We start from the raw sequence: 144,179 nt of genomic DNA on the forward strand, positions 1-144,179 counted from the left end.
CATTAACCATCGTGTCTATTTATAAGGTTATAAATTATAGGTTAAGGTTGGTCTGAACCCTGGAACTTTCGGGCCTCATAACTTCTAAATTGTTGGTCTAAAGTATATAAAAGTATACATATTTAGAATGGCAGAGACTTGATAAGTTCATCTGTGAGGTAAAATTTTTCGTGCACCGTAACAAAAAAATTCTTGGGCCAATTTATTTTTTTTATTAATTTTTAAAAACTAGATCAAAATATTAAAAAAAAAATTTGGCCCAAGAATATTTTTGTTCCAAGAATTTTTTTGTTACGGTGCACGAAAAAGAAGTGGGCCAAAAACCGTTGTTTTTGGGATTTTGGGCCCAAAATGGCATTTTGGCCCAAATTTGACCTCACAGATGAACTTATCAAGTCATTGCCATTCTAAATATGTATACTTTTATATACTTTAGACCAATTTAGAAGTTATGAGGCCCGAAAGTTTCCATAATTCCAGGGTTCAGACCAACCTTAATAACTGCGCATTAGTTATTTGGAGGGCATCGTGAAAAATCTAAACATTTTGCCTTTGGAACCGAGGAATGTCCCGAGATGCAAAGTATTTAGATTTTTCACAATGCCCGATATAATAACTGATGCAAAGTTGTTAACCGAATTCATAACCGTCACAACTTATATTTCGTCCTTCAAAAGTCGAACATGCTAAAACGGACTTACCAATTACTGCGCAATCAGACCATGTGCAAATATGGTAGTTGCATGCGCGTGAAGTGTTCCGGCGCAACAGATGCGCATACGCGGAAATCATTGTACCACATAAGCACACGCGGATGTCATTGATGGATATCAATAATCTCCACGCTGGTGTGCGTATATCATCTAACGAGCAATTTGATTGGGTGTGATATGCGGAGGTTATGAGTTTAGCATAATGTCTTCTATGATCTTATGACCATTGCAGATTCAAACGTAATACCTATGTATTAAATTATTAACCTATAATATTGAATTTAGTGTTTTTGATCAATCCTACCATCCACCATAAGCAAACATGCCCGCATAGAATGCCAAAGCTACATTTCCAGCCTGAGGTGTTCCACTGAAAGCGTCCTTGAAATTTGAGGTGTGGCCTGGAAATGGAAAATGACACGATAAAATGAAACCATCAATACATTATATGTCCTCAACTAGACAGCTAAATATCAATTGACCTGTAAACCCTGTTACATGTATCACTGGTAATACTTCATTAAATTGAAGGTTTTTGTGTGGAGTTTTACTCTGTAAAGAGATCAGATCTCAGGGGCTATTTTAACGTGCTTCCTGGCACGTTCGTGCAGTGAGATAAAATCCGTGCAGTGACAATTGAAAATCCGTGCTTAACATATACAGTTGATATGCATGTAGAGTCTTTTTTACGCCAACTTTCAGGTAAAATATCAAATTTTTCTCGCGCTTTTGAGGGCACTCAACACTTCATCGACACTTCAGCATTCCTTTTCTTGAAAAACCATTTCATATGGCCCGATGCATATAAAAACAGTTTAGGAACCGATATTTCAATGTTCTTTTATACAAACCAAAAAAATTATTTGCCGAGTTTAGGAACCGCTACTTTACCTTAGAGCAGGCACGGACATGGGGTACCCCCTCCCCAAGAAAGGGGTGAAGAAAAGGAGGACAACGAGGAGAAATGCGAAAGGAGAGAAAAAGGAAGAGAAAGGGAGCAAAAGAGACGAACTTTGAAGGTTAAATTGCAAGTTGGTCTGAATGAGTAGGCCCACGTCTGTAACAAGGGGCGGATCCAAATTTTACGGCAAATACGACCCTTTTAATCATTCGGGGGGGGGGTCCCTCAGATTCAGAAACTGTACAAATATGCGAGTCAAAATCGTAGAACAAACATCGTATAAATAAACAACAACCCTTATTAATATTTTGACGACGTATAAACTCTTATTTTGAATGAACTTCATGAAAGTGCTGAAACCCCAAAGGACATTTATTTAATAGATTACTATAATATTTTGCTCAATATGTTGATTAAATGAATAATAATAATACTATTGTAATGAAATGAAGAACCTTGATCAAAATTTATGTGCATAAAAATGTACGCATTATGTTAAAATGGGAACTAAAACACAACATTAGTGTTGTTATTTTAATACATCACAACAATAAATTATTTCATGATATGTTCACGTTATTGTTCATGTTACTTTTATACTGTACCGGTACTATAAACATCTCGCAAAATGCATGATATTGTACATACATTTCAATCAAGGGATAAATCAGTATTGATGCGTTTTAATCATAACATATCTTGACGCATGAAAGAGTTTGTACTTTGTCTAAAAGTTCAAAGTGTCTAACAAGCACTGTCTTAAAAAAAAAGACAACGCAGTTTTAAAAAAGGCTAAGGTAAGGGTTAACTGCTGTTGCTAAAGAGTTACCCAGCAAACACAAAAACGTTTTAAAAACGTTTTAAATAAGTTATATTTTGGCTTTTGGTTTAGGTAAAAATGTTTTAATAACATTAAAATGTCGGGTTATATAAAGGTCATGATAACGTTTTAAAACGTTTTGTATGAAAACATACTACAACACTATTTTTTAAATGTTTTCAAAAAATGTTATTATTTTAAAACTATTTTTGCAAACATTTTTGCCAAATATTTTGTCAATACTTAAATAACATTATGTTAAAATATTTGAACCCAGCAAATACAGAAATGTTCTTAAAATGTTTTTTTCAAAACCTTTTAATAACATTTAAATGTCGGGTTATATAAAGGTCATGAAAATGTTTTTAAAACGTTATTGAAAATATTTTGGGCAAACATTTTTCGCAAAATATTTTTTCAACACCAAAATAACATTCTGTTTAGAATGTTTTGTATCAAGTTTTCAAGAATGTTTTTGGAATGTTATTAAAACGTTTTGATAACCTTTATATGACCCGACATTTAAACGTTTTCTGTAAAACATTTTTGTTTGCTGAGCAGTAGGTTATCAAAAAATGTTTTTAAAGGTTATGAAAACGTTTTATACTCTAAATATACCCTTTATATAACCCGACATTTAAACATTTTCTTACAACCTTTTATAACCTTTTGCGAATGATGTCGAAAACGTTTTGTGTTTGCTGGGTAACTACTAATATACAGTCCACAACTTATAAGTTCCCCCCTAATACTTTTTAAAATAAGTCCAAAAATATTTTACGCAATGTAAAAAGGTATATATAGCCCTATTTGTTTTACACATGTGGACTAATTTATAGCGTCACACGTCATTGCGTTCAGTCACAATGGTTAATTGTGTAAGAAAAGAGGCCGTTTTAAAAGTTGCAGCTGAGTCCATAGAAGTCAGGTTTTCTTTAACAAACACATGAATAGACCTGGCCTACTGTACTGTTTGAGAGCTGCTTCCTATGGACTCGGATGCAACTTTTAACACTGTTTAAAACGGTCTCTTTTTTACATAATGAACCATTGTGACTGGACACAATGACGTGTGACGCTATAATTTGGCCCATATGTGTAAAACAAATAAGGCTACCCATAGCTTTTTACAAGTTTGCATTTCGTCAAATATTTTTTTATTTAAAAAAGTATTTATAAGTTGTGGACCCTATATCATAGCTATATGTCAGTGGGCCAACTTTGTGGAAAATCTAGCGATTTTAATCAGTTACATACCAATTTGCACTCAGCTTATGTCAATGTGAAAGACATTAATAATTTTGTCCACAATCAGTTAAGAATATTAGGACATTTTCAATGTGTAATCAAAGTCAACCTAATAATGCAAGCCATGGACTGGAGTATAATAAGACCAGTTGCTTTAATGTGTTAACAATAAGTATAAAGGTTATAAAGTATGGACTTGCATACACCCCCTCTGTGGAGCATGCGCGACGCCATGACTCCCCACCCCACAACTTAACCCTTTGCGAACGACAGTGGTTTACAAAATCCGTCCGGAAATTAAATAACCATTTGCCGGCGCGCAGTGACTTTCCCCCACTAAAATAGCCCCTGTAAGATCTCCTAGGTAAGAAGGAGCTTGGTCATTGAGACATATTAACATGATCTTGTACTGACTATTATGCTCTTTCTTACGGGCAACCACTGCAGTTAGAAGCCAGCTGAAGGCTGGTCCCTGCCAGCAGGATAACAGGGGTATAACAGGAGTTGCGTGCCACATTCTAAGCTGCGCCGCCGACGCGTCGGTGCGCCCAGACTTTCCTGGTCGCACATATTGGAAGAATGAGCCCAATAGTGAGATATCACAAATGTGCTGGAATACGATCCGAATCTTAACGGCTTTTTGGCGACGGGAACGGAAAGATGTGAATAAAGAGAGAAAACAAAGTAAGAAATATTATTGTTTGCTCTGGGTGGGATTCGAACCCGGGACCCCTCGCATGCCAAGCACTGGGTCGGCGACACTTAGCCACGGGTGTTGGGCTTCGCTGGTCAGCGAAACCGTGTCTATATATCACTTAGGGCCATTGCGTCATCACACTACGTGGGATGCACGCACCAACAGCGCATATATCACATAATGGTCGACTGCAGATCCGTCGGATAACGCTTTTTCAATGGGAAATGAACGTCGCTGCTTGGATGATGTCACGATGAGGTTAGTATTTATTCCTTATTGAAAAGCGTGTTCCGACGGATCTGCACTCGACCGGCCTCTCAAGTAGTATTTTGTATATAGTACCTAGTACGGTTAGGGATGGATGCACTTACCTTGACAGAGTCTGACGATGCCAATTAATATGATCATGGTTAAACCCAATAATTTCACGCTTGTTAATACAATCTCCAACCGGTAGCTCCACTTTACGCTATATATATTCAGGACCACTATCAAAGCTGGAATATAATTATTAAATCAAAAGAAACAAGACAGATCAGCAAAAACGTAAAGCCTTGAAGTTAACTTTTATCTGCTATGCACCACTTTTAGGCCATTTCTTTACCGATTTCAACCAAATAAGTAGTTTATATTACTTCCCGTAATTTCATCAAGTTGTATGTTTCGTTATGTTTTAGAAAGCTTTAGATAGGAACGACATTTCCTTTTTACAGTAGAATAACAATATTAACCTAATCTATATCAAATTTGACATGTTTATAAAACGCATTATGTTGTAGACTATAATATTAAATATTTTAAGACATATCAGAAATAACCTCAACTGAACCGCCGGGAACATAATAGAATCTGGTTGCTAAATTTTCTTAGAACAACTGTTGATATCATTCCCTTGTGTTAATACCACTAGTGGAAATTTAAAAATGAGAATTCTTTCAAAAACGATGTGAATTGGACAAAACTATGACAATTGAAGATGTTCTCATTTCTATGAAATTTTAAACCATGTGTGACTGATCAGGGAATGCTTTCTCATCCAAGCAACCTGTCACATTGTTTTAAATAGTAGCATTTAACATGTTTAACACGATAATTAATATAGCATGCCCGATCAGTCGCACATGGCTTAACGTTTTATAGAAATGAGAAAGTAAATTTTTCAAATCTCATCGTTTGGTCCAATTCTCATCCTTTTAAAAGAATTCTCATTAAAATTTTTTACCAGTGTTATAAGTTCCTCCTAACGCTTTTTGAAATAGATAAATAAAAAAACACGTTTTACGAAATTGTATAAAAAGGTATATAGGCACATTTGTCATTTACACATCTGGTCCAATTTATAGCGTCATACATCGGTGCGTTCGCTCACAATGTGTCATTAAAGCGACCGTTTTTAAAGTTGCACCTGAGTCCATTGCATTTACATTTTTGAAATATTTTTTCGATTTATTTCAAAAAAGCGTTAGGGGAACTTAAAGGGGCATTTCCTGATCCACAGCCTCATCCCCCACTTTTCCCAAAAAAAGTTGAGATTTTTACACCACTGGATACCTCTGGCTATATAATGTTTATGTACCAAATATTTCTTGCAGATTAATTCGTTTAGCAAAAATATCGCCAAATTTGAATTTCGTTCTGGTGCACCAGAACGAAATTACAACACATTGTCTATGGAACAGTGTAATACACATAATCATGCATAACTCGCAAACGCAAAATCGGAATCAACTGAAATTTTGGAAATAAGCTTTTTCGTGGATATCTACTGAAAAATGTCATAAAAAGAGGATGCTAGGATCACGAAATCCTCCTTTAACATTGAAAAAAGCACAATGAAGGAGGAGGTTACACTCCATCCGTAAAGAATACGCTTATTATTTTTTACTTATACTATTTATTATATACAACTTAAAGTTAGTCGCGTATAAAATTTTCTCAGACTTACTCAAGAATACTACTGCAACTAATGTAATAGCTGATTCTGGTATTTCATCTCTGCAATTACTTGAAAAGAATGGAGACAAGAGGTATCGTGCCATAGTACGAATAACAATGACATTTGCCGATGGCCTGGCTACTACCAAAAACAAAAACACGGCGAGAAATCCAAGCATAGCACTATATCCGGTCAGAATATAGACGAACATGCCTCCCGATTTCTTAATCATAGTGGACAGCTCAGCCATAGACAAAGCTCCAACGATAGCAAAGCCCCCGCATAACAGCCATATGATAAGAGACCATCCTACTGAACCGTCAACATTGACGAGAATTCCTTTTGGTGAGATAAATATTCCAGACCCTATAATAGGACTTATTGTCATTGCGATACAGCTCCATACTCCAAGCTGACGCTTTAGGACTACAGGTCGGTCAAGTTTGTTCCTTGCATCGTTTACATCGGTATAAGCGGTAGCCGACATTTTATTCTGATTCGTATTTCAAGTGAACTCAGCTGTGAACTGTTGACTCCCGGGTGTTGACTCCGTAAATGTATAAATTATATAAAATGTTATTATAAAATGTTATATAAAACACGATATGAAATACATTGAGTACCGGTGCAGTGGTAAGGCAAATTTGAGGTCTTAATCTTTCTCCTGACCTGCACGCCCTATAAAGTGAAATGGAACATGTGACCATGAACTGGACCAGGAAACCCAAGGCTGCTACTATATATGACCAATAGGTTAGGAAGGGAAGTGATTGGAAACTTGTTAGCCCGTTTTTCTTATATTCAATCATTTCATAGTGTGCCATTCTTGAATTTATCACGTTGAGAAGAGTAACAAAGCAATTTTTAGATAATACTTACTAATATTTAGCCTTTCACTACTAGAACTTTGCTTGTTCTTTCTGCTTGCACCGTGAAGTGTTCCGGGTAGATGACTTCCTTCCAAGGGTTAGGTGCGAGGCTCAGATATGGCAATACTCAGTATTGTGTTACACTCTTCTTAACATCATCTTCTCTTCTTCTTCTGGCTCCTTGGTTTGGTGGCTGATACGGCGGTTGTGATATGCTCGTGCGTCTGGAGGCTGAATATTGGACCCATCCTGCATGATGTGTCCAACCGATTTGAGCCTTTGGTCTTCATCATTATCCAGGAGGAGCTGTCCTTCAATTCCATATTCTAAAATACTTTCCACAATTTGTTCCTGTAAAAACCGATCGAATGCTATTTCATAGTCTATGATGAGTAAGTGCAAGTCATTATCATGCATGGGTCTCCAAGTAGTTGCTGGAAGTGAAGGAACACAGCCTTCAATCTTTCACCTTGTATGTCTCCTTTTATTTGAAGGCTTATAACAGCTTTGTTGCCACTGTCGATTTCATTGAATACTTGTGACCAGCACCAAAAACAACCCAGAACAAGTCGCCAGGCATGATTTTGAGTTATACGGCTTTAAAGATGACATTTCCATAAATAAAATAAAAGTTTGGAATTCTTAATTTCATGGTATTTGACCTTGGGACTGAGTGGACTTTCAAATTCTTTAAAGTTATTGTTAGTTGAACTATGATAATCCCTATTCAATCTTGTGTAAAGCAGGAAAGTAATTAGCCAATTTCTTTGAATAGCAGCAAAAATATCAAGGTATCATTTACTAAATTATCCATATCTTGAAAAGTATTGATGCTATGTATGTAATTTTAGTATTATTTTGAAGCTTATTGTCCCATGCTTACATTTTTATTCATGAAATGTCAAAAATGCGACTTGTTCCTAGTTTTGTCAGAACGGGTCACAATTATGTCCTTGTGGCCTTTGTTCTGGAAGTTGATGTTACATCTCTGCATCTACTTCATCTTTATGGTATGGATATCTTCATTGGCTTCTACATATTAAAAGTTTTTAATTTAAAACATTTGTCAGAAGATTCCTTTGTAGACTGAGGTCTAATAAAGCTTGAGCCTTCTTGGTTATCTACGAGTTGTGCTGATGCATTTCTTTCCTGACCTCTTCAATCTATTCCGGATTAATTGGGCTATTCCATTTAAAATCCACACTTACTTAAAATCAGTTCTTACCAAAATCAGTTCATTTTTGTCACATGCTTTACTAATAGGGATGGTGGGGGATAAAGGGTGGGATGAGAGGAAAGGGTACGGGTGTGGTAAAAGCCAGGTGGGGTTGGTGTACCCCTTTGGTTTTCGATACTAATACATTTGTATTTCGTATCAAATGATAGCTACTGGTCTCCTCTATCAAGTAATAACAAAGTACGTATCACCATACTTCATGTTATATACTGGGCCAATAAAGTATCCTTACACTTGGAAAAATAATCACAATTTCCAAACTGAACAATATTGGGGTAAATTTGTTTTTTAATAGATGTACTCTAATAGATCTAATCTTGCACATTATGACACCATATTGAATCCAATGTGACTTTAAGAAGCAAAGTTACAATCATTTGAATACATGAATACAAAACCCACCCAAGTCCATGGGAAGTGATTTTGAGAGAAAAACCTGTGTATCATTTTAATTCCTTCAGTTATATTTACCTGGTTAATATGGTAAGTTTTACTTGCAAATGAGTGGGTTAAACTGAATCATATACAAAGACAACAATGTTGGAATGAGATTACCACTAGTAAGATAATACAAAATAAAGCACACAGGTATGTATAATGTTGATAAGCATTCTGCCATATAATATAAACCACACACTTTCCTTTATTAAACCCATTTTTTTCTTCAAAAGTCACTTTCCAGCAATGAATGCGTTACAAGCGGACTTTTATACATACTGGATTTCAATCAATGTGTTATAAGACTCAAATCATGGACATGGCTGGTTCTTTCATACCTGCTATTTTTCACATGCTCAATAGACACAGAGGATGAATTTGAGTTGTTTTTTGTTCACGGCAGTGAACATTTCCCCCACATGAACCCATATCTCATATGCACAGTTTATCCCTTACATACACTGTGTCTTGAATAACTATTGTAGCCCATCAACCCTGTGGTTATGAGGCTAGGAAATAATTCCTAATGCCTCATACCCAGGTTTGTATCCCTTTATCTAATCCGGCCCCACATGACAAGGACTTTTTAACACATCTTATCTTGTATTGAGACAATGGCAGACAGGACTATTTTTTTGCCTTTTTTCTAAGCATGTTTACTATTGGATTGAGCCATCACATGATTATAATAGGCTTTACTGATTGGTGGGTAAGGTCAATGCTATTGTTTATTTTGTGATAAGGCTGAGCATCTTACTGCATAATGAAAAATACACTGCTATTTTGATACAGGCGATTTACTCAATTCCTTCCAACTGACAAAACTTAATTCCTGTTATCTACCCAGTAATGTTTGCTAATCTTAATTGGATCCCAGATAATTATTGGGCCAAGGTTATTATCTGCATGGTATATTAATTGAATTTCAATAAGCCTATGATAGTGATAATGAGTTTCTTGCTGGATGGAGAGTTATATAGCCAGAGTCAGGATGTAGGAGTTATTATGCCTCAAATCACTAATTTATTGTAAGATCAGTGCAGAATGGAAAGTTATAGAGCAAATTACTATACACCTGATCCGTGAACTGTGTCTTTTTGAAAGACTCTTCTTGTTCATACATATGACAGGCCTATGTATAGCAACAATTTCCCATGCTTAACTCAATTTGGCCACATTATGGACTTGGGTGGGTTTTGTATTCATATATTCATTTGATTAAACGAAGGTCCCGTTTTAAAAGTGACACAATTGTAGATACAAGGTAGCCCTTAGTTGCACTAAACCTTCGATATAACATTCTCATGATCGAGGTGAATTAAACGAATCTTTAGCGAGTTGAATTATTCCATTGTACGAATAAAACATTCAATGTTTGTTTTAGATAACTCGTATATATATTAAGTATTTTTCTTCTACTTCATTTCATAATTCACCAGGACTACAAAATAAATTCACAACATCAAAAAATAGAGAGCTTGCGTTTTCCAAAAGGTACGCATCATACGGCCGCATCTACTCCAAATCACTCCCATGTGAAAAGATACACGGGCGTATGAAACGTACGTTAGGAGGCCGGTCGAGTGCAGATCCGTCGGAACACGCTTTTCAATACGGAATAAATGCTAACCTCATCGTGACATCATCCAAGCAGCAAAGTTCATTTCCTATTGAAAAAGCGTTATCCGACGGATCTGCAGTCGACCATTCTGTTAGCAATCGCAACCTTTCTAGTGTTTATTTTAGGCAAGACACTCACTTATATTGGCGAGTCCATGTGGTCACCCTGCGCGTGAAAGTAAACGCTACGTGCGAGTTTATTAGCAGTGCGCATGGCGTGACGTATTCTGTGGTGTTCCCTACCCCATGAGAACTACTTGCCGATTGGCCAAAATGAGTATTGTGTCCAATTTTCAACCAATCAATGAGGGTATTAATAAGATCATCTGCAAATGTTTGACCATAAATAGTTTAAAGCCTAGTCATAATTGGCGAATGAAATTAGCATTTCAAGTTATTAACCAATCAGAAATGCTGTTAGATGAACAGTTGTGTGTCCAGGGGGTAATTAAAGTCTTTGGGGATTTATTGAAAAGGTAAATTTTGTATTGCAAGACATTATTTTTGACTATGTTTAGTTGGTTCTTTTCCATGCATTTTCCTACTTAATACGTGGGTTTTTCCTGGTGAACAACCATCAGCATCTTTTGAAAGAAATGCGTTGTATGAGCTGAAAAGGATAAAATAAAAAACAGCTTATTAGTTTGTAACCTGAACAAGGACGTGCAACAAATTTATGCAATTTTTACGTGCAAGACACTTTTTACTCTTTTAGTGTTGCAATTGCAAACATAATTTTGTACTCTAAAATAGTAAAATATGGTAAGCCTTTTCTCAAAAAGTTTATTGATCGGAACTCGGAACTTTATGCCTCTAGTGAATAGATACAAAATACGCAAGTAACTTACACACAGCATTGTTGAACCACACTGGTTTGTTCCTCCAATATACAAAAATGAAGTAGATAACAACTCCAATAAGCAATACACCAATACCTATCCCACAATCCCTCGGTGCCGAGTATAATGATAGACACGTGACGAACAAGGAACACACAATGAATAGGATTGGAAAAACAAAAGGAACCTGTAATTAACAGGGATAATGAAGGGATACGTTACTTTTTTTCTTCCACAAAACCAGTATCTGTGCCTGCATCAACTTCCCACCTCTCCCAGCCTCAGCGTTCCGAGTCAAAAGCCCGGTCACTGAGAATTGGATCAGGATTATATAAAGGAGAATTAAGGGGTTGATTTACAATAAATGTCAATTTTGTTCATCCCGATTTTACTTTAAAATATTTCACGAGGGAGTAGTCTTCCCTCTCCCCGTGATTTGATTTATTGATTTCAATAATTGATTTGTATTTAAAGTTTTATTCAAGGATTATATTCAACGATATTGAATTGGCTGTGAAAAAAAAATAATGTCGTAACAAATTGGTGTTTTATAAAAATTCTTGATTTGTAAATGTACATAACAAGTAGTATGTAATGTAAGTAATGTTATATAAGGTTATAATGTTTCTCCTTCTTAATCTTCTACAAATTCCTCATTGTCGTCGTCATTGTTGTCGTGGTCTTTTTCTTCGTCGCTTTTTTTCCTTCCACCTTTTCCTCTTCTTCTTCAACATCTTCTTCTTCGTCGTCGTTAATATCCTACCTTATATGGTCGTTCTATATTAGGATATTTCCATCTCCAATATGGGACTATACTGATGGCAATACCAGTAAAGAGCCAGGTTGAGAAACTAAGATAGTTTAGTAGAGCGTAAACATCATTGAATGCCATCATCGATAAGGTAATCACGTGCTGTTGGCAAGAAAGGCATTATAGTCAAAGTTACACCATGGTCACGGTTCTTTTTTTTTTATACAGTCATGGACAAAAGTTTGGAATATTTTTATTCTTATATCAAATGCAGTTTCAGTCATATTGGCGGTTGTCTTTCGGGGCCGACCTGACCTTGGTCTAGGTGTAGTATATAAGTTCCAGTCTCTCGACGTCTCATCAAAATGTTAGAAACTGCATCTTGTGTAATTCCTAAAGCGGCACCAATATCCTTCTGTTTGTAGCCGTGATTACGTTAGTCAATGACGCGGGCGTATAATTATGCGCTCAACTCGCACCCCATGATCAGAAATATCGTATACAACAGAGAGATGCAACAAAGTAAAGCTGGTTTCTTCGCACAGTAATGCAAAAGCCAATGTAACCTTATGAATCATATCGCTAAAATAACTGCGAAAAGGATGCCCGATGGTTCATTGTCATACATTACGTAATGTGTGATATGGAATGGTACCTAACACCTTGCCAGACACCAGTGATCCATTCTAAATGGCTGACGGGTCATTGATGGTAAGATATCTGCACTTAAAGGTGGCTGTGTACTCTCAGACATGCATGTAGTAAAAGTGCAATAACTTTGTAATTATTTGCGCAAAACATATAAAAGTATACATTTTTATGAAGGCAAGACATCAATAAATCTTAATATAAATACAGATTTGGGGTAAAAACAACAATTTTGAAAGAAAATCACAAAAAAGTGAGTTTTTGGCAATATTTGTTAGGTACATCATAACAAAAAAATACTCTTTCCAAAATATTTTATTTTGTTTTTAGCTCAATCTTGAGGCTCCATTCCAAAAACGGTTTTTTTATTTTTTGATATTGGCCTTATTTTTTGAGATATTGACCATATAAGGCATCAAAATGAACTTTTTAAATTCACAAACGCCTATTTGCACAAAATGATGCCTAAAATCGGAAATAGACCAAAATATAAAAAATGAGAAAACCGTTTCTTAAGTCGATCATGCTTTTTATGATGAGCATAATTGCTTACCTTTAGATGCTGTATTTATTGACTTATCGTGTACCTTAATCGTCATTTTACTGAGAAAATGAACATTGAAATAAAGGCCGTTGAAGTTTAAAGTGGTCACATTTTGCACTTTGATCGAAGCTCACAGGAGAATGCGGCAGTTCTCGTTTTTCTACCTTACATTACGTGAACATCGGGCAAATCCACAGCCCCTTGAGAAGTTTGGGCGAAATCTATTCATATCTTGATGTTTAAATCCGGGAAAGAACTTGAAAAAATTCACATTTTATCAGCTAAAACGGAGCCATTTGACCGCTAGGTTTTTATGAAATCAGTGCTTCCGCGGTGCTTCCATAAGATGCGCCGCGCATGTAGATAAGCGTTGCGTATGTGTAGCGTATCTGTGCGTTAACAAATTGCGCGTCTACAAAACGCGACGCGTTGTTGCGCGCGTATACCCCGATGGTACAACAAAGATTTTCTTTCCTTTTAAATTTAAACAGTGAAATAGTGAAATAAAATCCATAAAATAGAGTAGTTGGAGTTAACAAATCTGGATTTTCTTTCCTTGTATTTATAAAAAACATAACAAAGTAAATACATTTCAAAAAGGCTCAATTTTGCGAAAGAAACAATGTCTAGAGTACACAGCCGCGTTAAAAAGGGCTATGCAAAAACTAAAAAATATTCCAAACTTTTTTGTCTTTGACTGTATATACATACTGTATTTATAATAATATATTGTTTGTTACCTGTTTGGATCAGATTTTATATAATCAATTTGAAAACAATGTCTTCTTATTGAAATAGGAGAAAAAGACAATAAAAATAAAACAAATTTATTAATCTTACCAGCGCAATAATGGCAGGTACTGGCGTTAGTCGTCGTATGCTTATCATTGCTAAAATTTCAGGAGTAAGACCTTCCCTTGCGCTCACGAAGATGGTTCTGCGAAATTCATGAGACATGAATCAACAAACTGTATTTATTTCTTTCTTTGTATTTGAATGAAATAACTATACGATGACATCAATCATAGCAAATTTAGTTGATTTATTATTCCCAATTTCTTATTTATCGACGATAGGGAAGGAAGCATAGATTTGTTGGGTGTGGCGTTTCTTTTCCTTGCTCTTTTTTCAATTCTGTTTCTTTTTGCTTTCTCTCAACAAATATATATCAAGCCAACACGCTTACATAAGCTTGGTTTGAGCAGTTTGCTTTAATCTGGTCCACCAAAGCGTGTGCCCACTGGTATCGACTGGTTAAACTATGTATGAAGACTAATTATTGCTGAACACCCTATACCATTATTTATACCTGGCCGCAGCAAAGGTAGCAGTAATTCTACTACTCAGACAGGATAAACCAACAAGTATTTGCACCATCCAGGCCCATTCACCGATAGTGGTCCTTGCAAAGTCCTGTTGATGAGTGTAAAAAATATCGACATAAAGGATAAGAAAGAGGGGCCAAAACACTTAATAGAGACGAAGGGAACTACTTTCTTCCGCATGTCTAAGACCAACTCCTAACAGCGCCAACTACGTCAGCTCGAGGTGCAGGAATTGGTCAGTCAATTTGAGAAACTGTCATTGAGGTACGGTACGTAACATAAACCCAAATGTTGGATTTGTTTGAATTATTTGTTTTGTGAAAATCCTGATGAAATTATTTGCGGATAATCCGACAGATTTCAAATTATTCATTTTCTCTGGATACATTCAGGACATTACCAGGTGCGGATCCAAGGGGTGGCGGAGGGGGCGCGCGCCCCCCGTAAAAATAGCAAAAGTAGGAAAGATGGGGCGCGCGCCCCCCGTCAAAACGGGGAAAGGGGAAAGGAGAGAAAGAGAAAAGGAGAAAAAGAGAAGAGAAAAGCAAGAAAAAGAGAAGAGAAAGGTTATATTGCGCGAAATCGAGTAGGCCCGTGCCTAAAAACTGCACAGTCGGGTCGATCGAAGGCCTAATAGGCGTAGGTTATAGGCCTACGCCTGTGATTATTTTAGGCATTGCCATGCCGGAGTCAATGCTGACTTCAATCCATGCATGGTTTAGTAGGCCTAATTGTGTGTCTTAAGTCTTACAATGTGTCTCAGCATGGTCAGTGGACCAGTGTAACATTAAAAATTTTGCAAATTGTGTTCGGGCCCTTTTTTTGTTTAAAGCAATGATATAAATAGTGTAAAAATGGTGCACCAAATAGCTTCAAGTGGGCCATCATTTTGCAAAATCCCCCCCCCCCCTCAGACGCCCCTATGTATATGCGTAAACAACTGCCCGTTTTCGCTTTTGTTTTGGACACCCGTACACTTTAGGCCTATATTGTTTGAAGTAATGACTTAATGATTAGGCCTACAGTGAATAATGGTCCACGAATGGCTTCGATTGGGCCTTCATTTTCACACATTTCCGAACTTTATCTAACTAATAAATTTTACACAATTATAGTGTCAAAATCGTCCACCAAATGGCTTCATTTTGCAAAATTTTCCAACTTCTAGGGGGAACATCCCCCCACAGACACCCCTGCGTATGTATAAATAAGTTGCCTGTTTCTTTATACTTTGGACCCGGAACTTTATGTTTAAAGCAATTGAATTTATACAATATACTTGTCCACGAATTTTAAATGAGCCGTAATGGTCATTTCAAATTTTCTGCTCTTCCAAACTCAAATTTTACACAATAATTGTGTCAAAATGGTCCACCAAATGCCTACAATTAGGTCTTCATTCTGCAAAAGTTGCTCACTTCTGAGGGGGGCACATCCCCCTCAGACACCCCCTGCGTCAAGCAAGCAATTGAATTTATGAATATTGTAAACTTGTTCACGAATGGGAAATGATCCGTCATGGTCATTTCACAAATTTTCCGCTCTTTCAAACTCAAATTTTACACAATAATAGTGTCAAAATGGTCCACTAAATGGCTTCAATTAGGTCTTCATTTTGCAAAAGTTGCTCACTTCTGAGGGGCGCACATCCCCCTCAGACACCCCCCCTGCGTCAAGTAAGCAATTGAATTTATACAATAATATTGTAAATTTGTTCACGAATGGGAAATGAGCCGTCGTGGCCATTTTACCAATTTTCCGCTCTTTCAAACTCAAATTTTGCACAATAATAGTGTCAAAATGGTCCACCAAATGGCTTCAATTAGGTCTTCATTTTGCAAAAGTTTCTCACTTCTGAGGGGGAACATCACCCTCAGACACCCCCTGCGTCGCGCAGCTTACGCCATGACCGCTTCGCGGCCATGGTACACGTAGAACAAACGCACAGCATATGCGCGAGCCGGGAATTTCAATACACTTGAAAGTGTCAATTTTTGATGTAAACAATGAGATCGTAAATAAAGAAGGTTCCGAAATTTCGATCTATATTTACATTTAGAAATGCAGTAAAACGAAAGCGAGTTAATATTTACGTAAAGTACATTCATGTTTATACGTGTGACTTCTTGTTTGACTTACTTTGAGATATAAATGTAGATATCAACTCTTTTTACTCACTGGTGCTGTGGCAAAAATTCGCGCAAATTTTCTTGCATTTCAGTGCTAATTTAGTGCGCCAAGAATCACTTCTTCCAAAAATTATTTTGCAATTTGGGACCTGAAAATGAGGAGTAATGTTGAGAGTCGTGTTTTCTAACAATTACGCGTTGCAACAAGGAATTGGATCAATAATACTAGTGAAGTTACAAAGCAAAATGTACCGATGGCTGATTTCCAACCATGAATCCCCATGATGACCATACTACTACACAGGGACTACACACACATGACACACGTGAGCTGCACTGCATGGCTGTGAGTGAGGTTAGTTCACAGTCTGTCCACATAGAAGTACAAAGTAAATAGACCTCAGAAACTGGAGGTATGAGAATAATTATTTCAGTGCAATGCTTCTTTGGCGCGCCACTGCTGCGCGATTTGTACTTGCCGAGCGCACCATGCTCTTTACGCGTTGCGTTCGCGTGTGACGCAAAGAAAAGCATCGACCCCCGATGCCACGTGACAGATTTGGTTTGTACTTCTATGTAGACAGACTATATGTGGTGAGTTCCTCTGTACTGAACTATTTTTTGGGACCCGTTTATGTGCAGTACCGCACACTTCCGTAACTTACAGTCCCGCATGCGGAACTGCACTTTCCGTCACGCACTTCCACATGCGGTACTTTGCATTTCCGCATGCGGTAATGCAGGTACGTCGGGATGTGCAGTATCACATGCGGTAGTGCAATATTTTTGGCGTATTTCCGCGTGGAGAACTGCAATATTTTTGGTGCATTTCCGCAAGGGGATGTGCAATGTAAGATTAGAGGGGGCCCTAAAAGGGGCCTGGAAAGATAACCTTTTTCAAAGATAATATTTTTAATTTGTCAATAAATGCAATTTAAACAGTGTCAGAGATCGAGTATGTACCGTAGTACCGTACCATAGTTATTACTGGTATTAAAATTTGAAAAATTCATTATGATCCCCGGCCTCGTGTAAGCCCACCCAGCTCAGCCCGATTCTCGTAATTTTAATAAAGTTTATTGAAATCCTTGCATTGTCAGTTTTGAGAGAAATGTTTATAAATATTTATTATTTGTTGTCAAAAATGTCCATTTTGATGTGACAAAAATTTTTGCTAAAGGGACTTTTCAATATTTATGCCAGAAGGAAGTGGGAGTTTTAAGGCGGAATCCAGATTTATTTTTGGGTCAGAGGGGGAGATCTGAAAAAGTTAAAACAATGAGGGGAATGTTAAGTATTAAAAATGGAAATCTGAAAAATTTGAGCGGACGCGTGGGGATAACATGAATTTCTTTTGCACTCGATTCACACGCTTGCATACTGCGGCTACTCTGGTTTTGCTCTAAATATTGACAAACTGTGACCAGACAGACATGCAGACAACCAGAGCCTGCAAGAAATTAGTCCAAATATATTGTTTTATCATGCATTAATAGTAATGCCTTTACAAAGTGATTTAACATTTTTTTAACAAGTCCAAATAGTAAGTGCAAGCATTGTCTTGTTTTAAAGCTACTGGTCACAGTGTATGTAAACACACAATTTAAAAAATTCTGATTTTTTTCACAAGAAACATACAATGACTGTGTTTTATATTATACAGTACAATGTTTTTCGCCAGCCCATTCAGGGGCTGGTACCTGTTTCAGGTTTGGGGTCAGTTTACTCAAGAGATTATATTTTAGTGGTATTGGAATGATTTTTTTTTTTACTTTTTGTGGTTAAATGTTTTTTAAAATATTTTAATTCGATTTGTTAGGAAAAGTAAGTATGTTTTGCCGTTTCAACGAACGAAAACGAGTGAGTATTACCAAAGTTATGTTTGAACTAATTAATTATGACTTTAAAAGTTTAAAGGCCTAAATGTAACAATAATAGTTAATATATATAGCATCATATGGTCAGCGGAAGAAAATCTGACATCACCTATGATGTCATATCAGTGTCCTTGACCGGGGTCCTTACTCCTTGACCACTGAACAGCGTGATATCATGTTGATAACAGATCTATAGAATCAAAATCTTCATCATATCCTCGGATCATATCACAGATTCTCAACAATCTGTGATCATATGGACCATATTGATGTGAAAGTAGTCATCTATCATATCCTGTGTCGTTTTATGGATAAAAATGACTCAAAATGTTATTGATGAAATGGTTGCTATCATAAACATCAGTTTTGTCTTTTCAACGGGAAAAATCCGATGCAAAATAAAGTTTTTAGGGCCTAGCTATAATATGGGCATAATTTATGCATATAGTATTGAACAATGTACCCCATTTGACATGCACTTATAGATAAATAAATTGTCTTACTTTATTAATTTAATAACTTCTTTATTATAAATAAAATGACACATAACTATTTGATTCATAAAATTACATTCAACAAAATGATTGAAGAGGAAACACACAAGGCACTAGGCAGACTGTTATAGAATGGAGTATGTAAGATGCCATGTCCATAGCTTCGCAGGAGTTTCCGACTAGCAATCAACATGATCAGCACATTCAGAAAAACACAGTTTAAGAGTGAAGATTGTAGTGAGTAACCAGTCCTTTATAAATGTGCTGGCCACTATCTATTATAATATAGTAGGCTTAAACTATACATTGCGAATTAATTAAGTTATTTTAAAATAAAATGTACATGTAAGTTAACTCAAACCGGCAGTGTATATATCGAAAGCAGTGAAATCGGACATTCCTAAGCGAAGATATTGAGTTCGTAAGTTCTGGTATTACAAAATTGGAAATTGAGATATCGTGGGTAAAAAGCTGAAACGACAAAAAAAACCAACGACAACAACAACAACAACAACAACAAAACAAACAGACCAGAACAATTTGGAGTACATGTAATGAATTAAAAGAGTTGACATGAGATTAGGAATTAATGTTTTCTGCTGTTTCAGTGTGCATGTTCTCATCGTTGATGGTTTGGTGGACTGTCATGTAGATGTAAGCGTGATCCTAAAAATGCCTTTCACATTGACCAAAACTAATTACAAGACCTCTTCTACATTGAGGCTGGCTTTCCTTTTAAAGGAATTTATATCATATATATTACTTTGTTTCTGCAGCGGTTAGAGTGATCAGGGAAGAAGATGATGAAGCATGAGTCTGCAACATGTGCAGTGTGTGGGATCAGTTCCCTGGTGGGATGTACTGACAGATGTTGGCGAGTCCTTGGAAGAAGGCTCAGTACTACAAAGATTTCCGAAATATTGCTGTAGGATACGAACAATATTCATTTTATAGGTATCTTAACCTTTTTTGACAATTACACTTTTAAAATGTAACATGAATGTCTAAGTGTTGAGGGCATGTATTTATTTCAGTATTAAACTTTGAGAGCAAAACTGCAACAAATGTGAAACTGAATACAATGCCTGGGAGCAGTTTAGTGTTTGTGCAGATCAAGGGTGAAAATTTAAAATAACAGGCCTGAAATAAGGCCCATAGCCCATTTATTTTCACCCTTGGTGCAGACTAGTAAAAATTTGATTTCACATTTATAGTTCTAAAAGCTACTGTGATATTAAAAACTTGCACAATGCAAATGTATATACAATTATAATTAGTGGGATTGTCTTTGATAAATACTTTAAGAAAAAAGTCCTGATTAAAAACAATTACCGGTACCGTAATTTGTTACAGTGTGGAAAACAGGGTTGACTGGGTTGTGAAATATGTAAGCCACTGCACATGCCAGCTGACCAATTCAGTCCACTACCTGCCTGAACCTACCCAGCCTGTGGATCCTATGCACGATGGTCAGAAACAGTGACACACTACATGGTGAGTCAAGTAAATATGGTCCATTGCATCAACCACAATGTCTTTCTGGAGTACTAAATAGATGATCATTATCATGGCTCTCTATCTCACTACAGTTTGTTAGATGCAAGTGACCATGCATTTACCCAAAAGTTATGTACATTTATTAAGGGCAGGATTAAGGCCAAGTAAAAATAAAAATATGTTTCTTGTCCGAGTTTTTAAAAATTAGGAGGATGAGGGGCTTTTTATTTTATTTATTTTTTATTGGAAAACGATGCTAAATACCTGTATTTGGCACCATATTTTGGGTATTCGACATACAGATTGATATCTGAGAAAAAGGAGGAGGCCCTTTTTATTTTATTGTTTTGAGAAATAGGCCCCTCTAGTGGTCACAAAACTCTTCTTAAATTATGTACTATGCATTTACAAAGCTGTAAAAAAAGTTTCAACTTCTGAAACATCTTTTTCAACAAGTTATAACTGAAAGTTTACAAAATAAAAAGAAATTTGAAAAATCTTCAAAAACGGAGGAGGGCGCGGACGAGAAACATGTATTTTTTTTTACTCGGCCTAACCACCCATTTGTTGCCGAAATGAGTAACATATAATTGTTGACATAGATGGTTACTGGCTTTAAAGGGGCATTTCGTGATCCACAGCCTCATCCCCCCCACTTTTCTCAAAAAAAGTTGAGATTTTTATATCACTGGAAACCTCTGGCTACATAATGTTTATGTACAAAATATTTCTTGCAGATTAATTCGTTTTGCAAAGATATCGTGAAATTTGAATATCGTTCTGGTGCACCAGAACGAAATTACAACGCATTGTCTATGGAGCAGTGTAATACACATAATCATGCATAACTCGCAAACGCAAAATCGGAATCAACTGAAATTTTGGGAATAGGCTTTTTTCGTGGATATGTACTGAAAAATGTCATAAAAAGAGGATGCTAGGATCACAAAATACTCCTTTAAGCCCTCAATATAAAAAGCTTGGCAATGGCATGAGCATTTTGTTAAATTTGTCCAGATTGTTTATCAGTATATCACATTGCCCAAAACTTTCTGCACTGACCAACAGTGTGCTGATCATCCCATAGAACCATTTACAAGTTATGCATGCGTCATGCAATGCTATGTATGCAGCTTGTTCGAGCAATGATGTGACGATGTGATGATCATGTGATTCCATTATCTAACCAGAACTCCACTTTCTGTTTACTATGTAAACAGCGCCAAATTGGGCAGTGTGAAAGCCTGAGGCTGACATTGCAAGGTACTGTAGAGTGCCCAAACTGTTTATGAACACTAAGCTTAAGTTTTGTGTGAGTTTGGTTGTCTTTTACTATCTAAAAAATATTATTCTTGTTATTGTGCTACAGGTTCAGGAGAAAAGATGCAGCTGCAGAAAATCCTTGTAGATACCTATATCATCTGTGGTGTACCTTTGATTGAAGATCTTGACTTTTCAAAATTATGGCAGAACACACTAGATACGCAAACGCGCTAGGAGTACTCGCAACAGAATATGTGAAGTTATAAACAAGTTTCGTTCATTTTCAGTATTCATGACGGTAACTTTGTTTTTGCTTAAAAAATAATTTACAGTTATTAGAATAATATTTAAGTGACTAAGAATGAGAATAAACGTTAGACATTTTTGTTTTTACTTTCCTCTACCTATGATAGACAACAGACAGGTCCAATATTTTTATCGTAGCCCGGCATCCACTACCAAACATTGGACCTGCCTGTCATCTATCACACGGTAGAGGATAGTTAAAACAAAAATTCCTATTATAATGTGACCAGATCTGATCCAATCAGGCTAAAGTCGGCAATCATGAAACCGAGGTATAAGTGAGGAGAAAAACCATTAAAAGCATAGAAAATGGACATATGTGACCGTACACCACGAATAAGCCGTAAATGTCCTCAATTGTATTCTGAGTTACAGTGTAAAATGGGCATGAAGGTCATATTCATAGGTATTTCAATTTGGTGCTACGTGTATCTCATTAAATGAGGTACACGTAGCACCCAATTGAGGTACCTATGAATACGACCTTCATGCCTATTTTACACTGTAACTCAGAATACAATTGAGGACATTTACGGCTCATTCGTGGTGTACGGTCACATATAAAGGTTCATAACTTTGCAACCAAATATTTAACAGGCCTTGCCGTCTAGATTTTAAAGGCGAGTGGTTAATCACTCGCTAGCATGACGCTAGGCGAGTGGTCGAATTTTCACAAATAACGGTATAATTTATTTAGGTAAAATCAAGTAGTTTTTGGTCTTAAAACGGTATTTATGTTAAAATTTGTGACTTTCTTCGCTTTGAGGGGGCACAGAAGCGATTAAATGCTAAATTGACTGATTCGATGGCTGATATTGGGAGATTCGCAGCGAGTGATATTTAGTGTCTATGACGAGTGGAAAATCGCTCCCTAGAAGCGAGAGCGATCGCTCGCCTCAAACGGCAAGGGCTGATTTAAGAGACCTGGGATTCAACATCAGAAAGTGTATGTACTGAGCAAGTTAGTAATGGTACATATAGAAACTCAATTTTCAACATGTCCAACTTTGACCTGAGTATGTATTGAGTCAGTGAATGTTTTTTAACATGTAGAAATTGTTCATTGGTTAACTTTAAGCTTCATTAAATGATGAAAAGCTCATATCATAGTGTCTATTGAGTATTTATTATGTAGCATGCCATGTCATGTGTTTACTTTTAAAAACACAATTTATATGCAGGTGAAATAATGCACACCAACACCAACAGATCCTGCAATGGCTTGCCGTATTCATTCCAATAAGCGCCCATGCCCCAATAAGCGCCTACCCAGGGTATTTTCAATTTGCTATAGGGTACCATTAATGTTGAAGTCAGTGACAGATAGACGTCGATACAGTGAAATAGCTGAAGAACTAAGTAAACTTGCAATACATTTTCTGCATCAGAAAAGCTACTAGAACGTCTCAGGACCCTTTTATAACCTATACGCCAATTTGTCTCTAATACCCCAGGTAAACCAGATAAAAAATAAGCGCCCACGCAAAATGACTTTGTTAAGCGCACTGGGCGCTTAATGGAATGAATATGGTAATAGTGTTTTAGTCTGATAATTATGTTGACTGCTCAGTGCCAGAAGTGGCAAGTGCAATAGCTCCCTTGTGAACATTTGGCAATTTACACACGGTATATAATATTGCACTCGTACACATAGCCCCATGAATGTGTTCCAAAAATTTCTTGCCTGCATTCCCGCTCTCAGCTTGCCAAAAATTGCTTGCTCCTCCTTTTCAGCTGGTCAAAAAATTCTTACCCACCCCCAATTTTACCCTCCCCCATACCATATACCTTTAAATTAAGAGTATAAAAAGGTTTGTAAATTGAGATATCTCCACAAGTTGGCATGTGCAAAGGGGGGCCAGGGCAAAGATTTTTTGGCAGGCCGAAATGGGGCAGCCAAGCGATTTTTGGCAGGTCGAGAGGGGTGGGGAGCATTTTTAGGCACACTAAATTTTCTAAATTTTTGGAAAGTCAAAATGGCCACAATATTGAAATTAAATGACTAGATGCGTAGTTATTGGCCCTATTTACTTTTATTTCCATTTTATTTTCAATATTGGGGCCAATTTGACTTTTAAGCCTTCCAAATTCGCCACATTTGCAGTACATGCAATCATATAGAAAATGGTCAACTTTGGGCTTGTCGTTTTATATGAAGTCAACCTATACAATTACTGGAACTTAGCAAAGTTGTAATTTAAGACTAGTAGTTATATAAAAGTGATGTTTTATAAATTTTGAAGGTGGACCACATCGACTTTGGGCCCCTGAAAATGTTGAATTTGCAATAAATTTCATCTTCGTGAGGGCGCTGTTCCAAATGTAAATGAGTTGTGACCTCAATTTTTTGGATATGCATTGTATTTATCCTATATATAGCATCAGTGATAACAAAAAATAATTAGTCTGACAAAAAATGTGAATTTAGGGGGGGCTAAACTTGCCAGTTTACAAAACATTACATTTTTTCTTGCATATTTAATGACCCCGTGACACAACGCGCAATTACAGAAAATTTTTATTTTTTATTTTTTGACAAATTGGGCATGCAGTTAGTGTGTATACAAAGTTTCAGACCTCCCTCTCATTTTATAAAGAAGGCACAGACTCCCAAAGATGAAATTTATCTAAAGGGCAACTTTTGGGTCCAAATTTAGGCCCCCCCCTACTCTAAATGGCTGCCACAGAAATTCCGTAAGAGCTACAGACCTCAAATTTGCAGGTTTTTAATATTTTTACAGGTACAACATATGACTAAAATATAAAGCAAATCTGAGGGGGTCGGGTGGGACGCCTCCTTGATTTCATATGGAGTGACCCATGTGTACTTTCAAAGTCGGTACAGTGTGTGCGTCCGCGTCGGTACTTTGTACTTCAGAGTAGACTGACCGTCTACTGAAGCTCGGCTACTACCCTATGCTATGTATCTGGGCCTTTTTATTTTAGCATAGCCATAGCATAGCAGGAGAAACCAAGCCGGACAGAGATTGCGTACCTCGCAGGCGTAAAAAAAAAAGCGCAGTGATTTATAATGCGTTACGCACAGGCAAAACGGCGGCCAATGCCTAGACGTTGATCCACAAGCCTCAGCACACTTTACAGGCTGTCGCTGACCATTCCGGCCCCACATCATTCCATTTACAAGAGTGTACACCCTAGATAAATAACCTGTCACAACCAGGTCCAGGATCAGCTCCCCAAGTTTTGTACGGATTACAAAGAGACAATTAGCAGTAAGTTCCTTGAATTTCAAGCTAACTCAATTTTGAAACGAGAGCGTACTAGGCACTGCCAGGGTTCGAACCCGCAACCTCTCGCACCATAGTCGAACACCTTTATCTATTGATGTGCTAACTTGACTACTTCTATAATAGCTAAAATAATAATTTTTCGATCATGAGAGTATGTACTGCATGCACTGCGTAATGTTGCAAGTTTAGAGGAATGACACGATTGCGCGATCGCTTGTGCACGCACCGGAAATGCAGCACTACCCTAAGCATGTGTGGTCGTTGTACGCCGACGCAGTTCACGGTCATTGTGTGCCTATTGAGTTCTCATGATAATTTGAGAAGCTATTATTTTAGCTATATTATAGTTATAGTTAATTATTACAGCTGAAATAATTATTAAAACACACACACAGCTCCAGGCCTACTTGTCTTGTTGCTGAACAGGCATCACGGCAAATAGATGTAGATGTACTGTTCTCATCGACTGGGCTACGACTAGTAAGAGCTTCTCGCCTCCAAGACGTAGGGTAGGTCAGCTTTAAAATATTAGTAAGCTTATACTTAAGTATACGCATGTAGCCTAGCCTAGGCTAGGCTATGACTATGAAGGCCCTATTAAAATATCAACCAAAATGAAGCACCAGATTCAAGCCTAGGCTGGCTGGGTCCGGTTAAAATTGAATTATGCGAATTGGATGCACTCACGATTCACAAATTCTTGCAGAGAAGCTCTACTCTAAACTTTTAATATTTTGATTTTCGCGGGTTTTTTGTTTATTTTGTTTACATTTCCGACGGCGCACATCCCGGTACGGGCTCAGCATGACCGAGAGTCAGGTTCAGCTTGAAATGATACATGGGTACATTTTGCTTTCGAACTTCACTTTTACTGATCCAATTCCTTGTTGCAACGCTAAATTGGAAGAAAACATCCTTCTTAATCTTATTTCCCGTTTTCAGGTCCCCAAATACAAAATTGCATTTGGAAGAGATAATTATTGGTGTGCTTTTTAACAGCAAAATTACGAGGAAATTTTCGTCCAATTTTTGATATGACTCCGGTAAGTAAAATGTTTAATTTCTACATTTAATTTTCAAACCAAGCCAAATGAAATGTCACACGCATACATATGGATGTACATTATATAAATATTAACTTATTTTTATATGATTGCCTTTCTAATAAAATTGTAGATCAAAATTTCATAGCAGTGTCTAGATTTACGGTGACATTGTTTACATCCTGAGTGGGACTTTTGAGTTTCTTGAAATTGCCGGCTCGCGCATGCGCTGTGCGTTTGTCCATTACAGACTCCGGGTGACAGTGGTATAGGCCTACCACAATATACTGCCGAAGCCACATGGTTCAGCTATGGTGCGGTTATCGCTCTAGTTAAAACATACAAGGTGTCTAATAAAAAGATTACATGTAGAAAACGAACCGCATTTTGTAATGGTACAATGAAACAATGTCATTTTCAGATATTATTTATTCGTCCTTCTGGTAATTGTCTCTTAAATTCCAACTCCGTATCTTAAAAGTACTTAAATTATGAGCGCAAGATGACAGGGGTATCAAGAGTGCCTACCCAGCAAACACAAAAACATTTTAAAAACGTTTTAAATACCGGGTAAGTTATATTTTTGGTTTTGGTTTAGGTAAAAACGTTTTGATAACATTAAAATGTCGGGTTATATAAAGGTCAGGAAAACGTTTTAAAACGTTTTCTATGAACACACACTACAACAATAGTTTTTAAATGTTTTGAATTGTAATTGTAAACGTTTTAATAACATTTAAATGTCGGGTTATATAAAGCTAATGAAAAAGTTTTTGAAACGTTATTGCAAATATTTTGGGAAAACATGTCTGCAAAATATTTTTTCAACCCCAAAATAATATTCTATTTAGAATGTTTTGTATCAAGTTTTCAAAAATGTTTTTGGAATGTTATTAAAACGTTTTTATACCTTTTATATAACCCGACATTTAAACGTTTTCTGTAAAACATTTGTATTTGCTGGACAATAGATTATCAACAAATGCTTTTAATGTTATGAAAACGTTATATACCATTAATGTACCCTTTATATAACAAGACATTTAAACGTTTTCTGACAACCTTTTATAACCTTTTGCGAATGATGTCGAAAACGTTTTGTGTTTGCTGGCTAACCATCAAAATATTGCACAACGAAAGTTGAATGCAAGCACACCTTTGTTTTCATATTTTTGTCTTCATTACTTTTTATTTTTCTCTTTTTTGTGCATGATTAAACTTATTGCCCCAAAAAAACATATATCGAGGGTTGACAATCAGAAGGCCTTAACTCACAAAGGAATCCTTTGTCTTTCTGACTGTCAACCCTCGACAACGAAAAATTTAATTCAAATATTGAAATTAAATAAGTTTTACAGCTTATTGACTAACTTGGTGGTAACAAACAAAGATGATTATTAAAAAAGAATACGACTTTGGTGTTATCAGCATAGTGAAATTAATAACAATCTTTTGCATTTAGGCTTTGGGTTTTGTAGGGTTGACATCGCTGCTGTGTTATATACTGTAAGAATGTTGTACATTTCTGACTGAACACTTCAAATTAAACTGAACAAGTTTTATTCTCTGTTCATCAGATAAAATACTGCATCTGCCGCGCGTGTTATGGATGGGTCTACTCAAATGACCACCAAATAAATACACATGCGCATCAGCGATCGGAAGACTTCGTCAGTAATATGATGAACCTACTCTCATCTCCAGAGGAGTGTTCAGTTCTTTGCAATATCTGATCGTATACATGATTCAGTGAGTATGTCCCTTCATCGCGGTTGATGACGTTGTCCCCCGTTTTGTGATCCACATAGCTTCTCTGATCCATCTGGTTTGCTTGCAAGAGCCTTTGTTGATAACTTTTGCTCCCTCCCAATCAATCACATGATTTTGCTATGGTCTTTGATGGTCGACTTATTTATTTCGTTTGTGTCGTTAACTGATTCCTTTCGTACGGTGCGATTGAATAGCTCCATTCGGGTAAAATTGTAGCTTTATGTAGCCAAATTAAACAAATGTAGGCGGTCTTCTCCAGTCTGCGAAGTGTATAATTTGCCGGGATAATTGGGCTCAAATTCAGTTTAAAAAAACCCCAAATACTTTATTTTCTTCACCAGCATACGATATGGTATGGTATGAAAATACATAGCCCTAGTTAATATTATTTCATAAGAATATTTTACATAATAATAAGCAAATCATAACTTTATTGTCTTAGGGTAGATCACAAAATACTTGTTTAGGAGGCACTAAATGTTTATAAAGAGTCCATACTTTTTACATGAGCATGATATCCACCGTGGTATATACAAGTATATAAACCACTCAACAAACAAAAATTTGGAAAGTTTTTTCAAACATCAATATGTTATATCTCAGATTATTTGTGACATGTTCATATCGTGTTGTATATCCATACTTAACTACTTTATTCCCCTTTACAATGACACCATATTTGAAACAATCACCTTTTTCACGCCTGAGAACACATCTTGTGAATGAAGTGGGGTCTCAAACAGAATGTGCCAAATTCACTATTGTTATGTGCTCAAACAACACTAGTATAGTAGTCACTAACCTCCAGAGTGGGTGGAAAAGCCATAACTCAGCCACAAGAGTCTGACATCTGCTCCTCATGCTGCTCACCATTCTGGCCACGTTCACACGTTACTGTAGAATGGCATTTCATTCTTCAAGCAGGATTCGTCGCATGGTATTCACTATGGTTGCATTGGCTACTTGGCACGCACAACACGACCATGTTGCATGGTCCCACAAGTTGTCAAGTGGGTTGAGATATGGGCTGATGGCAAGCCAATGCATTCCATTCTCTCTACTCCCTTATTCTGTAGGTAGTTGTTGATTACCCTGACTCTGTGGGGCGAGCGTTGTCATCTTGGAAGATTGCATTAGGTCCCAGATTGCGCTTACTGCGCAGAATAACGGTCAGTTTGGTACATACAGTCCCTCATTTCAAATCTTAAGTTTTGGTTTCTCTTTTGTTCAGAAACCAAAAATCAAGGGATTAAAAAGTAGAGCAGATCTGGTCTGCAATCATAACACTATTATGCTGGGAGGACACAGTATAGGGTATATAACCAGAAGTATACAATATCCTATTGTGCTAACATAATTATTATCATGATTGATATCGGAAATCTATCCCGCGGACGACAGTTGATGCTCTCTGTCGAAGGTGGCATATTACACTCACGAGTTCTAGGCCTAGTGAAATCATATACATGCGCGTATATTGAAGGATGGGGTGGGGTGGGGGCTTGGTTTGTTTGTTTGTTTGTATGAAACATAAATGATGCATGGAGATGATTTGATTATGAATTAGTTTATTATACCTGGTAAAAACAACCCATACCTCTTTAAGAGGGGGCTCCCTTCTCCCCCACCTATATAACCACCTCTTCCCTAAGTGTCTCTTTCCCCCCTCCTCCCCTACATTCGATATCTCTTCTATCTCGAGCTCTCCTCCCCCTTCTCTTTTCACTTCCAAGTAATGCTCTCTCCCATCTGTTTCTCTTTCTCCCTGTCCTTACCCCCTTATCTCCCCCCACACACTCCCCCACACACACCCACAATCTCTTCTTCCCTCTATCTTCTACTTTTTGCAGTAAAAATTGCTTCAAAAAGTCATTAGGTTATTAGAGGTCATATAATGGCCTTCCATCGATTCTGGTACATGGGATTAAGGACATGAATCGATTTTGTTTATAGCACCTATACAATTACAATAGTGGCCCCTTTTGTAACGTCGAATGCAAATATTTCGATGGTCTATATTTGAAGAGCTTATTTCCAAACCGTGTTAAGTCCACAAGATTCACTTTGGAGAAAATCAGGAATTTTCTTTATGGCAATGAAAAAAAGTTCCATTTCTATAAAATTACAGTGAAGTGAAGGTGACACATACAGGACCATAAAAACACGTTAAGTTAAAATCTAGAGACTTTAGACTTTATTTAATGAATTAATTTGTTCTTAAAATAGCATGGACTTAACACGTTTTGACACAAAACGCAATTTCTGGCATGGACTTAACACATTTAGACACAAAACATAGTATCTGTAACACAGAATTAACGATATTTTTCTCAAACTAGTCTTAAAAGATAACAAATTTATTAAAAACATACAAAATGTGATTCTCTCTACTATAAAACCCAATTTTGCCCAAAACACCCTGCATCTCGAACCCTCTCCTCCCGCCCATTTTTTTACCAAAATTCGACGTTTAAAACAGTTCAAATTTCAAAACTTAGTTGTATTGCATTTCTCAGAACTGAATAAACATCACTTCACTGACAATAAGTGATGACCTGAAATATCCACTTGTTTTATCACATTTTCACAATTTCCCCCTCCCCCATGCTGCCCTCCTAATCTCATATTGACAGTCGTACGTTTTTAAGTCTTTAAGTCCTAATTTTTCTTATACCTTAAAATTATACCTTAAATTTAGTAGCACATTTTGATAATCATACAAAATAATAATATCAAAACTCTACCACCATCCTCTAACATTAATCCTACCATCACAACATCTCCCTCTCCCCCTTCCCACCCTGTTCATGTCTTTCTGGAGGTATCTATCAAATATTTAAGAAATCCCATACAAACTAGGCCTATTAATATAACCCCCCCCCCAACAACAACAATAACTTTTTATGAAGACCAAATTCAGACAAGGCAGTGTTATCAATCATGCAGAACTATTGGAAGCCCTATGCCGTGCTACTTGCCTACAAGCTGCCCACAAGGCCAGTGTTCGTGGACTTAACACAGTTTGCTACCAAACTGGTTTGGACTTAACACGTTTTGGAAAAAAATCGATACTTTGTGCGTCAATATTTCGGAACTTGACTGATTTTGGGAAAAAACACACACATTGCTGGATAGCCCTAGTTACTCACTACCCATTTTCATCAAAATCTCAATCTTGAAGGTGGGTGGACTTAACACGGTTTGGAAATAAGCTCTTCATTTGTTCACAGGTGAAATAGCCCAGGCTTATTCGATTTTGTAAACCACGTCTTTCAATGTAGATTACCATGCTCGATTTCTCTCCTCGTGAATATTGCACTGCGAAATTTAAACATTTCTTTTGTATACTTAGAGTAGGTAACTTCAAACTAAATAATTTTGTTCTTCACACCACTTATAAGAAACTGAAACCAAAACCGAAACTGACTGTTACAAATGTTCAGTTTTTAACAATAGGTAGAAACAATGAGTTCGATATCTTATGATTCAAGTGGTTAGGCAGGACAATAGGAAACCTCGTGACCAAAACCAAAACCAAAACTAAAACTAAACATTTGAAATGAGGCATTCTGTTTGAGACCCCACTACATTCACAAGACTTGTACTCAGTCGTGAAAAAGGTGTTTATTTCAAAAGTGGTGTTATTGTAAAGGGGAATACATTAGCTGTTCATTGATATGCAACACGATATGAACCATGATTGGTCTATGATGCGAATGTAATATCAAAATACTTATCATGAATATTAACTCTATTATGTGTTCAATCAACTCTAACTCAACCAGGGCTCCCACATAATTTGAGATACAGGCTAGATGCTTAAAAACACTTTCCAAGTGCATGCTCCGGGAATAATATGGAACATCATTTTGGGAAAATATTATTTTATAACTAAGACACTGCTGAAGAGAGACGGATGATTTGCTAAATTCACTTAATGAATTTGAGTCTTTTCTGTCAGTCTGTGCTGATGATTTGCTGGCTTCACTTAAAGCCATATTATAGCATTTGCTGAGGAAGACGCCCTCACTGAATTTTTAAAATTCCTTTTTACACGATTAAATTGTACTTTATTAAACCAATATACCCTGCAAAAATCAAGACTCTAGGTGCTGTAGTTTTGTCAAAATCCGAGATTTTGAATAAAACGCCGGAACCGGCGCTTTATTATTACGATGGAATTATTAGTCGAACGCATACACGATGTTCATAACACACAGTACGTACCCGGCGTGCGGGACCGTGATATACACAACAAAGGGTCGTACCACAACATGACCGAAGGAGTGGTACGTATTGGCGACATGTTTGCTGGTAGTAAATTCCAATTTTCTTTGCTTTGCCGTAGTTGTTCGGCTCAAAAATAAAAGGGGATATATCTGACAGTAAAAGCCAACATTTTATGGCAAATAAATGCTAATCTATTTTGTTTGAAAATGTTATAATATGGCTTTAATACGTGAGTTTTTCCTGGTGAACAACCATGAACAACTTTTGTAAAAACTTCGTCGTATGAGCTGCAAAAGGATAGAATGATTAATAATTATTTGAATTGATCTACAATGTGTACATGTATATGTGGTATTTTTGCGTATGTGATATATCTAACTTTGGGAGAGGCTTTTACCCAGCAGTGGGATGACATGGGCTGATGATGATGATGATGATGATATATCTAACGCAACTACCAAGTTTTATAAGCCGCCTCTGTTAATTTTCAATCGATAAAGCAAATATTAGAAAAATATTATGGTGCTTTAATTTGACATCTCATTTGTAAACATTGCTTGAGAAACGACGGAGATATCGAGCCCGAAAGCCTGTTATCGTCCAAATCAAATGTGATACTTGACACCTTAGATTAATAAACACACAGATTGGAATTTTTCATGTATATGCCCTCTAAGCGTACTCGAATTCAGCTGATGCGGTATCTGACTTAGCGTCGATCCCCATACACAACATGCCCTGATTCCGCGGTATGCTTGACACTTCTAATGGGCTATTCCAAACAATAAGTGCACACTGCACACCCTCTATTCGCCCTTTGCACTGATCCGCCATCTTGCTACCACAACGAGATTGTCCCTGAAAACGCTTTTTTATATCTCGCATTTTTCTAGCAACGCGCCAAATGGCTCTTGTAAAGGGTACGCGGTAATCAAAGCACGCGTACGCACACATACTACGCATTTTGCGGGCAGAATCTCGTTTTGAGATGAAGGTACAAGGGTTATAGGATTATTAACTTTCAAAGAAATGCCTGGATTTCAAAGTTTGCTGGAACATCTGGAAATATAGTTACCAATAGAATTGAAAAAGCTTGACAATGCATTCAAATGAATGATAAATCACGGAATTGGGCAAAAAGCATCTCAATTTAAGGATTTGTGATTTTCGCAGATGGACACTTTGAAAGTCTGGATTTCTAACAATCGTGACTGGCCAAAAGTTCGAAAATCCGAACTCCTCTATAGGGCCGGAATGTGCATCTATTTTCTGGATAAAAAAGAGCCCAATACATCTTACTATTATAGTGATACAAATTATAACTTACTCAAAGCATTGTTGAACCATGCTGGCTTGTTCTTCCAATATACAAAAATGAAGTAAACTACAACTCCCACAATCATCATACCGATTCCTATCCCACAATCCCTCGGTGCTTTGTATAATGATAGACATGCGACGAGCAGGGTATACGCGATGAACAAGATTGGAAAAATAATTGGAACCTGAAAAGTACCAAGTTTGAAAAGATTTTAGGTGTTGCTTCAATTTTGTTGCAATTTAGGTAGGTATCATACTTTGCAGTTCTAAAAATAACATCATCATCACCATAATCATTATCACTTGCTCCATCTTCAACAGGGGCGTAGCCAGCTTTCTTGGTCAGGGGGGCAAAATAACATTTTTGGGGCACAGACGAAAAAAATTGCAGTTGCATCATACAATACATAGAGACTGTATGTCTTCGAGCTTCCCGAAAAGGGCCTTACTGAAGTTACTGGGATGATGTGCGTAAAAAATGGTATTTTACACTATTTTCGCCCATTATCCGGGTAAAAAGGGCTTTATTGTTACAATGTGCGCGTAGCGCGAAAAAATTTGTATTTTACACTATTTTGGCCCTGAATTTTGCTAGAAAAGGGCTCCTTGCCCTTTTCTTTTCCTTTGCCCTCCTGATTTTCTCTTTCATTTTTTGTCGGAGGGGCACTTTTTCTTCCATTTTTGCCCCCCCCCCCGCTGGCTACGCTACTGATCTTCAACCATCTTCTTTCTCTTCATCCACCTCCTCCTCTTCCTCCTCCTCCTCCTCCTCTTCTTCTTCTTCTTCTTCTTCTTCTTCGTTGTCTTCTCTTCCTACCTTATATGGTCGCTCCAGATTAGGATATTTCCATCTCCAATATGGGACTATACCGATACCAACGATCGTGAACAGCGAGTGGGAGAAACTCAGGTAGGTAAGAAGCGCGTATATGTCAGTGAATGGCATCATTACCATGGTAAGCACATGCTGTTTGCAAAAAGAAAGTAAGAACAGGGATATCTGGCTCAAAATACCGCGACAACTTAGTTAATCAAAAACTGCGATATGCATCTATTTACCTTATTTCCTGGAAAAAATTGTGTACAATTTCAATATTTGCCCCGTACAGGCATTTGTTTTTTCGAGATAGGGCCTGGAAAGGTCAATAGTCATTGGCTATTATACGAGTAAAAATATATATATTCCTAACCGAGATATCTGCCGAAGCAAGGCTACAGGTGTTTTGAAGCTATGACATTTACTGCTGTTGATCGGGTGAACCAAATCGATATCATGCATTATGAAATAACGAAAGCTATCGATGTTCACTCCGTCAACGACAGGAAAGTGCTAGTTATAGGCATGGTCAATTCATGCATGCTTGGAATACGCAGATTCGGGCAACAAGCTTAAACGTGTAATGAGGTTTTTTTTTAAAATAAAGTTAAATAAAGTTACTCTTACCAGCGCAATAATGGCGGGCACTGGCGTTAGTCGTCGTATACTTATCATTGCCAGTATTTCAGGAGTGAGGCCTTCCCTTGCGCTCACGAAGGTAGTTCTGCAAAATACAAGTGACAACAAATTATCATAAGGCTTAATGCCAAATAAGGCCAGGGTTATCTCACCAACTTGCCCGCGACCGCAAAAAAACATTTTTCACGGCTGAGTAGCCTATAGGTCTTGTGAATGCAGGGGGGTCTCAAACAGAATGTGTCAAATTGACCATTATTCCGTGCAGCAAGCTGCAATCCCATATCATCGCAATCTGGGACCTAATGCAATCCTCCAAGATGAGAACGCTTGCCCCATAGAGCCAGAGTAATTAACGATTACATACAGGATATGGAAGTAGAGAGAATGAAATGGCCTGCCATCAGCCCAGACCTCAACTCGATTGAACACTTGTGTGACCAGCTTGGTCGTCCTGTGCCTACCAGAGTAGCCAATGCAACCACATTGAATGACCCGCAGTTCATTTCCAGGCACCATGTATGTATCATTACTTACCTGGCCGTAGCAAATGTAGCAGTAATTCTACTGCTAAGGCAGGATAGCGCAACGAGTATCTGTGCAATCCAGGCCCAGTCACCGATAGTAATCCTGGCAAAGTCCTGTTCGTATGTTAAACAAGAATATTATATAGATTCTTTTAAGGGGTACTACACCCCTGGCCAATTTGTGCCTATTTTGCATTTTTCGCAAAATTGCCTAGCACATTGTGGTGACAAGTAAGATATGTATATTATAGGGCAAGGACTACAACTACTGTACTGAAAATTCAGCAACTCAAAGCAAGTAGTTATTGATTTATTGATCAAATATTGGTTTACCCTCATTTTTGACTGTAACTCCACAACTGTTGTCTGTGCTGAAATAATTTTTCCAGTGCAGTAGTTGTAGTCCTTGCCCCTATAATATACATATCTTACTTGTCCCCAATGCGCTTTAGTTTTTGCGAAAAATGCAAAAATAGGCACAAAATTGGGCAGGGGTGTAGTACCCCCTTAAAGCTGTGATTTAAAAATTGAAATGGGTTTTTTAAATTACGATCAAACAGCGATGAGTTACATTGTATGATTTATTATACCGTTATTAACTAAAGGCCTTCAAAACACCCCTTTTGGGTTGAGTTTTACTTTTTAACGCGGGTGTCTGTTTCTTGAGGAATTGAGGGTGTTTTTGATATATATGAAATGTTTTTTACTTTTAATATAAATACAAGCAAAGAAAATCCAGATTTGTAAACCCCTTCTGCATCTTTTGATGGATTTTATTCAACTATTTCCCTGTGTTTACAAAGGAGAGAAACTCTTTGTTGGAGTCAGTGTGGCAGACAAGTGTCGCGTTGGGTAGTTGCACAATTGGTTAACGTGCAGTTACGCATGCCTACGCGACGCTTATCTGTATGAGCGGAGCAATCTGTGGAAGCAATGATCTCATAAGAACCTCGTGGTCGAATGGCTCCGATTTAGTTGGTAAAATGTGGATTTTTTCGTCCGATGAATGGATTTCGGTCGGTCAAACTTTTCAAAGGTAGGTGGACTTAACAGATGTTCACGTTGTGAGAGTTGTCGCATTCTCCTAGGAGCTTCGATCAAAGTGACAAATGTGACCAATTTTAACTTCAATGGTCATTATTTCAATGTTTATTTGCTCCCTACATTGACAATTTATGTATACATGATAACTCAATAAAATACAGCATCTGTAGGTGAGCAGTATGCTCATTGTAAAGAGCAAGATGCGGCTCCAGAAAGGGTTTTCACATTCTCTTATTTGGTCTTTTTAGGTATCATTTTGTGCAGATTGGCGTGTGTGAATTTTAAAAAGTTCATTCTGTTGCCTTACATGGGTTATATCTCAAAAATAAGACCAATATCAAAAAATGATAATAATACGAGACTTTGGAACAGACATTTAGGCAAAAAACGAAGCAAAGATGAGAAAATAATCACAGAAAGAGTTTTCGGATGAATTTTAGACCATAAAGTCGCTGTATCAGGTATGTAATATTTGTATTGTGTATTGCGTGTGATTATTCGTTCGTATTATTTTACTTACCGAAGCTACAGCTGGTGAAGCCAGTAATTGTTCTGATGATAAGGCGGTAAAGTACGCCACATTGGTTAACACATATACTGCGGTTACTACAGTCAGTGACGAACATATAGCAATGGGAATATTCCTAAAAAGATGGCAACGTGTTTAAACTATTTAGAAATATGTAAGCAAGCAATATAAAAATGAGTAGATCGTTTTAACCCCATGAGCACTACCTGCCAATCTAACATTGCCTCTGATTGGTCAATTACGTCATATCTTCACTTTAATCACCAATCAAAATGGAGCTTTGCAAATAATTTACCCCTATTTTTTGTGTGGTGAAATTATTCTAACAATGTTGCTGATTGGTCTAATCGATAATGAAAACTTCTTTTTGGCCAATCGGCAGGTAGTTCTCATGGGTTTAAGAGTGTTACATCCTTCTACCGTGTGAAGGGAATTGACCTTAACGGTAAATCCCATAAGTCTTTGAGAACTCACCTGAGATGTCGTCATTTGACGTCACGCTAATCTGCGCCAATGTGTACATCGTTTATCTAACATCGTTACTCTGCATTGCAAGTCGTCGTGACGTCAAATGACGACATCTCAGGTGTACTCGCAAAGGCTTATGGGATTTACCGAAACGGTCAATTGAAAAATGTTGACCAAAGCTATGGCAAAAGGAGGTATCATGTTAGTGACGTAAATATAAGATACATATAGTTTGGTCAGCTCGTAGTCGGCGGGCCTTATAACATCGCGGATTAATATCACTATATTTTATTTGGAGAATTGCCTTGTGATATCTCGTCATAAGTATTACAAATTATTATTTGAAATCCTATACCTTGTCTACTTTCTTTAACACGTAAAATATAGACTAAGCAGATCAATTATATCCTTTTTAACGTGGGTCTACTTTTCGGCGTAGTGGGAAAAGCCTAACAATTCCCGCCGATTACGAGCTGATCAAAGTATACATCAGTTTACAAAGTATCCCCAGTGCGTCTTTATTACCTTCCGGGGTTCTCAATCTCTTCAATGACGGACGGCATCAAATGCCTAAAGTCGTAGAAAATAAATGGAAATTTGTATTATTAAGGATTGACCTAAAAATAGGAAAGAAGTAAGAAAACGCTCACGCATACCATAGTGTAATAATTAGGCAATTCCAGTTGATATCTATACAGCGCCTATGAAAACATGACCTTATCAGGTAGTGTAAATTTCAAATGGGGTTAGACGAACGCAGGGGCTATTTTAGAAGAAAAAAGTCACTGCACTGCACGTTAGCAAACGTAAAATCTTAAAGATCAGCTAGCGGAGACAAGCTTTAGGGGAAGGGGTTGCTGGCAGAGGGTTTGTCACCCCTCGAGTTCTGTAAACTTTTACAAATCACGCGTTACAATCACGCATTTTACTGACTCATTTTTGACGTTAAGGGCTGAGGGAGTATGTAAATTAAATGGAACAGCCAATGGCCAATGGGTATGTAATTTAACTGGAACAGCCTAATTGCTATCAATATCAATATTGACGTCACAGATTCGATTTGTTACATGATCGTCAAACCAGATTAGAAGGTGTCAGTTCTCAGGAACTGACACAAAAAAAAACGTTAAAAAAATTCTCTTTCGCAGTGAAGCTATACAATTTGATAGATTGAAGTTCACAATATTGAATTTGATTAGGGGAAATCTATTCCAGAGGGAGTATGTAAATTAAATGGAACAGCCATTTCAGAGGGAGTATGTAAATTAAATGGAACAGCTATTTTGGGGTCATTATTTCAGAGCTCAAGGTTGTTTGATGTATATAGAATTGGCTTCATTATTAACTAAATGCAAACTATAGATGGCGCTATTTATCCTAAATCATATTTCTTTATTTGCAAGTAGTAGGTCATTAATACTGCCATTAAAACAGCTGGAATAGATGAAATAAGCAACAAGGATATTTTATAAACATATTTTATCAAACAATACAAGGAATTATTTGTATTAAAAGCTTGAAAGAGTAACATCCAGTAACTAAATAGCGCCACCAATTTTGTCATTAATAGATACATTTTATATCCGAAAAAGCTTTAAAAACTGCTATAAAAGTGAATAATTTTGTAAAAGAGGGGACATTAAAGTTGAGAATGACTCAAAAGCATCTGTATACATTGTACATTAGTATGATATCACTTTTAGCTGTTTAATCCTAAAATTTGGTTGTACATGATGTTTTGTTTGAAAAATTAATAAATGATCCCATCAAACAACCGTGAGAGGGAGTATGTAAATTAAATGGAACAGCCAATGGCCAATGGCAGGGGCTAGTTTAGAAGAAAAAAGTCACTGCACGTTAGCAAACGTAAAATCTAAAAGATCAGCTAGCGGAGACAAACTTTAGGGGAAGGGGTTACTGGCAGAGGGGTTGTCTCCCCTCGAGTTCTATAAATTTTTACAAATCACACGTTACAATCACGCATTTTACTGACTCATTTTTTACGTTAAGGGCTGAGAGCTGAGAGCACATCACTCAGACATACCAAATTGCATTCTGAATACGAGGAATAGCCTTATAATATGAATTTGGTTAATTTTTTTCAAACCTGATTTTTTTGCATATTTGTAATGTTTACACATGTCACAACTTGCACCTACATGGAATCAGCCAAATTTGTTGTGTTTGTAGGTAAACAAATTATGACTTTATGTCCGCCCATAGAACTGCGTGTTAAACGGCTAAAATAACAAGCAGTGATTCTTTCACGTTTCCTCGTTATTTCAGCTCAAAATGGACAGAAACCATTCCCGATCATTATTACTAGTATTATTTCAGCATTTTGAGTATATAATGACAAATTTAAAATTTGAAGGAAATCGTACATTAAGCCTTTAACTGATATCAAATAGGAAGCAATTTTAAACTTCCACGCTACTCAAATTTCACTCACCGGAGCGCTTTCACCGGGTCAAATAATTTTATTTTTTGAAATTTGCGATATAATACAAATTTGATGACAAATTACGTCGTATATTAAAAATGACATTTTTGACATAAACAATCCCCGAAGTAAAGTTTATCAATCTAATGATATGCACTTAAAGTTGAAAATTGATTCATGTCTGGTTCACTAATGTATTTCACTAATTCATTTCATTTTCAATTACCTACAGCTCCATGAAAGTACACACTAGGATCATAAATGTTATTAAGTTTATGGTATTGATGGTATTGATATGCAAAAACGAATACAATCTCTGCAAAAATGAATAAAATGCGCACAGGTGCCTACAATTGCTCACATTAAGGGGGTACTACACCCCTGGCCAATTCTGTGCCTATTTTTTTTAATTTTTCTCAAAAATTATAGCACATTGGTGACAAGTAAGATATGTATATTATAGGGGCAAGGACTACAATTACTGTACTGAAAATTCAGCAACTCAAAGCAAGTAGTTATTGATTTATTGATCAAATATTGGTTTTCCTCATTTTTGACTGTAACTCCACAACTGTTGTCTGTGCTGAAATAAAATTTTCAGTGCAGTAGTTGTAGTCCTTGCCCCTATAATAATACATATCTTACTTGTCCCCAATGTGCTATAATTTTTGAGAAAAATGCAAAAATAGGCACAAAATTGGGCAGGGGTGTAGTACCCCCTTAATATCTGTAAAATATAATAATAATATAAAATCCTTTTAATTTACCTAGAAAGGTAATAGGTTTCATTTAAAATGTCATTCCACTTAATTGAATTGTCATTATTGAAAACTCCATAAAAGTACACAGAACCTCTTTATTAAATGTTGAATGAAATGCACACGTGTCCCTACCATCTTTTAACCTGTCGCACAGTAGCATAAAGTTCTCACAATGTGAAAGTGATAAGATTTCTGCAACTTAAGTGATGCAAAAGTGCATAAGTTGTCGGCAAATTGTATAAAAAAAGTTGCATACAAATTCATTACAAAAGATTAAACACACTCTTCATGAACTAAATGTCTATAGTGCTCAACTTAAAACACTAGATGCTCAGTCCATAAACAGGGTGTTTATTTTCTACAAGCAATATACAGGGTGAGTCCAAAAGTGCAATAGTGCAAAGAATCCATCTTTATTTTATAACCAGATTGAACTTTTAGGATTTAAAACACATGATATATTCATTAGTGGCCTTGTGTGAAAAAACGAAGTAATTAGCACTTGCCGTTCTGTTTTTATGACATATTTTACAGCAATACCCAATTGTAATGCTTGTCCACGAGACATCTAAACTTTGAATGTCAGCACACTATACTATTATGTAAGGTATAATATTTGGAACAACTGCCATTTTCTTAACCTCATTGGCACTGAAGTAAAATGGAGCACCCAAAGTTTTATTGTCCCTGGTCTTGTATAAGTAGAGGAAACATTGCTTTTATTTGTTGTTATTTTCCTATTTACCCTTACATTAAAAATGTTCATTCTCTATAAAAGAAACATACAAATATATGGGCGGGTTTTTCAAATGTCGAAAGGAATGTGTGCAAATTGAAGTGGTGTGAAAAATTGGAGTTGGTGAGGTATGAAGGACTTAAGCAATATTAAAAAGTTAGTTTGAACCGAAAAAAGGAATTGAAAGAACGCAAAAAACAACCTTGTTTTAAGTTAAAGCCAGTTTAAGATCTGGTGTCCTTATTTCGCATTGTGTGCTCTCATTCAAATTATGGTGCCTCATGAACAAAGAGTTAAAATGGGTATCGCCGTAAAATGACTCATAAAAGTTTAAGGGTTCACTTGCTTTTTTTTACAAGTGGTGTATATTGAGGATGGCATTTTCAATAATGGGAAAGTTCAACGTGGTTCTTACGTGAATATTGATTCGTTGACCCTTTTTACTCACCATGTATATATACGTTTAATACCAAAATGATTTGATGTGTTCATCATTAAGTGTCTATGTGTTTAGTTTAGCGTTGAAAGTGTTCAATTTAGTATTTACCTCTAACGTTTACCTTGTAAGCACATAGAAGAGTTTAAACCGGCTGATATCACATGCATTTGAAAAACAATCAATTTTTTAAATAATTATCATATGGTTAAGCAGTGCTTTTTCACTGATCTGAACTCCTCTCTACTAATATATCGCAAACAGGCCCATTTGGGGAGGGGGGGGGGGGGGGCTGGACTGATTTTGAAAAGGTGGACCTTTTTTCAAAATTTGCAATTTTTTTGGAGTAGGACGGATTTTGAAAAAGTTGATTTTTTCCCCAAAATTTGGACCTTTTTTGACCCCTTTTTTAAAAACGGGGATTTTTTTGGCCATTTTGGGATGGGGCGCCGCCCCCCTGCGTTACGGGCCTGATTGCAAATAAATAAATTATATGGTCTTTAAAAGTTTTCCTTGAACATGTGGAGGAAAGCCGCGCTTTTAGGCTTTTTCACATTAATTTGGCCTTAAGTATTGTAAATTTTGATTAGAAAAACTCACGATATTGAGTCAGAGGGATTATCAAGCAGCCCCCGTTACCAGGTCTGCATGCCGTATAGGCTGCGCACTTGCTTCTTTTTATTGGTATCCCCGGTGGCATATCAGCGGTGAGCGGCGATGAAAATGTTCCTGATGGTCATACTTTTGGTCTGTTTTATTGGGACAATTGCGCACGAAGCGCGCAAAACCTTTCCATTTTACACTATTTTAGCACAAACAAAGGTGATATGTTGTGGTAATTTGCAACATTACACTATTTTGCCCAAGGTGTTTAACGGTCTAAAAAAGAAGACGCACAGGGCAATTCTGGACAATTTCTGTCCGGTATATGGAGCTGCCCCCACGCCTGTTGCGGATTTTCTCGTCCAGTGGCTTTGCACCACGGTGACCAAAAAATTGGGAGGAGAGGGCGTTACCAGAGGCGTTGTTCTTGATTTCCCCTGCCAATTGAATGTTTGACTGATCACCACAAACTATACAATATAGGATTTCCCGACTAGATCAGACTTACTTTGTGGAGGAACTTCTTTAACTTCTTAGTCATTTTTCGGGCTGAAGCTATAGTATAGAACTATTTTAAGCACGGATTTTTTATTCTCACTGCACGGATTTCTATTCTCACTGCACGAACGTGCCAGGAGGCACGTTAAAATAGCCCCTGGACGAACGCGGTCTGAACGGGTGACTCCATTTAGAATCTTCACCCTGGAAGATTAAGGCCATGTCTTCCACTGGACTAGCCCATTGTTACTACTTGTTGCTGTTGTGGTTGTTTGTTTCTAATTGTTGTTGCTGCTGCTGGTGACGTGTCATCGTTCAATATTATAACACTCCGCAACAAGAGTGACACAGCTGCGCTTGCAATGCCATATGGCAGGGTCTAATACATGTGACCGGGTATGGCCGCTTCCTGGATTGATTTGCATCTTCGTTGTTTAGGACATGCACAGTTTTGGATTTGTTCATGTTAAATATTTAAATCTAAACATTTTGCATCTCGGGATATTCCTGGGTTCCAAAGGCAAAATGTTATCAATAACCTCTGTGTACGCCTAATTTATCCCTGATCACTGCTGATTGCATTAACCATCGCGTCTATTTATAAGGTTATGAATTATAGGTTAATAACTGCGCATTAGTTATTTGGAGGGCATTGTGAAAAATCTAAACATTTTGCCTAATGTCCCGAGATGCAAAATTTTTCACAATGCCCGACATAATAACTGATGCAAAGTTGTTAACCGAATTCATAACCGTCACAGCTTATATTTCGCCCTTTAAAAAGTCGCACAGGCTAAAACGGACTTACCAATTACAGCACTGCGCAATCAGGCCATGTCCAATTATGGTAGTTGCATGCGCGTGAAGTGTTCCGGCGCAATAGATGCGCACACGCGGAAGTCATTGTACCACGTAAGCACACGCGGATGTCATTGATGGATATCAATAATCTTCACGCTGGTGTGCGTATATCATCTAACGAGCAATTTGATTGGAACGCACGTATGGTGTGGTATGCGGAGGTAATGAGTTTAGCATAATGTCTTCTATGATCTTATGACCATTGCAGATTCAAACTTAATTCCGTCTACAAGCATATATATGCCTCTAAACGAGGTTTTTTGACACAAGAGACAAGAGGCAGACACTCTCAGCAAAAACGTTATTTGGAGTTTGAACAACTATATTACTGATAAAGGCGGCTGTACAAACATGTATATTTGTAAGACCAATCTATTGCAATGTTTTTGAGAAGGGTATTGGCCTTTCATATCTTTCGTTAAAAAAAACCTCGTTTAGAGGCATATGCTTCTGGACGGAATTCTACGGTATATGGCCCATTCTCCGATAAAGCGTCCAAGTTTGGTCTCGCAAATTGCAAAATTCCAACCACGAAGAATTCATGAAAATCATTCAGAATCGTAAACTTTAATAGTTTCAGAGCACAAAACAATGCATGGGTGATTTTTCAACAATACTTTTAAAATTAAAATTTTTGAGCAATATTACTTGCACGCATTGGTGGTAACGTATCAGTGGTAACGACTCTGTGAAGCCTTTTCACACTTTTGTCTTAATCGTGCAAGTGTAAAAACTTACCGACTTAATACTCATACTTGATCAGTCATCACCCAAAGTACTAAAGTCTGGTATGATATTTGGCTTCATTTATCACAGCGTTTTTTCCGAGGGGAGTAGAATTTAGGTAACGTATCTGTGACGACATGAACGTAACGTCAGGATTTTTTGTGCCATTAATAGACCTGATTTTTTTCCTTTGAAACCATTGTGTTGTGTACCACATATATAATATAACTATGGAGCCTGCTTGATCCATCACATATGAGAACATTCATATAGCAAGTTATTTTGACAGATTGCTATCCATTAGAAATATGGTAACGTATCTGTGAACAATATTGGCGACATAGTCTCAAAGACCTGTTGGAAAAATTTAATAACCTGCGTTGTGATGTTTTATACTTTATAATTAGGGCATGATACCAGCTAATGAAAAGTACCTATAATCCATTATTATGCGCTCATGTATAGCGAACAGGGACACATTATACGGAACGCACCTTGGCTGGCGACATGGAGGAAAACAATGGATATGCATAATCAGCTTTATTGTTTTATACTTTCTAGGCATGTTAGAACCTCTAGCCCCACACATTTTAGAAAGCAACTCCTAAGTATTAGTTATATTTAAAAAAGGCATTTCTTTCTGACGAAACAAGTCTGAATACGACTTGAAACTATGGGCGACACAAATTTGGCTTTTTGAACACTTTATCGGAGAATGTGCCATATACCTATGTTAAATTAACTAATGTAATAATATTGAATTTAGTGTTTTGATCAATCCTACCATCCACCATAAGCAAACATGCCCGCATAGAATGCCAAAGCTACATTTCCAGCCTGAGGTGTTCCACTGAAAGCGTCCTTGAAATTTGAGGTGTGACCTGGAAATGGAAAATGACACGACAAAATGAAACCATCAATACATTGTATTTCCTCCGCTAGACAGCTCAATATCAATTGAGCAAAGGTTTTTGTGAAGTTTTACGTTCGTGCAGTGAGATTAAAAATCCGTGCAGTGACAATTGAAAATCCGTGCTTAACATAATACAGTTGAGATGCTTGTAGAGCCTTTCTTACGCCAACTTTCAGGTAAAATATCAATTTTTTCTCGCGCTTTTAAGGGCACTCAACACTTCATCGACACTTCACCATTTCTTTTCTTGAAAACCATTTCATATGACCCGATGCATATAAAAACAGTTTAGGAACCGATATTTCGAAGTTCTTTTATACAAACCAAAAAAATTGGGTTGATGTTACATACCTCAATGACAGTTTCGTGCTAAGACTTATAAGCCGAGTTTAGGAACCGCTACTTTACCTTAGAGCAGGTACGGACATGGGGTACCCCTCTCCAAGAAAGGGGTGAAGAAAAGAAGGAGAAATGCGAAAGGAGAGAAAAAGGAAGAGAAAAGGGAGCAAAAGAGAAGAACTTTGAAGGTTAAATTGCACGTTGGTTTGAGTGAGTACGCCCACGTCTGTAACAAGGGGCGGATCCAAATTTTACGGCAAATACTTGTTTTAATAATTTAATTATTCTGGGATGGCCCCTCATATTCAGAAACTGTGCAAATATGCGAGTCAAAATCGTAAAACAAACATGTTCCCTTTTTTTTTTATAGAGGAGGTGGCATTTCCCCGATCTGCATTTGACCGTGTAATCAAATAACATCTCGCAAAATGCATGATATTGTACATAAATTTCAATCAAGCGATAAATCAGTATTGATGCATTTTAATCATAACATATCTTGACGCATGAAAGAGTTTGTACTTTGTCTAAAAGTTCAAAGTGTCTAACAAGAACTGTCTTTAAAAAAAGACAACGCAGTTAAAGGCTAAGCTAAGGGTTAACTGCTGTAGCTAAAGAGTTATAACTACTAGTATACAGTCCACAACTTATAAGTTCCCCCCTAATACTTTTTAAAATAAGTCCAAAAATATTTTACGCAATATAAAAAGGTATATAGGCCTATAGCCCTATTTGTTTTACACATGTAGACTAATTTATAGCGTCACACGTCATTGCGTTCAGTCACAATGGTTAATTGTGTAAGAAAAGTCCATAGAAGTCAGGTTTTCTTTAACAAACACATGAATAGACCTGGCCTACTGTACTGTTTGAGAGCTGCCTCCTATGGACTCGGATGCAACTTTTAACACTGTTTAAAACGGTCTCTTTTTTACATAATGAACTATTGTGACTGGACGCAATGACGTGTGACGCTATAATTTGGCCCATATGTGTAAAACAAATAAGACTACCCATAGCTTTTTACAAGTTTGCATTTCGTCAAATATTTTTTTATTTAAAAAAGTATTTATAAGTTGTGGACCCTATATCATAGCTATATGTCAGTGGGCCAACTTTGTGGAAAATCTAGCGATTTTAATCAGTTACATATCAATTTGCACTCAGCGTATGTCAATGTGAAAGACCTCAATAATTTTGTCCACAATCAGTTAAGAATATTAGGACATTTTCAATATGTAATCAAATTCAACCTAATAATGCAAGCCATGGACTGGAATATAATAAGACCAGTTGCTTTAATGTGTTAACAATAAGTATAAAGGTTAAAGTATGGACTTGCACACACCCCTCTCCCCACAACTTAACCCTTTGCGAACGACAGTGGTTTACAAAATCCGTTCGGAAATTAAATAACCATTTGCCGGCGCGCAGTGACTTCCCCCACTAAAATAGCCCCTGTAAGATATCCTAGGTAAGAAGGAGCTTGGTCATTGAGACATATTAACATGATCTTGTACTGACTATTATGCTCTTTTTTACGGGCAACCACTGCAGTTAGAAGCCAGCTGAAGGCTGGTCCCTGCCAGCAGGATAACAGGGGTATAACAGGAGTTGCGTGCCACATTCTAAGCTGCGCCGCGGCGATGCGCCCAGACTTTCCTGGTGGCACTTCCCTGGTGTTATATAGTGTTGTGGATGGGGCTGTTTTAAATAGCAATTAGATTTTGTTGACATCTTCATCAGTTGAATGGGTACATATTGGTAGAATGAACCGAATCAGTGAGATATCACAAATGTGCTGGAATACGATCCTAACCGTAACGGCCTAAGGGCTTTTTGGCGACGGGAACGGAAAGAAGGAAGGAATAAAGAGAGAAAATAAAGAAAGAAGTTGTTTGCTCCGGGACCCCTCGCATGCCAAGCACTGGGTCGGCGACACTTAGCCACGGGTGTTGGGCTTCGCTGGCCTATATATCACTTAGGGCGATTGCGTCATCACACCACGTGGGACGCACGCACCAACAGCGTATATATCACAGAATGGTCGACTGCATATCCGTCGGAAAACACTTTTTCAATGGGAAATGAACTTCGCTGCTTGGATGATGCCACGATGAGGTTAGTATAGTATTTTGTAGTAAACATCTCAAAAAAAGTAACTAACCCCCCTTAAATAATGACCATTATTCAAAAACGGGTAATTGTATTACAAATCTGAAAAATGCGTTGGAAGCAGAATTTATTTCTGCATATTTTAACACCTCATTTGTAGCAATTGACTAAATATTGGCGTCACAGCGTACATTTTAATCAATGAAGCCCAATATTTGAAAGTTGCAGTAAATTCTATTGATTTTGCATTCAGTGTAATGGAAGGCAATCTGTGTATGATATCTGAGTGTTTTTGTATTGTAAAAATTTGTATGTAAGTGCAACTTTCAAATCTGGACCTCACTACATTAAATTGACCGGCGTTTTATTGTTTTCTGGGCTATCGCATCAAATGAGGTGTCAAAATGCGTAGAATAATAACCATTATTTAAGGGGGGTTAGTTACTTTTTTTGAGATGTTTACCTAGTACGGTTAGGGATGGAATGCGTTTACCTTGGCAGAGTCTGACGATGCCAATTAATATGATCATGGTCAAACCCAATAATTTCACACTTGTTAATACAATCTCCAACCGGTAGCTCCATTTCACGCTGTATATATTCAGGACCACTATCAAAGCTGGAACATAATTATTAAATCAACAGAATCAAGACAGATCAGCAAAAACGTAAAGACTTGAAGTTATATCTTTAACTTTCAATTGCTATTCACCATTTTTAGGCAATTTCTTTACCGATTTCGACCAAATAAGGGGCTGTGCAATAATTATGAGCCGGGGGGTAAAATTATTGCACAACCCCTAATTAGTTCATGTTACTCCCCGTAATTACATCTCTTGTATGTTTCCTTATGTTTTAGATAGCTTCTTTTATAGTAGAATAACAATATTAACCTAATCTGTATCAAATTTGACATGTTTATAAAACCCATTATGTTGTAGACAATAATATCAAATATTTTAAGACGTATCAGAAATAACCTCAACTGAACCGCCGGGAACATAATAGAATCTGGTTGCTAAATTTTCTTATAACAACTGTTGAAATCATTCCTTTGTGTAAATACCACTAGTGGAAATTTAAAATGAGAATTCGTTCAAAAACGATTGGAATTGGACAAAACGATGAGAATTGAAGATATTCTTATGTCTATGAAATTTTAAACCCTGTGTGACTGAACAGGGAATGCTTTCCCATCCAAGCAACCTGTCACATTGTTTTAAATGGTAACATTTAACACGATAATTAATATATAGCATACCCAATCAGTCGCACAGGGCTTAGCGTTTCATTTTTTCAAATCTCATCGTTTTGTCCAATTCTCATCGCATTTAAAAGAATTCTCATTTTAAATTTCTACCAGTGTTACAAGTTCCTCCTAACGCTTTTTGAAATATATAAATAAAAAAACACGTTGCTTTTACGAAATGTAAAAGGTCTGTGTAGCCATATATGTCATTACACATCTGGTCAAATTTTAGCGTCACACATCGGTGCGTTCGGTCATTATGTAAAAAGGGAGAGTTTTAAAAGTTGCACCTGATTCCATTGCATTTACATTTTTGAAATATTTTTTCGATTTATTTCAAAAAAACCGTTAAGGGAACTTAACATTGAAAAAAGCACAATGAAGGAGGAGGTTGCACCTCATCCGTAAAGAATACGCTTATTATTTTTAACTAATATACTATTATATACAATTGAAAATGTTAGTCGCGTATAAAATTTTCTCAGACTTACTCAAGAATACTACTGCAACTAATGTAATAGCTGATTCTGGTATTTCATCTCCGCAATTACTGGAAAAGAATGGAGACAGGAGGTATCGTGCCATAAAGTGCGAATAACAATGACATTTGCCGATGGCCTGGCTACTACCAAAAACAAAAACACAGCGAGAAATCCTAGCATAGCACCATATCCGGTCAGAATATAGACGAACATGCCTCCAGATTTCTTGATCATAGTGGATAGCTCAGCGATAGACAAAGCTCCAACGATAGCAAAGCCTCCACATAACAGCCATATGACAAGTGACCATCCTACTGAACCGTCAACATTGACGAGAATTCCTTTTGGTGAGATAAATATTCCAGACCCTATAATAGGACTTATTGTCATTGCAATACAACTCCATACTCCAAGCTGACGCTTCAGGACAACTGGTCGGTCAAGTTTGTTTCTCGCATCGTTTACATCGGTATAAGCGGTAGCCGACATTTTATTCTGTTTTGGATTTCAAGTGAACTGTTGACTGCGTAAATTTATAAATCATGTAAATTGTTATATAAAACACACGATATGAAATACTGTACATTGATTGCAGGTGCAGTGGTAAGGCAAATTTTTACGTTTCATCTTTCTCCTGACCTGCACGCCCTATAAAGTGAAATGAAACATGTGACCATGAACTGGACCAGGAAACCCAAGGCTGCTACTATGCCCAATAGGTTAGGAAGGGAAGTGATTGGAAACTTGTTAGCCTGTTTTTCTTATATTCAATCATTTCATAGTGTGCCATTCTTGAATTTATCGCGTTGAGAAGTGTATCAAAACTAATATTTAGATAATACTTACTAATATTTAGCCTTTCACTATAAGAACTTTGCTTGTTCTTTCTGCTTGCACCGTGAAGTGTTCCGGGTAGATGACTTCCTTCCAAGGGTTAGGTGCGAGGCTCAGACATGGCAATAGACCTTTTTCCCTCTTTCCCATCATGCACTATTCCAGGGGGGTATGAGTGTCGCAAAATACATCATCTCCCCGGGGAGTACAGAGTTATGTTCATTACATTCTGGAATACGGACATTTCGGCTGGTGCCTTCATCACAAAAAAGGAATCCCCGCAAATCATGATAATGGCGCAACGATCACTAATACCTTTCGGGGGCAAAAAACAACATTTCTATGCCTTATGGACATGGTGTCGTCGCCAAAAAAAGTTTCCTGTTATTGAAACCTAACTTTGTATACATTTTATAGACCTAATGGTGAAAAACTGATGACGGGACACGCAGTGATATTTTACCGGCGTCCGTTTCACTTTTTTTTCGGAGTTGAAAATAAAACGAAAACAAAATCTCTTACACAGATGTTCTGCATCGCTCAGTAACTGCATCACTCGTGTATTCAATAATTGCATAATTAGTAACATCGATGGCCTTTACGATAATCCGCATATATGGAATCAGTATGCCCATATTAAGACAAAATAATTGCAAAGGCCTGGCAAAGATCATCGGATGCACACGATCTATGAGGTTGATGAACTACGTCATACCCCCCTGGAATAGTGCATTGTGGGATAGAGGGAAAAAGGTCTATACTCAGTATTGTGTTACACTCTTCTTAAGATCATCTTCTCATCTTCTTCTGGCTCCTTGGTTTGGTGGCTGATACGGCGGTTGTGATATGCTCGTGCGTCTGGAGGCTGAATATTGGACCCATCTTGCATGATGTGTCCAAACCATTTTAGCCTTTGGTCTTCAACATTATCCAGGAGGAGCTGTCCTTCAATTCCATATATTCTAAAATACTTTCCACAATGGCCGTGAGACATTTTCGAGAGAATAAAATCATTACATGTTCAATTCGCCGGTAGATCCGCCATGAGCTGTTGTGGCGTGTGGTGGTGAGCTATACGACATGTAATCGTTAGTGCACGCTGGTTCGAATCCGAACGGTTCTGATTTTTCTCTCCTTTATTATAATGCCAGTTTGTTTGAGCTCCGTTTCTTTAATTAATCAATAATTGACAGTTGAACTATGATTCAATCTTGTGTAAAGCAGCCAATAACCAGTAATTAGCCAATTTCTTAGAATAGCAGCAAAAATATCAAGGTATCATTTACTAAATTATCCATATCTTGAAAAGTATTGATGCTATGTATATAATTTTGGTATTATTTTGAAGCTTATTGTCCCATGCTTACATTTTTATTCACAGCATGAAATGTCAAAAATGCGACTTGTTCCTAGTTTTGTCAGAACGGGTCACAAGTATGTCCTTGTGGCCTTTGTTCTGGCAGTTGATGTTACATCTCTACATCTACTTCATCTTTATGGTATAGTATCTTCATTGGCTTCTACATATTAAAAAAATTTTAATTTAAGATATTTGTCAGAAGATTCCTTTTTAGGTCTGATCTTAATATGCTTGAGCCTTCTTGGTTATCTACGAGTTGTGCTGATGTATTTCTTTCTTGACCTCTTCAACCTATTCCGGATTGGGCTGTTCCATTTAAAATCCACACTTACTTAAAATCAGTTCTTACCAAAATCAGTTCTTTTTTGTCACATGTTTTACTAATAGGGATGGTGGGTGACAGAGGATGATTTAAGGAAGCCCCATCATGCACTGCAAACGTGTTATCATTAGAGTTTCAACTGCCACTTTACTTTTCAAATCCCATTGAATTCTGTGCAAAATATGTTGTTTAAGGATTGTGCGTGTGTCATTATAACTTGGTCGATTTCAGAACAAAAGTGATGTATGCATAAAGGATAATTCACACCTTCTGTAGGTAACATAAAATGTGAAATCGACTAGCATTTTGAATGCGTTTTTATTGTAAATATATCAGTCTAAATTCAAATTTAACCATGCCCGTCAATGCAATGTGCGAGCAGTACCAAAACGCGTTTATAACACGTTTATAACATTTTAAAAACATGTTTTGTGTTCACTGGGAATTAAAGTCACTTCTTCGACGACCCATTGCCCGTGGAATAAGTACAAGATTATGGATGGCGGAAACCTTCAAAATACGCCTAAGATAATACGCCTAACCTTAGGCGTCTAAAATTGGATCTTAGACGTCTAAGGTTTTTGAAGGTATCCGCCATCTATACTATATGGCACTGTTCAGTGATTGCCTTACTTCTCTCGTGTTGCAGGAGACTTGCAATCATTGGACCATTTGGTGTTTGTTATGTTTATTGATTTGGCATTTCATTAAACAACGTCCGATGTTACACTGCAAAATCTGTGTTTAGCAATTAAACACTTTTCTAAACACATGCTTGCTATACATTTTAAAAATAATACTAAACATGTTTAGAGTATTAAACACCGAAGTTTAGGTATTTGACACGTAACGTTTAATTTCTGTACTTTGTTCTCAAAATTTCAAAAAATGATTTACGCAATTATCGTAGCAGCTTGACGATATGCTATGATAGGAAGTGTTTATGTTTATTAGCAATGTGCTTTTGTATCACTTTACAGAGCCTGTGCGATATGCTATGATAGGAAGTGTTTATGTTTATTAGCAATGTGCTTTTGTATCACTTTACAGAGCCTGTGTGTGTGAATAACCCATGTATCAATGGTCAGTGTGAAGCAGGTACAAGTGGTAACCCTATTTGTATATGCAATACCGGATATACTGGCACCTACTGTGATAGTAAGTCTTTGCACTATACTCAACTTTTAATTTGCTGTTTTATCACGTGTAGCTGTCCAATATTCAGCGATGCTAGCATTCAGAAAATTTAGAATCAGTCTGCTAGCATTCAGAAAATTATCCCGATTTTCAGAAAATTTGCAGCTGTTTCATGATATTTTGACCACAATGACTGTCATATCTGAATTGTGTAAATGGTGTCCCTGAAATAACTATGTGGTCAAAAACGTGTTGGGTATGGTCCGAACAAAGTAGTTGATGCGGTTGAGGAATAAAACAGTTATCGCATAAATTTTGCCTACTTCGCTCTTGAAATATTTTTTTAAGATTTGCCTAATGGCGCATTTGGGTCAAATCCCTTGATAGTGAGGCGGATATGTGAAATAGATGTTCACTTCTGGCAGAAATCATAGAAATTGGTACTTAGGGGTTCTGAAGTATGCTGATTTCAAAAATCTACGGATACAAATGATACGATTATCCGTTTGGCCGCCATCTTGGATTTCAAAATGGCCGCCCTTGAAATATACAGAATATTCAATATCTCAGCCTCTGAAGGTCACATGATGCTAAAATTGGTGGTTATACCTATATTTGTAATGCCAAGGGTCCCATTAAAAGTATTTTTAAATATGAAAACTGTTACCTTAAGGGACCAGCTTGGATTTCAAAATGGCCGCCATTTCAACATAGTATGTTGAATATCTTGGTCTGTGAAGATCACAGGATGCTAAGATTGGTAGTTATACCTATATTTATAATGCCAAGGGTCCCATATAAATTATATAATTATATTATTGTAATCATGAGAAATGCTACCTTATAATTTGATTTCAGACATATCTGATTTCAAAATGGCCGCCATTTGAATACAATAGTATCCTCTGTTATCTGTGAGCATCACAAGTAAAATGGTGCTTGGTAACCGCCGGTAGTCCTATCAAGGGTAGCAAATACCACTATTAAATAGTAGAGCTATTTCAGTTAACTTGTACATCTTAAATTTTAAATTGGCTGCCTTTCCAAACTAGTTTGGTATGTGTTTTGGTAGTATGTTATCAAGATCTGTTCATTGAATATATGTTGAAATGATTGAATAATAATTATGTACATTTCCATTTTCATAACAACCTTAATACTGAAGTTTTCTGTTATAAGACGGTTGGAATTAGCTGGTATTGGATATTAGAGTTATACCGTCATTATTGTTCACACTGACCAGCGCAGAAAATGTCGGATTTGCATTATAGTATTTACATCTTCCATGATAGTTCCTCGTGCAGTCACATTTGACAAGTTCACTACATGCTTTGGATGCTTCTGGAAGTGTTGTCCAAACAGACGCCCATTGTGTTGTGTTGTCTTCTTTTACCCAGCCGCAGTTTGAAAGAGATCGAGGGAATTACTGGATTGGAAGCTAGTGGTTGTCCCAAATGACACAAGCCTGGAATACAGGTTGCTTGACATGCTGGACAAGTGCAGACCTAGTTGGAGGAATGTTCTCAACCTGACGTTCCATTACGCTTCTTGCTTCGTTCACTTTAGTCAGGGAGGATGTTCTCTTATATAGGAGAACAACATACCTCTCTAGCTCATCCATATCGTTATTGTTTGTGGAGCTTCAGATAGGCGTTTGAAGACTGGTTTTAGTTGTGGCAACGGTCTCTATACTTTCCAGGCAGTCTTCTTACCAATCTCGCTAAACAATGATATGGTATCACATCCAGAAGAAGAGCATGCATGAATAGAAGGCCGTCGAGCGCCCCCATGACCAATATGTGCCTATACCGTGTACCGATATGTACCTGAAGTGGGATCCATGGTAAAATAATTGCTGTTTCTATAGCTAATACAAGGACATCTGTATCTGAGGCAAGTATCATTGCTTCTCGAGGTCTCCATGAAGGGCACCCATAGCATAGGTGCGTGAGATATGCGTTTGAAGACTGGTTTAGTTGTGGCAACGATCTCTATACTTTTCAGGTAGTCTTCTTACCAATCTCGCTAGACAATGTTATGGTATCCCATCCAGAAACACCATGCATGAATAAAAGGTCCCATGATTATGTGCCTGGCTGATTAGCAATACCGTGTGCCGATATGTACCTGAAGTTGGATCCATGTCCAAATGGCCGCCACAGTTCACACCCTTTTACCCTTGCTATTGCTATGACTAATACAAGAACATCTGTATCTAAGACAAGTATCATTGCTTTCTCGTAGTCTCCATGAAGGGCATGCATAGCATGCATCATCATCCTGTAGTTGGCCTCTTCAAGATTGCATTGTTGAAGTTCAGGGACTTCTGATGGTGGGTTTGAAAAAACACGTTCTTCATTGGTTGTCAGGAGCAATTTACCTTCTGTTACCAAGACTGTTGCTATAGCAGAAGCGAGAAACCGAAAAAGTCTTAACATGCTTAATGGAATCCACACGAAGGAAACTTTTCCAGTTTCTTGGGATTCTTGTGTTGTCAGGAACACGAAGTGCTTGGCCATCACTACGACATTGCCTTGCAATGATTTGAGGTTGCCAGGCTTGTATGTGTCCCATATCATATATGAACATAATTCATGTAATATGGACTTGCCCGACCTGAGGGCCCGAGTCATACAAGGGTTTGGTTGTGTCTGCAAGACGTTCCTGTACAAAATCATGGTGTTGGGTATCACGAAGTTCCTTGACTGTCTGTACAGCGTGCACAACTTCATCTGACATTATGGCATTATGGTGTCTAAGGTAAACAGATCAGTACCATCTTCTGCGAAGGGGTTTCCCAAGTCCTCAATTATCTTCACTGTATTCGTAGCGCCCCCCCCATTCAAATCTATTTTTGACCATATCTCAGCCCACAATGTCAAATAGTTGAGATTTTGGTGGTTATGCCCAGGTTTCTGGGGTCAAAGAATCTATTGGAGTAATCAGATATTACATAGCGTCGTTGTCTTTACCAACAATCCAAAATGGCCACAAATATGACTGACATATTGCCTCCAAAATGGTGGATATAAGTACAGAAATTGTAATACTTGTATATTTGTCATATATCAAACTTAAGGCATATATTTTGGTGTACTTACTATTATGCATCATTAGCTCTACAGACAGGAAGAGTTTTTGTTCTTGTCGAACTTCTCAAAATGCTGACCGACGTTTGTGCTGTTCCAAAATCTCCATCACCAGATGGCTCAATGATATATGTAATGAGAAATATTGAGTTTGTTTGTTTGCATCATGAATAGATGCAAAAATAAATATTTCTCAAATTTGGCACCATTTTGGCGGCCATTTTGGATTAGTCGTAGATACAGCGACTCTACATATTAATTGATTCTTTAAATGGATTTGTTGACCCCCAAAACATGGGTATAGCCACCAAAACCACAACTCTATGTACAATGTGGACTGAGATATGGTCAAAATAGTTTTGAATGGGGGCCATTTTGAAAAAAAGGCCGCCATATTTTTTCAGTAGCATATGTCAGGGTTGTCCACCTAGAGGTTGTTCAGAAAGGTCCCCTGAACTTATTGATACCACACAACCTTTTACAAAAAGTTGAGTTGTTATGTGCTGTCTTCATATAATACCAATGGAGACACATTCTAAAATAATTACGGCAAACATATTTTGAATTGGCGGCCATTTTGAAATTCAAGGAAACAAAAAGGTAACAGCTATCATAATTAATAATACTTTTATTGGGCCCCTTGGCATTACAAAATGCCACTAATTTTAGCAACCTGTGACCTTCACAAGTGGAGAAAGTCAACATACTATATATTCCAACGGCGGCCATTTTGAATTCCAAGATGGCCGCCAAACGGCTGCTCGAATGACTTGTATCTGTAACTTTTTGAAATCAGCACACCTTTGACCCCCTATATACCCATTTTCATGATTTCTGCCAAAAGTGAACATCTCATCCAATATATGTCACATATCCGCCTCACTTAAATTTAGGCAAAGCTAAAAGTGCCCTGCCGTAAAAATCCCACCAGCAAATAAAGGCACGGACCTTTATTCTTGTTGGGATTTTCAGAGTAAGCTAGTGGTGTCATGTTCACTCACATAGACCGTAAGTCAACACAGTGGCGTGGTGGGAAGTGCTTATCCTCTGGGTGGGTGATAAGGGGTGGGATGAGAGGAAAGAGTATGGGTGTGGAAATAACCGGGAGGGGTTTGTGTACCCCCTTTGGATTTCGATGCAAATACATTTGCATTTCGTATCAAATGATAGCTACTGGTCTCCTCTATCAAGTAATAGCAAAGTACGTATCACCATACTTCATGTTATATACTGGGCCAATAAAGTATCCTTACACCCCGCCTTACACTTGGAAAAATAATTACAATTTCCAAACTGAACAATATTGGGGTAAATTTGTTTTTTTAATAGATGTACTATCTAATCTTGCACATTATGACACCATATTGAATCCAATGTGACTTTAAGAAGCAAAGTTACAAGCATTTGAATACATGAATACAAAACCCACCCAAGTCCATGGGAAGTGATTTTGAGAGAAAAACCTGAGTGTGTATCATTTTAATTCCTTCAGTTATATTTACCTGGTCAATATGGTAAGTTTTACTTGCAAATGAGTGGGTTAAACTGAATCATATACAAAGACAACAATGTTGGAATGAGATTACCACTAGTAAGATAATACAAAATAAAGCACACAGGTATGTATAATGTTGATAAGCATTCTGCCATGTAATATGAACCACACACTTTCCTTTATTAAACCCTTTTTTTTCTTCAAAAGTCACTATCCAGCAATGAATGTGTTACAAGCGGACTTTTATACATACTGGATTTCAATCAATGTGTTATAAGACTCAAATCATGGACTTGGCTGGTTCTTTCATACATGCTATTTTTCACATGCTCAATAGACACAGAGGATGAATTTGAGTTGTTTTTTCATACATATGACAGGCCTATGTATAGCAACAATTTCCCATGCTTAACTCAATTTGGCCACATTATGGACTTGGGTGGGTTTTGTATTCATATATTCATTTGATTAAACGAAGGTCCAGTTTTAAAAGTGACACAATTGTAGATACAAGGTAGCCCTTAGTTGCATTAAACCTTCGATATAACATTCTCATGATCGAGGTGAATTAAACGAATCTTTAGCGAGTTGAATTATTCCATTGTACGAATAAAACATTCAATGTTTGTTTTAGATAACTCGTATATATATTAAGTATTTTTCTTCTACTTCATTTCATAATTCACCAGGACTACAAAATAAATTCACAACATCAAAAAATAGAGAGCTTGCGTTTTCCAAAAGGTACGCATCATACGGCCGCATCTACTCCAAATCACTCCCATGTGAAAAGATACACGGGCGTATGAAACGTACGTTAGGAGGCCGGTCGAGTGCAGATCCGTCGGAACACACATTTCAATACGGAATAAATGCTAACCTCATCGTGACATCATCCAAGCAGCAAAGTTCATTTCCCATTGAAAAAGCGTTATCCGACGGATCTGCAGTCGACCATTCTGTTAGCAATCGCAACCTCTCTAGTATGTTTATTTTAGGCAAGACACTCACTTATAATTGGCGAGTCCATGTGGTCACCCTGCGCGTGAAAGTAAACGCTACGTGCGAGTTTATTAGCAGTGCGCATGGCGTGACGTATTCTGTGGTGTTCATTACACCCATGAGAACTACTTGCCGATTGGCCAAAATGAGTATTGTGTCCAATTTTCAACCAATCAATGAGGGTATTAATAAGATCATCTGCAAATGTTTGACCATAAATAGTTTAAAGCCTAGTCATAATTGGCGAATGAAATTAGCATTTCAAGTTATTAACCAATCAGAAATGCTGTTACATGAACAGTTGTGTGTCCAGGGGGTAATTAAAGTCTTTGGGGGTAAATTTTGTATTGCAAGACATTATTTTTGACTATGTTTAGTTGGTTCTTTTCCATGCATTTTCCTACTTAATACGTGGGTTTTTCCTGGTGAACAACCATCAGCATCTTTTGAAAGAAATGCGTCGTATGAGCTGAAAAGGATAAAATAAAAAACAGCTTATTAGTTTGTAACCTGAACAAGGACGTGCAACAAATTTATGCAATTTTTACGTGCAAGACACTTTTTACTATTTTAGCGTTGCAATTGCCAACATATTTTTACATATTAAAAAGTACAAAAATAGTAAAGTATGGTAAGCCTTTTCTCAAATAGTTTATTGATCGGAACTCGGAACTTGAATGCCTGTAGTGAATAGATACAAAATACGTAAGTAACTTACACACAGCATTGTTGAACCACACTGGTTTGTTTCTCCAATATACAAAAATGAAGTAGATAACAACTCCAATAAGCAATACACCGATACCTATCCCACAATCCCTCGGTGCCGAGTATAATGATAGACACGTGACGAACAGGGAACAGGATTGGAAAAACAATAGGAACCTGTAATTAACAGGGATAATGAAGGGATACGTTACTTTTTTTCTTCCACAAAACCAGTATCTGTGCCTGCATCAACTTCCCACTCCTCCCAGCCTCAGCGTTCCGAGTCAAAAGCCCGGTCACTGAGAATTGGATCAGGATTATATAGAGGAGAAAGAGCATTTCAAGGGGTTGATTTACAATAAATGTCAATTTTGTTCATCCCGATTTTACTTTAAAATATTTCACGAGGGAGTAGTCTTCCCCTCTCCCCGTGATTTGATTTATTGATTTCAATAATTGATTTGTATTTAAAGTTTTATTCAAGGATTATATTCAACGATATTGAATTGGCTGTGAAAAAAAATAATGTCGTAACAAATTGGTGTTTTGTAGAAATTCTTGATTTGTAAATGTACATAACAAATAGTATGTAATGTAAGTAATGTTATATAAGGTTATAATTTTTCTCCTTCTTAATCTTCTACAAATTCCTCATTGTCGTCGTCATTGTTGTCGTGGTCTTTTTCTTCGTCGCTTTTTTTCCTTCCTCCTTTTCCTCTTCTTCTTCAACATCTTCTTCTTCGTCGTCGTTAATATCCTACCTTATATGGTCGTTCTATATTAGGATATTTCCATCTCCAATATGGGACTATACTGATGGCAATACCAGTAAAGAGCCAGGTTGAGAAACTAAGATAGTTTAACAGAGCGTAAACATCATTGAATGCCATCATCGATAAGGTAATCACATGCTGTTGGAAAAAAAGGCATTATAGTCAAAGTTACACCATGGTCACGGTTCTTTTTTTATATATATATATATACAGTCATGGACAAAAAAGTTTGGAATATTTTTATTCTTATATCAAATGCAGTTCCAGTCATATTGGCGGTTGTCTTTCGGGGCCGACCTGACCTTGGTCTAGGTGTAGTATATGAGTTCCGGTCTCTCGACGTCTCATCAACATTTTAGAAACTGCATCTTGTGTAATTCCTAAAGCGGCACCAATATCCTTCTGTTTGTAGCCGTGATTACGTTAGTCAATGACGCGGGCGTATAATTATGCGCTCAACTCGCACCCCATGATCAGAAATATCGTATACAACAGAGAGATGCAACAAAGTAAAGTTGGTTTCTTCACACAGTAATGCAAAAGCCAATGTAACCTTATGAATCATATCGCTAAAATAACTGCGAAAAGGATGCCCGATGGTTCATTGTCATACATTACGTAATGTGTGATATGGAATGGTACCTAACAACTTGCCAGACACCCGTGATCTATTTTAAATGGCTGACGGGTCATTGATGGTAAGATATCTGCACTTAAAAAGGGCTATGCAAAAAACTAAAAAATATTCCAAACTTTTGTCCTTGACTGTATATACATACTGTATTTATAATAATATATTGTTTGTTACCTGTTTGGATCAGATTTTATATAATCAATTTGAAAACAATGTTTTCTTATTGAAATAGGAGAAAAAGACAATAAAAATAAAACAAATTTATTAATCTTACCAGCGCAATAATGGCAGGTACTGGCGTTAGTCGTCGTATGCTTATCATTGCTAAAATTTCAGGAGTAAGACCTTCCCTTGCGCTCACGAAGATGGTTCTGCGAAATACATGAGACATGAATCAACAAATGTATTTATTTCTTTGTATTTGAATGAAATAACTATACGATGACACCAATCATAGCACATTTAGTTGATTTATAATTCCCAATTTCTTATTTATCGACGATAGGGAAGGAAGCATAGATTTGTTAGGTGTGGCGTTTCTTTTCCTTGCTCTTTTTTCAAATATGTTTCTTTTTCTTTCTCTCAACAAATATATATCAAGCCAACACGCTTACATAAGCTTGGTTTGAGCAGTTTGCTTTAATCTAGTCCACCAAAGCGTGTGCCCGCTGGTATCGACTGGTTAAACAATGTATGAAGACTAATTATTGCTGAACACCCTATACCATTATTTATACCTGGCCGCAGCAAAGGTAGCAGTAATTCTACTACTCAGGCAGGATAAACCAACAAGTATTTGCACCATCCAGGCCCATTCACCGATAGTGGTCCTTGCAAAGTCCTGTTGATGAGTGTAAAAAATATCGACATATAAAGGAAGGCACCTGGATAAGAAAGAGGGGCCAAAACACTTAATAGAGACGAATGGAACTACTTTCTTCCGCATGTCTAAGACCAACTCCTAACAGCCCCAACTACGTCAGCTCGAGGTGCAGGAATTGGTCAGTCAATTTGAGAAAGTGCTAAGTTTTAGCACGAAACTGTCATTGAGGTACGGTACGTAACATCAACCCAAATGTTGGATTTGTTTACAAGAATATTTGAATTATGAAATTATTTGCGGATAATCCGACAGATTTCAAATTATTCATTTTCAATGGATACATTCAGAACATTACATAGATACCCAGTTTGTGCAGTTTTCTTTAGTGAATATATACCGTATAGGGCGAGTTTTGAGCACATCGTTTAAGACTAAACATAATGACGAAGGAGCACAAGTCGGCTGGGTCCTATAGGCCGTAACCGGGAGGCCGTACAGGTACATTCCCGATACGCCTGGTGTGTAGAGTGAGGAGTTTCCGGATAATTTATGACCGTATAGAATTTATACACAAAAGTATCGTATACCGTACATCTGCTCCCACTAGAAACACGCTTATACTTACTGATGCTACAGCTGGAGAAGCCAGTAATTGTTCTGATGACAAGGCGGTAAAGTACGCCACATTGGTTAACAAATATACTATCGTTACTAATGTCACTGACGAACCTATAGCAATAGGGATATTCCTGAAATAAAGATATGGCATATAATTTTAAATGGTTAACGGTTAGCAACTATTTTAAATTGTTGTGATTTGCAGATTGGGTAGTGGCAAAAATTGATCATTGATCATTTCATAGCGAGTGTTTAGAAGAATTCAAATATCACAGATATACTTTTTGTAGGTCCTGTGGTTCTTAGTTATGTTGTAAAGAGGACTAGAAACAACAATACTTTTGTAAAACGTACATAACTCATTAACAACAATAAATCTAACAAGTTTTCAAAGTATATGATTTGTAGAATGAACTTTGCAAAACTTCAAAGTGTTATTTTTCAATAATATATTGATTTAGATAATGAAAATCGATCCAGTGACGTCAGGCTTTCTTTAAACCTTCTACATTAATGGCAACCGAGTACAAACACAACAAGTTTGTTAGAATCAAAGTCACTGATAAATTGGTGGCTCTGAAAAGGTCTGTTCATCATGGGATATAGAGCGCCCGTTAATGTACAATTAATAAACAGCTAAGAAGTACATGTAGTTGATTGTTCCCTACCTTCCTGGATTCTCTATCTCTTCAATAACCGTCGGCATCAATTGCCTATAATGAGATATTCATGAGAAAATAGAGAAAAATGAATGAAGTAAAAAATTCATAAGCAAAGAATGTCTAGCAGAGTAAAGCTTAGTTATGGTAGAAGTGGTAACGGTGTATATACCACTTTACATGCATATAATACTGGTTAATAAGGCTTTAGTGGTCTAAACTTACTTCTTTAATCTATTAATTATCATTCAACTTCAAGCACTGGCAAGATCTTAAGGATTCTTAAGAACTCAAATATTTCCCTTCATACAGACATACAGACAATACTTGTTCATGGGCTTACCATCCACTGTATGCAAACATACCAGCATAGAACGCCAAAGCAACATTCCCAGCTTGAAGAGTTCCACTGAAGGCATCCTCGAAATTTGTAGTGTGGCCTGGAAAAGGAAATAAAAATCAATGTTAATTTTTTTTCAATAATCATGCTAGTGAAAATTGGATCGATTTAGCCCATATTTATTGGTCTCGCTATGAGTTTTAATATTTTGGACGAGACGTAGTCGAGTCCAATATTTTAAAACTCATACCGAGACCAATAAATATTGGGCGTAAAGAATCCAATTTTATCATTATTATGTTTTGGATCCAATATTTTCACACACTTGGATTCATCAAAACATAATAATGATGTAAATTGGACTATTCCATTTAAAATCCACACTACCCCTGTGGAAGATTTTAGAAATATCTTCAACAGAAGCAGTATGAATTTCAAATAGAATTAACACATTAGGCAGCTCCATTTGAAACTCACCCTCCCTCAGGTTGAATCTTTTTCAAAGGGTGTATGAAATGCAAATAGATCTGCTTAATGTGTTCATTCTATTTAAAATTCATACTCCCCATGTGGCTGATATTTCCAAAATCTTCCACAGAGGTAGTGTGGATTTTAACTGGAATAGCACATTACATTTACCTTGACAGAGTCTGACGATGCCAATTAATATGATCATGGTTAAACCCAATAATTTCACGCTTGTTAATACAATCTCCAGCCGGTAGCTCCACTTTACGCTGTATATATTCAGGACCACTATCAAAGCTGGAACATAAAGCAAATGAATAAAGGACAAAGTTAGATGAGTGTTAAATCGAGTTGCCTTCTAGCACGACTCACCTTAGTACACTGTAAAAGTCATAGAACACTTGACACTATTGTTCTGTCTCTGCATCCAAGATTAGTTATGAAAAGATGTCATATCCATACTAAAATTTGCCTTAAATAGTGTCTCCTTACCTAGCACTATTACAAAAAAGGAAGCATTGTTACATTAATATTTGATTTTGAAAAAAAAAGACAACATTGTCAAAACTCAGAATACATATGAATGGGTCATTTCCTACACTGTAAATTGGCCAGAACACATGGAACGCGTTCATTAATGTAACGATTTTTTAACACATAACACCTGTTTAACTAATTTAGAGAACACTAGTGTGAACACCTGAGACGTGTTCATAAGATACAGTTCTAAGTTTTGAAAATGTTGTCTTATTTTTCAAAATCAAATAATAAATTTGTAGAGCTTAGTTCCAAAAAGTCCACCCGAGGTCGAAATTGAGGGGTTTTTTGTAGGAACATTTTAAAAACAGCTATAAGAGGCCAATAAACTCACATTTTAATGGGTTTTTTTGTTGAATTCGGTAGACAACAGTTTTTAGCACTGTTCATTTGCATTTAAAACCTATAAAAATAAAAGTTAAAAAAAAAAATCATAATTAAAAAAGGAAATGAAATTTTTGATTAATTCTTTTTGATATGACAAGCTCTTAAGACTGACACACTAAAATAATATTATAAACGGTAAAAAGCTGTTTAGCGGCAAAGTGCGCTAAGTCCACTAATTTATTAAACAAAAGATGTAATAAAATATATACGAAGTTTAAACAAATCAAATAAAGCCATGATTTTGGTATGATACCGTAAACCACAAGTTATATCAACCAAATAAAATTGCCATATCAGAAAAACGTGTTTTTCTCAGAATTGTACCTTGTGGACTTTTACTGATCGGTTGAAATGTGTAGTGCATAAATGAAAGAAAGAAAGAAAGAAAGAAAGAAAGAAAGAAAGAAAGAAAGAAAGAAAGAAAGAAAGAAAGAAAGAAAGAAAGAAAGAAAGAAAGAAAGAAAGAAAGAAAGAAAGAAAGAAAGAAAGAAAGAAAGAAAGAAAGAAGGAAAGAAAGAAAGAAAGAAAGAAAGAAAGAAAGAAAGAAAGAAAGAAAGAAAGAAAGAAAGAAAGAAAGAAAGAAAGAAAGAAAGAAAGAAAGAAAGAAAGAATGACCTAAGAACGAACGAAAGACCGCCCGACCTAATGAACGAACGGAAATCTTGACCATGATCAGTGCGTTTCTGCTTTTATTAAAGTTGAAAATGAAATGGCCTATATTGCACTTCACGTAGGTGCATTTTTTATTTCCTTCATATAACATGATTAAGGGCGTACTACACCCATATATTGGTTTGATTGGTCTAAAAAAATATTTTTTCATTTATAGCTAGGCGATATATGCACGGATCATGTGAAATAAAAAAAATATATATAAAAAAAAAGAAAAAAGGTGCTTTTAAACCATTGTATAGTAAGTCATTTAAGCCCTATATATTTTTTGTTTACATGTATCCTAGTAACTCAGATGCGTGTTTCATAACAAACCATAATTTATTCTTTTCAACATGTTCGATCAAGTAGGGTACATGAATAGAATACATTAAATCCTTTGTTATACCATCTATAGAAATGTACTCACTGATTATAACACTGAATAAATTAAATAGGCCTAATCTCTTCCACATAGACAATTTAATACTACTTCATGTATTTATCTTTTATAATGTGTTGTTAGGAAAAGAGATTAAAAAGGCTATAAGGTCATCAAAGGTCAGGTTATAGGTCAATTGGTTCAGGTCAAATTCAGGCATCAATTTTGAATACATGTGATAGTCTGTGATATCATACATGTCATAATGAGGCATCAATTTTGATATTTTGTCTGTTACTGGATATATAATGGAAATGTGTGAGGTGGATATACTAAAATACCTTTGGATGTAAATGGTGAGTACAATTTAGATTGCCTAGTTGAGATGGATTGGGCAAATAAATATAAAATAGTTACCAAAATCACAAAAATGAAGCTTACGGAAAACTACCTAATATGGTGGTATAGGTGACAAAAAATACAATCTTTTTCAACATTGCTGTAGTGTGGTTGTGGTAACCTGTTACCTATGGCTTAATTAAGTTTCAGTGAAATAGTGTCGCAAGTTCAAATTACAAAATATAGCTCAACATTGAAAATAGAAGCATTTTAACCGGTTCGTTTTTGATAGTTGTGGAGCACCAAGTTCATGAAGTCATAAAAGAAATCAGGAACCACTTATTCCCATTTTACATATCAATATTATTTCCCTAATGTGTTAGCAACACATATCCAAAATTTTAACGAAATCCGTTGATAGTAAGCTTTCCCAAATGAAGTGAATTTAAAACATCAGTGATGTACCACCTTTTGGCTTATATCATTAGAAGCATGTACGCTTCATTGATACTGATGCCACCAATTGAACGAGAAGATTTGCCCCTTCATTTTGCATACCACTTTGTCCAATTTCTTTTTCTCATTTCTTCACAAAATGGAAAAAAAATGCAAAAAAAATGCAATGGGTGTAGTACCCCCTTAATGCATGATATTCAATGCCCAATGCAGTGCGTTCCAACCGCACACAACATTTATACTAGTAAACCCGGGGTTAAACCCGGGGTTAAACATGGCTAAAAATGTAACTTTATAGGATTCTGCAGCGTCAGTCAGACTGTGCATTTGAACCTTTTCACATTCACTTTGCTATCGGGTTTGCTACAAAACTTTTATTTTACAAAATTGCTGTTTCAGAGAAAACTCAAATCAAATCTTACGATCACGGTACGAATCATGTCGACTATTTTAGTTCATCTTTATTCACCCACACAGGGGGGTGTTGCTAGATTTCAAATAGAGTCACTCGCCGTGCGTACTTAACCATATTAACCCTTTGAAAATCACTCTCCCTGTGTGGGAAAATAAGGTCGTATCTTCCACCCGATCATAGATTTCAACTGGAATAGCCCAAGTGATTTAATAACCTTTTTGGAGAACAGAAAATCAACTGGGAGAGGTTTGAAAATAATACGTACAAAAACAATGATTACCTAGCTGGGGGGTTTACACCCCCCAGCTAGGTATTGTAATCGTTCGGGTTCTTCCGCTGGCAACAAACCACTGTAATCTTCCCGTTTTCTTCCGCTGGCAACAAAGTGAAAATGCACATGTTTTTTTTGTTGTTACCCTTTGAGTATGAAACCCTGACTTGATGCTATGTAAGAATTATTTGACTAGTGAAGATATGGTTTGGTCTTTTTGAATCATTGTTTTTCTAAAGGAATGAATGTGTTTGTTAGTTTGTTACTGTAATTTGTTATTTAACCTAAGGCACTTAATTAGTTGAAAAGGTAATTAATGACCTGTTGTTTCTGCAAGCCCAGGGAATATATGTGGGAGGATTGATGGCTAATATGATTTTGGATGTAGTTAGTTGGAATTGAAAGGTTGTTGCAGAAAACTTGGATAATAGTGACAGTAGTTTGTGTAGGAAGCAATAGTTGAAATAATGGCATATGGGCACATGAACAAAGTGAATAACTTTAGGTGATTGCAAAGCCAAAGGTTTTCTTTAAGGTTGAATGTCAATGCAGTGGAAATAAGCAGTAATGGCATATTTATATAGGTTTTTTAATAGAAATTTGATTTTTGATATGAACCATGCAGGTGTGTTAAAGGCACTCCTTAACAGTAATTGTAGTATAAATTTATGGGTTTAATATTATGTTTACTATTAAAAGTACTAGTATTAGGCTCTGGCTTATCTTTTGATTTTGATTTTGCACCCGTATTTTACAGACTTTGGTGGTATGTTTGGAAACAGGGGATTAATGAGCCAGGCTTTAAAATGTTTAGCATTTATTTCTGTATGGTTATATGTCCGACCTCTTTCTTTGTATTAATGAAAGTGTTCTCTGGCCTCTTTCTTTGTAATGAATGTGTTTTTGGCTTGATTAGTAATTCCAATGTTAGTACCGGTATATGAAACTATCAGATGCGTTTCCTTTGCAGTAGGAACTTTAATTCTTTCAGTGCCATTATCATGGCAGTTAATATCAAACTCTAGCTAGCATTTGTTTACAGGCTCTATGTTTTGCTTAAGTAAATGATTGTTGGGGATTTTCTTGTCTTCTGATGTTAGGGTTTTTTGTTTTATACTTATATCTTAGAGTATGTATCTTATTTTGTTTGATTAAAACATCTTGCATTAATATATATTTGAATCTAAATTTGTGTGGTTTAAAACATTAACAATTGGTGTTCTTGTATTTTACAGCGAAATTAAACATGGTTTAAGATTATGCGCAACACAAAAATATTTTGTTGTTGTTATAGGCCTACATGAATGTTGGACATGAATTCATTTGTTTTCCCTACCTTTTTTTTTTGTTTATGAAGTTGGGGAAAATAGTATAAAAGCCTTTAAAAGTCTAGTAATTGGTAACTGTAAAAGAAGTGCAGGTACCCTTCATGATACCACTGGGTATTATACTGTGCGTGCGCGGCAGCACTATTGTGGTGCCACATTACATTTGATGTAGTATATATGTCATGGACTGTAACATTTGAGCTGTTTTTAGGGGTCAATTGGTCATGGTATACAAGTAATATTGTAAATAATTTTTATTGCACAACCTTATGCCCTACAACAAGTTAAAACTGCATTTCTAAAAGGTTTCAGTGTTAGATGAATTGGTTAGTGCATCGTGGTATGATAAAATTCCTTCTATAATCTGTGGATAAATGTTTATAATCTGTGAGTTAATGGTACCAGTACATTTTATTGTTATCATGGTATCACCCATTTGCTGTTTTCTGTAATCATGGTGATCTTGAATGAGAAATACTAGCTAGTACTAACAAGGTAAGACTGATCATAGTTTAATTAATTTAATTCTATAGTGATAGTTACAGGACTATTCATGGGTATTGGAATAATTCTGGTAGACCCTGCGCACAAGTATAACCCTAACCTAAGCAACCCCAATTATAACCCTAACCCTAATCCTCACCGTTTATAAACCTAACCCGAATCCTAACCCTAATTTAAATTTAAATTATAAGGGCTGTCATTTTCTTTGGAAGGGGGGTCATGAATATACTGGGGAGTGGGGGTCATAGAATTTTAGACCAATTATAGGGGTTATAATTTTTCAACACCCAAAATAGGGGGGGTATAGAATTATTAAGGGCTGGTGACTCAAACTTTTCGCGCGCTGTGCATGTATTCTTGCACACAATCTTTCATTATATAATGCAGATATTTTGCGCATATAGCGCGCCTTCCTTACACACACAATTAAATTTTAACGCACTCCACACACTTTCTTTGCTCTAAAGTTTTGATGCGCTCCTCGCCTTTGTTCCGGCAATGAATAATTTGTCTTGAGTCTGTGTAGGTGGAAGTGGGTGGGGGGGTCATAAAATTTTTCGACCCAACATAGGGGGTCTAAAAAGATTGTGCCCGCAATAGGAGGGTCATAAAAATTTTACTCCGGTCACCGACCCCCCCCCACCCGACGAAGAAAATGACATCCCCCTAACCAAACCCTAAAACACAGGGTGAACAGGGTAAACCAGAATTATACCTGGGTAATAATAATAATTCCTATTCATGTTTTAGTCCAAGACACAATCCCAGCAAACACAAAATGTTTTCGACATCATTCGCAAAAGGTTATAAAAGGTTGTCAGAAAACGTTTAAATGTCGGGTTATATAAAGGGTATATTAAGGTTATAAAACGTTTTCATAACCTTAAAAAACATTTTATGATATTCTACTGTTCAGCAAACAAAAATGTTTTACAAAAACATTTAAATGTCGGGTTATATAAAGGGTATAAAAACATTTTAATAACATTCCAAAAACATTCTTGAAAACTTGATACAAACATTCTAAACAGAATGTTATTTTGGGGTTGAAAAAATATTTTGCGAAAAATGTTTGCCCAAAATATTTTCAAAAACGTTTTAAAAACATTTTCATGACCTTTATATAACCCGACATTTAAATGTTATTGAAAGGTTTTGAAAAAACATTTGAAGAACATTTTGTGTTTCCTGGGTTCAAATATTTTAACATAATGTTATTTTAGTATTGACACAATATTTGGCAAAAATGTTTGCAAAAATAGTTTACAATAACATTTTTTGAAAACATTTAAAAATATTGTTGTAGTGTGTTTTCATACAAAACGTTTTAAAACGTTATCATGACCTTTACATAAAAATTTTCGACCCAACATAGGGGGGGTCTAAAAAAAGATTGTGCCCGCAATAGGAGGGTCATAAAAATTTTTACTCCGGTCACCGACCCCCCCCCACCCGACGAAGAAAATGACATCCCCCTAACCAAACCCTAAAACACAGGGTGCACAGGGTAAACCAGAATTATACCTGGGTAATAATAATAATTCCTATTCATGTTTTAGTCCAAGACACAATCCCAGCAAACACAAAATGTTTTCGACATCATTCGCAAAAGGTTGTCAGAAAACGTTTAAATGTCGGGTTATATAAAGGGTATATTAAGGTTATAAAACGTTTTCATAACCTTAAAAACATTTTATGATATTCTACTGTTCAGCAAACAAAAATGTTTTACAAAAACATTTAAATGTCGGGTTATATAAAGGGTATAAAAACATTTTAATAACATTCCAAAAACATTCTTGAAAACTTGATACAAACATTCTAAACAGAATGTTATTTTGGGGTTGAAAAAATATTTTGCGAAAAATGTTTGCCCAAAATATTTTCAAAAACGTTTTAAAAACATTTTCATGACCTTTATATAACCCGACATTTAAATGTTATTGAAAGGTTTTGAAAAAAAACATTTGAAGAACATTTTTGTGTTTCCTGGGTTCAAATATTTTAACATAATGTTATTTTAGTATTGACACAATATTTGGCAAAAATGTTTGCAAAAATAGTTTACAATAACATTTTTTGAAAACATTTAAAAATATTGTTGTAGTGACAAAACGTTTTAAAACGTTATCATGACCTTTATATAACCCGACATTTTAATGTTATTAAAACGTTTTTACCTAAACCAAAAGCCAAAATATAACTTATTTAAAACGTTTACGTTTTTGTGTTTGCTGGGATGTTTATCATCAACGTTCAACATCTTTATTAACCACTCCCGTTTACTAACTGCTCCTGTTTACTCTACTAGCTCCCGCTAGTTTTGAATAAAATAAACACACTATCTGTGGTCATCTTGTGACTCCCTACATTTTGGTCATCAAAAGTATTATGCCCCCCCCGTATTTTTCTTTCCGAAAATTTATGACCCCCTGTATATTTGGGATCCTCCTTCCAAAGAAAATAATAGCCCCCTAATGGGTATTTATGGGGCTCAAACTCAGTGACAACAAACCTCACAACCAGGGGGGACATTTTGCAGGGGTCATGTCAAATCTTAGAATTGCTGCATTTTCTGGCAATATGTAGGGGTACGGAGCTCAAACTCAGTGACAATAAACTTGATGAGAAGAGTAACATTTTGGAATATTTTGCATGGATCAGGTCAAAGGTCAGCTGGGGTCAAATCTTCGAATTTCAATATCTGGACATCTGTAAGGGTACGGGGCTCAATCTCGGCGACAACCTCATGACCAGGGGAACATGTTGGAACATTTTGCAGGGGGCAGGTCAAAGGTCAGCTGGGGTCAAACCTTCGAATTTCAATATCTGGACATCTGTGAGGGGTACGGGGCTCAATCTCGGTGACAACCTCATGACCTGGGGAACATATTGGAACATTTTGCACGGGTCAGCTCAAAAGACATCATTCTGGGGCCAAATCTTAGAATTGCGTTATCTGGACATCTGTAAGAGGTACAGGGCTCAAACTCGGTGACAACTCATGACCAGGGGTGAATTATGGAACATCTTGCAGGTGTCTGGTCAAAGGTCATCTGGGTAAAATCTTAGAATTGCATTTTCTGGACATCTGTGAGGAGTACAGGACTCAAAACTCGGTGACAACAAACCTCATCACAGGGGAACATTTTTGGAACATTTTGCAGGGGTCAGATACCTCCACAACACCAACATGCCCCAGCTAGGTTTGTGGTCTATGACCACCATTTGCCTCTAGTTGCATTTGGGTTTAACGCATGACGATTTATATGTTCAGATTGTTCAGGCATATTGGGCTAATCCAGAAAATAATATGCACACCCCCTATACAGGAGTTCGGATTTCCGGACTTTTTGTCCAGTCGTGATTGTTGGAAATCCAGACTTTTAAAAGCGTCCAAAGGTAACAATCCGGCAGAAAATAGCTCCAAATCAGAAATCCTCAATTTGAGACTTTATTTTGGATATTTCTGTGATTTTTCCTTCATTTAATTTGATTCCAAGTAACATTGGTAACTGGAATTCCAGTTGTTTTCAGACCAGACATTTCTTTGATTGAAAAGTTACTCCTCATGCTCCTCTATGAGGGGGTGTGTACTTATTTTCTGTAATAGCCCATTGTCGAGTGTACGTTGAGGTACGGGCCGCTCCTGCAATCCACCACAGTAGACCACTTTAGCATAATATGCCCGATATTATCAAAACCAACATTTCTACTTCAAGCTACCCCCCCCCCAAAAAAAAACCACAAATACTTACTATTGACGCCTATTGCCACCAGGATGATAGCTAAACCTGGTATTTCGACACATGTAGTTGAGACAAACGGAGACAATAGGTAGGTCGCCATTGTTAATGACACTAGAGCAGTTGCAGGTGGTCCTATGAGGACTAATACACCAAAAATGAGAAGAAACGCCAGCAGTTTACTGTAAGCCATTAACATGTACGTAAACATGCCTCCAGATTTCTTCATCATGGTGGAGAGCTCAGCCAAACTCAAAGCTCCCGCAATAGCAATGACACCACATAATATCCATATGACGAGTGACCATCCTACTGAACCACTAACATTGACAAGAATTCCTTTTGGTGAGATAAATATTCCAGACCCTATAATAGGACTGATTGTCATTGCAATGCAGGCCCAGACTCCAAGCTGACGCTTCAGGACAACTGGTCGTTCAAACGGTGTATTCGCCGACATTTTAATCTGCTTCAAAATTTAAAGTTACTGCCGCTCCGTAGATTGGGTTACTAGTATTAAATGGTACATGGTAGGGGTAAACCAGTCTTGCTATAGTCATGATAATATTCCGAGAATACACCCAAGTGAAATGAGGTATGCAGCCACGAACCTGTCACGAACCTGACCAGGAAACCCAGCAGGAAACATAAATATATACAAACTGGGACCAATGAATTTGAGCGATAATTACTACTGCAGTATATGGATGTATGGGTATACTGACAAAACGTATCATAGTATCTGATCAGTCCCTTCAAATAGCTCGAATACCGCCAGCGCCCCCAATAATCAGTGGCGTAGAATTGGCACTTTTGAGCTCTTTTGGGGCTAAAATGGCCAAATACGAGGTTATTTTGGTCAGAAACCCACATGCAGGCGTCAACATTGGGGGGGTGGGGGAGGGAGGCGGGGGGGTAGTGTATAGACCACACCCCTGGCAAAATGTTGGCAAAAATCTACGTCTATGCCAATAACTCCAGGTAAAGTGACAAAATGTCATCAGATACAAAGAAAAATCCAAATTTGCAAACCTTTAATGGTCCAGATGTATGTTGCGGGCGCAGCGAGCAGGGAAATTTGCATATTTAAGCGTTTCCGTACTGGTCTCCTAAGCCTTTTAGAGCGTTTTATTAAAAAGGCGCCCCATGAATGTGTGCCAAAAATCGCTTGCCCCTCTCTCGACTTGCCAAAAATGGCCCCCCCCCTTCGGCTCGCCACCCCCCCCCCACCCCCCATTTTACCCTCCCCAGGACTCGGAATTATTGCACAGCGCCTAACTTTGTGACTATTATTGCATTTTTCGCAAAAAATTAATAACACCCTTGTAACGAAAGTTATGTGTATTTTAGGGGCAAGGAATCCAGTTACTACACTGGAATTTCAGTGACGCAAGACGAGCTGTATGTTATTGATAAGAAAAGAGGTACCAGCTTCCTAACCCACCGATCTTTACACTTAAAACACAAGACATTTCTTACAGACACTATAACTTAAGCGGTCAATACATGGAGAATTTTGTTCTGTGTAATAACATGCGACCGTATTCCCTGAAGTTGTACCAGTTTGTAAGAAAAAGAGCATTTCAAAAAGACACATTTTCCTCGAAACCTAAGCCCAATGCAGTGCGTTCCAACCGCACACAACATTTATACTAGTATCACGATTTACTATTACTAGGCACTTTTTTTGGGGGATTACCGTGTCAAACATGGCTACCAAAAATGCGACTTAATAGGCTTCTGTAACTTCAGACTGTACTATTGAACCTTACCACATTCACTTTGCTATAAGCCCAACCACTTTTATTTTATAAAATTGCTCTTTCAGAGAAAACCCAAATCAAATCTCACGATCACGTTACGAGCGAGTAAAAAACATACTAAAACACAATGCTATTCATGTCTGCTATTTTAAGTTGATCTTATTCACCCACACTGGGGGTGTTGCTAGATTTCAAAACCCATTGAAAATCACTCTCCCTGTGTGGAAACTTAACGTACCTTCCATAGATTTTAGCTGGAATAACCCAAATGATTGTAACATGTTTGGAGAACAGAAAATCAACTGGGAGAGGTTGAAAATTCAAGATATATACGTAGAAAAACAATGATTGCATTTGGGTTTAAAGAATGACGACTGTGTTCATGTTGTTCAGGCATATTGTCGAGGATACGGTGAGGACCGCTCCCGCAATCCACAACAGTAGACCGCTTTAAGGGTACACGAGGTATTGTTGGTCGAAGCAACAAAAAAAAAACCCGATTTTCATTATCTAAATCAATATATTACTGCTAAAAATACTTTGATGTTTTGCAAAAGTTCTTTCTTCAATTCATATACTTTAAAAACTTGCTTGATTTATTGTTGTTAATGAGTTTTAATGTAAGTTTTAAGGGTTGTTGTTTCAGCCCACTCTACCACATAACTCAAGAACAACAGGACTTACAAAAGTATATCTGTGATCTCTAAATTCTATGAAATGATCAATACAATTTTGTCAAAGCTCACTACCATTCGCAAGATGCTGTGAACTACCAAATCGCAACAGTTTAAATAAGTTAAGTTACTAACCTTAAGAGCATGATATGCCCGATATTATCAAAAACAATACCTCTACTTAGAGCTAAGTAATACTTACTATTGACAACTATTGCCACTAGGATGATAGCTAAACCTGGTGTTTCGACAAATGGGGACAAAAAGTAGGTCGCCATTGTTTAATGTCACGAGAGCAGCTACAGGTGGTTCTATGAGGAATAATACACCAAAAATGAGAAGAAACGCCAGAAGTTTACTGTAAGCCATTAACATGTACGTAAACATGCCTCCAGATTTCTTCATCATGGTGGAGAGTTCAGCCAAACTCAAAGCTCCCGCAATAGCAATAACACCACATAATATCCATATGACGAGAGACCATCCTACTGAGCCACTGACATTGACAAGAATTCCTTTTGGTGAGATAAATATTCCAGACCCTATAATAGGACTGATTGTCATTGCAATGCAGTCCCAGACTCCAAGCTGATGCTTCAGGACTACTGGTCGTTCAAACGGTGTAGTCGCCGACATTTTATTCTGTTTCGAAATTTAAAGTTACTGCCGCTCCATAAATTGGTACATTAAATGGTACATGGTAGGGTTGTAGGGGCAAACCAGTATTGCTATAATATTCTGAGAATACATCCAAGTGAAATAAGGTATGCAGCCACGAACCTGAACAGGAAACTCGACAGGAAACTTTAATCATGTTAATATATACAAACTGGGACCGATTGCGTAGCGTGGGTGGCGAGGGTGGGGGCCGGGGGTGGGGGAACTGACCATGATTGGGGGCACCGGGACTGATTGGGGGGAACAAGCCATTTTTCGGCAATTTTCCTATGGGATTTTTTTAATTTTCAGATCGATTGGGAGCGGGACACGTGCCCCTATGACGCTACGCCACTGATTGGGACCAATGAATTCAAGCGATATTGTATGGGTATACTGACAAAACGTATCTTCATAGTATCTGATCAGTCCCTTCAAATATTGAATACCGTCAGCGCCCCAATAATTTCAGCTAATGGGACAAAATGAAAAATGAGTGTTTGACGTATTTTTAGCAAACTTTTCTGACTCAAAGAGGAAAGAACTCTGAACCCCCTTCGGGCACCCCAGAACAAATTTTCATTCTGTCGCACCCTCCCCCCTTAATGTTAAACAGCTTTCTAAAACACCGATCATTACACTGAAAACACAAGACATTTCTTACAGACACTAAAACTTAAGTACAAAATAAAGCGGTCAATAAGTGGGTTAGGAAGTTGGGATCGGGACCAATATTTTTATTTATTTATACACAGGTGTGGAAAGGTTTTTTTGTTTTGTTTTGTTTTGTTTTGTTGTTGTTTTTTTTGTTAGTTTTGGTGGGGAATGTTTTTTAGTGATAGTGGGGAAAGTTGTTTTTGCTCATAAAGTGATGAAAGGGGTCTTTTTTCGAAAACTTCCTAACCATCCCCTTGAAGTCTAATGGTACGTCCCTAATGCGACTTTATTGCCTGCAGTTGTACCAGTTTGTATAATGAGCTTTTGAACAGACACATTTCCCCATACACTGTTATTAGTGTCCAATTTCATTCACCCTTGGTACTTGCACAATTTGGAAATGTTTTCGTACGTCTGCATCTGGTATTATCAGAAACAGCAGTGTAAATATTTTTGCAACTAGAGCACCAGTAGCCATGGTAGCTCTGAGGGCCCTGTAGCTGCGAGACCACCGGCAACATGATAGCGATATACTGTTTGACCCCTGATGACCCTTTTAACATTTTGATACGTTCCGTCATATTGATAATCCTTTATACCACTTTTAAGACCAATTAGGCATACTCTATAGTTTGACCTCATATGACCTTTGACCTCGAGTAACATCGGTTTGATTTTGTTCATGCTCCTGAGATATGGAGAACTACTTGCACCAAATTTAAGCCAATCGGGCAAAATACAATGAACACAACGCTGTGGGCGCTTTTTTTCATTAATCGGCTGCGAAGTAGGTGACTACAAAGTGTCTCCATGTACTACGATTTGAATCCAAAGTGGTAATGGCATCTGGCAATAAAAAGTGATCGAAGTCCCCCAACAGTTTTTGCACATAAGACAAGTAGGATGTTTTTTGCCTTCCAGGTCTTTTTTAACATAAGGCCTATGTGATAAGGCACAGTGTTGGTGATGGTCAGTGCGCTTGATGCAGTATTATCCTGTACCAAAAGCGTTGATCTTGTTTTCCATGTCAAAAGATATCAACATCACCCAGAACTCACAGCCATAGAGCAATACTGTAACAGTGGTGTGAAAAAGCTTGACTTTTGTTGCAACAGTGACTTGTTCTAGTGATGGCTTTGTGTTTCAAAATAAGTAAAAGAAATTGAAAATTTAAATTTTAAGTTGCACGACACTTTTAGATATAACAAAATGCACGATGATCATTTTCGCCACTACGGTAAACACCCCCAGTTGGTAACACTGATCAGAATAAACCATTTAATAGAGTTAAGATCGCCAATTTTGATTTTGGTGTCTAATTATATATTTGCTGACATGACAAATTGACTTGAACAACTTTTAGAAATCAAAATGGCCGTCTTGATCTTGAAACTTCCCAAATGGCCGCCAAAATGATCAGGGGTTGTGCTTAAAATCGGGTAACCCGTTCCATTCAACTCTTAATGTGACTGCGAGTATCTAAGACAAAACAGGTTTGCAAATTAACTTTATTCAAACATTTTCAAATGGCCACCATGGCCACCCAAATGGTGACCAGAAATGCTTGAGTACAATCGATTATATTTGGATTCATTTATGACCATAAAAAAATCCCTTCACTCACTATATGAGCAAAAATATGATTTTTCAACAGGATTGAGATATTTTCGAATGTTGACCCCTGTTTGACCTTAATCTATAATTGTCAGAATTTGGAAGAGGGCAGCCCAAGCTAATTTTGTCAATGCAAGTCAAAACACTTCAAACCCCTTTGTTACAGTGTATACGGAAAACTCTGTCACTCTACTCTGATTTCTGTAGAGGTCATACTGCAGTTCCTATACACAATACACAGTGCTCTCACCATTGACGCGTGACCTCTACAAATGATGTATGTTGGAAGAATGGACACTTGCCTAGTTAACATCACTGTGTGAAAAATAACCAGCCAATATTTAATTTATTCTCCAAACTTCTAGCAAATATATTTCTCTATGACCTAAAATTACAGCTAGGTTAGATGTTCAGAAATGGTCGCACTTTTGTAAAATATGAGTGAGGGCAAGGCATAGCTAGCCAACTCCCCGTGTTAATTGAATGGAGATTTGACCGAAAATATTGGTATCGGACCGCTCACTTCTGAAGGATGCCACAAAAAACGGTACAAGCTACATTTAAATTATTCTATGAAATTCTAGAAAATATAGTTTTGTAACATGTCCTAAATTTTTAGCTAATTTAGGTGTTTGGAGAGGGTCGCACTTTTGTGTTTTAGGAAGGATATGTAAACGACAAATAACACCAAAAATATGAAGAAATTATTTCCAAACTGTGTTAGCTCTACAATCATTATGTTGCTCATTTTCAAGAATGCTGGTTGACAAAAAGCAGGCCATTGTCTCATTTCGTGAACAAAGGTCCACATACCATTGTGTCCTTCCGTTTCCTTTATAATCGGTTACCCAACTGAAGCTATAATACCAGCTTTATTGCGATATCGCACATGCAAAAACAGACACATGTGCACAACCAGAGAAGATCCGATTTAATCAGTTGAGCTGTTTCAATGAGTGTTATCTTGGTTTAATAGCTTTTAATGGGGTTTAAGTCCTGCAAAGGTCGAGATGAATTCTACTGTAGACATGACTGCATCATGTATGAAGTAATATTAGTCAGAGTCTTCATTAGAGGATTTGGTCGTACGAGATCGTGACCACTATTAGTCACACTTGTGCATTTTCTTGAGCTATAATACTTTATAGTCCATGGGACTAAGCAGCGAGGAGATCAGATATCTGAAACTGAATGTATTGTTATGTCATATGAAAAAGATTAGCATTTAAGCATTGGCATCTCTCCATCTTAAACAGACGCAGCTACTGGTGCATGTCTACCAGAACGGTAAACTGCATATCCGTCTTTACACGCTTTTCAATGGGAAATGAACTTTGCTGCTTGGATAATGTCACGAGAGGTTAGCCTTTATTCCGTATTGAAATGTATGTAAAGACGGATATGCAGTCGACCGGCCTCTTACTAATGTTAGACAAACTCTTATTTGACTGAGCACAGGGCCTATCATTTTATGGAATCAACTTCTTAAGCTTTCTTATAAACACAGGAATAAAATGTCGGCTACCTGTGCGAATACACCGTTAGACCGACCAATAGTCCTGAAGCGTCAGCTTGGAGTCTGGGCCTGCATTGCAATGACAATAAGTCCTATTATAGGGTCTGGAATATTTATCTCACCAAAAGGAATTCTTGTCAATGTTAGTGGTTCAGTAGGATGGTCTCTCGTCATATGGATATTATGTGGTGTCATTGCTATTGCGGGAGCTTTGAGTTTGGCTGAGCTCTCCACCATGATGAAGAAATCTGGAGGCATGTTTACGTACATGTTAATGGCTTACAGTAAACTGCTAGCGTTTCTTCTCATTTTTGGTATATTAGTCCTCATAGGACCACCTGCAAATGCTCTCGTGTCGTTAACAATGGCGACCTACTTTTTGTCTCCGTTTGTCTCAAGTACATGTGTCGAAATACCAGGTTCAGCCATCATCCTACTGGCAATAGGTGTCAATAGTAAGTATTTGTGTTTTTTTATATATTTTTTATTTTTAGCTTCAAGAAGAAGTGTTGTTTTTGATAATGTCGGGCATATTATGCTAAAGCGGTCTACTAGGATACGGGAGCGGTCAGTACCTCACCGTACCCTCTCGACAATATGCCTGAACAATTCGAACACAGTCGTCATGCCAAATGCAATCTTTGTTTTTGTACGTATATATCATGAATTCCCAACCTCTCCCAGTTGATTTTCTCCCTGGGATTTTCTGTTCTCCAAAAAGGTTATTTAAATCACTTGGGCTATTCCAGTTGAAATCTATTCATCCCTTGGAAGACACGACCTTAAGTTTCCACACAGGGAGAGTGCATTTTCAAAGGGTTAATATGGTTAAGTACGAACGGTGGGTGACTCTATTTTGAAATCTAGCAACACCCTCTGTGTGAGCATGGTGAGTGAATAAGATCAACTACAATAGTCGACATGAATAGCATTGGATTTTAGTATGTTTTTTACTTGCTCGTACCGTATTGACATGAGTTTTCTCTGAAACAGCAATTTTGTAAAATAAAAGTTGTATAGGAATTAAGTGAATGTGAAAAGGTTCAGATGCACAGTTTGACGCTATAGAAGCCTGTAAAGTTGCATTCATGGTACTTGGTAGCCATGTTAATAACACGGTCAAAAAAACCAAAAAAACCTGCCTACATGTAGTAAGAGTAAACATGGCAAATCGTGATATTAGTATTATTGTTGTGTGCGGTTGAAACGCACTGCATTTGGGCCCCGGGAATTGGGCATTCTGTTTATATCATGGTGTGCATTAATCATGTTACATGAAGGAAATAAAAAAATGCACCTACGTGAAGTGCAATATAGGTCATTTTCCGCTTAAAAAATAGCAAATATACTAGTCAATATTATAATTGAACAATGATCAAAAGATAGGAAAATGAATTATTATGATATCGTTACGTAGCTGCCTCGGATACAACACCCTTGCAGGAAAATAGCTACTGTGTCAAATCAATCAGGTCTATTCATTTAAATCTTTAATCACAACAAAGCAAAGTAATTTCCCCATCTAATTTAAGAGTCTTATAAGAATTGTAACAATTCTTATGTTTTTCTTTATTTTTTGAAAATTCCTTAAATTTTGACAGTTTTTGATTTAAAAAAATGCATAAGTCAAAAACACTTTCTCATCAATACACACATCCTATATCATTTTCAAGGAGTTCTGTGCATGACACCGTAGCCGATAAAGCCACCTTAAAATCACGATAGAATACCTACTGTATGCACCCTACTGACCCAAACCCTAATAACACACCTGGATCACATGGTGCTGTAGATATTCTATAGTTTAATGGGGGAGGGGGTTGGACGGGGGACACGTTCCTCCTGCAAATCCAAATAGAACAAACAACATACGAATAATTGTCCTGTGTATCTTTCTTTTTAGCCTGAAAAACGGCGTGTTTTCTTTTACTCACTAAACATTTCAACTGTAACAGTTTATAATGGACCATTTTCTGCTAGAAGGCATCTCCGAGGAGAAGGTAAATGTATAATAATGCATCTCGATTTAACACTCATCTAACTTTGTCTCTTTTTCATTTCATTTATATTCCAGCTTTGATAGTAGTCCTGAATATATACAGTGTAAAATGGAGCTACCGCTTGGAGATTGTATTAACAAGTGTGAAATTATTGGGTTTGACCATGATCATATTAATTGGTATCGTCAGACTCTATCAAGGCAAGTGCAATTACACCAACCATGGAAGTATTTATTAGGTTACTGACAATCGATCTTGAGTTTTCCGTCGCATAATTTCTGAAAACAAGTGAGGTAACTCTTTCATTATTCATTATTTTTCTGACATTCATTATATGACCCAATACAAGTGTAAAACGCGCTGTTATTTACCGCTCACTCATTCAAAGATGGATGTTTAGCCCAAGTGCATTAATAGTATGCTAAAAGAGGCTGCAAGGTCGGTAGCAAAATTGATGTTTTGGTTTTGATTTTTCGACTAAAAATGCATGGATATTCATCGGGTTTTTTTGTTTTTGTTTTGCAAATAGAACCAGATTTTTTGGTGATTTTTGTAAAATCACAATAATGAATTCAAATGAGGGTCATAAAATTAAGTTAGGGCGGGTGACGGGAAACTCAAAATCGACTTTCATTAGCCGTAAAGAGACACAACTATAATCACACATATTGGGATTACTAGCATGATTATTGAAAAAAATGTGACTGATTTTTCCATTTCCAGGCCACACCTCAAGTTTCGAGGATGCCTTCAGTGGAACTCTTCAAGCTGGGAATGTTGCTTTGGCGTTCTATGCTGGTATGTTTGCATACAGTGGATGGTAAGTCCATAAACCAGTTTCGTCTATATTTGAAGGGCAATATTTGAATTTGTAGGTTCTTTAGAACAATATGCTTTGAAGGATAAGTAACAGATTAAAGATATAAGTTTAGACCACAAAGCCATATTAACCAGTATTATATAAAATGGTATAGTTACAACGGTGAAAGCAGCAGCAACATGCAAACTACCAACACAACCCCAGATAGCAAGACTTCGTTGGCCCAACGTTGGCAAAGGTCGGCATGGTCGCGGTCGGTAAGCCGACGCCAGGCCAACATTGGATCATTTTGGTATGCCAACGTCAAACCAACCTACTATAGCCAGCCAACCTTAAAATGATGGTCGATACGCCAAGTTTGGACCAACGTTGTTGTGTCAACCTTAATGTGGCGGTCGGAATGCTGATATTTGACCAACGTTGGTAAACAGTACTGTTGTCTAAGTCATGAGAATGGTCAATATTCCTTTATTTTCTCATGCATATCTCATTTGTCTTTAGGCAATTGATGCCGACGGTTATTGAAGAGATAGAGAATCCCGGAAGGTAGGGACCCAATCAACTACATGTACTTCTTCTTAGCTTTTTATTAAGTGTACATTTAAGGGCGCTCTATATCCCATGATGAAACAGACCTTTTCAGAGCCACCAATTTATCAGTGACTTTGATTCCAACAAACTTTTTGTGTTTTTCACGAAGTCTCAGCAACATGTTTATTGCTGATCCAATCAGACAATATGCATGTTGAGGTATTCGGTAATGATACCTTATCACCCCTTCATTGGTTCCCACGTTGTACTCGGTCGTCATGAGAAGGGTTAAGGTAAGCCTGAATTCAATCAATTGTCATTGTAAGTGTAAAGAACGCGTGTGTAGCGCGAGAAAATTTTGATTCACCAGCCCTTAATGATATTATAACTCCCCATATTTTTGGTGTAAAAAATTATGACCCTCATACCCTATTTTTGGCATTCTGCCAGTTTATTCATGACCCCTCCCCAGAAAATGACAGCCCTTTAAACCATTTAAATAATATGTCATATCTTTATTTCAGGAATATCCCTATTGCTATAGGTTCGTCAGTGACTTTGGTAACGATAGTATATTTGTTAACCAATGTGGCGTACTTTACCGCCTTATCATCAGAACAATTACTGGCTTCTCCAGCTGTAGCATCGGTAAGTAAGCGTGTTATAGTGGTTGCAGATACTCTATACGGTATACGATACTTTGGTGTATTAATTCTGTACGGTCACAAATTGTCCGGAAGCTCCTACACACCAGCTCCTACACCCCAGCATTTGTCGAGAATATCGCATACTCAGTTTGTGCAAGCGTGTCGAATGTGTGTCATTTTGTCAATTAGCGTATTTTTAGTAATTAATAATACCGTATGGGGTGAGTTTTGACCACATCGATTAAGGGGGTACTACACCCCTGTGGTAAATTTATTACTATTTTTGCATTTTTCTCAAAAATTAATAACACACTGGTAACAAAAGTTAGGTATATTATTGGGGCAAGGAATCCAATTACTACACTGAAATTTCAGTGACTCAAGACAAGCGGTTCAGTAAATGTAATAGGAAATGATGTACATCCTAGCGGTACCTCATTTTCAATCATAAGTATCGAACCGCTTGTCTTGGGTCACTGAAATTCCAGTTCAGTAATTGGATTCCTTGCCCCTATAATATACGTAACTTTTGGGGTGTAGTACCCCCTTAAGACCGTTCTTATTGTAGTCTCGGTCTCAGCCGGTTTTAATGTGCTCATTTCGTGACAAACATAGTGACGAAAGAGCACATCTGGAGCACCCAGATAAAATGCATAATTTGAAATCTATCGGACTATTAATAAACATGTTAAAAATTATAAGTACCGAAGGAAAATACAGATTGTATTTAATGATATGATACTATCGGTTTATCGCAAATTATACTTCTTCAAAACGTAACATGACTAGATCCTCTTGGAATGTTGAAATGACCAGTGATTATAGTTGTATGTTTTGTCCATGCAAAAAAAACCCAAACATTTCATTTTAAATTTAAAAAGCAAGAGTCAACTTTCCGAATCTATTTCATAATATTTATTCACATTTAAGTATTTTGTTATACAAAGATCCTCTTAAAGGAGTATTTCGTGATCCTAGCATCCTCTTTTTATGACATTTTTCAGTAGATATCCACGAAAAAAGCCTATTCCCAAAATTTCAGTTGATTCCGATTTTGCGTTTGCGAGTTATGCATGATTATGTGTATTACACTGCTCCATAGACAATGCGTTGTAATTTCGTTCTGGTGCACCAGAACGAAATTCAAATTTCACGATATCTTTGCAAAACGAATTAATCTGCAAGAAATATTTTGTACATAAACATTATGTAGCCAGAGGTTTCCAGTGATATAAAAATCTCAACTTTTTTTGAGAAAAGTGGGGGATGAGGCTGTGGATCACGAAATGCCCTTTAAGAAGAAATACTATATAAAAAAAATGTTAACTTTTCCCCTCATCAACAGGACTTTGCAAGGACCACTATCGGTGAATGGGCCTGGATGGTGCAAATACTGGTGGGTTTATCCTGCCTAAGTAGTACAATTACTGCTACCTTTGCTGCGGCCAGGTATAAATAATGGTATAGTGTGTTCAACAATAATTAGTCTTCATACATTGTTTAATCAGTCGATACGGCGGACACGATTCAGATCAGATGAAGATTCAAGCAACTTGCTCAAACCAAGCTTATGTAAGCGAGTTGGCTTGATAGTTTTTGATAGAGAGAAAAGAAAGGAACAGAATTGAAAAAAGAGCAAGGAAAAGAAATGCCACTCCAAACAAATCTATGTTCCCTTCCCTATAGTCGATAAATAAGAAATTGGGAATTCTAAATTCTAAATTAACTAAAATACATTATTTTGTTGATCCATGTCTCATGTATTTCGCAGAACCATCTTCGTGAGCGCAAGGGAAGGTCTTACTCCTGAAATTTTAGCAATGATAAGCATACGACGACTAACGCCAGTACCTGCCATTATTGCGCTGGTAAGATTAATAAATGTGTTTTGTTTTTATTGTCTTTTGCTACTCTTTCAATAAGAAGACATTGTTTTCAAATTGATTATATAAAATCTGATCCTATCAGGGCAGACAACAAACAGACAAACAAAAAATATAACATTATAAACACTGTATGTATTATATATAAAAAATAAAATAAAGAACCGTGACCATGGTGACTCTTTAAAATATGCTAAAAGCACTTTGTAACTTGACACTGTGACGGAGTTGAGCGGTCCGAGCGGTAAATCTTTAAGTTACACAGGTATGTGTAGTAGAACAGTAAGGCAATGGAAACGTGTTGTATGTTTCAGCTTGGTGGCAATACTTTATTCATATATAAATCATTTCGATAGCTTTTTCTTCATCTGGACTGGTTCACAGCAAATACCAGACTCCATCTTAAACCAAGACTATCTCTTGTGTCTCAGTGAATTACATCTTGATTCCACTAGGCTCTGAGTATATCATTTAGTTATCGTTAATTGAATTGAATGCTCTTAACTTTCGAAAATGTTGAAAACTATATAGAACTAATATTAATAGGTCAACCCAAAATAAGCTTTTAGCCAATGAGGATTCTCAAAAGTAAGGGGCATCTTTTTTAATAGCCAATCGTATTTATAATTAATATTCATCATGTTTGATTTCTAAGATGAGCAAGAGGTCGAGGAACAATTGTGGACCACTGCCATCCATTGTTTTGATTACTAAGAAATTGGGGGGGGGGGGAATGACGTTAGCATTTCTTTTGTCATCTTAAAACCTTGAGGAGGTTAATAATCCATGAAGAACATTCAATATTATTACTATTCATTTTACTTTTACTTTTCATTTTGATAAACTGAGATCCACCTATAAGCTCTTCGGGTCAACATCCTCTCTTTTTATATAATAGAAATGTAATGCCAAAATCTTGTGTTTTTAAAGAACTTGTGATTCTCGCCAAAGGTGACTGACCAGTTTTGTATCAATTTGGTCTTTAGATATTGTACATCAATTAGAATTTTCACTTTGATTATGTCACAGACACTTTTGTCCTTTCATTGTTGGAGAGATCTTAATGTTATGTAAAAATTAAATTCCATGAATATGATTTTTTTTTTTACCAACAGCATGTGATTACCTTATCGATGATGGCATTCAATGATGTTTACGCTCTACTAAACTATCTTAGTTTCTCAACCTGGCTCTTTACTGGTATTGTCATCAGTATAGTCCCATATTGGAGATGGAAATATCCTAATATAGAACGACCATATAAGGTAGGATATTAGATAAAGACGAAGATGACGCCGAAGAATTAGTAGAAGATTCATTCATTAATTTATTCATTCATTCATTCATTCGGCTGCGAAGCAGGCGACTACAAAGTTTCTCCATGTATTACGATTTGAAGCCAAAGTGATAATGGCATCTGGCAGTAAAAAGTTGTCGAAGTCCCCCAACAGTGTTTGACAGAAGACAAGTAGGAGGTTCTTTGCCTCCCAGGCCTTCTTTTACCATGTAAAGGGGTGTAGAGAGCATGTCTTCTGCATGGTTCATCTTCCTGCATCCTCAGGATATGTTTTAGGAATCGTAGTTGACTAGTTGTTGTCATTTGGCAGAATTGATAAGAGGCACAGTGTTGGTGATGGTATTGATCCTTTCATTACTAACATGGTCAGTGCGCTTGATATTCAGCTATCCTGTAACATGATGTTACATGAAGTAGAAGATTGCAGCCTGAAATAACATGTAAAGGTTACTACTATTACCTACTTGTTATAGACATTTACCAATCAAGAATTCTTACAAAATTGTCTTTGCTTTCTTTGTCTCAAAAACATCAATTTGTTACTTGTATTTCACCTGTATTTCACAGTCCATTCAATGTCGTTGAATTAAATCCTTGATTAAAATTATAAATCAATTGAAATCAAATAATCAAATCACTGGGAGACGGAAACACAGCTCCATCGGGAAAACATTTTAAAGTGAAATCAGAACGAAAAAAAATGAACATTTAGGTCAAATCAATTAATGCTCTTTCTCCTCTATTATATAATCGGGATCCAATTCTCAGTGGCCGGGCTTTTGACTCGGAACGCTGAGGCGGCGGAGAGGAGTGGGATGTTAATGCAGGCAAAGGTTTTGTGGAAGAAAAAAGTAACGTGTCCCTTCTTTATCCCTGTTAATTACAGGTTCCTATTGTTTTTCCAATCCTGTTCATTGTGTGTTCCCTGTTCGTCACGTGTCTATCATTATACTCGGCACCGAGGGATTGTGGTACAGGTATCGGTGTATTGCTTATTGGAGTTGTAATCTACTTCATTTTTGTATATTGGAGGAACAAACCAATGTGGTTCAACAATGCTGTGTGTAAGTTACTTACGTATTTTGTATCTATTCACTAGTGGCATTCAAGGTCCGATCAATAAAACTATTTGAGAATTTATCATATTGCACTAAAAGAGTACAAAAATACGTGATGCAACCTAAACGTGGCACATAACTAGACAGTGGCGGCGCTACGGGGGGGGGGCAAGGGAGATTTGCCCCCAACATTGTTCTTGCCCCCACACACTTTTGAGGCAAAAAACCCAAATCACGTAAATATCAACATAAATTTACCAATTTTGCCCCCCTGAAATTCACTTTGCCCCCCGAAAAATATTCCTGGTGCCGCCACTGTAACTAGAACAACCAAATTATGCTGTGATGTTAAAAGTGCACAAAATTTGTTGCACGTCCTTGTTCAGAATCTATGTAGAAAACAAACTAATAAGTTGTTTTTTATTTTTATTTTATCCTTTTCAGCTCATACGACGCATTTCTTTCAAAAGATGCTGATGGTTGTTCACCAGGAAAAACCAACGTATTAAGTGGGAAATGCATGGGAAAAAACCAACTGAACATAGTCAAGAATAATGTCTTGCAATACGAAACAACAGTACAACTGACGTATGTATCATATGCCCTTGTATCAATCTATTCAAAATCCCGTCACATGGGAGTGATTTTGAATAGATGTACGGGTGTATGATACGTACGTTTGAAATCGCAAGCTCTCTATTTTTGATGTTGTGAATTTATTTTGTAGTCCTGGTGAATTATGAAATGAAATAGAAGAAAAATACTTGTATATAAACATCTACCAAAAATTAATTACCTCCTTTTATGAATGACCATTATTCCACAAGGTTGATCGTATGCAAAATTTGGGAATATATTTCTGGCAATAGGATTTTGCTGCAACTTTCAAATCTTGGGTTACTTAAATGTACGCTGCGGCATCAATATCGGGACCATTCCAATTCATAACCTGTTCAATTGTCAAGGCGTCAGTATTTTAATTGTAAGCCCATCCACTTTTTTTTTATCTCGAGATCCTATTTTCGTGACTTAAGGGGGTACTATACCCCTCGAAAAGAGGTACCGCAAGAATGTACCTCATTTCCGATCATATATACTGAACCACTTGTCTTGAATCACTAATATTCCAGTGTAGTAATTGGATTCCTTGCCCCAATAATATACATAAATTTTGTTACCAGTGTGTTATTATTTTTTGAGAAAAATGCAAAAATAGTCACAAATTTACCACAGGGGCGTAGTACCCCCTTAAAGTTAGGAACTCACGCACACGCGCACATGTTCGTGACTTCTTGACTTCGAAATTGTGTTACAATCGCCATCATTTGATAACTATTATGATGGCGCTTGTAACACAAACTCTAACTTAACGGGTCGGGCAATTTTAAATCGATTTGCGAAAAGTCTTTTGATACGTTCATTAATTTCTCAAAAAGTAAAAATCGCAGTTTAACAAATAACGGTTCAAATGAAAGCCATTATTGGGGGCTAATTGTTGTATCACTATGAAAGACCTGACACCAATATAAACATTCGTTTCGGGGACCCAAGTTCATGGTCATTTTTGCCCACGCACTTTTTTACAGATGGCCTGGAATTTCATATTTCGGTATCAGCGATTGCCCAAAAAAGGTGGTATGTTTTTGAAAAGCGTTTCCGCTTGGAATGTAGATAGTTATTGTTGCTATTACTGTTCACGATTTTAATTTATGCAATTTTTAGCCGACAATTTTTAATGCATTTTACACACTAGAAATGTCGCTGGCATAAATACCGATATTTTTAACAGTATCGTTTTTTTAAACCAAAATACCATCCACATTAGTTCCCAATACTTTGACGAAACCATAGATACTGAATCGGACTGCAGGTGATGAGCAGATTTTAAACTAGAATTAAAAGAACCAGCGTAGGCCCTCTCAAAATGTACTTTTTTTAAATATGGCGTTGTGATAAAAAGTTTAATTTTGGACTGCTTTTTCCTTGTTTTTTATAACAAGAAAATGCTTTACATACCCCAAACTTCTCACATAGTCTTGGCTCAATGTCCGTTACTTGTTGGTATTATTAAAATTAAACGATTACTTTTTACCGCAATGTTTTCCCACGCTTTCGATATCACATTAATGACAAGGTTATCCTAAGATGTGTGAGACTTTCTGACACTATATTCACGGGTTTTCTACTAGCTATTCAAACATATGACAAATTTGGCTGGTTTGCTATAAGCTAAACCATTTTCACCCTGATGTGGCAATGACATCAGTACTGTGTGAATTTCATTACACTCGCTAGCGTTCGATCAAAGCGCTGGTGTACACACGCACGCGCTTAAAGACGCCGCATAGATGCGCGAGCGAAACAGCTGTTTCAACGCGTTGACGTCACTGCCACTGTGCCACATCGGGGTGAAAAATGGTAGGGTAATAGATGACTATGAAAACTCAAACTCGTCCCCCGATAAAGGTTGACAATTGAAGCAGGCGTCGGTTTAGCGAACTTTGCCTGTTTAATGCGAGTACAAGCGCCGCCCGGACTGTGAAGGTTTCCGCACACCGAATATGGGTTTAGCCTATTTAATGGCCTCTAGGCCCTATGATTTATTTTTCGAAAAGAAAGCCTAATCCTGGAGCCTAATCAATTGAGAAGGGAATGGATTTTGTCACAATAATATCAAAATTAATACTTGTCGTCCATCATAACAAGAAGGAATGCATCACGATTTTTTGATATCCAGCTGTAGTATTTTAATTGATTTACACTGAACATGGAGCTATAATATCTCTACTATATAGCTTCATATGCACTGAACATTTGCAGACCGGCCTTCTCCATGTAGCGAATACCACAAGCGAATATTACAAGAAATAATAAGCGCTACCTCCACGACTTTGATGATAAAATATTATCTTCAACCTCACACCTATTGACCTCTCAAAGAAAGGATTATAATAGAATCCCTGACCTGAAGCAACGCATTATTAATGAGTCTCTGAGGGACTAGAATACTTTTATGGCTGAATGAACAACGTCTAGAGATCGGAAGGTCGTGGGTTCGATTCCCATGCCGGCATATATATTCCCTTGCTTTTTTTTTTCAAGTTGGGTGCCGGTTGGGATTTGTATTTATTTGTTGTCATGTTTAATTGTAACACTTTGGGTTGGTTAAACTGTTCATTCTTTCGTATTAAATATATTCAGTTTCCTCTCGTAGCGAGCAATCGTTCCCCATTGTGTTTATTTGTTCTTGTGCAGGATGCGTATCCCCATTACCTACTTTACCTTCATTTAACCCATTTTCGCATTAATTTTTTCAAACTAAAATTGTACACAATCATGACAATGATAGTGCCAGAATGGTCCACCAAATGGCTTCAATTGGGCCTTCAGTTTGCAAAAGTTTCTCACTTCTGAGGGGGGCATATCCCCCTCAGACACCCCCCTGCTTTCGCCCTTTATTCTGCTTTGGACACCCGACACTTAATGTTTACAGAAATAATTTATACAGTTAAAAATAGTGAGCACTTGTCCACGAATGGCTTTAATAGCTTCATTTCACCAATTTTCGGCTTTTTCAAACTCAAATTGTACACAATAATAGTATACCAAAATAGTCCATCAAATGGTTTCAATTGGGCATTCCGGCCATTATTTCGATTTTTTACATCACCCTGACTGCCCCCCTTTCAAAATCGTTCCGCCGCCGCTGTCTTCCAACAGGTCTAAAGCCGATTTCTAGTTGGCTATACAGCTGGTATTTTGGGATTCTACGATCATCCATTCGGCTGACATGTCCAAGCCATCTCAAGCGTCTTTGTGACAGGAGTGTGAACATGCTTAAGATGCCAGCTTTTTCCAAGACGGCTTTGTTGGTGACATGATCCTGCCATGTGATGCCTAGGATACGTCTGAGGCAGCGCATGTGGAAAGCATTCAGTATCTGTTCCTGATGTGCATATAGTGCACATATCTTGCTTCCATAGAGAAGAATGCTGTGTATATAACACAAGCCTGATACACCCTCATCTTTGTGTTGATGGTTAGCATGGTGGTTTCTCTCTTTGAGAGACGTGCCATTGCAGTAGATGCCTTGCCAATGCGTATGTTCAAGTCTGCGTCAAGCGATAGATTGTTGGAAATTTTGGAGCCAAGGTATGTGAAGACTTCCACCAATTTCAAGCATTTTTAAATGCTTGAAATTGGTGGAAGTCTTCACATACCTTCACATACCTTGGCTTCACATACCTTGTCTTCACCTGCATCAGTATCAAAGATTAAAATATTTGATACTGATGCAGGTGTAACACTGGCATCCTGAGCCATAATGTTTGTCTTCTTCAAACTAATTGTCATGCCAAACTCTCTACATGCATCTGCAAAGCTGCTGATGAGTCTCTGTAGATCTGCTTCAGACTTTGCTGTCAAAGCCACATCATCAGCAAATAGCATATCTCTGATCAGGACTCTCTGCACCCAGTGGCGGCACCAGTGGGGGGGCATTGTTGGGGGGGCAAGTGAATTTCAGGGGGGGGGCAAATTCGACACATTTTGCACAGAATTGCCTCAAAAAGTGGAAATTTACCTAATTTTGGGGTTTTGCCTCAAAAGTGGGGGCAAATGGGGGGGGGGGCACCTTGGTCTTTGCTCGTATACGTGAGAGGTTAAACAGGCCTCCATCACTTCTTGTGTGGAGACACACACAATTCTCTGATGAACTGAAAGCATGCGCCCGTAGCAGAGAGATAAAGATACCGAAGAGTGTATAGCAAGCACACATCCCTGCATCACTCCACTCCTGATTTGGAAGGCAGTTGAGGAGGAGACGTCGTACTGGATAGTGCCATGCATACCTTCATGGAAGGATATGATCATCTTGAGCAGCTTTGGTGGGCATCCAATTTTCTCGAGTAGTGTGAAGAGACCTTTCCTGCTGACTAGATTGAATGCCTTTGTCAGGTCGATGAATGCAAGAGCGCCGAGCGGTTGTCTCTGTTCCCGAGAAGTTTCTTGAAGTTGACGTACGGAGAATATCATATCGATGGTTGACCTCCCAGACCTGAAGCCATGCATCACATTGTGATTCAAGATAAACGCGCTCATCTAGCGTCTGCAATTAGGAGAGAGATACCCCGGTAGTTGTTACAATCGCTGCGGTCACCTTGTTTTTGTAGAGTGATACTAGTCTCGCATATCCTGGGGTACCATCCCTCCAACAAAGACAGAGAAGCTCATGAAGGTGATAGAGTCGAGAAGGGGTGTATTCTTGCCTGCTTTGATGACCTCAGGAGGGATTGCATCTTTTCCTGGAGCTTTGCCACTAGATGGAGTCAATGGCCTTACACGGTTCTTCTAGGGAGGGTGGGTTATCAAGCTCTTTAATTTCAGGCTGCCTTTTAATGCTGTTCAATGCAGCTTCGGTAACAACTTTCTCCTGGGAATAGAGCTCCTGGTAGTGCTCGACCCATCTTTCCATCTGTTTGCTTCGGTCTTTAATGACAGCACCATCAGACAACTTTTTCTGATGCCTTCATACATACCACGGACATTGCCACTGTTGACATGCAGTTTGCAAGTGTCTTTTCGAGGGTGCACTCTTGTAATTGATGAGAGCAGGTCGTTTAGCTTCAATAACTGTTTCCATCTCCAATAGCTTCAAACCAATCAGGATTTTGTTTATTTCTCTTGCCAAAAGTCTCCATGGCTGTGTTATTATAGTATCTCTAAGGAAATTCCATCTCTCCACGGTGGAGGTTTCAGGACAGTCCTGCAGGGATCGTTCTATAGATTTAGCAAAGTGCTCGCACATGGCATGGATTGATCATCCTGTGGTGTTGATACGTGGACGCCTCTTCTGCTTAGAGTGATGGATACGTTTTGGCTGCAGAGGCCTACACACTTTGCTGCTGACCAATGAGTGGTCTGTATTGCAGTCGGCATTATGGTAGCTTCGGGTGATGTTCACACAGTTTAGAGATGATCTTCTGGTGCTGATGAGGTCCAGCTGATGCCAATGGTGGGATCTGGGGTGTCTCCAAGACACTCTGTGACATGGTTTTGTACCGAAGAAAGTGTTGGTAATACAAAGGTTGTAATACGAGCATAGCTCAAGCAGTCTTTGTCCATTTTCATTAATTTTACTTACACCAAAGTGTCCGAGACAGCAGGGCCATGCACCGTGATCTGAACCTACCCGTGCATTGAAGTCTCCAAGTAGGAATAAGTCCTCACTAGTGGCTAAACTTCTGATGGCTGAGACCAGTTTCTCATAAAACTGATCCTTGGTCTCACTAGAGGAGCAAAAGGTAGGAGAGTGCCCTGTTAAATGGTTTATTCTGATCAGTGTTACCAACTTGTGTTGTTTAATTACTATAGTGGCGTAAACAGTCCTGTATTCACTATTTATAAATAGCAATATATAAATTCTTGATAGAGACAAATGGAGGTTGCCATTATGGCTGGGCGCCAGTATGTCTGGAGAGTTGACCTCTAGCACAGTGGGTGGTCTTCAGCAACTAGTCGCTCAAAATTTGGTGTGTTTTACCGAATAAAAACTATTATAAAATGAATGGCGCTCGGTAAATTTTAAAACGCTTTCGGTAACTTTTCTCTAAAATCAGTTTCTCATAACATATGTAAGTTACAGGATCCCCCAATCTTCAGATTTTTGGCACATATCATTTTTGTGAAAATGCATGAATACCGACATCTTGTTTTCCTATTCATTTGTATGGAGTGAATGCTTATCTAGATACTCTTTGGTGATACGATGTTGTGTAATGGCTGCGCCCATGTACCTCATAGTGATATATAAATAGCCATTTATAAATAGTGAATACAGGACTGGTAAATGATTATCAAGTCACTTTTTTGATATAAAAATGATAGAATGCTTTAGGGTTTTTTGTTTGTTAGTTTTTTAACGCACCTGAACTTCGGGGATGAAGGTTGTAGAAATCGTAGATCATTTTCATTTGTTTTAAATCTCTTTACCAATGTTTACAGTGAGTTTTGTAAGTGGGAGATTGTTTGTAGCCATTTCCGTAATAGAAGTAAAAAATAAGTTGTGCATATTACCATGCTTTGGGCCAAAATATGATAAAATACCAAATACCAAAATGCACCTTAATTTTGGTCTAAAATAGTCTGAAATTAAAATCACCATTCATTTCAGAAAAGCACATTATATAGCGCACCGAAAATATGATGCTTACATCAACGTCAAGGGCGTAGTCTTCTGTTCAATTTGCTTGTTTTAATCTCGAGATATGTTTAGTTAACAACGAAAGGGTAAAATCACAATTGTGCCACTTTTACTAGGGAAGATCAAGAGGACTGTACATGTAAATCAATGATAAATCAAAAGAACGCATCAATTACACAACAATAAAAATAGTTTTTACTGTTTTATCATGATACAGGTATTATATGATTCTCTTTTTCCACTTAAAACAAATTAATAGAGAAATAGATATTTCGCATTCTGCTGTAACATTAAATACATGTGCATGTCAATGATTTGTGACCGTACAGCACGAATGAGCCGTAAATTCCCTAAATTGTATTCCGAGTAACAGCGTAACATGTGTACGAATGTCGTATTCAATGTCGTTGAAGGAGCAAAGTTTAACAAACTATAACCCCGCTTCTGGGTATCGTTTGAAGTCAAATGATATACCATTTTAAAGCTTATGATGTATATTTGTTAAACATGAAATAAAACAAAATTGACCGGGGGAGAAATTTACGGCTCATTCGCCGTGAACGGTCACATTTTATTATGGTAGGCTATACACTGTTTTCTTTGTCACTCAAGACATGTTAAAAGACAAACAAATATTGCACACTTATTGGTTAATGAGCGCATATTACTTGTTGTAAGATAAATTAGACAAAATTAAATAATGCATGCTCGCTGATGTTGATGCGTCTTATGCACGACCCCCGAAAGGGGGAGTGCATTAGACGCATTAACATCAGCTATCATTGATTTGAGCAGCCCTCTTCCCTAGTAAAAGTGGCACAATTGTGATTTTACCCTTTCGTTGTTAATTAAACATATCTCGAGATTAAAACAAGCAAATTGAACAGAACAAACGGCATTTGAGAGCCAAGACTGCGCCCTTGACGTTGATGTAAGCATCACGTCACATCGGTATTTTCTAATTGCCATAGATGGCGCTTTTCACTTGCACAATTTATTTTTGAGACAGGCTGTACAGTTCTTTAGGTATAGGCAAAAAGGTCAAAGATCACATTTTGAAGTCCACAGTTGTTCACAATTGACAAGTGCTCCCATTTGTTATCCAATGGTCATTGGGGGAACAGGGTTGTGTGCCCCCAGTCAAAAAATTACAGTTTATATACAAAATTCAAATCTGGAAAAAATATGTTGAACTATATTCTTTACATTTTTTTATGTTCTTTCAAGTGAGTTGCGTCTGAATGGCTGTGTGCTGTAGCTCATTTTCCCTAATTAAATATGCAAATTAGTTAATTAATATGCTTAACATTAATTGAGTATTTTTTGTTTATATCAATTACTTTGTACCAAGTTTTAAATATCTATGATCTTCACACAAAAACCGATTACACCTGTCTCACCTTTTATAAAGCAGGGCCAAATTTTTACGAGCTGCATAGTCAATAAGATAACAATAATGTTAATTGGACCACTAAGTACTTACCTTGGAGACAAACAACTGGGTGAGAAGGAAAACAAGAAACAATTATATTGAGGGTTTAGGACCATACACTGCAAACCCAAAGTGCCTATATTTCAGCAGATCCTCTAAAATTGGTTTGGCAGTAACAATGAGGGATTAATTACTAAATATAGGCACAAATTTAGACCACTATTTGGGGAGTATACAATCCAGAAGATCAGACCTCCAATGTAGTCTGATAAATAGACTCAAAATTAGACACTATAAGCCCGAAACAGCATAGGGTGCATTTTACACATGGGTGGTTCTGGAATAAGAAGCAAACATGGGTAACATTATGGGCTCTTATAAATAGGGATGACCATCATAATTTCATGTTGCCCCTTTTGCTACAAAAGATTGGTCGATTCTGGAAAGAACTCATCAACAGAAGTATTTTGGTGGTTAAATGGTCAAAATCGGTCAAAAACTTTTCGAATTATGAATTTTCAAAGTTTCCCATTCTGACCGGTCATTGGAACGAAATAAATTGACAAAGTCTAAATATAGCAATGTGAGCAAAATTGGTATAAGCATATATTTACCTTTTTATATTTCTTTATTTTAATATATATGCAAACATGAAACAATCATATTGTGAAAGTATCAAAGGGTTTCTTATGAAATGGCACTTTACTAGTCAATAGCATTAAGTATTTCTTCAAACCGAGGCACTGAAATCATGCTTTAGAAAACATTTGCCAAAAATCATCCATAATGGCCAAAGTGGCACAAAATCAAAAGTCCAGGTGAACTTTTTTTCCACAACAATATACACTACACATAAGAAAAATACTAATGTACTACAAGGGATTTTCAACATAGGAATCCAAACAATCAAGTACCAACATGCACAGCTTTATCCTGATATCACTTCTGGGGTTTTAACAAAATGTTTAACCTCTATTGTGATTGGCAGCAGCATAAGGTATCTCTTTGATAGCTGATAATACCCAGCCATTCAGCAAGTGGCTAATAACAGACCTTGATAGGCTTGAATGAATACTGTCATGTGCTACAAAACCATCACATCCAGGGCTTGGTCACTCCATATGCTACAGAGAGCACAGTACTTTAACAATGGAGTGAAAGACTCATTATTGATTAGGCGCGTATTTTAAAAGTACAGCTCCTGTGCGTGTATAGCAGCAAGTCAGTGCAGATGGTATAAATATAAGAAAATGTTTAGGGTTGAGATCAGGTGAATAATACAACAAATGAGCATGAAACTTCACATTTATGTTCAGAAAGGTGTCTATTTAACATGATTCGAAAGGTGTTTGGAAATTCCAAAGGGAAGCTGGTGATTTAATTTTTAACTCGAGATCTACTTGTCCGTTTTTTTTCCTTTTTACAGAGGGTATGATAGAGGTAATAACAACAACTCTGCCAAATTACAGCTCAGTAGGTCAAGGTGTTCACCTGATCTTTTTCATCTGAATATTTTGTGCCATTCTGAGCAGTGCTGCACTGGGCCACTGGCAATTAAGCGCACTGTGGCGATTGACCAATTTTGACTCACACTTACAGAAAAACCAAATAAGTTATGATGCTGTTATTTGCAGGATAGTTACAAAACATAATTGGCATTAACATCTCCAATTTTTACAGAAAAATTATGAAAAACAAAAGAATGAGCTCAATTTAGAAATGTCTGTGCAAGCAGTGCACAGTTGAGCTCCCTGCATGTCTATGGGAGTGTTCTAATCAAGTTGATGGTTCATTGGTCATCCCTATTATAAATCATTGCAAAGGAGCAATTTCCAGTTCAGTGAATTGTTAGCAAACAGTAAGCATGGGTTTCAATGGTGATGTTATTAATAGTATTATTTGAGCAGTAATTTTACATATAGTTGTACAACAATCAACATTGAATAATAGTTAGTGATCTTCAGAAAAAGTGTATAACAAACCAATTGGGAGGGAGCTAGCAGACCATGAATGTGTCTATAATAATTGTTTCCATAAGTAATTTTGTCCAGTATCAGATTAACAAAGGCTAATACTCTATTCATACCTAATCTCCAATACTAGAAGTTTTGCTGAATTAAGACGTTCTGGGTTTGCAGTGATAGCTGCTCCATAGACATTTGGGTTATTTCTGCATTCTATATTGTACACATTTTACACCTGGCAGCTATTGCAGATAGGGTTTTCTTGCCCTAAACCCCTAATGTGTACTTTATCTCTTATATACAAAATTGTAAAAACACATCTAGGTAGCGTTTATGCAATAGCTGTCAAGTGTTTCATTTTTAAGATTATGTATAGGGTAGCTATTGCAGATACGACCTTCTCGATATAATTACTTTCACAACATGTTTGCCTGACCTAATTAAGTGTATTTAATTAGCTCTCAGTTTATTTGCTCAGTATTTTATGACTGCTAAGCCTTTATAGTTGTTTACCCCCCAAGACCTCCCAATTGGAAAAAATTACACATTATTAGCACATAGCAGCACCATTGAGTTATTAGTTAGCCTTGGTGCAATATCTATGGACTTGCAAAATGTATGGCAAGCAACACTGAAAAGCAAACATTGAAGCTGCACGGAAGCAACACAATTCAACATCTCTTTTACAAAATCGCAAGATCAAGGAGTTTGAACAGTGTTTGTAATATGATCAGCACCACAAACAGTCTGTAAAGGAGACTATTCTATGAAATTTGGTAACAATTTTCGTAACAAAATGCTCCAAAAATCACACTTTCCGTCCGAATTTTCCTTGCTAAATAAGTAACAATCATGTACGATCATGCAAAGATCGCTCCCTCAAATTACCAGATCCATTGCTCAAACGATGTAGCAAGAGAAAGTAAAAAACATAGAGAAATCCGGACTATGCCTATAGTTCATTGCTTGCGCAATGAGCTAAAAATCCTCCCTCTGGGTCCCACCACTCTTTCATTCTATTCTAGGCGATGTAATTTCTGTAACGCTAAAAAAAGCCACTTCACACATTTTAATATTATGGTATATACGTACAAAGTTCTGCTAATTTTATTCATTGAAAAAGTTCAAATACAACTTATTTGATTCTATATCATTTTATCTGCATATGATTGAATACATATCACATGAATTCATTATTCCGATTTCGGTATAGTAAGGGGCTGTGCAATAATTATGTATACCTTTAATGGTCTCCCAATAATTGCTTCTCCTCCCCTCTTTGGGGGAACCTAAATTCAAAACCTTAAAATTGTCTAATCATGTCATGAGAGCAGAGTAAGCAAGAAAATTTGCACGTTTTCATGTTTTTCTACATCTTATCGGGGTATAATATAGAAACAGAGCCCAAAAACTCTGTGCTAAAAATTGCTTTCCCCATTCAACCTGCCAATAAATGCTTGCCCCCTCCCCTTTGGCCTGCCTCCCCATAGTTCACCACCCTGTGGTACACATAATTATTGCAGCACCCTAACATGTTATGACATAAATGTGTCTAATATATATTTTAGCATTATGAGCAAGCTGATAATTTACATGGGTTTTTTTCACCACGTTTCCCCAAATATTCCTCATCATTATACAGGCTTATTGTTATAATACTTTCAATATCAAATACAAACTGGCAGGCTTGAAAATGTCATAGGTAATTAAATAACATACATGTTCACACTGCATAATTTACATGTATTCACCTATACATTACACTCTTCAGTGATCCACTACATCACAAAATCGTATAGATAGCAGAACCAGGGAGGACACGTTCCCTCATAATTTTTTCCAGGGGGGGGGGGAACAGCCTCCACTAAAAATCCAAGGGAAGATGAAATAAAATAAGAATTGTCCAGTGCATCATCCTTTTTAGCTCGGTAAGATCCACATTTTTGGCCAAAATATGGTGAAATTGCAGGCAAAAATATGCTTGTTCTACACCCAAATGGTAATGCTTTCACCACCACTGGAAAATAAAATAAAAGTCATCAAAAAGCAGATTTTTGCATTTTTTAAAGGAATTGATGCACCTTTGATCAGCAGCCACCTTTATCAGTACATTTACACATATGCAAAATTACACACAATATAATATACTGTTCACAAAAAGTATATGTACACTTCAAACACAAGTTAAATCTGAAAAGACAAATACTAAACCTAAAATTTGCCAAATAAAGTAGTAAATAAGTGGAACTTGTTGTGCTGCTTATTTTGATACCTAATTCGGGCATTATTTGCTTGTTCTACACCCAAATGGTAATGCTTTCACCACCACTGGAAAATAAAATAAAAGTCATCAAAAAGCAGATTTTTGCATTTTTTAAAGGAATTGATGCACCTTTGATCAGCAGCCACCTTTATCAGTACATTTACACATATATGCAAAATTACACACAATATAATATACTGTTCACAAAAAGTATATGTACACTTCAAACACAAGTTAAATCTGAAAAGACAAATACTAAACCTAAAATTTGCCAAATAAAGTAGTCAATAAGTGGAACTTGTTGTGCTGCTTATTTTGATACCTAATTCGGGCATTATTTTTCTAACTTCTACCAATTTGAATGAAAAAAGAGAGCATTTCGAAAGTGACATCCCTGGACCTCATCATCCACAAACCGCACCCTGTCAACTACACACATCCCCACCCACCACACGACATTAAACACACTCCCATCCCCACATACCCCCACTCTCTGGCTGTGTTCAATGATGCGAGACCACAATGCAATGCAATTCATAAACATAATTATTGGCTTGCTAATTATGCTTATCATTCAAATTTACGCTAAAAAGGTTCTTGTGTTTTCATATAGATGTCTATAGGGGATACGATATTTGACATTGTATGTATAAAGTTTGAAGACAATCCATACTCTAAATCAACAGGGTGTTCCTTTTGTTTTAAGTGTTATACACAGTTTGCGCGCAGTATACATTAATGATAGAAAGCAGTATTCCTTTATAAAACATTTATATACAGTATTCCACAATTTAATCTGCCTTGTAAGCTACAAGTAAAGATATATATCATACAAACTATTTTTTTCAAGTTTACTATTTTGTTGGAAAAGGAAAAAGTCAGTTTAAAAATAGTAACAAAATCTCTACAAAAGAAAATTAACCGTATAACAACATACTGATTGCTATAGCTAACTATACCCCATAGACAAGTGTGGGGTCTCCATAATTCCATTTCTTGAAATCAGACTCCATACTGGAATTGTAAGTGCAGAAAATCTGACAAAAGAAAATAAAAACATCTGGGAAAAAAAACATCTCTCGGACATGAGTTGCAATGGCTGAAACTGCATGCAGTCAGGGAGAGGAAGGGAGCAGGGAGCATTTCCCCCAATCTTGGGCTCTCCCCCCATGCCCAAATCCAAATAGGAGATTAGAAATTTTCCAATTGTGGGACAAAAATTATCACTTTTAGTTTTAGGCAGATTTTTGGATTCAAATTCACTTGACTGAAATTGACTCCACATGCCCCCCCCCCCACCCCCGGAAAATAATTGTGCCACCACCATCAGAGACCATTGTAAACACCTGTAACCTAGGTATACATCTTGTTTCAAACCTTAAACTCATGTATTGGGAAAGCATGTACAAAGTAAGTGCTTTTATACATTTTATTTTATTTGTTCAAACATTTCCACAGTAATTATACCCTGGCAGTTGCAAATATGAATGAATATAAAAGGGTATTTATGGCAAGTATTTTCAGAGTTTTTATATATAAAATTTATATAATATGCAAAATAGTATCAAACGAGCTTGTAACACCGCACAGCGCATAGGCAGTGGTGATTTCAGATCTATAAATATACACTTAAAACTATTGAGAGTGAATTTGAAACAATGAAATATGTTTACAATTGATGATTATGAAAAGTCAATCATGTGACAATTACTACTTAAGTTTTACATTAAGGTGGTACTACACCCCCTGATAAATTTTGTGACTAATTTCCAATTTTTCTCAAAAAATAACTACACACTGGTAACAAAGGTTATGTATATTATAGGGGCAAGGAATCCAATTACTTCACTGAAATTTCAGTGATTCAAGACAAGTGGTTCATTATATATGTTAAGAAATGAGGTACATTCTATAGCAGTACCTCTTTTCTTATCATAAATAATGTACCTCTTGTCTTGGAATTCCAGTGTAGTAACTGGATTCCTTGCCCCTATAATATACATTTTGTTTACAGTGTGTTATTATTTTGTGAGAAAAATGCAAAAATAGTCACAAATTTATCAAGGGGTGTAGTTACCACCTTAATGCACCATTAACACGTAACCATTAAAGCAAGTCCTACAAAATTGAACTATATACTCCTGCTTCCAGATTAATTTTTGGATTAAAAACTATTACCCTGATTTGCCAAATGACACAGCCCAATCATAATCCTTAAGTTAGCACTATACTTCCAATAAGATCATTAATATTTTGCAATTTGAGGGAAAATGCTGAGGTCAAAAATCAAGCAAATTTGAGTTTTTTCTTACAACTGCAGTCACAAAATTCAACAACTTGGTACAAGTTTAAGCATTTAAAACCTCAAGTATAGGCTAAGACAGTGCTCATAATTGAGTAATTTATATAAAATTAGTTGTAAAACTAGAATTCATAATTTCCGTTGGACTTGATTGTCACAGCATGTTTTGGCCCTAAATATTTCCAAACAGTGGCCAATATTTTTTTTAATCAAAAAAAAAAGAAAAAAAAAAAATGTAGCAGTTCAATTTTGTAGGACTTTTTTTCAGTTCACCTGCATAACACAATAGAACTTTTTTTCTTCTATGTTTGGTTCTCAGTGTGACATTGGTTCCTCTTCAGTACATATAGAGGGAGTAAAGAGAAGGCATCCAGCCACATATATACGGTTGTATTAATACTGTTAGTTTTACATTTAATGGTTTAATGCACATGACGTCAATAAATAGTTCAATGTTAAATTATTACAAAGATACTACACATACACATTGCAATTATTCACATTATTTTGAACTGCATGAAGACATATGTCTTGACTGTGGTTATAGTGATAAATGTTGGCTAAATTCTGTTGGCAACAAGCCTTCAAGATTGGCCACATACTTATGACTCATTTTTCGTTTCCTTCCTTTCTTTCTATTATAAACTATAAGTTTTGGTATTGGTATTGACCATTTAATTATGTCAGACCATAATGCCAGGAAAATCAAAAAGTTGAATGCTCCCAAGACATGGCATTACATGTTCAATTTCTCTTATCCGGACCTGGCTATTTTATATACATCTAACAATAACATCTCTGTTATACAGCAGCCATACAGTGTTCATTGAAAAACATGTTTGAAAGTGCAAAATGAGGTTTTTTCAAATTGTTTTCAGAGTCAGAATGTAGGTATTACTTACTATTATGCCTCAAATCAACCTGTTGTCAAATCAGTGCAGATCTAGTAGATAGAAGTGAAAATTGTAACACATTACTCTTCACCGGATCCATGAACTTTGAAAGACTCTTTAATATCGTAAGGTGCCAAAATAATAATCTGTTATCCCAATTTTAGCACTTTGCCCGGTCTGGGCGTTCAATGCAGAATTACACATAATTCAAATCCGGATAAATGTTGGTCTACATATACTTGAGTGAGTTGTGCTAAATGAATTATCTATGAACAAGAGGCATGTACAAAATATTGGGGAGAAAGCATCAAGCTCCAACTACAATAGTACTACATGTATATGCAACAAAATATATACTACTAATACCAGGTTAATACATGCATGTGTATTCACTGTCGAAGTGACGTAATAATCATATTAACTACCATAGCAATTATGGATGAATACAATTTTGACTATATCGCCTTGCACTACAACGTTCACACGGTACCTATGCATTGAACCATATCATTCTGATCACTCGCACCTGTAAGATAAGTATCTTTGAAAAGAGTGGTATTTTATTCAATCTATGATTGCAGACAAACACAGGTGATGAGTGTAACCTGCTTGTAGTGCAGGGTGATATACTGTAGTCAAAATTGTATTCATCCATTGCTATAGTAGTTAATCCGATTTATTACGTCACTTCGACAGCGAATATAAATCACATTCTTTGTGTGTAAGAAGGTCGTAAATGCTATGTTATTATAATTTATAAAGTCCCAACACTCTTGCAATGTATAGAGGGGTACTACACCCTCGATAAATTTGTGTCTATTTTTGCATTTTTCTCAAAAGTAATAACACAGTGGTAACAAAAGTTATGTATATGATAGGGGCAAGGAATCCAATTACTACACTGGAATTTCAGTGACCCAAGACAAGCGGTTCGTTATTTAAGATAAGAAATAAGGTACCACTAGGATGTACCTCATTTCCTATCATATATACTAAACCACATGTCTTGAGTCACTGAAACTTCAGTGTAGTAATTGGATACCTTGCCCCAATAATATACATAACTTTTGTTACCAACTGGTGTATTATTATTTTTTGAGAAAAATGCAAAAATAGTCACAAATTTACCACAGGGGTGTAGTACCCCCTTAATAGGAACAATAATAGCTTTTATATAATTATACAATAAATTAATTTTCTTATATCCATTTATTTATGTACATTTTTGGGTCATTTCCATCAAGTATATCATTAACTTGTGTTGTATTATCTATTCCATATCATTGGAAGCAAACAACAATGATACCGGTGTAGTAGTTGATAGGTCATTCTATACAATCAATAAATAAATACCAAAAGAAACAAAGAAGGTAAACAAATTACAAATACAAGCACCCATACTGTACTCTAGAAACTCTAATAATGTTATTTCATTTTGTTTTTGTCTGCCACCTCAGCAACAGAAGAACATCCTCTATTCTCTATCGATATATGGTCATCATCAAAATCTTCTTCATCATGATGGTATGTCGATCATGTCAGCCACCCATACCAAGAACTTTACAATTATCTCATAACTTGGTTAGTGTGCTTTGAAAACATGTGTTCCACATTTTATATGCGGTATATTATGCAGAGGGTAAATTTTCAGCCTTTCTGGTAACCATAGTACAGGCAATAATTCTTCCTCCATATTTACACAGTCAGTTTTATACATCTGCATGTAGTCCTCTACCTCGGTAACTGATGACCATAACCAAAGGTGTTCTCACCACTGTATGCTACGTATAGAAATCCATCCTCATCCCTGTGCTCCTGGTAGACTTGTCCCATTGTAGCACTGTAATTGAAACAAATAATAGTGTAAATTTACACTTAGCCCAAGAAGGATAGAAAGAATTATTAAAGACGAAAAATAGAAATATGAAAGCCTTGATTTAAATTTTTATAAGGAAAGGTTATTTTAATGATAATGTTGCCTATTGGGTTGAATATGCAAGTATTTAAGGGCGTACTACACCCATATATTGGTTTGATTGGTCTAAATAAATATTTTTTTATTTATAGCTAGGCGATATATGCACGGATCATGTGAAATAAAAAAATATGAAAAAAAGAAGAAAAAAATTGCTTTTAAACAATTGTAGTAAGTCATTTTAGCCCTATATATATTTTGTTTACTGTATCCTAGTTACTCAGATGCGTGTTTCATAACAAACCATGATTTATTCTATTCAGCATGTTCAAGTAGGGTACATGAATAGAATACATTAAATCCTTTGTTATACTCTCTATAGAAAATCTAGTGGTGCATGCAAAATATATAAACACTTACACAATGGATGTATAGTCATTAGTCAATAATATTATAATGTGCTGTTAGGAGAAGAAAAGGCTATTAGGTCACCGTATGTCAGGTTATAGGTCAATTGGTTCAGGTCAAATTTAAGCATCAATTTTGAATACACATGTGAGAGTTTGTGATATCATAATGAGAAATAATTTTGATATTCTGTCTTTAACTGGATATATATCGAGAAGTGCAAGGTGGATATACTAATATACCTTGGGATGTAAATGGTGAGTATAATTTAGAATGCCTAGTTGAGATGGATTTCACAAATATATATAAAATAGTTATCAAAATCACAAACGTTAAGCTTACGGAAAACTACCCAATATGGTGGTATAGGTGACAAGAAATACAATTTTTTCAACATTGCTGTAGTATGGTTGTGGTAACCTGTTACCTGTGGCTTAATTAAGTTTCAGTGAAATAATGTCGCAAGTTAAAAATACAAAATATAGCTCAACATTGAAAATAGAAGCATTTTAACCAGTTCCTTTTTGATAGTTGTGGAGCACTAAGTTCATGAAGTCATAAAAGAAATCAGGAACCACTTATTCCCATTTTACATATCAACTTTATTTCCCTAACGTGTTAGCAACACATATCCAAAATTTTAACGAAATCCGTTGATAGTAAGCTTTCCAAAATGAAGTGAATTTAAATCATCAGTGATGTACCATCTTTTGGCTTCTACTTTTAAAAGCATGTAAGCTACGTTGATACCGATGCCACCAATAAAACGAGAAGATTTGCCCCTTCATTTTGCATACCACTTTGTCCAATTTTTTTTTGTAATTTCTTCACAAAATGCAAAAAAAAAACAAAAAAAAATCAATGGGTGTAGTACCCCCTTAACTGATGCAAGTTGATTGCTTCAAAAAATATTGATGCATGCAGTATCTATAATAAACGACATTGGCATAGAACTTCCTCAAGCATAGTGGGACGGTTTTGACAGTTTTGGTACATGTTGAACTCTGAACTATCAGAGAAATTGCCTTAATTATTATTCTGTATTCTTTCTTTCATTATTATTGCAATAATGTTATCATTAAAATATTTTAAATAATTGCAATTTGTGAGATAACCATGGTTTTTTTTTCCATTTTATTAAAATTCTAGTAAAACATTTTTAAACAATATTTTGTACGCACAAAAATAGTTTTCCCGACAGGTCAGAGTTCAACATGTACCAAAAAGGCAAAAACTGTCCCACAATACATTTCTCTTGCGTCACCTCTTGAATTTGCATCACTGTTTTGCAAATTTTAATGCTGATTTGGCTTATTAGCATAAAGCAGTATAGGGCCTACTTTGTTTTCATTAGGGAGGCAGTTGATTCCATCTACTCCAAAGGTAAAAAGCAGAATCTATTGAAATTAGAAGGCAAACTGCGTTTTAATGCAGTATGAAACTCTTAGGGACTGTGCAATAATTATGCGCCCCCGGGGGGTAAAATCTCTGTCCACCAAAAAATCGCTTGCCCCCCCTCTCGGCCCGCCAAAAATCTTTGCCCCCCCTCCCTTGAACATGCCAAATTTTTGGGATCTCAATTTGCAAACCTTAAATGGTCTCTATGTATGTTGCGAGTGCAGCGAGCAGGAAAATTTGCATATTTTAGCGTTTCTGTACTGTTTTCCGAAGCCGTTTTATTAAAAAGGCGCCCCATGAATGTGTACCAAAAATCGCTTGCCCCGCCCTCTTGGCTTGCCCCCCCCCCCCCCCCTTTTGCCCCGCCAAAAATTTCTTGCCCCCCCCCCCCCAATTTACCCTCCCCCAGGGCTCATAATTATTGCACAGCCCCTTAATGAATGATGGTTGGTACCTTGACTGTGGCAATAGTCTTCCAACGAAGAGAAATATTGCCTTCTCAGGTGGGAGCTGAACTCTCTTACGAATAATCCACATGAATTGAGCCACTGTTAGGTCAGCGGGTACCAGAAACTTCCTCTTATCAATGTCTGGAATCTGTGATCTAGCTGCTCTCTGCACAATGACTGGGATCCTCTCTGGGTACTTCGCACGGATTTTAGCCGATTCAGCACTTCTGTGCTCTGAAAGACAATGTTAAGAAATTATATTTAGGAGATAAGTTTTACAGTAAAAAAAAAACATGGTTGGACATATGGTATGATATTTCTGTAAAGTGAGGGCAACAAGCAACTTTAATACCGAGACAATGTTTCAAACGTGCTGAAAAGATTTAGTTGTGAAGGTACATATATTGTTGTAGACAGTAAATGTCAAAGGTGACTGCAAGCATTTTCACATGCCTTTCATTTGCTTGAGTAGTCTAGGGGTGTTTTTTGTTCAAACGGGCAAATCCTGTTCAGGGTATGTTTTGAAAATCTCTGGTCATGCATGTGTACACAGTAAAACTTGAGTACACCCCTCCTCCCCCCGGTCACTGCCCCAGCCATCTATCTGTGAAACGGTTAACTACATTGTATAGTGTGGTTGCAAGGAAGTCATTACCGGTAGTTCAAATCATCCTCCAGAAGACATGCAAATCCATGGAGTACAATACCAATCACCTGTTGAAGTGGTATTGATTCTTTTGTACTCCATGCATTTGCATGTCTTCTGGAGGACGATTTGAACTAATGACCTTTCATGCAATCGCCCTATTCGCTAGCGAAGTGATGTAATAATCGGATTAACTGCCATACCAATAGGTGAAAACTATTTTTGATTATATCGCACTGCACTACAACATTCACACGGTACCTACATGTATGCATTGAACCGTAGATGTCAAAGAACAGGGATAGAATACCAATATTATGCTGATCCCCTGATCACTCGCACCTGTAAGACTAGAGTGCAACCTGCTTATAGTACAGCGCGATATAATCAAAAATTGTTTTCACCTAATTGCTATGGTACTCCGTAGTTAATCCGATTATTACATCACTTCGCCAGCGAATAGGGCCATTTGTAACAAACATAGTCAAATGTTAGTCATAAAAAGTCACGAGATCAATTAATGACTAAAAGTACACCAGAGTTTTGCAGTCTACTAACCATAAGAAACCTTCTCCATTTCAGGTTCAGCAATCAATGATGGGTCTTCGTATAAAGAGTTATAAAACTGAGTATGGTGATGATGGCAATAGCTTCGTTTGTAACACACAGTTGCGCGACTAACTGACATGCTGATGAAGTATCTAATCTTGCCTTAATCAAAACACTTCAGGCATGTAGTACCTGCTCAATACCAACTTGTAAGTTACACCATGCATCCACTTCACAAGACCTCTATCTCAAATTGTGTTCAGTACATACATACAAGCCCATTCCAATTATTCAACCAAGATCATGCAAGATCATGAAGGTGCCTTGATCTGGAATAACCTTGCATATAGGCCTATATGATAGTAATGTTGTGTACCAGCACCAGACAAGTACATGAATATCCCGGATGAATATGCCTGAGTATGAGCAGAAAACTGAATAGGTACAACCCTCACACTAATCTCTCTCTACCCTTTCCATTCCGTGTTCTATCGTACATGTAGTTCGTACACACATGATGCATGTTTTCCTGACCGTCCCACACCTACTTAGCTTTCCGGGTACACCCCAATCAATATTACAAGTCTTACTGCTTATTGTTTTTGTGGATATACCCGCGATACCAGTGCGGTAAATCAATACAAGCATTAAAGCTCAATAGCCATGATTGCGTAGCCCATTGAATATGGGTCAGGTACGTGATAAACAAGATTAAAAAATACGAATTCAATTATTACCTTCGGAATGTTCTTCTTTAAATTCCCACCGCATCTTTGCTGCGCCGGGTTTGTTCTCCATTGACTTCAACATAAGATGTACTAATTAACACAAAACACGGGTGATATTTCACTGATTTCAAGAGCAAAATCGTCCTTTCCTTGTCGCTGTGATGAATACAATCGTGACCTGCCGCAGCTGATTTTGTTTTGGTTTGCAAATGAGTCACGTGTGGTATTTAAATTTCAATACTACACGCAATGAACGCTACAGATAATTGGTTCGGATTGCGTGCTCATATAGTTGTACGGTCTGTCTGCGATAGTTATCAAAAATGAGTGTGTATACGAGGGCTTCGAGCGATTTGTTCTATTTATAGCGCTATCGCCTGGCTATCGTGTGATAGAACGTCACGACATGGCATTCAGCTGAGTATGACATCATCAGCAGGATCAGGAAACAATACCATGAATACCACAGGAAACAACATAAAACAAAGCACTGGACTAAGTTTCTAGTAAATTTAGTCGAAATCGGAAATTCTGGAATTGTGACAGTCACAACTTCGAAATTGCGACAGTTCTATGGTTCTACAAAGTAGGATTAATATTAAGAAATAAGAGCTAATAAGGGCCCGCACCTAAGACAAAACCTCGTTTAGTAAAGATTTTTTTGAGGGGATTTTGATTTTCACTCAGTGACCAAATTGATGCCATGGATAGTAAAAATAACTTAGGGTACCTGCAGGTAATATGGGACCATTAAGGACGTTTAGCTTATTTGCATAAAAACTAAAGAAGATATGCCCACAGGAGATTGTTATGATGAACAATCTGTCCTTTAAGATTAATAAAACAGGCAATGTTACCTTGTTTTTATGTTTGTTTGGACGCTATGACGTCAAAATGACGTCATCGTCAAGTGTCCCATATTACCTGCATGTGCAGGTAATATGGGACACTGTGTTATCTCTATGGTGAAAATCAAAAGTTCAGAAAATCACTCTTTTGTTCTAAAAACATTTTTGTTACATGATTTTGAATGTTAAATGCAAATTTCTACAAGAAAATTCAATTTTCTAAATAGTTTTGCTTTTCGCATTGACAATGCACATAATTTCCTATGTGTCCCATATTACCTGCACCCATTCAGTTGAAAATCAGAGAAAATAATCATTTATAAAAGGAAAGTGCCACTTGTCAGTGGAATTTTACCTGCTGATAAGCTTAACCCATCCCCTAAAGATCATAAAAAATGACCAATGCCCCCTCAGTACCAGAGTTTTTGGATACACAATCATATAATGTGACGTCATTGATTTTATATCAGGCCAAAAAACGACATAATTTTTTGGGCAATTTCACTCTTTTTGGCATTGATTTCCAAGAGTTTGATACACAGACTCCAAAACTGCATTTCTAGAAGCACAATTGATGTCTCTAAACACTTAACAAATCAAATTAAAGTGTTTAGGCCTACCTTCTCTAAGCTACTTTTTGTTAAAATGAAAACAGGTGTCCCATATTACCTGCTGTCCCATATTACCTGCACCTACCCTATTCCAATTTAAGAACAAATAAAATGTAGCCCCTGGTGTGTGGTTTTTTTTTTCATGATTTGTTTGATTCGAGATAAAATCCCGAATTATCTCAATTTAACATTCATCTATATACAAAGAAAAGAAACCGCTAGAAATCATTCTAAGTTGCTCTTTCTCAAAATTGTTGGTTGTTCAACTTGATAGATAGGCCTAGCGGATATCACCGGGGAATTTACAAGGAATAATGCATGGAAATTATGTGGATTTCCAGTGACTAAAGCGAATCAGGGAACCGGCTTTTCCATATTTGCAACACCCTCATGCCTTATTCACACGATAAGCTACGATACACAATCTGCACAGCCTGCTGCATTATAACCTGGCACAATACACAATGGTGGCACAATAAAATGATCATTGTAGCGCCATCCTGTGATGTGCAAGCAAACAAATAATGCATTTGAGCGTGATTTAAGGCGAGTCAGGGCGGTCCTGAGCTAGCAGTGTTTTTACTCACAATATTGAAAAAAAAACCCAATGAAGTCCATGTTCAATATAGGCCCTCCTGAGATCGGCCAAGACTTACTGTAATGGGTTTTATTTATGTGCATGATTTGTAAGTCTTGCAGGGGATAATAGCGAAATCTTTCGGTCTGGCCTACTAGGCCTATTTGTCATTTTAAGGGGGTACTACACCCCGGTGTTAAATTTGTGGCTATTTTTGAATTTTTCTTTAAAAAATAATAACACACTAGTAACAAAAGTTATGTATATTATTGGGGCAAGGAATCCAATTACTACACAGAAATTTCAGTGACTCAAGACAAACGGTTCAGTATATATGATAGGAAATGAGGTACATCCTAGCGGTAGGCCTACCTTATTTCTTATCATAAATAATGAACCGCTTATCTTGGGTCACTGAAATTCCAGTGTAGTAATTGAATTCCTTGCCCCTATAATATACATCACTTTTGTTAGCACTGTGTTATTAGTTTTTGAGAACAATGAAAAAATAGACACAAGTTTATCGAGGGGTGTAGTACCCCCTTAAGGGGGCGGCACTGCAGCTGTAACACACGGTAACATGAATATCAGATAAAGTAATAGGAATGCATTTAATTTATAATTTATAACTCGTGCTATAAATAGTGCTCATAATAGGCTTTCTATGTCTCGTTACCCCGGAAAATATTTTACAAATTGACAAGATCTTTTCTTTTGTCTGATGCAGATCCAATCCGATCAAGAAATTCATGAAGGAACTGAAGGAAAGTGGGCCTCCGCTGCCTAGTTACACGATCTATAATGCTAGGCAGGAGACCTGGAACTCGGAAGATCAGCTCCTCATCATCAGTTTGTGATCGCACCCGCCGCTCCCGTCCTGCCAATGGGTTCTTTCACTCAGTCTTGCTCAGTATCCCTAGTGTGATCTGCTTGTTTTCAGTCGTGTATTTTTGCTAAAGTAGGCCCTATAGTGTGTCACCCTGCATTAATTTGGGCAACTTCTAAAGAGTTAGTCATTTTCCCCCTCCTCATCATATTATATTCTTGCATTGCTTGTTGCTGAATAAAGGTTAATATAACAACTAAAAGGCTGATCAAGGCTTTGGCCTTTGGCGTCTGCCCTCTCCTCCCCCCCCCCCTTAAATCTGAGACATTTTGTTTAAAATTGGAGCATTTTTACGATGTTGACCCCGGTTGAGGTTTTGCGTATAACTCAAGAACCGTACGTCACAGGTAGGTCAAACTATACTTTTTCTGAATCCTTATGACTAGAGGATGGAGTTTAAAACAAGATTCGAACAGTTTTGAAAACGGACCCCATGTACCGGGTAACCTTTGACCCCATGATGGGACCCCCTGTAGAGGATTGATTTAGTTGGCCACCCACAAGTTATTGCCTTTGACCCATAAAACACCTATATAGGCCAACCTTTAACACGCCATATCGCTTCAAATGGCTTGGCTCCCTATAAGGGAAAATAAGATTCAGATATATCATGAGTCATGAGAATGACAAGATTTACTATAGGGCCTAAAATCATAAACCAGCTTACAACATCTCTGGTTCACTTTTCCTTTTGCTATCTTGAGTAGATAGCAAGCTTCTGAAAGTTTGATAAAAGGTATGAAAATACACAAACAAACTTTCTTTGATCACACACCCCCACACCTCCACAAGCACACACTCACCTCATACCAAAATACCATTTATCGGTATAATTCAAGACATTGGAGTAAACCGATGCATGTTTCTATTTTTCTGCTATCTTCAGTAGATAGCAGGGGCAGAGGTTTTCCAAAAGGTTGGACAAAAGGTGATCACTCACCCCCACACCTCCACAAGCACACACTCACCTCATACCAAAATACCATTTATCGGTATAATTCAAGACATTGGAGTAAACCGATGCATGTTTCTATTTTTCTGCTATCTTCAGTAGATAGCAGGGGCATGGTTTTTCCAAAAGGTTGGACAAAACATGTGAATTCAAGAAATTGGGGAAAAACTGATTGATGTTTTTCATTTATCTGCCATCTTCAGTAGATAGGGATGTGAAAATACCAAAATAAACCTTAATGCATGCCCCATAGGAGGGTCAAAAATTTCCAGCCCCCCCCATTTATCAGGCCTCCCTAACAAGTGTTTGTGAACGGTCCCTAAGATATTAGTTTTTAATTAGTTTTTTTACGTCGGGCATATCTAGGCATTAACAGCTGAAATCTAGGAGTTTCATGAAACAAAAACATCATGTTTAATTGCCAGGTAGGCCTATATCGGCTGATTATAAATATAAATCTGTCGATGAAATTCATGAAAAAGATTGGATATCACACAAGGATATTGATTTATCATGCAAATGGTTAATATTAATATATTCCGTGTATTAAACATGTTAAATGGGCAATGGCAATTTTGGTAACCATAGCAATACCACTCGATATAATTGATATTTCATGTCATGGACGTGACCCGCAACCCATTTATACAAATTATAATAGGCCTATCATTATTTATATTATACCTGTTGCAGCGTACATACGGATGGTAAAATTGGGATGGGGATTTTTTTTTTTAAACGGGCGCGGGAATTTCTCGGGGGGCATTATTGTGCAGGTAGTAACGAGGGGGGGCGAATTTTGGCGCACATTGCCAGGGAACATTAATATTAAACGCACATTCTTCTAGCAGGCCAATGCTCAGTTGTAAAGGCTATACATGAAATTAAATATTCGTTCACGTCCCCCAAGTTCCTGGAAGAGGGAGGCTAAATTGATAAACTACAGCAGTTTGCACGTAAACATGGTAAAATTGACATTGCGAGCAGTTTTCAGCATCTACCAGGAAATGGATGAAGCTCTTTTTTATTTTTGTTTATGGGAGGTTAGACCGTTAAGAGTTCCACAAAAAGACTTTGCAAGTGATATGACGAATAAACTTGTTTTTATCAGGATTAACATTTCACTAAAGTAAAATCTAATATGAAAATGGAAAAATAACAAAAATATGGAGCCCAGACAATGAAGAGGGTCGAGTGAGGCGGACGTGAAACAGATTAATTTTTTTATTTGGCCTTACAGGTCGTTAGTCCGAATGATCTCTGGTCCACAATACTTAACAACTTTAACCCTTATGTTTCCCTTACCCTAAACTTCATCCGACACTAACCTACAACCTAACCTATAAGCCATCCTAAACTTAACAGTATAGTTTACAGTACCCCTGGCTCTAATCCTAACTCTGAAACTGACCCTAGCCTAACTCTATCCCTACCCTAATCCTATCCCTGAACCCTTATCCTAACCTTAGGCCGTATAAAAATAAAGTCTTGGTTCTCGTCGTCAGAGGAATTTTCATGAATTGTAAAAGGTAGGCCTGTCAGCTGCCTATATATTGAGTGTTATCTTTTTTGATTACTCCAAAGAAAAGAGAGTGTGGTTTGCGGGGGCCCTGAAAAAAATGACCACAAATTTTCCTGGAAAAATTGAGTTTATATGCTTTTCTATGGGGTTGACCTATAATTTTCATGTCAAAAAGGGGGCCCTGAAATTTTCGAGGTCTGTAAAGGGGGGCCGACAAATTTTCGCGATAAAATTTTGTTGCATCAGGGCCCCCTTACAAGTGTTTGCGAACGGTCCCTTATTTCTAGGACTTATAAATGTACTCTGTTCAAGCGTAATATTTTTGGAGAAGTTCCATAATTTATAAGCCTGCATGCTGTCGGCATATCAATATCGTAGAGCTTCATGGTAAAGAGGCGAGCTGGTGCATGATGTACTGTACAGAGGAGACATTTCCTACACAAGTGGGCTCATTGGGCATTCCCCAGGGCATTCCCATAACCCCCTCCCCACAAACCCCCACCACACACACACCCCACACCACCACCACTACACAAGTGGTCTCCTTGGGCTTTCCCATAACCCCCCCCGGCCCCGCCGCCACCACCACCACCACCACCACCACCACCACCAGAGCTTCCCCTTAATGCCCAATAGATTCGTATCTGCCATAACATTTTTTACAAAAACCTGCCTGATATGTAAGACCACCGATTTCCTCTAAAACCAATTCTTCAAGATTAATAATAGGCCAATGACAATCGAATAATGGATCCATGTTGGCAAATGGTTAATTAACTAAAAGGAAATGCATTACTCTTTCCTACATATAATATGAGTCATGAAGTATATTATACTCAAATGATACCATACAAGGCACTACATTATCCTTAATCGTCAATGCATTGTTGTTGTTTTTTATTTGATTCTAAATGTTTCAATTCGCTTATCATTCCGATTTTTGAGAAAGAGCAATTTGTCACGATGATGGTAATTATTTTAATGATATTTAATGCTCCCATTTTGCAAGTGATTTGCAGGAATAAGCCTATCACTAGGCTTAGACCTCCTGAAAGTATCTCATTTAAATACTTCAAACCTCTTATTCAATTTGATCGTTTAGAAGTTTGGAAATAGTACCAGTTTACACGTTTTTTCAGCCACTTTCGTGATGTGCCTTATATTACGCCCGTGGGCTAGACACCGAGCGGCTTATTGGCTACAAATTACGGTACCGTACCGCGGTAATGAAGTTGTGAATGAACATTTCATTTCAGTTATATTATGTAGGCCTTTCAATGATTTCCAGCATTTCTTTTCCCACAAAAGCTCACAAAATATACGTAAACTTGATGATATGATAATTTCATGTAGGCCTATATAGCCTCTATAGTTTAGACGGGATTTCCGAAGAACAAAACAAAAACGCAACTTGAAAAGGAAGTCCTGAAAATGGAGTGAATACGCAAGGCTAAGGGGCTGTACAACAATTAGGAGCCCTGGTGGAGGGTAAAATTGTGGGGGGGGCAAAAAATATTTGGCGAGCCGAAAAAGGGGATGGGGGAAAGTAATTTTTGGCCAGCCGAGAGGAGGGCAGGCGAGATTTGGCACACATTCATGGGCGCCTTTTAAATAAAAACGCTCTAAAAAGACTTAGGAAAACAGTATGGAAACGCTTTAATATGCAAATTTTCTTGCTCGCTGCGCTCGCAACATACTAATAGTAATCTAGACCATTTAAGGTTTGCAAATTGGGAGCCCAACATTTGGCATGTGAAAAGGTGGGGGCAAAGATTTTTTGGCGGGCCGAGAGGGGCAAGCGATTTTTGACAGGCCGAGAAGGGGTGGGGGGGCAAGCATTGTCCGAACATGTTTTCAGAAACGGGCTTTACTACTACAAAAATGTTCACATTGATCATGTTGATTTATTCTGATTGGCCTTACAGCAGGCCTACAGCATGATCGTGTGACATTATAGTATATGGGTATAGTGTGAAAAGTTACAAAAATTTGGATATTCTACACACTAGGGTGGTCCAAAAACATTTTTGAAAGCTTTCCCACAAATATGTTTCAAGGTATATCGTTACGTCTTCTTTAAGTCTATATTCATATGTGATGCCAAAATCATGCGCGTATTTTGGGGGGCTTTGGGGCGCCAGCCCCCCGGGGTAAAAGCTGGGGGCGGCCAAAACGAAGGGGCGGCGGACGAAGAAGGGGCGGCAAACGAAGGGGCGGCGGAAGAAGAAGGGGCAGCAAAAGAATTAGTAAAGAAAAAGGGGCGGAAAAAATTTGAAAAGTATAAAAAATTTGTACTATACATCAAAATGTGTTGCTTTAAGGGCGCTAGCGTTTAAAATCCTTTTTGGGGGGGGGCGCTAGCGTTTAAAAAATTTTCTTCTTTTTTTTTTTTTGCTCTTCACTTTTTCAAACGACCGAAAAAAAATTGGGGCAACCTTTTCGGGCTGTTGAGGAAAGGGCGGCAAAATTGAATTTTTCTTCAGCCCCCGGGGTCACGAGCGACCACGGTACGCCACTGAAAATGGTGGGGAAAAAGCTGAAGTAAAGAAATATTGCCAGTATCATTGCAGAAAGTCAAAATCCAGTAATTTTTGTCCACACATATTTAAAGCATAACATTAGCTACATAATATATTTGTGCTTATTTGAATGGGACTTCAACTGCTTTGCCAACATTGCTGTTTTCCTTGTTTTTGCCAAGATTTTTCATTTCAAAAATACCCAATGACACTTTTAATGATTTCTTTCACTTTCAAACAATTTATTCTCAATTTAAATGTTTTAAAGGATATCTCCCAATAACCCTTTAATATGAGACGTGAATGTTTACACGTACGCACCTTGTCTAGGGTAAATAAGTGTGGACTTTCACCCCTCAAAAGTGAAATATTTGAGCCTGTTTGTACAAAGAAAAAAAGGCTTAGGCTAACATGTTAAAAGAATCCCTCAAAAGAGGAAATTTCGCTATTCTATTTAAAGTTAAAGGGGTGTATGAATTTCAAAATGGAATAGCCCAATTTGTGGGTCTGGTTTTACTGCCGTTTTACTGTTGGAAGTTTATTGTCTTTTCAGGAATATTGTATGTCATCATTGCCAGTGGCGTAACTAGGGGAGGGGGAAACGTGCCCCGGGCGCCACTCTTAAGGGGCGCCAAATTGACCAATTAGCAATTCAGCATCGATTCTGCGCCCCTCCAAGCATTTCAGCACAAAATCAATTGAAAGAACATTTTAAAACCGACTATTGAACTTCTAGTAACCAAAATTAATTAGTGGTAGGCCTTATTTGACCAAAATTTCGTTTCAAGAATTGGGGGTGGGGTGGGCATTATTCTTAGCCCTGGGCGCCACAACCCCTACCTACGCCACTGCCCGCGTCTAAGATATTCTCGGGGGGGGGGGGCAATTTTATTACCAACCCTAGTTACGCCACTGATCATTGCACCATGCATGATTTTCTTTTATTTGTACAGCAGCATGCAGCAGCAGCCTACCAAAAAGAAGTTACTTTTCCTACAAGCAGGAAAGTTTCCTGGGAAGACCTCAAGACGGTGACCAGCCAGTGTAAATCGAAATGTTTTGAGAAAGATGTGTGCCATTTGTAACCATGAAGGTTCTGGACATGTTGGGTGTGTTTACTGTATTCAAGTGGATTGTTTCGTTTTAAAATGTATTAAAACATATATATTTTAGAATATAAATGATACTTTGATATTATGTTTATTCAAGTGTGTTATTGTTTAATTTTTGAGTAGAAATTGCCTATATCTTTATTACTGGATAGTTGAGAATGAAACACCTCATACACGTATAAGAGAAGAATGTTACAATGGAACACTTAGATTTCCAGTGCAGTCCCTCCTGCAGCTGCTGTACATTGCAAATCCACATGTAGGCCTAACTGTAAAAGACAGATAACAGAAATGACAGAAAAGTTTGGAGTTATGAATTAGTGAGTTGATAGGAAGCTGTGGGTGGTTGATGTTAAGGGTGCATGTTCCCATTAATTGATAGTTTGTTGGATTCCCAGCAGTGGGTGTGGTTACCATCCAGTACCGAAAATGGTTAAGGTCACTTTAAGGTAATCTAAGTATAGAGTGTTGTATTGTCATCAAACTTGGTGGATGTGATCACCATCGAGTGCCGAAAATGATCAAAGTCATGTCAAGGTCAACCGATCCACAAGTATATAGATTGGCTTGCCCGCAACATGACCTTGATCATTTTTGGCATTCGATGGTGATAACATCCACCAAGGTTGATAACTATCCAACAAACCATCAATTAATGGGAACATATGCACCCTTAAACATTATCTCCAACATTTTAACTCCCACAGCTTCCAGAGATGAAAAGAAATTTGGCTGATGTGCATAATGCATGTTCAGGGACACTGCATGGATTTTCCATAGTCTGTCACCTAAATATTACAATGATTTTACCACTATGTTCAACTTTGAATATTTCCACGAAATATTTTAACATTTTCACTATTGTCGAAGCCGATAAAGCCACCTTAAAGGAGTATTTCCTGATCATAGCATCCTCTATTTATGTCATTTTCATTAGATATCCACGAAAAAACCTATTCCCAAAATTTCAGTTGATTCCGATTTTGCGTTCGCGAGTTATGCATGATTATGCGTATTACACTGCTCCATAGACAATGCGTGGTAATTTCGTTCTGGTGCACCAGAACGAAATTCAAATTTCACGATATCTTTGCTAAACGAATTAATCTGCAAGAAATATTTTGTACATAAACATTATGTAGCCAGAGGTTTCCAGTGATATAAAAATCTCAACTTTTTTTGAGAAAAGTGGGGGATGAGGCTGTGGATCACGAAATTTTAAACCTTTTAACACTTTAATACAATTTTTGTTACTTTATTGCTGAAGTGTGAAAATGAAGCCCAAATTTTTTGTAATGGAATTGTGTTAATAATTACAATCATGTTATGTGTTTAAAAAGTGTTGATCTAACATAAATAGTGTTTTAATATATTAACACTTTTAATAATTAGTAGGCCAAGGCCTATATATATTTAAAACCTTTTATAGTGCAGATTGCATGTCGCTATACTTGAATCAGGTCTGCGGTCCTAAAATATTAATGCAATTTCAATATACCATGAATACAATATGTAAGAGCTCCATGCTTATTAGGTTGATTGATGTATTCCAACTACACACGTAGGCCCTAATATAGTTTTAGAAGCTTTTAAGGGGGTACTACACCCCTCGATAAATTTGTGTCTATTTTTGCATTTTTCTCAAAAATTAATAACGCAGTGGTAACAAAAGTTATGTATATATAGGGCAAGGAATCCAATTACTACACTGGAATTTCAGTGACCCAAGACAAGCGGTTTGTTATTTATGATAAGAAATAAGGTACCGCTAGGATGTACCTCGTTTCCTATCATATATACTGAACCGCTTGTCTTGAGTCACTGAAATTTCAGTGTAGTAATTGGATTCCTTGCCCCAGTAATATGTATAACTTTTGTTACCAGTGTGTTATTATTTTTTGAGAAAAATGCAAAAATAGTCACAAATTTACCACAGGGGTGTAGTACCCCCTTAAGGTGGGTCATGAAGGAAGAATTGTGACGTATTCTTGATAGGAAATCAGAGCATGAGTTAAACATATCAAGAGAGTATAGTAGGGCAAAGTAGGCTACACTGAACAAAATAACTGAATAAAATAATCCGACATAATGTTCATAATTAATATGTCAATTTATATTTTCTTTGTTTCTATTTTTTGGTAACATTAATTAATAAAATGTTTAAATGCATGTTCAGCGTTCTTATTTTGCCTTGGAACATGGGCAAAGTGTTACCCACTCTCTAACTTGCATAATTAGCTAATTTGCATTTATGCTAATCAATTATGTAAATTAGACAATGGATAATATAATACATTAAAAACAATTCGGCCAAATTTCAAGGCAAAGTTCCCTAAATATTTGGCAATAATTCAAGTTAGCAAAATATTTGCAAAATTACCGTACATATTCATAAGCACTTTCAAGCCATGTTAGCTCATTAACTACGTTAATTATTTGTAAAAACAATAAGATTCAAAGAATTTTTTTTTTAACCGTACGTACCGGGATCATGAAAACTGTATGTTTAATTTGCTTCAACAAAAGCCATATTGATTAATGTACTTTTCCCTATACTCAATATGTTGAAAACATGCTTGGAGCATGACCCACCTTATTTATCTGTAAATTGATGCTTTTTATATGAAAATGGCATTATAATGTAAATTTTATTGATTGTTGAAGGCTGCTGTTGAATGCCCACATCATGGAAGATATTTCAAATGCAATTAACTGTTGAGCCTACTGATTTGAAATTATAACTGATACACTGTAGGCCTACAATTGAGTTTCATGAACTTTTGCAAATCCGTAGGTGGGTCTTTTGCTCATCCGGAACAATCATCTTTTAATACAAATCATCACCAATGTCATTGTCATATATAGATGTCTGCTAAGTACCTGTACAGCCAATTAGCCAAAAGCCGTGTATGAAAGACAAAATAAGACATTTTACATTAATCTGTAATTACTGACAGTATATAAATTAGCTGCACGTATCAAATTGGGCTTCAATTTTGTCAATAATGGTTGTTTCCTTGTTTTGTTTTGTTTTGCCCACATTTTTCGTTTCAGAAATACCTAATGCAATTTTAACGACTTATCCCCCGGGCTTATCCCTCACTTTTAAAGGATTTATACACAATTTTAATTTTTTCATACTTTCACTGGGATCACATCTATGGTATGTTGTTCTCTATTTTATATTCACATTAACATATCACTGGAAACTGATGGGTATACCGTCACTTTGACAGAGTGTGCTGATTTTTCAGCCTGTAATTTTTACCCAGTATTTAATACAGTAGGCCTACCTAATACCATAGATTTTAAATACCGTATATGAATACTGTAGCCTTTTCCCCACCAAGTCACTATAAGAAAAGAACTGTAATATTAGCTTCAAAAATGTTACCCTGGGAAAAAAATGTGCAATAAATCCAGTAATATACAAGAAACTTGCGCAATGTATGCTCAATGGTGTTTTTTTTAAATGTAGGGCACACCTACATCCAGGATCTACTTTAAGGTGGTATTTGAGGCATATTCTAGAAATTAGCAAATGCTCTGAGCATGTTTTAATCAAGATTAATTGAGTAGGGCAAAGTACACTGATCAATATGCTTTTGTTTGAAGCAAATCGGACATAGGCCTACGGTTTCCATAACATTAATTTATATTTTCTTTGTATCCTATTGTTTCAATAATCAATATAGTTAATGAGCTAAAATCAATGAAAAGCCTCATTTTAATATGTAATTTTGCCAATATTTTGCTAAATATAAATGCATTAATGTTCATGGTACTTTTATTTTGCATAAGTTTGCCTTGAAATTTGGTCAGTATTTCTAAAATGTTCTAATGAATTATAATCTAGCCGCCCTCTAATTTGCATAATTAACGAGCTAATTTGCTTAATTAACTAATTATGCAAATTAGGGTGGCTAGCTAATTAATTAGCTATATAGCTAAGCCTAATTAGACCAAGTTTGAAACCAATATTCTATTAAATAAAAAATATTAAGAACATTAATGCATTGTTTTTGGCAAAAAATACATATTAATGAGCGATGTCATGCATAATATAGCTCATTAACTGTATTGATTGATAAAAACAATACAAAGAAATTTAAAATGTGTGTATTTAGACTTATTAAGAGAACCGTATGTTCGATTAGCTTCAAACAAAACAAAAGGCGTATTGATCAGTGTTCTTTGCCCTATACTCAATTTATAGCATGTTCAAAATATGCATAGAGCCCTTCCAAAATGCCTAAAACACCACCTTAAATGTATAAAATGAAAGTAAACGCAGTAGGGTCTACAGGTCCTGTAGGCTTTAATATTTTTGTAGCCTTTAATGACCCTGCTCATGAGTGTACATGCCATACATGCAGCTCTTGAACTTCCAACCTGAACATCATGGTGTGATGGCTGTATCATCACCAACCATTGAATTGTACTATGATTGAATATCGGGCACATGGGTATAGGGCATATCGAGCATATTTCTTGCTGAGGATGATGAACTTGGCTTTCACTTTGAAAATTGTCTGCAATAACAGCGATTTGATCTATCAGTAGATCAGTATCGAGCTGATATTATGTTCAAACAGGGAAGTGCCAGGTGACACTCCCGGGGGGGGGGGGCACTCCAACTTTGGAGGGGACGCGTATGTAGGGCTGTTAAGACCCCCTTTTTCAGCATCGCTGTCACCCAAAGACCCCATATTTTTTTACCAACACATGCTCTGTCACCCGAAGACCCCTTATTTTTCCATTTGATCTGTCACCCAAAGACCCTTACAAGTTCAATTTGAACAGCAACTTTCATTTATCACTGATTTTGTTACTTATTTTGAAAAAACAAAGAAATTTGAAGCCATTTAGAACTAGAAATTCGATTTTCGAGGTTTCTGTAGAGCTTTTTCGGCTCTCACCCAAAGATTCCATTAAAAAAAAGGTCATGTTCTCACCCAATGACCCCATATTTTTTACATTTTGCTCTCACCGAATGCCCAAAATCATGCTCTCACCCAATGACCCAATATTTTTTACATTTTGCTCTCACCGAATGCCCCTGGGTGCGAAAGTGCCAGCCCTACACCTATATCCATTTCAAATTGGAGTGCCCCCCCCCCCCCGGGGTGACACTTCCCTGGTTCAAATATGTAGCCTATATCATGATGTACACGTAAACGTGCAGTGCATTCTCATGTGCACGTATACGTAAGCCAGCTTCCATCATTTGGACTCCTAGATTTAGTTCCCAACAGGAACTAAAAGTTCACAATGAAGAGCAATGAACTTCCTTTTTGCTGAATTTGTTATCAAGTCACGGAACAAAAAGTAAGGACTGATCTATAACCACAGGGCAAATGTGTCTGAATCAAGTTCATTTAACACTATGGGGTCAAAACCAAAAATACCTGTGATGGAATTGGACATAAACATTGTTGTTATTTAATTAGTGCTGTAGTAGAGTCCATCTTTATCCGAGTCCCAGGTGTCCGAGACCCGAGTCCATGTCCTTCCCCCCTCCCCCCGGGACTCGACTTTAGAAGTGACGCACGGATGTGTGGACAGCAGTTCGAAACTAGGGGTCTTTCGATGAGAACCTACACACCGAAAAAGAGGGTCTTTCAGTGAGAAGGCCCCAAAAAGGGCGGTCTTTCCGTGAGACTGGGAAAATTTTTGATAAGTGTAACCTATATTATTTTGTTTAGTGGGATTTACCTAGATGTATCATGTAATACTGAGGAAATTGAACTTCGGGTTAAATATGTCTGCAAATATTTCTACACAGCGTACACGGGACTGCGTGGGAAATGGGAATGCACCTTTAAGATGCAATAAATGGTGTGATGTGGTACCATGAAACTTTCCAACTTCCTTGTTAAAAGTTCAACATAAAGCCCAGGGTATAAACATGATAAAGGCTGAACAAAAAAAAAGGGTATTAGGGATGAAATGGTAAACCCTGCATGCGGTATGCATTATTTGTTAGTTACAAAATAAAGACTATGCATTATGCGAGATTATTCCTTGTACTTGGGTTGGGACTGGTGGGGGAAAAGACACACGACAGGTGAGGTAAGCCACGAAAAAAATCCTGTGAAAGGCATGAAAATGCACCAAAGAATCAAACCAGAACAAACCCAGGATATTTCCTGAAAACTTACATCTCTGGTACAAAGTTAATAACCACCAGCCCCCTGCCATTATGCAAGAAAATGATTTGGTCCTCAAAAAAACATTTCAAAAATCTCTGCTTTAGAATGAAAAGGTACAGCACAAAATCACAAGTTTTACTCCAAATTAAGGCTTGTTATTCCGTAGGGTCATTACTCCGAATTTAAAATGAAGCTTGTTATTCCGAAGGGTCATTTCTCCGAATTTAAAATGAGACTCGTTATTCCGAAGAGTCATTATTCTAATTCATTATTCCGAAGGGTTATTACTCCGAACTGTCGTTCGGAATAACGACCCTTAACATAAATTCAGAGTAATGACCCTTTGGAATAATGAGCCTTCACAATAACGTACCCTGTTGTAAATTCCGTTCAGTAAGGTTCATTATTCCAAAGGGTCATTACTCCGAATTTACGTTAAGGGTCCTTATTCCGAAGAACCGTTATTCCGAAATTCAGAGGAACAACCCTTCGGAATAACGAACCTTAATGTAACTTCGGAGTAATGACCCTTCAGAATAACGAGCCTCATTTTAAATTCGGAGTAATGCCCCTTCAGAATAAAGACCCTTCAGAATAATGACCCTTAACGTAAATTCGGAGTAATTACCCTTTGGAATAACGAACCTTGTTGTAAATTCCATTCAGTAAGGTTCATTACTCCAAATTTACGTTAAGGGTCGTTATTCCGAAGGACCGTTATTCTGAAATTTAGAGTAACAACCTTTTGGAATAACGAACCTCAATGTAAATTCGGAGTAATGCCCTTCAGAATAATGAACCTTTGTAAATTCCATTCAGTAAGGTTCATTATTCCAAAGGGTCATTACTCCGAAATTAATGTAATGACCCTTCAGAATAACGAGCCTCATTTTACATTCGGAGTAATGACATCTCTGGTACAAAGTTAATAACCACCAGCCCCTGCCATTATGCAAGAAAATGATTTGGTCCTCAAAAACATTTATCAAAAATCTATGCTTTAGAATGAAAAGGTACTGCATAAAATCACAAGTTTTACTCCATATTAAGGCTCGTTATTCCGTAGGGTCATTACTCCGAATTTAAAATGAGGCTTGGTATTCCGAAGGGTCATTTCTCCGAATTTAAAATGAGACTCGTTATTTCGAAGGGTCATTACTCCAAATTTACATTTAAGGTTCATTATTCCGAAGGTTGTTACGCCGAACGGTCCTTCAGAATAACGACCCTTAACATAAATTCAGAGTAATGACCCTTTGGAATAATGAGCCTTCAGAATAACGAACCTCGTTGTAAATTCCATTCAGTAAGGTTTATTATTCCAATTTACGTTAAGGGTCGTTATTCCGAAGGACCGTTATTCCGAAATTCAGAGGAACAACCCTTCGGAATAACAAACCTTAATGTAAATTTGGAGTAATGCAGGGACTGATTTTTGAGGAGAGCTAGAGCAATCGCTCTCTACTGCTCTCCTTAAATCTGATATAAGAGAGTGATTTTTACTTCTCCTTAGTTGACCATTCTCTCATTTGCATTCTATTGTACAAATGCTCTAAACAGCTCTCCTTGAAGGCTCCAGAAGAGCTATTTAATGCTCTCGTGCAAATTTCAAAGGACAGTCCCTGGTAAGGATGACCCTTCAGAATAATGAGCCTCATTTTACATTCGGAGTAATGACCCTTCGGAATAACGAGCCTCATTTTAAATTTGGAGTAATGACTCTTTGGAGTAATGATCCTTTGGAATAACAAACCTTCGGATTAATGAACCTTATTTTAAATTCGGAGTAATGACCCTTCGGAATAACGACCTTTCAGAATACTGACCCTTTATGTAAATTCGGAGTAATGACCCTTCGGAATAACAAACCATCGGATTAATGACCCTTTGGAATAATGAACCTTATTTTAAATTTGGAGTAATGACCCTTCGGAATAATGCCCCTTAAAACGTAAATTTGGAGTAATGACCCTTCGGAATAACGACCCTTCAGAATAATGACCCTTAACGTCAATTCGGAGTAGTGACCCTTGGAGTAATGACCCTTCGGAATAACGAACCTTCAGATTAATGACCCTTCGGAATACATGTAATGACCCTTATTTTAAATTCGGAGTAATGACCCTTTGGAGTAAAGACCCTTCGGAATAACGAACCTTTCGATTAATGACCCTTCGGAATAATGACCCTTATTTTAAATTCGAGTAATGATCCTTCGAATAACGAACCTTAATGTAAATTGAGTAATGACCCTTGAATAATGAACCTTTGCAAATTCCATTCATTAAAGTTCATTATTCCAAAGGGTCATTACTCCGAATTTACGTTAAGGTTCGTTATTTCGAAACTCACGAGTAATGACCCTTCGGAATAACAAGCCTCGTTTTAAATTTGGAGCAATGACCCTTCGGAATAACGAACCTTGTTGTAAATTCCATTCAGTAAGGTTCATTATTCCAAAGGGTCATTACTCCGAATTTATGTTAAGGGATGTTATTCCGAAGGATCGTTATTCCGAAATAACGAACCTCCGAAATAACGAACCTTCGGATTAATGACCCTTCGGAGTTCGGAATAATGAACCTTATTTTAACTTCGGAGTAATGACCCTTCAGAATAATAACCCTTAACGTAAATTCGGAGCAATGACCCTTCGGAATAACGAACCTTGTTGTAAATTCCATTCAGTAAGGTTCAATATTCCAAAGGGTAATTACTCCGAATTTACCTTAAGGGATGTTATTCTGAAGAATCGTTATTCCAAAATTCAGAGTAACGACCCTTCGGAATAACAAACCTGAATGTAAATTTGGAGTAATGACCCTTCGGAATAACGAGCCTCATTATAAATTTGGAGTAATGACCATTCAGAATAACAAGCCGTATTTTTAATTTGGAGTAATGACCCTTCGGAATAACAAACCTCATTTTAAATTTGGCGTAATGACCCTTCGGTATAATACGAAGATTCTACGCCAAAGACAAACTGTGTGAAAATCTAAAAAAATTAAATCTTTGCAACTTGGTTTTTTTTCCAATTGTGGTGAAATTTAATTTATTGTATCAAATTCAAATATGTTCACAATAAAAGGCCTAAAAAAGAAATGCTGTATTGCCCTTAAAAAAGCTCCAAGTCAGGGTTGGTCAATCTGCTTTTTATTTGTTAATATTTTGCCACAAAAAATACAAGTTCACTACCAATTATGATGGTAAATACTTTTATCAGAGTTGTGGTGGTGGTAACGAATTACAAACAGGCAAAATATTTTATACCAAGTATATGAATATGAAAAAAACCAACACAACCCTATTTTGATCCGATTTTCTGTTAAAAGGGGCAATACTAATTCTTTTTTAGACCTACTTTCATCAGTCTACAAAGATCAAAATTAACAATTCTTTATGGTACAAACAAATGCGTAGATATGCTACTACCTACATGTACGTGTAATACTACCCTGCTTTTATGAAATTTCAAAATACAGATCAGCCTCAAAGTCAATAAACCAACCAAGTAAGAAAATAAACATAACTTCTGGTGTTGAATTTCAACAAAAATAGTACTTATTAAAATTACGTAGAAAATGTATTTTTAGGCCTACATTTTGATACCTGGGATGTGTGTGACCTAATAATTTGTTCATCTCGGCAAGATTTTTGTTATGAAGCACCTGAAAGGGAACCTAAAATGTATAAATCTACATCATGTAGGCTAACATACACATACAGTCAAGAAAAGGTACTCTAGAAACAATACATTTTACCATACATTGTACATTCTTCAAAAGAGTATTTACATTACAAGACTGGATTCATGTCACAAATAAATTTTGGCTCTTGGAACTTTTGAAATTTTCTTGATGCAAAATACAAAAATTCAAATTGTCAAAAGGGTTTTTTTGGTGGGCAACTGCTATATTATGCAAAGATACATACCACAGAAGATGACACACAGTAGGTCGATCAACACAGAATAAACTGAATTGTTGATTACCAGTTTATTTTAAAAATAAACACACCATGTCTTCTGGATGTGATCATGATTGTGAGTTAGTGGTAATAGGCCTACTGTTCAAGGCATTAGCCAGAGGGGTGTCCAGGTGTCAAAATTCTGATTTTTATAATGGAGTGAATAGGAAGTGGACCCCCTGATTTTGTACAATAAGGTATTTTTGACCATTTTGGACACCCTAAAGACACCCCTCTGGCTAATGCCTTGCTACTGTTGAGATCCCATATTGGTTTATCTTTAGTTAGCGTATAATAATCTTGCACGCCACTAACCCAAACTATTTTGCAGGATTGCGGGTACAAACGTACACAAAAGCATTGGCGGCACTGGAGTATATGTGATTTTTCAAAGTTTTTTAAGACAGGACCATGTATATACATGTATAGCATAGCAAGGTTGAAAAATGTGGGGTGGCCAAATAGACATGTACACACGCCAAAATTTGAAATAATAATGTATAAAAACCATTTAATAAATTTCTGAGAAAGTTGGGTGGCCCTGGCCACCCTGTTTGCTATGGCCCTGCTTTAAGATCCTGCTAGGATCAAAAGCTCAGGCCCTTTTAAAAGTTAAAATTTTCCTGAACAGGCTATCTGTTGCAGATACAGTTTCAAATGTTAAAATTTTCCTGAACAGGCTATCTGTTGCAGATACAGTTTCAAACGGCTTTTTTTTTTTATTGAGAATGTGATTTTGAACTTTCTTGTGCATAAAAGGAATGTGTTGATTTGATGTGCATTTCCTTTTAAAATCTGAACAAAATTTGATGATCTATGAATTATAATTTGTTTCTAGTAGTACTGACATTGTACAAAATGTATAATTATTGAAAAAATGTAAACAACTGGTTTTTGAAGATAAATCTAAAGTGTATAAAAGTCAGCCATTTTGTTTTGGAATTTGGATAGAACTTCCAAGTAACAACAGAGAGAATTCAATTCATTTAGTGTCAGGCACCTTATCGGAATGTGGATTAAAAATAAGGCACACCTATCGATAAAACTAAAAATAAATAGAATTCTTTGGTCACAGCTACAAGTACATACCGGGTACTGTGTATTTACCCGTCTCCACAAAATAGTAGACAAGGTGCCTTTACACTAATCTATTGAGCCTTTGTGTTTTGGGGTGTTTTTTTTCAAGAAACAATGCTGTTACATGGCAAGAACATTCAATGTTGGATTACTCCATGTAATTTTACACAAAATTAGGGTTTATAATTAGTTACCGACTCGATATTGAATTGCACTGCTGCAGTACTGTTTAAACACTTACAACATGTGTACTATACATTGGCTTAGGAAGATTTTCAACATTGGAGGGGCTGAAATTTAAAAATTCGGAAGTCAGAACATTTTGCAAAATATAGGTCACAAACACCCATTTTCCCTCTATTTTATCACAATTTTTTACTCCCCCCAGTTCCTAAGCCAATGCTACATCAAATTCCAATTTACAGAACATTCTTTCAACCCCCATCAGCCCTTGTTATTCTTGTTTCAGCCTCTAATCATCATAATATTTAAATAAACATTAAACACCCAGACATTTTTTTAGTAAGTACTTTGTTACGATTTTTCCCAGTCTTTTAGTGTGCAAATTTGTCCACAATTATAACAGCTGGTGTGAACATGTGCATCCTCTTCAGTATGGTAATGATTTCAGTTAAAATCAGTCAACCAGTTCATGTTGAGGTCTAACAAAGCGAAGATTCGTGTTATCACTGCATACATGCATATCTTGATTCACACCATTTGTTTCCTGTTCAAAATGCATTGGATGATGTATATATCCAGGTCCAGGAAGACAGTTCAATCTGGAAACAACCACAATATTAAAGCTGGATTGATGAATGATGATGCATTGTTAATGAGTCTCTGATTAAATTTGGGGTCATGGTCAATTCCCAGCTGAGCTGAAGCGTTATTAGCAAACTGATCAATGCAAGTGCTGAATCAATTATTCACAGGATTTGTTTACAATGTATGAAATTTATGGCATTTTCTATTCCAACAATGCATGCAATGAAGCATACACTACTCCACTGATGAAACAGTACTGTACACCTTCACTTTTATGGGTGTTGGTCCATTGAATTGAATGTAGTCTTGTTTTTGTATGCTGTTCTCTGAAGCATAAATGTTGTGTTGCTGCATGCTGTGCTTCGATTCGATAAAAAAACGGTGAACCTCAAGTGTTGAATTCTTGTACAGTTCAAATTGCGATAAATGTCAGTGACTGATGAATTGTCCACAGAAAAGTTTATAATATATTGTAGTTTATAGATCCCTTTCCCAGTTGAAAGTATTCTAAAGAAATTCCGAAAGTAAACAAATGAAGTTTAATAAAACATCCTGATGATGAGCTCGTATTTACAGAAAACGCCCAGAGACTCCTTGAGTATTAAAATGAGAGTCAAAGATGGCGGTAAGATTTACATGTTTATGTGCGGGCGATTGATTCTCCTGCTCCCAAAGGTGTAGAAACTGACATCTCCAGACCTTCTTGCATAACGGCACAAAAACCACAGCAGCATATAAAAAACAAATCTGAGATGAGACTACCGTCGATCCCCTTGGCTTCTCTCACTTTCCCTCGTGTGACAATCAAGGCGTAGATATTCAGCAATGGCACAATCAGTACCAGACCACACAGCAAACAATCATCACCAACTGCTTCGGCAATTTTCCCATGTGTATAACAAGGAACGATGTATGTGAAGATGCACATCCCGATGTTGTTAAAACATCCACAGATTCCATTTGACCAATCACCCATCTTGGATACTTTCAAGTTCCTCAAGCTTTCGCTGAAACAAGATGAAGAAATTACACGAGCGTTGCCTGATTGCCGATGTCAATATCAATATGCTATCGAAAATTAAAGTATGCAGCCGCGCCTATTGTGAGTGTACGTGTGAAAGGATTCATGCACGGTTCATGCACAATATCAATATACAACAATACACACAGTACGGTACAGCTTCATTCATGCCACATGCCACGGGGATCCGTAAAATCCACCATTCACAGCAGGCCTTTCATTATGTACCATAATCAAAATGATAATATCCTGCATAAATTATTCCATATATGGTAAATCAGATATTCTCTGGGCAAATTCAGCAAACGCTTTCCACGTATCCGGGCCACGTATTCATGATATTCAGATTTTAATGTTATATGAATATTATTTTGATTTGTTGTTGTTTGTTTGGGTATTGCACGTTAGGCTTTATTGTTTGTATAAAAATCACTTGATTTTGAGAATACAATGTAATTTGAAAGTAGGCCGGCCTACATTGAAGGTCGTTGAATTTAGCATTAGGCCTAATTAAAAAAAACCTAGAGTATCACAAAAAGTCTTGCAAGTGACTCATGTGTTCTAAATTAATTTTAATTAAGTATTCCAAAGTCTAAAAACAATTTGAAAAATCTTTTTAAAAAAAATAAATAGGCCTAAATAAAAATCTGACAAATCCCAGAAATCAATGATGGAGGGGACGAGAGCCAAAACATTAATTTATAACGGCCATAGGCCTAAGGATGGATTTTTTTTTAGGTTTCATTGTTTATTGATTTTTTTATTCATTTCAAAAGACAAACACAAATAAACAAATTAATTCAATCAACAAGAAAACACAAGAAGGCAGTAAGAAATGGGAAACGCACAAAGTTATGCAGTCACACTACCACCAAATGTCAATTTCAATATAAAACTGTAGGCCTACAGGAAAAACTTCAGAACTGCAGTGTGTTGAAATTGCTTTTAAAAGTTAACATGCTTTGAAAGTATTTGAAATCATCATGGATTTGTGAGCTCCAAGCCCCGCTCCAAGCGAATCATGAATATGAGTTTACCTCTCATACTGTCGAAATCACCAGATTGGTACTTTTTTTTTTAGAAGAACATGTTAGGGGCCTACTCAAAATAATGAAAATTTTGGCAAAGTGAAAATTTGATAACTTTTGATGCGGACAATCGGAAACTAATGATTCGTTTCCAATTAGCCACATTGGGAACTTGAACGAATAGGCCTATTAAAATTTATTGGGAGGGCGGGTTAGTGTAGTGGTCTCTGGTCTTCTCACTCGCTTCTCACCACTGTGGGCCGGGTTCAATTCCCCGCGGTGCCGCATGTGAGTTTGGTTGCCGATCCATGCTCGTCCTCGCAGGCTTTTTCCGGGTGCTCCGGTGCTTCTAAAATCGGACCTCTACCCATATCCCTGTCCCGACATATCTGGAGGCATCCCTTGAATTTAGTAGCCTCTGGGCACTATTGGGTTTAGCCTATCGGCCGAATGTTATAAATATATAATAAAAGTATTAAAAAAATTATTTTAGTAGAACAAAACAAACAGATATGGTTTACCAAAATGTAAGTCTCTTCTCTTTACAATAATTCTGAAGAGAGCCAGCTAGGCAATAGGACATAAATAATTATATAAAAGGTCGCTCAACTTTCAAAAGTTGACAATGATATTTACAGTTCTTCATCAACGGAGCCGATCATAGCTCATCTCAATCGCAATTGTTTCATGACTTTTAGGCCGTATAAAATTAATGTTTTGGTTCTCGTCCCCTCCCTCCTCATTTTCTGGGATTTGTCAGATTTTTTTTTTTTTTTAATTTTTCAATTATTTTAGACTTTGGAATGATTTATGAATTTTTTCATACATATAAATAAGTTTATTAGAGAACAAGGACCACTTCCAAGTCTTTTTGTGGTACTCTAGGGGTTTATCCTCAGAATCTCACATTTGAAAAAAAAAAAGTGCCTCATCGTTTCCTCAAGCACTGTTGGAAAAGACCGAAAACTACTGACAATGCTGATTTTACATTGAAAAAAAAAAAAAAAAAAAAAAAAAAAAAACCACCTCCCTCCCTCATCAATTCATGAAAATCCTCTGGACGAGAACCAAAATATTAATTTTATATGGCCTTAACTATAACGTTATTTAAACATGCGTGTTTAATTCTGTATTGCTTCTTCTTTTATTCTATCATGTATACAGTCATGTAGGCCTATAGTATTTTGGATCGACTGGCTGACTTTCTTATAATTATTTTCTTTCTTTTTATTTTATAATGCAAATTATCGAGCTATAGTCAAGTGATTCCTTGCCCTACCTGGGCTGGAGTAATCTTTGAGTCTGCTTTGCGCCCTCTGCATTATATTTATTTAAAGTTGGACTTTTTAGCAAATCGCGTGTTCATGTTCACGTTGACTATGTACAGGTGAATTGTATACAGTTCCATGAAAGTGGTGATGTGAAAGGCTTTTTTTTTTTTTTTTTAAAGAAGGAGTAACTATTTATACAATCATTCAAATGACTGGGTTCAGGTGTAACATGAACACCAAATGAAGTTGTATTACCCGGTACTTTTTTGAACCTTTAAACCTGACATGTGTTAAAGCTTTTGTTAACTTCAAATAAGTTGGGCATTGATTAAATTAAAAATTGAAACATTATTCGAACAAGTGTTTTTGTCTCAATTCACCCAACTGGAAAAAGATTTTCACACTGTAGCGATGTTAATGTTAGAATGACACCTGTTGGTGAAGATGAATTAGCAGCCACACACCTCTTGCTGTCTACTGAAGATAGCAGCCATACATCATTTGCTGTCTACTGAACATAGCAGACATACATCATTTGCTGTCTACTGAAGATAGCAGCCATATACCCTTGCTGTCTACTGAAGATAGCAGCCATATATCAATTGCTGTCTACTGAAGATAGCACCCATTATACACCCTTGCTGTCTACTGAAGATAGCAGCCATACGGTACATCATTTGCTGTCTACTGAAGATAGCAGCTATACATCATTTGCTGTCTGCTGAAGATATCAGCCATACATCTTTTGCTGTCTACTGAAGATAGCAGCCATACACCCTTGCTGTCTACTGAAGATAGCAGCCATACATCATTTGCTGTCTACTGAAGATAGCAGCCATACATCATTTGCTGTCTACTGAAGATAGCAGCCATACATCATTTGCTGTCTACTGAAGATATCAGCCATACATCATTTGCTGTCTACTGAAGATAGCAGCCACACACCTCTTGCTGTCTACTGAAGATAGCAGCTATACATCCTTTGCTGTCTACTGAAGATATCAGTCATACATCATTTGCTGTCTACTGAAGATATCAGCCATACATCATTTGCTGTCTACTGAAGATAGCAGCCATACATCATTTGCTGTCTACTGAAGATAGCAGCCATACACCCGTGCTGTCTACTGAAGATAGTAGCCGTACATCATTTGCTGTCTACTGAAGATAGCGGCCATATATCATTTGCTGTCTACTGAAGATAGCGGCCACACACCTCTTGTTGTCTAATGAAGATAGCAGCTATACATCATTTGCTGTCTACTGAAGATAGCAGCAATACATCATTTGCTGTCTACTGAAGATAGCAGCCATACATCATTTGCTGTCTACTGAAGATAGCAGCCATACATCATTTGCTGTCTACTGAAGATAGCAGCCATACATCATTTGCTGTCTACTGAAGATAGCAGCCATACATCCTTTGCTGTCTACTGAATATATCAGCCATACATCATTTGCTGTCTACTGAAGATATCAGCCATACATCATTTGCTGTCTACTGAAGATAGCAGCCATACATCATTTGCTGTCTACTGAAGATAGCAGCCATATATCATTTGCTGTTAGTCTACTGAAGATAGCAGCCACACATCTCTTGCTGTCTACTGAAGATAACAGCTATACATAATTTGCTGTCTACTGAAGATATCAGCCGTACATCATTTGCTGTCTACTGAAAAAATATATATACATCATTTGCTGTCTACTGAAGATATCAGCCATACATCAATTGCTGTCTACTGAAGATAGCAGCCATACACCCTTGCTGTCTACTGAAGATAGCAGCCATACATCCTTGCTGCTAATGAAGATAGCAGCCATACATCATTTGCTGTCTACTGAAGAGAGCAGCCATACATCATTTGCTGTCTACTGAAGATATTAGGTATACATCATTTGCTGTCTACTGAAGAGAGCAGCCATACATCATTTGCTGTCTACTGAAGATATCAGCCATACATCATTTGCTGTCTACTGAAGATATCAGCCATACAACATTTGCTGTCTACTGAAGATAGCAGCCATACACCCTTGCTGTCTACCGACGATAGCAGCCATACATCCTTGCTGCTAATGAAGATAGCAGCCATACATCATTTGCTGTCTACTGAAGATAGCAGTCATACATCATCTGCTGTCTACTGAAGATAGCAGCCATACATCATTTGCTGTCTACTGAAGATAGCAGCCATACATCATTTGCTGTCTACTGTAGATAGCAGCCATACATCATTTGCTGTCTACTGAAGATAGCAGCCATACATCATTTGCTGTCTACTGAAGATAGCAGCCACACACCTCTTGCTGTCTACTGAAGATAGCAGCTATACATCATTTGCTGTCTGCTGAAGATATCAGCCATACATTATTTGATGTCTACTGAAGATATCAGTCATACATCATTTGCTGTCTACTGAAGATAGCAGCCATACATCCTTGCTGTCTACTGAAGATAGCAGCTATACATCATTTGCTGTCTACTGAAGATATCAGCCATACATCATTTGCTGTCTACTGAAGATATCAGCCATACATCATTTGCTGTCTACTGAAGATAGCAGCCATACATCATTTGCTGTCTACTGATGATAGCAGCCTCACACCTCTCGCTGTCTACTGAAGATAGCAGCTATACATCATTTGCTGTCTACTGAAGATATCAGCCATACATTATTTGCTGTCTACTGAAGGTATCAGCCATACATCATTTGCTGTCTACTGAAGATAGCAGCAATACACCCGTGCTGGCTACTGAAGATATCAGCCATACATCATTTGCTCTCTACTGAAGATAGCAGCCACACACCCTTGATGTCTACTGAGCTAAAGATAGCAGCCATACATCCTTGCTGCTAATGAAGATAGTAACCATACATCCCTTTATGTCCACTGAAGATGAAGTAGCCGTAGGCCTACACCGCTTGTTTTCTACGGAAGATAGCAGTCATATACCCCTTTGATGTCTATATATATACTGAAGATAGCAACCATATACCCTTGCTGTCTATTAAAGATAGTAGCCACACACTTCTTGCTTGAATTAGCAGCCACACGCCTCTTGCTATCTACTGAAGATATCAGCCATGTATACGTCCCTTGCTATCTACTGAGGATAGCAGCCATACACCCTTGCTGTCTACTGAAGATAGCAGCCATACATCATTTGCTGTCTGCTGAAGTTATCAGCCATACATCATTTGCTGTCTACTGAAGATAACAGCCATACATCATTTTTTGTCTACTGGCTATCAGCCATACATCTCTTGCTGTCTACTGAAGATAGCAGCCATACATCATTTGCTGTCTACTGAAGATAACAGCCATACACCATTTGCTGTCTACTGAAGGTATCAGCCATACACCCGTGCTGTCTACTGAAGATAGCAGCCATACATTATTTGCTGTCTAGTGAAGATAGCAGCCATACACCCTTGCTGTCTACTGAAGATAGCAGCTATACATCATTTGCTGTCTACTGAAGATATCAGCCATACATCATTTGCTGTCTACTGAAGATATCAGCCATACATCATTTGCTGTCTACTGAAGATAGCAGCCATACATCATTTGCTGTCTACTGAAGATAGCAGCCATACACCCGTGCTGTCTACTGAAGATAGCAGCCGTACATCATTTGCTGTCTACTGAAGATAGCAGCCATACATCATTTGCTGTCTACTGAAGATAGCAGCCATATATCATTTGCTGTCTATAACACAAAGAGGTTGGCCCGACGTCGGGTATTGGTCGCCATGGACGGTGGCTGAACGTCGGCTCAGATGTCGGCTCAGATGTTGGGTATATGACCTGCCGACGAGGTCGGCCCGACTTCGGTTCGACCACCGGCCGACGTAATGCCGACTGCTTAAAAGCCGGTGCCGACCCTAACCCGACTTTAACAACGTCGGCCCGACCTTGGAACTACGTTGGACCAACCATTATCCAACGTCGATCCAACGATTGGCAAGTTGGCCCAATGAGACGAAAAATCATGAAAAAAAAATCAAAAATATTATTTAGTAGCGTATACTCTGCTTACACCGAGTCTTACACTTACCTACTCTCTATTTTACAACGAACACAAATTTCCTAGCTTCATTTACACAAGTCACTTACCTTAATGGACCTACCGGGATTCGAACCAGGGACCTTCGGTTTATAAATCTGGTGCTCTACCGATTGAGCTACCGAGGTATCTATATTTGATGAAGTGTTTTAAGTTAATATAAGCAATATTTTGATCAAATTTACTGTAAATATTGATAACATTTACTAAATTTGTTGATTTTTTTTCTTTATAAAGTAATATACATGTAAAAATAAAAAATTTGGTCAATGGATGGATTAATAACATTGGCCCAACATCAAAGATTTGATGAATTTCACCGACCTCAACCCGACGTCACCCCAAAGTCAGCGGGCCGACATTCACTTAGTGACGTAGGGCCGACCTCAACCCGACGTCGCCCCAAAGCAGCAGGCCGACGTTCACTTAGTGACGTAGGGCCGATGTCCGCCCGACTACTTCAGCAGGACCCCGACCCCTTGCCGACTTCGCCGACCAGTCGCCTACGTCGGGCCGACGGCATCGTGTTTACCGACCTCTTGTTGTCTACTGAAGATAGCAGCTATACATCATTTGCTGTCTACTGAAGATAGCAGCAACACATCATTTGCTGTCTACTGAAGATAGCAGCCATACATCATTTGCTGTCTACTGAAGATAGCAGCTATACATCATTTGCTGTCTACTGAAGATAGCAGCCATACATCATTTGCTGTCTACTGAAGATAGCAGCCATACATCATTTGCTGTCTACTGAAGATAGCAGCCATACATCATTTGCTGTCTACTGAAGATAGCAGCCACACACCTCTTGCTGTCTACTGAAGATAGCAGCTATACATCCTTTGCTGTCTACTGAAGATATCAGCCATACATCATTTGCTGTCTACTGAAGATATCAGCCATACATCATTTGCTGTCTACTGAAGATAGCAGCCATACATCATTTGCTGTCTACTGAAGATAGCAGCCATATATCATTTGCTGTCTACTGAAGATAGCAGCCACACACCTCTTGCTGTCTACTGAAGATAGCAGTTATACATAATTTGCTGTCTACTGAAGATATCAGCCGTACATTATTTGCTGTCTACTGAAAATATCTATACATCATTTGCCTGCTACTGAAGATATCAGCCATACATCATTTGCTGTCTACTGAAGATAGCAGCCATACACCCTTGCTGTCTACTGAAGATAGCAGCCATACATCCTTTGCTGCTAATGAAGATAGCAGCCATACATTATTTGCTGTCTACTGAAGAGAGCAGCCATACATCATTTGCTGTCTACTGAAGATATTAGGTATACATCATTTGCTGTCTACTGAAGAGAGCAGCCATACATCATTTGCTGTCCACTGAAGATATCAGCCATACATCATTTGCTGTCTACTGAAGATATCAGCCATACAACATTTGCTGTCTACTGAAGATAGCAGCCATACACCCTTGCTGTCTACCGAAGATAGCAGCCATACATCCTTGCTGCTAATGAAGATAGCAGCCATACATCATTTGCTGTCTACTGAAGATAGCAGTCATACATCATCTGCTGTCTACTGAAGATAGCAGCCATACATCATTTGCTGTCTACTGAAGATAGCAGCCATACATCATTTGCTGTCTACTGAAGATAGCAGCTATACATCATTTGCTGTCTGCTGAAGATATCAGCCATACCTCATTTGCTGTCTACTGAAGATATCAGCCATACATTATTTGATGTCTACTGAAGATATCAGTCATACATCATTTGCTGTCTACTGAAGATAGCAGCCATACATCCTTGCTGTCTACTGAAGATAGCAGCTATACATCATTTGCTGTCTACTGAAGATATTAGCAATACATCATTTGCTGTCTACTGAAGATATCAGCCATACATCATTTGCTGTCTACTGAAGATAGCAGCCATACATCATTTGCTGTCTACTGATGATAGCAGCCTCACACCTCTCGCTGTCTACTGAAGATAGCAGCTATACATCATTTGCTGTCTACTGAAGATATCAGCCATACATTATTTGCTGTCTACTGAAGGTATCAGTCATACATCATTTGCTGTCTACTCAAGATAGCAGCCATACACCCGTGCTGGCTACTGAAGATATCAGCCATGCATCATTTGCTATCTACTGAAGATAGCAGCCATACATCATTTGCTGTCTACTGAAGATATCAGCCATACATCATTTGCTGTCTACTGAAGATAGCAGCCATACATCATTTGCTGTGTAGTGAAGATAGCAGCCACACACCTCTTGCTGTCTAACAGCAATACATTATTTGCTGTCTGCTGAAGATATCAGCCATACATTATTTGCTGTCTACTGAAGATATCAGCCATACACCCTTGCTGTCTACCGAAGATAGCAGCCATACATCCTTGTTGTCTACCGACGATAGCAGCCATACATCCTTGCTGCTAATGAAGATAGCAGCCATACATCATTTGCTGTCTACTGAAGATAGCAGCTATACATCATTTGCTGTCTACTGAAGATATCAGCCATACATCATTTTCTGTCTACTGAAGATAGCAGCCATACATCATGTGCTGTCTACTGATGATAGCAGCCTCACACCTCTCGCTGTCTACTGAAGATAGCAGCTATACATCATTTGCTGTCTACTAAAGATATCAGCCATACATTATTTGCTGTCTACTGAAGGTATCAGCCATACATCATTTGCTGTCTACTGAAGATAGCAGCCATACACCCGTGCTGGCTGCTGATGATATCAGCCATACATTATTTGCTATCTACTGAAGATAGCAGCCATACATCACTTGCTGTCTACTGAAGATATCAGCCATACATCATTTGCTGTCTACTGAAGATAGCAGCCATACATCATTTGCTGTGTGCTGAAGATAGCAGCCACACACCTCTTGCTGTCTACTGAAGATAGCAGGTACATCATTTGCTGTCTACTGAAGATAACAGCAATACATTATTTGCTGTCTACTGAAGATATCAGCCATACATCATTTGCTGTCTACTGAAGATATCAGCCATACATCATTTGCTGTCTACTGAAGATAGCAGCCATACACCCTTGCTATCTACTGAAGATAGCAGCCATATATCATTTGCTGTCTACTGAAGATATCAGCCATACATCATTTGGTGTCTACCGAAGAGAGCAGACATACATCATTTGCTGTCTACTGAAGATATCAACCATACATCATTTGCTGTCTACTGAAGATATCAGCCATACATCATTTGCTGTCTACTGAAGAGAGCAGCCATGCATCATTTGCTGTCTACTGAAGATAGCAGCCATAGATCATTTGCTGTCTACTGAAGATATCAGCCATACACCATTTGCTGTCTACTGAAGATATTAGCCATACATCATTTGCTGTCTACTGAAGATAGCGGCCATACATCATTTGCTGTCTACTGAAGATAGCAGCCATACATCACTTGCTGTCTCCTGAAGAAAGCAGCCATACATTATTTGCTCTCTACTGAAGATAGCAGCCATACACCGTTGCTGTCTACTGAAGATAGCAGCCATACATCCTTGCTGCTAATGAAGATAGCAACCATACATCCCTTTATGTCCACTTAAGATGAAGTAGCCGTACACCGCTTGTTGTCTACGGAAGATAGCACTCATATACCCCTTTGATGTCTATATATATACTGAGATAGTAACCATATACCCTTGCTGTCTATTAAAGATAGTAGCCACACACTTCTTGCTGTTGCTTGAATTAGCAGCCACACGCCGCGCCTCTTTCTGTCTACTGAGGATAGCAGCCATACACCCTTGCTGTCTACTGAAGATAGCAGCCATACATCCTTGCTGCTAATGAAGATAGTAACCATACGAGGGTTGGTCAATACTATCCCGCAACCATTATTTATCTCCACGCATGCATGACTTAGATGACTGTTACTTATGATCAATAAAGTTTGTACCTTTGTCTTTCAAAACACACAATTATTAATACTATAGTAATTATGTAATCTCATTTGCATAAAGTCATTGCTCTATGTACACTGACAATTGTCAACATTGGCGGGAAATTTGTAGTTGAGAAACGTGTAATAAAAAGAAGCAGAAGTAAGGACCAAAGTTGTTTACAAGCCTTATTTTTAGTATGAGGTAATCTGAGTATATTCAATTGATAATTGTGAAAGAAGAAATGTATCCGTCAACAGATGAGGAAATGGGCCGTCTTTGAACTTCACCAAAAATAGGCCTAAACTACAAACAAAAAAGGTGTGAAAATCGCGAGAAAAGAGCACACACGGTGGAGGAAAGAATCCAAATTATCTCCAAAGTAAAACAAAACAAATATGATTATTGGTATGGTATGAGAGATCATAGTCAGGACAATAGAATATGTTGCAATAAAAATAAAAATATTGAAAGTACCCAAAATGTATGAAAAAAGTAAAATTTCATCAAAAAAGCGCTAAAAATATGACTAATACAAGGTTTGCGGAACAGTGGCTGTGTGAGTGAATTGCTATACCCAGTCTTATGCTAAAATTAGGCACACCTTTCGAAATTCAAATTTCTTATTCAATCCAGAGCCTCGCTATGGCGTGCAACTTTGATTACAAAAACAAGACCTTTTGAAAACAAGGGTTCATTAAGAAAGAAATGTTTGTGATTTCACCACTGGGACCTCCCTTTTTAATAATCAGTAGATACCCAATCAAACCAGGTACCATTGGTTAAATTTTGTCATCGATTAATCTTTCTATCTCTAATTATGTAAAGAACAATGGGTGATAAAGCCTACTCAAAATTGGAGGTACTCAACACGATCCCATTCCTTTAATAAAAATGGTATAGATCTAAAAAGAGTACAGCATCATTTCTATGTTATCGGTCTACAAAGTTGCAAAAACTGGGGCAGATTCCATACATTTATTCTCGAGATATTTGGAATTATGTAACAATACCTCAATTTGGCGCGAGATTTTCTTGACTACTTTTGACCATAAATCAGGCAGTGCCCATACGCTATTGTGTTTATGCTAATGTCATTACGTAATCAAGTGTTCAGCATCGCTAATACATATTTGTTTTGAAAGACAAAAGTACAAACTTGTATTTAGCGTAAGTCATCCAAGTCATGCATGAGCGGAGATACACCGTAGTTGCGGGAACTTATTGACCAGCCCTCGTACATCCCTTTATGTCCACTGAAGATGAAGTAGCCGTACACCGCTTGTTGTCTGGAGATAGCAGTCATAATACCCCTTTGATGTCTATACTGAAGATAGTAACCATATACCCTTGCTGTCTATTAAAGCCATATTATAACATTTTCA

The 144,179-nt window shown here is 37.2% G+C and overlaps 5 protein-coding genes, 1 long non-coding RNA gene and 1 pseudogene across 6 annotated transcripts in view; 1 reads left to right on the forward strand and 6 right to left on the reverse strand.

Moving 5' to 3' along the window:
* The window catches only part of LOC140172608 (cystine/glutamate transporter-like), an 8,879-nt gene extending 2,072 nt beyond the window's left edge, over positions 1 to 6,807 (reverse strand). Inside the window, exons 1-3 of the mRNA XM_072195745.1 lie at positions 6,325 to 6,807; positions 4,751 to 4,876; positions 1,018 to 1,114 (exon numbers count right to left, since the gene is read on the reverse strand). Of these exons, the coding sequence (XP_072051846.1) occupies positions 1,018 to 1,114; positions 4,751 to 4,876; positions 6,325 to 6,802 (701 nt within the window). The 5' untranslated portion in view covers positions 6,803 to 6,807. The remainder of the gene's footprint in view (positions 1 to 1,017; positions 1,115 to 4,750; positions 4,877 to 6,324) is intronic.
* Positions 6,808 to 12,068: 5,261 nt separating this feature from the next.
* LOC140172609 (cystine/glutamate transporter-like) lies at positions 12,069 to 17,446 on the reverse strand. The gene is made up of 4 exons (XM_072195747.1): positions 17,381 to 17,446; positions 14,571 to 14,674; positions 14,102 to 14,198; positions 12,069 to 12,231 (listed from the first exon to the last, which is right to left on the reverse strand). Exons 1-4 carry the CDS (start codon positions 17,444 to 17,446, stop codon positions 12,070 to 12,072), a joined length of 429 nt encoding a protein of 142 aa, XP_072051848.1. The 3' UTR covers position 12,069.
* A 14,828-nt stretch (positions 17,447 to 32,274) lies between these two features.
* On the reverse strand, positions 32,275 to 73,858 carry LOC140135924 (cystine/glutamate transporter-like). The gene is made up of 10 exons (XM_072157598.1): positions 73,240 to 73,858; positions 64,383 to 64,508; positions 45,636 to 45,732; positions 38,313 to 38,357; positions 37,311 to 37,434; positions 35,757 to 35,860; positions 35,211 to 35,307; positions 34,584 to 34,733; positions 33,774 to 33,951; positions 32,275 to 32,733 (listed from the first exon to the last, which is right to left on the reverse strand). Exons 1-10 carry the CDS (start codon positions 73,685 to 73,687, stop codon positions 32,669 to 32,671), a joined length of 1,434 nt encoding a protein of 477 aa, XP_072013699.1. The 5' UTR covers positions 73,688 to 73,858; the 3' UTR covers positions 32,275 to 32,668.
* A 2,007-nt stretch (positions 73,859 to 75,865) lies between these two features.
* Positions 75,866 to 76,300, reverse strand: LOC140172610 (cystine/glutamate transporter pseudogene; annotated as a pseudogene).
* Positions 76,301 to 79,867: 3,567 nt separating this feature from the next.
* On the forward strand, positions 79,868 to 90,269 carry LOC140135925 (cystine/glutamate transporter-like). Its single transcript, XM_072157599.1, has 10 exons — positions 79,868 to 80,563; positions 82,183 to 82,308; positions 82,832 to 82,928; positions 83,430 to 83,474; positions 83,984 to 84,107; positions 85,452 to 85,555; positions 85,878 to 85,974; positions 87,105 to 87,254; positions 88,173 to 88,350; positions 88,789 to 90,269. The coding sequence occupies exons 1-10, from the start codon at positions 80,107 to 80,109 to the stop codon at positions 88,851 to 88,853; spliced, it is 1,443 nt and encodes a 480-aa protein (XP_072013700.1). The 5' UTR covers positions 79,868 to 80,106; the 3' UTR covers positions 88,854 to 90,269.
* Positions 90,270 to 105,600: 15,331 nt separating this feature from the next.
* LOC140135926 (gamma-aminobutyric acid receptor-associated protein-like 2) lies at positions 105,601 to 110,699 on the reverse strand. Its single transcript, XM_072157600.1, has 3 exons — positions 110,502 to 110,699; positions 108,575 to 108,803; positions 105,601 to 106,239 (listed from the first exon to the last, which is right to left on the reverse strand). Exons 1-3 carry the CDS (start codon positions 110,572 to 110,574, stop codon positions 106,131 to 106,133), a joined length of 411 nt encoding a protein of 136 aa, XP_072013701.1. The 5' UTR covers positions 110,575 to 110,699; the 3' UTR covers positions 105,601 to 106,130.
* A 28,098-nt stretch (positions 110,700 to 138,797) lies between these two features.
* LOC140136582 (uncharacterized) lies at positions 138,798 to 139,370 on the reverse strand. The gene is made up of 2 exons (XR_011856697.1): positions 139,260 to 139,370; positions 138,798 to 139,198 (listed from the first exon to the last, which is right to left on the reverse strand). It is a non-coding gene; the product is annotated as an uncharacterized lncRNA (long non-coding RNA).
* Positions 139,371 to 144,179: the final 4,809 nt, after the last annotated feature.

This window comes from Amphiura filiformis, chromosome 16 (assembly GCF_039555335.1).
Source record: "Amphiura filiformis chromosome 16, Afil_fr2py, whole genome shotgun sequence".
NCBI lineage: Eukaryota > Metazoa > Echinodermata > Ophiuroidea > Amphilepidida > Amphiuridae > Amphiura > Amphiura filiformis.

Coding starts and splice junctions, on each gene's coding strand:
- LOC140172609 (XM_072195747.1), bottom strand. CDS start 17,446: ATGCGGAAATGCAAAGTACCGCATGTGGAAGTGCGTGACGGAAAGTGC. Junction 14,199..14,570: donor GCTACCTTTGCTGCGGCCAG/GTATAAATAATG, acceptor TGAATTTCGCAG/AACCATCTTCGTGAGCGCAA. Junction 12,232..14,101: donor TACCTGCCATTATTGCGCTG/GTAAGATTAATA, acceptor TCTTGCCAACAG/CACGTGATTACCTTATCGAT.
- LOC140135924 (XM_072157598.1), bottom strand. CDS start 73,687: ATGTCGGCGAATACACCGTTTGAACGACCAGTTGTCCTGAAGCGTCAG. Junction 37,435..38,312: donor GAGATTGAGAACCCCGGAAG/GTAATAAAGACG, acceptor CCATCTTTTTAG/GAATATTCCCATTGCTATAT. Junction 35,308..35,756: donor GCTACATTTGCTACGGCCAG/GTAAGTAATGAT, acceptor TGTATTTTGCAG/AACTACCTTCGTGAGCGCAA.
- LOC140135925 (XM_072157599.1), top strand. CDS start 80,107: ATGTCGGCTACCTGTGCGAATACACCGTTAGACCGACCAATAGTCCTG. Junction 85,975..87,104: donor TACCTGCCATTATTGCGCTG/GTAAGATTAATA, acceptor TTTTACCAACAG/CATGTGATTACCTTATCGAT. Junction 87,255..88,172: donor ATATAGAACGACCATATAAG/GTAGGATATTAG, acceptor TGTTAATTACAG/GTTCCTATTGTTTTTCCAAT.
- LOC140135926 (XM_072157600.1), bottom strand. CDS start 110,574: ATGTTGAAGTCAATGGAGAACAAACCCGGCGCAGCAAAGATGCGGTGG. Junction 108,804..110,501: donor TAAAGAAGAACATTCCGAAG/GTAATAATTGAA, acceptor ATTGTCTTTCAG/AGCACAGAAGTGCTGAATCG. Junction 106,240..108,574: donor AGACTATTGCCACAGTCAAG/GTACCAACCATC, acceptor TTTCAATTACAG/TGCTACAATGGGACAAGTCT.